Raw genomic sequence first — 144,179 nt, forward strand, 5'->3', positions numbered from 1 at the left:
TTAGCAAGGTCATCCTTGGTAGTCACAGCTCCGAGTGTTTTCCTTTTATTGATCCTCTGGTGAGTAGACAGTTACAAACTGTTCAAGTCAGAGCCTCTTTTTATTGGCCACGTCTGTTCACTCTGCTTTGTTTGGGGTGGGCATGGAGGAGAGTGGGGAGAGGAGGAGAGTGGGGAGAGGAGGAGAGTGGGGAGAGGAGGAGAGTGGGGAGAGGAGGAGAGTGGGGAGAGGAGGAGAGTGGGGAGAGGAGTGGGAAGAGTGTCTCCGTGTCCTTCTCGGGGCAGCAGAGTGACAGGTTGAGGGACGCAACAGATTCAGCAGCCATTGGTGGCTCAAACTTCGAGAGTCCGACTCTTAGTTGTTTATTTTAGTCCCATTTAAGCACAGCACAACCCTGCGAGAACTGTTCTTGTGATAATGAATTCCATCCCGCAGGGACAACAAAGCGTGCCTCCACCTCTCTGAAGACCAAATGAACTAAACACGTATCACACATGACAACCCCGCAACTCTTTGTAAAGTTCATAAAGAGAGATTCTGTAGATTCACGGAGAAAAAAAAACAAAAACATTTCAGGAATGGATCTGGAGGAGTGTTGGGTGCAGAAGCCTTCAGCCACACGGATGGCAGGAAGATCACAAGGCTGGAGAACAACTACCCCAGCCTTCAGGGAGGGAAACGGGTTTTGCCTCCCTTTCCTCGAAGGAACAATCCTTTGTGCTAACATTCCAGGTTCCCCCTAGGGCACGTTCGAGAGCACCAAGATCTCTGTGCTCCCTACAGCTTCACAAGACCTGTCACCTGGTTTATTGTTTTTCCTACCTGCTATGAAAGAACAGGCCATTTTCCTCTGACCCAGTTCACTGCAAAATAAGCATCTTCAATGGCCAAAGATGTGTTAAAGGAGGCATATAGAAGTTGAAATTTATTTAAGATTCTTCTGGTCACTGGCGGGGGCACTCACAGGCATTTGGCTGTTTTCTTCCCTTCCTCTAACTTTCAGAGCACAGTAATGGAAACCGTGTGTCGTCAACAATTCACTGAGCAGAACAACCAGAAAAGGGGGCTGAGAAGTAGAAGGGGAACTCTGGGGGCCACCAGCTCGCATCATTTTCTGAAGCTTTCCATTGACACATTTTAATTATTTCAATATCTAATCAAATCTTACCACACAGATGGGGATTTGGGGGGGGGGGTAAGACAGTGTCAGTTAATTAAAAATCTTAATCAAATTATAAGTAAGAGTGAGGAAGGAAGGAGAGGAAGAAAGAAATGCAGGAAGGAAACATATTTATATTCCTCAGATCTATCTAGAATTTTCGTCATTCATGTTAAATAAATAAACTTACTTAATCTAATTAAAGAAACTATTCTTGTGGCAATAACTCAGGTGTGAACTTTCATGATTATTTTATTTTATTTTTTTTTACCAAATCAACAGGTTTTAATTATACGCATGCGTTTGTGTGTTTGAAAGATGTCTATTAAAACACGGTTGAATGAGCGCTTGAATATTGTTAACCACTGTATCTTAAAAGTTTTTTTTTTCCTAAAACAATGATAACCTTTAGCCAGCCCGCCACAGCAGCGGCTCTGACGTCATCCCTTGATGTGCAAAAGTCCCAATTAGGGATTCTAAAATCGTCCTCTTGACAGTACCTGTGTTTCATTTCTTTTTCTTGCAGTCTGAATAGATTCATTATCTGATAAGGATATAATTTTTCAGCCAATTAGGAAAAATGTGAAATTAATGAGACAGCTTTCTTCTGGACATTTCCTAACCAATTAAAATGTGAAGCGGTTCCTGTGTCTGAGCTTGTACTTGCTGGCTGCTGGCAGTGTGGGGGAAGTTCAGGAACCGTTGAGACCATGGCTTGTCTTGCAGACAGGTGGGCCTCAAAGCTTCTACCCACTACTGTTTCTACCAGAGCGATTTCCTTCCCGATTTCCAAGGTGTGGACAAGCCACGCTGCAAGTCCCTTACACCATGGACAGAACAATCCCATGGCCATGTCATCTCTTCCGTGATGGACTCCATCATCTGATACTCTGGGCCAAGACACATCTCTCTTCTCTTACGCTGCTTTCGCCAAGTGTTTTGCCATCGCAATAAGAGGGTTTTTTTTTTTTTTTTTTTTTTTTTTTTTTTTTTTTTTTTTTTTTTTTTTATAACTGTCAAAATCTGTCTGAAATGTTGGAGGCCAGGACTTACCACGTCACAGTTTCTTTTGTGCTTGAGTTCCTCCCTTGCTGCTCCTCAGCCTTTGGTGCAGTATGATGACGTCATAGTAGCTCAGGGTCTGCTCTTAGAGGACATGTGTTTCTGTTTGACTGGGGAGTTATAGGTCCCCATGGGGGCACCAACCATTTGTAATGATCTGGCTTTCAGGTACAGGGGCATGGAATAAGCCATAACGGCATGAAACCAATGCCACCAAATTTAGATTTAGGTAAAGAAAGATTTCAATCAAGAGGAGTTTTTGCCATCCCGGGAAAAACAGAGCTGCACGAGGAAGCATGTTCTCACCAAGGCCTGCAGATCAGTTGGGAAAAGATGTCCTACAAAGGACCAAACATATTCGATATGGTGACAATTTTTATCTGCTTACCCCCCCCCCCCACACACACACATACACATACACACGATGAGTAAATCCGAGAGAAATGATTCGGTGGTAATTCATATCTGAGGGATGAACACGCTCACCAGTTTCTTTCTCCAGAAATGAGAAACGGACATTTCTGAAACTCTAGTAAATGATCCTGCGAGTGAAAAAAAAAAATTGCTCATTGAGTGAGAGATAAGACTGCAGAGAAAGCAGAAAAGAGGAGTGTGGTGTGAGACATCCCAGGGAGCGGGAGGCTTGCGGGGTGTGTGTGTGTGTGTGTGTGTGTGGCATGCTCCACAGGCAGCAGCAGCTCCGAGTTGAGCCTCTGACACCTCCGCATGCACGTGTGCAGCAGATGGGGGAGAGTCAACAGCAGCCCCACCCCTGCGCTGCCGGGAGTCAAGGTGCTGGGAAACAGGAAGTGGCAGTTCTTTGTGGGTGATGGGAAATAAGGAACCTGTAAGCGCCTTGGTGGCAATTAGTTTTCTGTTCCCCTTAACAAGGCTGGAAGGAAAGCAGAGGGAGGGATCGACTGTCACCCTAAGAGCCCTCCCTGAGATGAAAGAGTCTGAACATAGGGACACCAGGGGCTCAGCCATAGGTATTCATCTAGAGTCTGGAAATGTGGCTGAATTCATAATGGAGATGTTTTCTCAGTCCTTCCCAGACTCCCAAGTACGTTGAAGGGAGAATAAGAAGTTCTCACTCATCCAGTGGCATTACAACATCATGGGTTCTGAGGCACATTTCCACATCGTCTCAGACTTCTGCTCTCGGTCCTCTTGTCTTGTGGCATGTGAAGAATCACAAGGACTCAGCTCATTCCAGCCTAGGTAACTGGGTCGTGGTTTGTATAGAGAACATTTGTGCCAACATTTGTTGCGTGAGTCGGTGCTGCGGTGCTATGAGACTTAGCCGTTAGCAATGGTTCAAAGGAAGAAACCATCACTTCAAGCCTGAGGCTTCCAGAGTCTGTGACAGAGAGGCCTCTCACCTCACAGCAGCCAGAAGCCAGAAATGGACAAACCGAAAGGAATCAGGGCTAGGGAGATGGTTCAGAGGTCAAGAGCGCAAGCTGCTTCTTCCAGAGGACCCCAGTTCGATTCCCAGCACACACATGGCAGTTCACAACTGTCTATAACTCCAGTTCCAGAGGATCTGACACCGTCACACAGACATACATGCACGCAAAACACAAAAGCACATAAAATGAGAATAAGTAAATCATAAGTAAAAATAAGAAAGGGCCAAAGCAAGTTCTAACCTCTCAAAACATCTACAGCAGCTCACCTTTTCATCTTTTAGTACCGCTCAGAGTAGAATATCAGCTGAGGGCCAAGGGTGCAACACACCCACACGTGAAATTGATTCCTCCTCTCCCGGTGACAAACCTACCTGTGAAAGTGATCCTCCCTCCTCTCCCTGTGACATCTGCCATTCTCTCATGGATTCCCCAAACTTGGAAGAGTTGGGTTAGGCACATAGATTTCCTGAACCTTCAGAAAGCGACCATGGCATGGGCTGACAATGTCATATTTGTTTTTCTCTGCCTCCTTGCTGGACCACTGGGAAATGCCCAAAAAGGCCCACGCACCCAGGTTGCATACACAGAACACATCAAATTCCGACAGTGTCATAAGCTCCATTTTGATTTTATACGTTTTAAAGACATTTTTCTATCAATACTGTTTGCAATTTAATTACAATAATTAACATAGTTTTCCAATATTATTTTTTTGCATTTGATTACATGCCTAAAATGTTGCAGCTGTGTTTACCTATATGCCTTTTGTCTTGAGTTTCATTTAAAATGAGAAGTAAATATCATTTTTATATATAGCTTTCCACTTTGCTTTGTGAACTATTTTCATAATACCCCAATTTAGCACAAACATCCTCTGCTGTGCTCAGCTCCCTCCAATTAGGGTTAGAGTGGGACAGGAATCAGCGCACGGCATCAGTTCCCTGGCCCCCAGCAAGCGATGTTTCCAAGTACTAGGAAAATAAATATATTTTCCTTTATAAAAACAATGTAGATAATTTGTAGTCATATTTGGCTACCCAGAGCTCTGCAGGCAAAATGGAACAAAACAAAAATCCTTTTTGGCGACTCTACCTCAAGGGAGGGAGGAAGAAAACAAAGTTGCTGACCAGAAGCCAATTTCGTCTTGACTGTTCAAAAGAAAAGAAGGGGGGAAAAAGTCTTTTAAGGACCACATGGCACAATTAAATAGCAGGTCAGTGCATCTGAAGGGAGAGATAGGCTGGGCTGCGCTGTGGCTGGCTGTGGTTCCTGCTCACGCTGCAGGAAACATGGAAGGACCCTGAAATGATTGCAGGAACCTGGGTTCTGAATGTAGATGGCCAGGGGCCGGTTCGAGCACACGCAGAGACCAAGAGGTATTTTGATTGTTGACCAAGGTCAGACTCGAGACTTCCAGTGACATCCAAAGGGGTATTACAATATAAATGCGTAAGACAAATCTGAATAATGTATTTTCTGGGGCGTCTTGGGCATCAGTTATTTGAAGTATTCCCAGGACAAAATACCCCCAAAAGCAACTTCAGGATGAAGGGTTCCTGTTGACTCAGTTCAAGAGGATATAGAACTTTTGGTGGGGAGGATACGGAGGCAGGAGTTTGAGGAGGCTGATCACATCACATCTGTAGCCAGGAATCAGAGTTTCTACTCTAGAAACTTCCTCACAGATATGCCTAGAGGTTTACCTCCTGGATGAGCCTAGCTGCTGTTGGTGTGACTAGATTAACCATCACAGCCGGGCATGGAACATTTCTGTTCTTAATCTAGATGAGTAGTTTAAAGGCTTTGTGTGTCTACCATCGTGATGGGTCCATAGAAGGCTTTAGAGAAAACATTGCAGTAAAGGCAGAGCCTGTGAAGGGTGTGATGAGCAGTCTTTGGAGTGTGTGTGTCCAGCATGGAGGTGAAGAGGAGGAAGGGAGGGGTCTGGAAAAGAAGCCAAGGGTGAATGACAGCAGGATTCCCAGGGGGCTTTGCTACCTCTTGGCTTTTGGTGGAGACATGCAGCATGCACACGTACATGTACACACACAGGCAAACATACACACACACACCATACACAAACACACATGTACCATACACACACACCCTTCTTCTTACTAGTACTTTTAAGGGGGAAGCTGCTTTTAATTAGTGTTGTGCACACACACACCTTACCAACCAATGCCTTTTGGGCAGCAACGCTGTTTGCATGCACACGGGTTGGTGGTTACTTACTTGGGCCAGAATCATTTCCCAGGGGCTACACAACTGAGGAATATGACTTCCCCTCACCCCACCCAACAACCTCTCTCCTCAGGGATGGGTGGGCCTTGCAAGTCCCTCCCCCACCCGTGATTGACATGGAGAATCCCTGTCTTGGGTAGGTTTTGCGAAGGTAACCTTGGCTGCTATGAGCTCATGGATGCAGCAGCTGTGTCATATGCAGAAGCCAGTATTTCAGTAAGGTCTTTACTATGTGATGGGGATTATAGCGGGACTTAAAAGAGAATTGCTGCAGACGGTTTTATTGTGGTGTCTCATAGAAGTGATTTCTCTAATGGTCTAATTGTTCATCACACAATTGCATCTGACCCGAGGGAAGTCCTCTGTCAGGCAACTATATAAAACATTCCTTTTGGTCCACCTGGTTATGAACTTGTGTAAAGTAGCAGAAAACTTTTTGAAGATCATGTCAAGCCAGCACAAAGACTTAATTAATGATACTTCTGGACGTCAAACCATAAGTGTGAGCATCGTAGTGAATTTAGCTGTTTTCCATTCCATCCCGGCAGGAGAGTATCACAGAAATAAGCTGACACATTCAGAAGTGCTGACTGTGCACAGAACCTCAGATATCATCCGGAAGCAAAGGTGTATTGACTGAGCTGGGGCTCAGAGCTTAGAGCTGGACCATTAGCCTCAGAGCACACATGGCATCCTGGGTTCAAGGCCCAGCATGCAAAAGAAAGCTTATTGTAGGGCTGAATTCTTAGAGACAAGCAAGTGTTCTCCAGTTCTCCTCGGTGTCAGAGAGCGGAGTTCAAGTTTTCAAACCACACCTGAGTAATATAATGGACCAGAATTCCCAGGGCTAAAGGCAGGTCCTCGTATTGACATAAGCTACTCAGTATTAATAGCTAACCGCACACATGCTTTCTCCAACTTAAGAATGTCTCCCGACTTCTCACCAGAAAACTTACCTTCTAGCATTTGCTTTTTAGCTGTTTAGGATTATAGTCTTTGCATCATCTTGCATATTATTTACTTGCATGGCTTACAATACAATAACTCTTTGGCCTTAGCTTTTTGGGGTTTTTCATTCACTCCTGCACTGGTAATTTTAATTGCACAGATCAGTTTGAGAATCCAAGTTACGCTGTAGCCATACCAGCCTGAACATGTGCTCTTGGCTGGTCTCAGAAGTTAAGCTGGGGTAGACAGCATAGTGTTTAGGTGGGAAAATGAAAGCGCGCTAAGTGAAAGAAAATGCAATATGTCAATATATTATTGTGAACAAATATTTTAATATTGAGAAATAGTCATGATGAGTGTTTGGGAGGAATCAAAGGCAAGCCTACCAGCAAGGTGCTCAATGGAACACGTGGTAATTGCTTTTCCTTCAACTGGTATTTTAACAGAATCTCCTGTAATTAATTCCATGATAAATATTACATGGAATTTAAGTAGTATTTTTTAATGTCTGGAGATCATAAGTAGTAACATATAAAAGGCTGAGTTGGGGGCTGGGAAGATATCTCAGTGGATAAGTATTTGTTGTGCAAGTACAAGAATCAGAGTTCCAACGTCAGCCTCCACAGTAAAGTCAAGTGTGGTGGTGCGTGTCTGTAAACACAGTGCCAGGGAGGAAGAGACATCCGAATCCCTGTGGCTTGCTGGCCGGTAAGTCTAGCCAAATGGACCAGCTTCCAGTACAGCAAGAGCATGACTGAGGAAGACCCTGTGCGTTCATCTTGGCTCAGTGGTGTGTACCTATAATCCCAGTGCTGGGGATATAGGCAGAGTAAAATCTCAGGGGCTTCTCAGTGAGCGGCCCTTTTGAAAAATATGAGGTGACAAGAACACTCCTCCCATTAACCTCTGGCCTAAACAGGCACACTCTTGCCCATCTGCGCGCGCACACACACACACACACACGCACACACACATGCATGCACATACACACAAAGAACACAGAGATACTTTCCCACCCACTGGAGATTCCATACTTTTGTATCACTCCGCACTACATAGGCTGCATGACGGCGGTAGTGAGCTGAGATTCTCAGAGCTTACACACAGTGGTGTTTTTCTGCCCACCCTTACCAACAGCCTTTGCAAGCAGCTCAGACTCTGCTCTACCTGCTTGCCCGAGGAGCCTGGCAGCGTCCCATGGGTGGGTCTGAAGGACCGGAGAGTCCTCAGTGCTCACTGGGGCGTACGTGTTTCCATCCCTTGTGTTCACATTACATTGTCCAAGAATAGTTTGGAGGGTTTCCTGGTGTGGGGAGGCCTGGAAGGTTGAATGCAGAAGCTGTGGCGGGAGGCTGGGCAGTGAGGATGGAAGGCTGGAAGGTCGGAGGCCTAGCGAAACCACCTTCCCCAAACAGAGACATCTTGTTTCCTCTCTCTCACCCTGCAACTCCCCCTCTTTCCTTCCTTTCTTGCTGTACTGCTCCTCTCTCCCATTTCAATATAGTGCTGACTTAGTAGAAGCTGGGAGTCAGGCCTCCTTGGAATTGACCCTCCTAACCCCATTGCTTGTGCCACAGAATATTTGGCAGAATTGGAAAAAAATTTTTGCCATAAGTTTAAGGTCTCTTCAGGGACACAAGTATTATTATAGCCAGATTATTTGAGCCCCTAAAAATGGGGACTTCTACATAGTATAGGAGAGAACTGACTTCTCTGTGTTGTTTGTCGACCTGCAGACATGTACCGTGGCACACGTGTGTGCACACCAGTAAATTATAAACCAGAAAATTGATGCTGTAAAGTCCCTTATATGCTCAAGTTTTAAGGCAAGCTGTCAGTATTAGGATGTGAGGGCGTTACCCATGAGGCCCTCATTCAGTGGAATCAGTGAGTTTATCAAAGAGGCCAGAGACAGCTTGCTCATCTGTCACAGCACATAACCAACGTTGTGACAAGATCATCAATGAACCAGGAAGTCACCCCACCTTCTTTGTCCCAATCTTTCAGGTGTTGCTGGTTGGGGGGGTGAGCTTTCACGGAGTCCAGTGGGCTGGAAAGTGAGATACCGGCCTGAGGGGGCTTTGCAAAAAATGTCAGGGCAAAGGAGAACAGTAGGTGAGTCCCATTTGGTATTAGAATTAAAACCCTCAGAGATTCCTTAACATTTTTTGATAACTTCTGAAAATTAACCCTTTACCTATAAAATAAATCAGGCACTCTACCCGATGGAATTGGATGCTTCTAATTAGCTTTCTCAGGATAAAGGGTTGGGAAACGCTGATGTCCAAAGGAAATGTGCAAGAGGAGGCCAAAAGCTGGCTAAAACTGAATGTAAGTGCCCAGGGAAGAAACCCCTTGGCGCCAGTAGAGCATACGCACTGGTGACTTCTCCTTGAGCCAATTAGAATCCTGCTGCAGAGCCTGGAGACTGATGATGTCATGACATCAGGTGGCAGGGGCCAATGAAGGAGAGACAACACAGTGTTCCAGATGACACTGTCCCTGGGTCCTGGGAGGGGTATAAAGGTCTGCCTAACACCCTCAATAAACGAGTCTGCTCTGCCACATGCCTGACTCCTGGAGTCTGCCTGGCTGTCTCTGTGCCATCTTACCCTCACCCCCAGGGTGTGGTAGCGGGAGGCAAGTGACAGGAAGGAGCATGTGAGTTTTTCACCAACTGAGCAAGAGCTGGGGTAAGTGTACAAGAATGTGTTACAGTAGTGTTGCAGGGATATCCTGACTTATTGGGAAGCCAGGACATACTTAGGGCTACAAAAACACAGCTCTGGTTGGGGCCGGAGAGGGGGAGGGCATGTTGAGCTGTAATAGGACAGCTCTGGGGGAAGGATAGAGCCACAATAGGACAGCTCTGGGGGGAGGATAGAGCCACAATAGGACAGCTCTGGGGGGTAGAGCCGCAGTAGGACAGCTCTGGGCGGGGGTGGTAGAGCCGCAATAGGACAGCTCTAGAGCCCCAATAGATAGCTCTGGAGGCTGGAGCTGCAATGGGACAGCTCAGCCCTGGAGGAAAGGTGTTGTGACTATCGGGAAACCAGGCTTACATGACACTGGGGTACAGTGGGGGATGGTCTCCACACAGGATATAGGGATCCTGCTCTTCTCCTAGAGAGCCACTACAGCTGAGTTCTGCTCTGTTCCCTTATGGGAGTGCCCTAGCAGAGCTCTCTGCTTCCCAGGCCCAAGATGTATCTTCTACTAACACTTTGCTAAAGGGAAGGAAGCCGTCTGCAGAAATGTAGCAATCTCCTCCGACTCAGGGGAAAAGTTGTTACTCCCTGCCCTAGCTCAGCCACCCTTAAGGAGTGTCCTAGCAAAGTACTTCTGTTCTGCTCCACCTTGATAAGGCCCCCTACTGAGCGTCTCAGCTCAGTCCCCTAAGGGACCACCCAGCCAGGTTCTTCTGCTCTGCGCCTGGGAATGAAAGTCATCACCCAAGACTCTTTGAGAAAGAGATTTATTTGAGAAGGAGGAATCCAGGAGAGTAGCTGCCTAGGCCAGGAAGGGATTAATGGCAGCTCTTAACTGAAGGGGTGGAGAGACTTATATAGGGCTTCTTAGAGGCAGAGTTTTCCCAGGGAGAAGGGGGATTGGTTAGTTTTTCCCTGCTCGGGAGTTGGTCAGTTTAGTTGGTCATGGGACAAATTGTTTCTTTCACTGATCCTTTTTTAGCTTTTTGACTCGAATCTTAGGACCAGGGCACACTTCTTTCACTGGCTCTGATTCTAGGGACAAAGTGTGTTTCTTTGATACTAGCTTCAGAGCCAGGGTACACATCTTTAGTCCTGGGTTCAGGGATAAATATCTTTCTCTCCCTGGCCCATATCTCTTGACTCTGGGTTCAGGGTCAGGGTGCTCAGTGATTGGTTGGTTTCCTGCTCCAGTTGCCCCTTTTACCCTACAGTAAGGACTATGGTGTTCTAACTCAGTGTCGCTATCGCCCTACCCAGAGGTTGGCTCCTCAAGGCACAAGCCATTACATTCATGGTAGAGTTGATGCCCATGGAAGAGCAGACACATCCCGGCCTTGCCCCACATGTGACGCTCATGGACTTACCTGTTTCTCATAGAATCCTTGTTAGCAAGTGTTACGGTTATTTCCACTTAGCAAATGAGAAAGGCCAACAGCACAGGCTTACCCATGTTCAGTGGAGACAGGGACACAGGTAGTATGCTTCCAAAATCCACGTGTTCTTCTTGGTTGTTTTCTGTAGATTTCCAGAAATTCTGCTCTGTTTTCTCCCTACTCTAACTTAGCAACATATTGTACTTTTTTCTTAAATGTTTACCATACGGAAGTTCTTGGTACCATTGCCAATTTTGGCTTCAATCCCTTCTCCTGGCTTTAACGGGACAGCAGAATCATATTTACAAAACCGCACAGTGTGTAAAGGTGGGGCTACACCATTGCATGAGAATCCTTTTAGCTTCCTTTGCATAAAAAGGGCAATAGATTCTGTGTCTGGGTCTCTCAACGAGCAGGCCCTAAAGTGTGCAGAAGTGCGCATGGAGTCAGATTAAAGTCAACTGTAAATCACTTCTCTTGGCTTTTTTCTTCGGCCTAATTCTGACTATGATTTCATTAATACACCATTATCTCCTCAGGTGGATGTGCCTTGCTCGTAAGAACACATGTTAGATGGCTAGTGCTAATTATAATACGGTGCTAATGGCCTTCAAGGAGGCCAAAGTGACACAATGAAACTGCTTTAGGGTGACACGCTGGTCCAAGGGGGCTCTAAGGCCAGTCTAAACACTCAGCAGCCATCTGGCCAGGATGGTTATTTGCTCTTCCCTTCAGCTCTTCCGTTTCCCATTTAGAAATGAGCTTGGAGATTGCTTTTTAATATTGCCTGAAGGGCCATCCCGTGTGTAGTTTGAGGGGAATATAGAAGTTGACTATTTGTCTAGAGAATAGGAGTTGAGACAGCTAATCTCCAAACTGGAGGGCCTCGTGTCGTTCCTTAATGCCAGTAAGCTTAGTGTGACTCTTACAGCTTCAACATGCTGAACCCCTGAGTGTGTCCTTAAGAAAGTCTCTAGTGGGGTGTCTGTTGCTGAGTTACTGTCTGCTGAGGATGTAAACAGCTCAGGCACTGCGCGAGGCACCAGAGAAACAGCTCTAACAGTGGCGTGGCTTCCACGTCCCCACAGTGCACACGGGCCGGTTCCCAGAAACCACCCAGGCACAGGCAGGCATTTCATGATCCACCCACAGACACAAATCCCAGGTACATATTGTATGCCGGTAACACGTGGACCCTGAACGGAACGTGCTTAGGAGCTTGTGGGGTAAATGAGACGATAACAGCAAAGCTAAACTCAATAAGAGCTTGGCTGTATATGTGATGGAAGGCCAAATCTGGTGTGTCCCATTAGCAGGGCTGTGAGAGCGGTGGGGCAGGACATGGTGGTCCTATGCAAGTCCCTGCACGGAATTCGAGAGATTATGTCAGGGCCATGCCTTATAGAATAAGCTTTGCAATGAACGCCAAAGATCTTGTCACGGGGCTGAGGTGGAAGGTTGGGGGGAGCAAAAGCACACTGGTTTTATCTATGAAACTGAGGAAGGGTTCACTTCAGGCCCACCAGTGCCCAGAGGAATAGTCTCTGTGTTAGTTCCTTTGCCCTCACTGTATTAAGACTCACAGTTGAGAGGGACTTCTGCCGTCATGGCAGGGAAGGTTGGTAGGATTTATGGTAGTGGAGCTGTGTGTCTGAGACTGCAACTACAGCAAACCAGGGTAGTAGCTAGGACCGAGGTCAGGCTATAGTCTTCAGTGTTCTACCCCAAGTGATCTCCTTCTATCAGATAGCCCCACCTTCTAAGGGCAGCCTCACATCCCAAACAACTGGGAAATGAGTGTCCAAAACACAAGCTTGTGGGGGTACATTTCAAATTCAATCTATAGCACAGGCTACCCCAGCCTCCAAAGCTCATGACCATCACATAAACCTACATATGTAAAGTCTGACTTCCATAAGCTTTATGGTCTTAGGAGTGCCCAAAGTATTCAAGCAGGATCACGCCAAACTCTTACCCATGAGCTATGTAAGATTAAAAATGAAAGTTGCATACTTCCAAGGTACGATGATGGAGAGAGAGAGCAGACAGTCTATCCTCTTTCCAAATGGGAGGGGCATGGAGCTAGGAAGGAAATACCAAATAAGGACTCAAGCTCAGCCGGGCAAACCTTACATGCTGTAATTCCGTATCCTGCATTGCACAGCAATCACAGGGTGAGCTCTGATGGAACTCGGGCAGCCCCACTGTTCTGGTCCATCACTGTCAGCATGCATGACTTCTGTAGTGCTTTGACTGAGATGATGTCCTCCCTCAGACTCAGGCATTTTGAATCTTGGTCTCCAATTGGGGGCTGTTTGAGGAGGATTAGAAGATGTGGCTTTGGTGGAGAAAGTATGTCAATGAAAGTGGGCTTGAGGTTTCATAATCCTCCTGCCATCCCCAGTGGATACACACATACACATAGTCTCTCTGCTTCCTCTTTGTGGAAAAAGATGCGCACTCTCAGCTGTTGCTGCCACCAGGTCTCAATCCTGCCATTGTAAACTCTAACCGTCTTGAACTGTAAGCCCAGTTAAATGCTTTATTTCATTGCCTCAGCCATGGTGTCTTATGACAGCAATAGAAAAGTAAATAATACAGAAGCTGGCAACAGGAAGAGGGTTATTTTGTGCCCTGACCACATTAGTTTGGGGAGGAATGTGGAAGGGCTGTAGAACTTTGGGTTAGAAAGATATTTGAGCACTGTAAGCAGAGGTCAATAGGCCAGCCTAGTAGGAGCTTGGGAAGATAGTACTATTGAAAGCAATATAAACTATTAGCACCCAGCTCAAGAAATTTTGGAGGGCAACAACATAAACAACTATGCTAGAGATCATTCCTGTGGTATTTTGGCAAAGAATATGGCTGCTTTCTACCTGTGTCCTGAGAGTTTGTCTGAGGCTAAATTTAAAAGTAGCAGACTAATTTCATCCAGTGGATGTGATTTCAGGATAGTGCCATGTGACGCTATCACGTGGTTATTGGTAATCCCTATTATGTGGATCTACAATGAAAAAGAACAAGTGGGCAGGAAGAAATACAAAATGTACAATTTGAGGAGAAAAAGAGCATCAGGAAACTTGAAGCTGTATCCCAGGCTTGTGCTGAAGGAGACAGGGAGATTGAGAGGCAAATCTCTGTTAGACTAAAGGGGAGGGTGTGCTCAGAAACAGCAAATGAAAGCTGATGTAATTGATCCAAGAGGACCAGCCTTCATCCCAAGCAGACAGCCAAATTTGGCAGTGTTGTCCAAGTGACGCTGCCTTTAGATACACAAAGGATGCATGCAGGACGGGATTGCAGGATCTCCTGCTATGGTTAAGGAGAGTTGCTGAGTCCAGGTAATGAACGGCAGGGCAGACCTTGAATAAAGGCTCCAAGAGACCACTGTGTGAAGCTGTGGATTGTGTTGGAAAAGCCCAAGATGATGGACATGGTAGAGAGTTGCTGTATTTCCCAAGGAGACCTGCGAACAGGGGGTGGAAATAGCCTTTGAAAGAAGCATAGCATGTCGCAGGCGGCAAGGCTGAAGGAACAGAGCCAGCTGTGCCCTTTGCTATGGTCATGGTGTTTTATCACAGCAAACGGAAAAGTGATGAATACAGCTTCTTCACAATTCTAACATCTCGGATATTCAATTGCAAGCTGGGATTTTCATTACAGCTTCACACATAGGCCTCTCAGGACCACTTGTCAGGAATCTGACCCTAAAGAAAGCCTGAGTTCACAGGCTTTCTTTAAAAGTCTTTGTTCAAGAGTTCATGATCCCCAGAGCTAGAGGTCCCCTTGTTATTCTAATGGATGTATGAAACATCACCAGATGGACATCTTGAGAGAACCGCTCTGGTCATAGAGGAGAAAGCAGATGTGAGGGGGCAGAACTAGGTAGGAACTAGAGGGCAGCTGCAGAGATCCATGAAGCATTAGAAGTAGGCAAGTTCATGAAGATAAACAGTAGAAACACATGACTGTATTCATGCTTGACAGTAGTGCACTGTCATGGGAGAGGAGGAGACAGGCTTTGTCTTGAGCAAGTGAGCAGAGGATATCATTCATTGAACTAATCTTAATCTTGCAGAGGAGATCCCACGAGTGTGGTTTGATGCTCGTGAGTTTTAGGTGCTTTTTGTGACTTCCTAGCAAACCTAGACGCAGACTAGCTCTCTGAGTTGCTATTGGTGGGGGATGAAAGTTAAAAAGTCATGGGAATGTCTAGGAGATGGGAAGTCATGGGCACAGGTGAGAGACTTTATGAGGACAGCATGGAATAAAAAGGGGAGTCAGGAAGGACCTTGACAAACTCCAGCCTGTCAGCTGCACACAGGATACTGATCTCACAGAAGTACCATCTGTTGGTTGGGTGTGGGAGGGGACAGCAATATCTTGGGTTGGGAAGGGACTGCTTGTCTTGTACAGCTGGGCTTGCACAAACAGGCATCTTGGAGGGTTGTGTTGGTGAATCAGTTAAGCTGGACAGCTTCATGCACTGAGTCTTTGTGATGCCCCACATTCTTTTTCATGGCCGTTTTTCTACCCTTGTTACCATTTCCACATTAAGAGAGGAATGAAGCAAAGATGCTTCCATTATTCCTAACTTTTTCACTGTTCCCTCTTCCTGCTGGTGAGGCAAAAAAATTCTTCAAGAGCCATATACTTTGTTCTTTCCAAACAGACAATACTTTCATTAGCGAGCAAATGAAAGAAACAGCATCTGAACTTCCAAAATGGTAGCCAGCAAAGGAAGACCACCCTTCACTACGATCTCTGTTGGCATTAGTGAGGAAACAGCCTGGCTCTTACAGTAAGAGGCTCTGGTGAGCACCATGGCACCATCTCATTACAGAAGTAACACCGACAAATGACCCAAACTTCATAAATTAAAGGACTCCTCATTAAGTTGAAAACAACTGCACCATTTCTCAGGGTCAGTGCAAGACATGGGCAGCTTAAGCTGGAAGAAATACCCAGCAGAAATTTTGTCTTGCAGTAGGCACTTGAGGGCCTCTGCCTAGTCCTCCTTCTCTGTATGCTTCTCTTAGCCAAACCTGTTATAGCTCAGACAACTCTCTCTCTCTCCCTCCCTGCCCCTCTCTCTGTGTGGGTCTATCTCTGTCTGTCTGTCTTTGTAATTCTCTCTCGCTAGAAATTATCTGTTTTTCCCTCTAACAAAAGATTCCTCCCATCAAACGGTCCATTTGTATTGTAATTAACTTTGCTACCAGTTTCTGTTGACTATAGTAGGTGAGAAGGAACTATTCTGAGATTGAAAGAGACCTGAAACAGTATTGAGTGCTAACCCCATCATAGTAAGACATAAAAATTGGGGTGGGGGAGCGACAGGATATAGCAGCCAGAAATTCAAGCTTTGTGGCTGGAATCAGGGATTAATGTTCCTAAAACTCTTCTATCAATGTCAAAATTGTTTCAGAGCATTAAATAGTTCTTTTTCACAACACCCAAATAACCAGCCCGTCCAGGAAAGCTTGGGACTTTACTACACTATAGTGTAAGCCCCCTCCTCTCCCTCTCCCTCTCCTTCTCCCCTCTCTCTCTCTTTGTCACACACACACACACACACACACACACACACACACACCTCACCTCACAGAGCTTGGGGCATCTGGGGTTTAAGATTTTTTGGGGTGTCCAACTTCTATTTCCAAATTGTAAACTTCTGAAATCTGCGACTCAACTGTTCCCAACTATTTGGAATAATGGACACTCAGCCTCCACCATGCTTCAAGGAAGCTCATCATTGTGATGGCGGAAACATCCTGAAAAGGACTCTAGGTATTCATAGTGTGTCTCAAGAACTGGTCCTTACTGGCTCGTGGGGTGGCTGATACCAGATGTTTGTTTTCTCACAGTCTAAGAGTCCTCACCTTTGCAGAGAAAAACTGGTGTGTGCTTTGAACTCTGATATCCCCTCCAGACTCAGAAGCTAGGGATCTGGAGGCGCATGGTCTCGAACTCTTCACCCAGCCGTGTTTACCATTCACATCCTGGAAAGCATTGAGCTCTCACAGCACAGATTTCAGTGTTCTAGTTTTTCTCCATCTCGTTGTGCAGCAAAGCATGTCTCATTGGTTAATTAATACTGCCAGCACGGCATCCTGCTAAATCGTTGTTTAACCACGAGTGGGATAAAGCACTACGAGCACAGGCATCGTATCATTATGGAACAGAAAATTAAAAAATCTGATAATTTGATTGGGAGTCTCAGGTGAGGCTTTTGTATAAAAATGTTAACCTCGAGTAGCTATAAGCAGGTAAATGTTTTATTCATCCCACTGATACGAAATAAATGCTTATGATATAAATTATGTATAATTAATACTCCCGGGATAAAAAAATGTATGCTAATAGTTTGTCAGTTAATTAAGAAAGAAATATGAAGTAAACAAAGGTGATTATAGTTTATCTTGAGACCATAAACAGAGATCGCTCCTTAAACAATCTCTTTAAAAACTACACTATACAGCAAATTCTGCATTGTCACCCGGAGCAGGCACCAAATGGCATACAGTAACTGTTCAGAGGGCTGTTAAAAGGGGAAACGTTTGTAAGAATGATCAGGTTGGGAACCCACCAGCCACGGGGATTAGGCTGGGCTGGCCTTTTCCCAGCAACCCAGGTCTCTTCAGTAATAACTTACAAAATGTGGGCCTTTCCGAATTAGGGGATTCATTAAGAGTAGAGGAAGAACAAACAGTAAACTTCTCAGAGACTATGTATGTCTTAAGGGACGTTGTGACCCTTCCTGCCGCATAACCTGGACAAAGTCATGGTGATGGCCAGCATGGCCCTAGCAAAGATGTTATCCGGATTTTTCTGAGTCCGTTTTACGGCTTCAGTCATTGTTCCATCTATCCATTCAACCACCTGCTTGGTCCTTAATTCAACAAGCATTTGCCTTCTATTTCCTTTTATAAAATTTTACGTGCTTGAGCATTTAGCCAGCATGGATATCTGTACAGCACATGCCTGGAGCTCATAGAGGCCAGAAGACAGTGTCTGATCCCCTGGAACTTGAGACAGAGATGGTTGTGAACTGCCATGTGGGTGCTGGGAACTGAATCAGGGTCCTCTGCAAGAGTAGCCAGTGCTCTTAACTTTTAGTAGGTGTCATTGACAGCAAGAGCTACCTTTTCAGCTCCCTGGTAACAGTTTCTTGACCACTTGCTTCAGGCTCATCACAGAGGATACAAATGTCCCTGGATGTTGCTCTTTTCTCCTCTTAGATGTGGTGCCTGGATACTCACCTGAAAATACCCAGCAAAGAGCCAGGTATAGAATGCAACAGTCTTAGAGAAATAAATACAGATTTGGGTTATCTTAGTGTCATGGCTGAGGGGAGGTCTAAAAGGATTGTGAATATTCAGGCAAGTGAAGCAGCCAAGCTGTGCAGGGAGTGGAGCCCAGTCAGCAGGTCAGAGGAGAGCTTGGGCAGACACAGGACTCAGAAGTTTAAAGAAAGGGAGATGATGGAAACATGGAGTCATCTCCCAGGTCACTGTGGCAAAGAGAATTAACCAGTGAGGAAATAAAAGAGTCTTACATGGAAATAGTTAGGGAAAAGTGGAGAACACAAAGTTAATGCATTGCTGCCCTAAGGGGGACCAGGTCTAGTGAAGGTGTCCTGAACACCTGTGCTGGGGTCAGTGTGGGCGAGAAACTGGCAGGTATTGGCATGGATCTCCAGGAGGGACTCATTCAGAGACTATTGGAACTTCAAGACTGGTTCATGGCTGGGTGGTGGTGAGGCATGTCTTTATTCCCAGCACTTGGGAGACAGAAGCAGGCGGATCTCAGTGAGTTTGAAGCCGGCCTGTTCTACAGAGCGAGTGCCAGAACAAGCTCCAAAGATACACAGAGAAACCCTGTCTCAAACACACACACACACACACACACACACACACACACACACACACACAAAAAGCTAATGCTTGATGGGATGAATATGTGCCAGAACTGGAGACATGACTTCCTATAAACAACTGGAAAGATTCAGTAACAAGAATGGAGATGACTGGAGGCACAGAGAAAGTTTTTCTTACAAGGAGAGGGTCCTCTTGCACCTGCACAGCAGAAGGAGGAGGAGAGAAGTCTCTGTAGGAATGGAATGGGAGCAGGGGTAGGGTGTATCCATGGGCCTCACAGTCCTTGTCGTGGGAGCTAAGGCGGGGACAGTGGAGCTTGGTGAGGAGCTGAAGCAGGAAACAGGACGGAGGTGACTGCTCAGCTGCCACTGAGAGGATGGCAGAGCCACTCATCGGATTAAGACACAGCTCTCTGACTCCCTTACGGTCCAGCCAGACTCCTCATGCTGCCAGCCTCCCCTGTTGATGGTCAGAGGAGGCCCAGGCCAAGAAGAACTCACCTTCCTTGTCTTGAATCCCGTGTGCTACTTGGTGTTTAGAACTTGCATTCACCAAACTTTCCACAGCTCTTGCGAGGAGTAGGAACAGGAACTTTCGTTCTTATTGAGAGAACAGTGTTTCCTGTGGCTCCAGAAATCAACAGTTTTTGACTTAGGGCATTTGAATGGAAGATATCTCTGTATTCTTAAGAGATATAAGGTAGCAGCTGCCATCCCACAGGCTAGTCCGGATTCCATTTCCTCCACTCATGGTTGTAAGTTCTTAAGAAACAAGACTGGAGGATTTGGTTAAGCTATGAATATCTTGCTTCTCTTGGGCTCCTAAGGTGGAACTGTTGTAATAGCCACAGAAAAATGGCTGATGGGTCACCTGCACGGTAGACATTTTTGTAGATATTGATAGGTGTTGCTCTGGTGAAGACAGAGTTCTCAACGGGAGTCACAGTTACATTGAATGCAATGGTTGATGTTGTCAGGGCCGTGACGACTCAGCCTCTTTAAGCTTAGTGGGATTTATGGCAGATAAACTGGTTCTTTACGAAGCCAACTGTGACGTGGGAAGAAGCAGGGTCTCCAGGGTCCCACAGATTCTGCCAGTCACTTCGAATTCTGATGAGAACAGGTGGGTTGTTTTATACAGTCTGGTCATGTTCCGTTCTCTGCCTGGACACGGGTACTGTCATTGCCAACCACCAGGTCAGTGAGAGGTCATTCTCCTAATGAACAGGATACTGTTTCCTTCGTCCTTGTAAGGTCAAAAAAATCTTCCTTCGTGATTCTGGTCCTGAAGCTTACATTCCGTGGACTATTCTGCAGTCAGAAAAACTGGCTCCAAGCTAAGTCTGAATGGTTTTTGTAAGGTACACTTTGAATTAAAAAGTAAAGCACATTTGCTATTCTTCCAGAGGACCTGAGTTCCATTCCCAGCACCCACATGGTGCTCACAACTCTCTTAATGCCAACCCCAGAAGATCTGATGCCATCCTCGGGCCTCTACAAGCATCAGACATACATGTAGTGCACAGACACACGTGCAGGCAAAACAGTTGCACACATACCAAATAAAAATATAAAATTAATGTACATATATTTTTGTGAAATATGTATATACATATACAATATATGTAATATGTATATATAAACTATACAAGTATGTGGTGGTGAAATAACTAGGATATATGGTACATATGCTTAGTTTTAGCAGAATGTACCAATTTTATAATATTTCCCAACTAACCCTGAAGATGGTCTCTGTAATTTATTTTCTTAAAAGGGTATGAGTGTCAGATGCGTGCCAACCACAGGTCTTTGTTTTCTTTATCTTTTAAATTACATATTTTTTCTTACAACAGCTTGTAACCATATTTATCTGGTGGTCAATGAAATAGAGTGATTTTACCATGTTTTTGAGTACGTATTATTTTTTGTAATATCTACTCAAATCTTTTTTTTTATTTGGGAATGTCCGTCTTGATTTGTAGGCTTCAGTATCTGAACTTTTGATCACCAATGGGTGGCACTGTATGAGAAGGTCGCTGACTCTTTAGGAAGTTCAGCCATCCTGGCGGGGGGGGGGCAGGCTTTGAGGGTTTATATCTTCGTACCCTTCCAGTTTGCTCCTCTCTTTCTGTGTGCTTGGTAGAGATGTGACCTTTGACCTTCCTGCTCTTCCACCATGGCTCCCATGGCATCATTGGCTCTCGGCCACCAAAAGTCAAATGAGACCTTCCTTCTTTACATTGCCTTTAGTTGTGGTGTTTTTTCATAGCTACCAAAAGTAAATAATAACAATGTTATAAATGCTTACAGGATATTAATGTTAATCACCTTATTAGCCATTTTGTCTGTTAGGGTTAGCTACTTTTTATGTCTGTCTCTTTAAGGTATGCCTATCCCAATGTTGTTAAACACTTTTCATAACATTGTTCTTATCCATTTTTACTTTAAGCTTTTCACATCTAACTATATTTTTGATTTGATTCATATATATATTTATAGGTAGGGATCAAGATTCGCTCTCCGTTCCATGTACATCCAATGGACTTACCAGTATTTATTTTCAAAAATAACTCTTTTCTTATAGGAAGACTTTGATACAGGGAATTAAAACCTAACAAGTTAAAGCACTTGCCACATAAATATAGGACTGGAGTTCAGATCCCTAGGACTCACGTAGGACACCTAATGCTTATAATTCCTGTGTTCAAGAAAGCAAACGCATGAGATCCCTACAGCAAGCTGGCTACCTAAACTAGCCTATCAGTGAGCAACTGATTAAAATGAAAGAGCCTGCCTCAAATAATGAGCTCGAGAGTCATTGAGAAAGACCCTTAATATCAACCATGAAGCCTCAACACACAGATGCACACACCCCTGTGCACATACCTATGTGAACATGTATATATGCACATGCAATATCACACTCACAGATAATCAACTAAATGTTTTTTTTTTTTTTTTTTGGTTTTTCGAGACAGGGTTTCTCTGCAGCTTTTTTTTTTTTTTTGTTTTGAGCCTGTCCTGGAACTAGCTCTTGTAGACCAGGCTGGCCTCGAACTCACAGAGATCCGCCTGCCTCTGCCTCCCGAGTGCTGGGATTAAAGGTGTGCGCCACCACCGCCCGGCTCAACTAAATGTTTTTATTACAACATTATTTATTGAGCATGGAGGATGCATGTAACTACACGTGTGGAGATGCAACTTACAAGGACTCGATTCTCTATTTCCACGACATGGACTCCGGGGATCTAGCTCCCACCATTGGGCTTGGAGACAGGCACATCCACTGATTAAACCATGTCTCCAACCCCCTGAGAGCTAGAGAATCCAAGGCCAGTGAGCTGCTTTAGTTTCCTTTCCTGGTTGGGATAAAATACCATGAGATAAACTTCAGGGAGCAGGGGTTGGTTTGGAGTTCCAGACGGTAGTGGCTACCATGGTTGGGAATAAGGCAACAACAGTCAGGGAGACACTGCACCAGAAGCTGGAATGGCTGATACAATTGCACCCACACTCATTAGCCAGAGGGCAAGCAAGTGGGGTGGGCTTTCAAGGCTCGTAGCCCTTCCCCAGTGACATCCTTCCTAAACCAAGGCTCCACCTCCAATTGGTTCCCTAACCTCCTCAGACAGCGTCTCCAGCGTGGAAGTGTGGAAATACATGAGCCTGTGAGGATGGGTCTCATTCACACTCTAGCAGAGGCCATTGCCAAGGTCTCACTGTGTTGCCCCGAAGTGGGAGGTAGGTGTGAGCTTTATGGAAAGGGCTAAAGGTCCCCTCCCCCACTCCACTCACATTCTTTCCCCTGTGGATCCACCCACACCTGAGATTTGTGGTTTCAGTGGGCAGTGTTCCCCATAATCTTGTTCATTTGAACACTTGGCCCTCAGATGGCGCTGCTGTCTGGGACAGTTTAGGAGGTGTGGCTCTCCTCGGAGGCTGTGGCTGGAGGTGGACTTTGTCATCACCCGTTGTGATCTATGCTTAGGGCTTATGATATAAGATGTGAGCCCTCAGACTGTCATTCCAACCACCATGCCTTTCACCTCCTTCAATCCGTCCCCACCATCGTGGGCTCGAACCCTCTGGAACCGTGAACCAAATTAAACTCTTTTTCCGTAGATTGCCTTGATTGTGGTGCTTTGTCACAGCAACCAAAAAAAGTGCTAATACACTGTTGCCCTACAACATTAATCTGGGGTTCGAGTTTCTTAGCCCTAATGTGTGAACGCTATATAGGTGCTATAAAATAATCTCAGCAGATTTTTACCCATGCTCTCATCTTGGCACGGCTGTCAATCTAGAGCCTCATCAAGAAGCCTTGGTAGGGTGCGTGAGTGGCGGATGGCAGACGGAAGTGACTATGGTGTAAACTCACAAAGCACAGCATGTTCTAAGTCAAAGAGTAGCCTCGGAGACCCAAGGACATCTCTGAACAGGACCTGGGAGGATGTCGGCACTAGTCTCATGAGAACAGAGCAGGCGCCAGCCTGAGTTTTATTGTGTTGCTGCAGCAAACACCATAACCAAAAGCACCTCAAAGAAGAAAGGGTTTGTTTGGCTTACACTTTGAGATCGCAGTCCATCCCTAAGAAGAACTCCATCAGAAACTTGAAGCAAACATCATGGAGGAATGTAGGAATATGCCTGCTTGCTCACTGGCTCGTACGTAGCTCAGAACCAGTTGTCCAGGGATTGTGCCTCCCACAGTAGGCTGGGCCCTCCTACACTGAAGAACAGTAAAGACAGTGCCCCACAGACATGACCACGGCTCAGTCTGGTCTATGTTCTCTTCTCAGATGCCTCTAGGCGGTGGCAGTGAAAGCTACCTGGGACAGCATGGAAGCCCATGACGGAGCAGCAGGTGCTGGGGATGTCTGCGGTACCTGGAAACCGTAAATGCAAGCTTTGTTTCCTTCTAGCTTGAATTTCTTGAGGAAAACCACAGGTACCTTCAAGGAAACAGATGGAAGCTGTGATGTGTTTTGTGTAACCAAAGTAATAAGATAGGCAGTGTTTGTGTGGCTTCCTCTGAGCTCTGATCTTTCTCAGGTGCAGCTCCAGGCAAGTTACTTCCTCAGAGCTCTGATCTTTCTCAGGTGCGGCCCCAGAAAACAGTGTTTCCTTTCCTTGAACTTTCTAGGGTTTTCCAGATGGCTCTGCCTCTGAGGTAGACTGTCACGGCGTCTGGGTTGGTTTTCTTGTCTTTCTGACTCTCATTCCAGAGTCCTTGGATAATAGGGCGTGTGATGGCAGAGAGAAGAATGAACTCAGGGAGTGGGCTGGCCACTTTTAGCTTATTTCAAAGAGTTCACGTGGATAGTGAGTGTCGGATCATGAGGAGGCTGGCAAAAGGGCCCGCTCCTCATGACGTCTGGTTAATATTAGGAATTAGTGCCTCAAACACTGCAGGTGTGGATAGACCCCTTTCAGTCCCTGGAAGCGGGGCTGCAACTGCCTTTGACAGCCTCCAAGCTGCAGAGTGCTCATGCCCAGGGCAGACAATGATGCGGGGGAGTTGCTGGTTTTAGGGTAGAAAATTACAATGCATATATAGTAAACAGCACCTGGAAGTGTACTAATGATTTTTACAATTAACAGCAGCGGTCTGATTATTCATGCGTGCTTTCTATGAAAGAGAAGAAAGGAAGCAGATGTTGCAAACAGTCACGTGGCTTGGAGTTTACTGGGAGGGGGCCCCGTGGTGGTGAGAGAAGGATATATGGGCTGGAGCAGAAGGAAGTGTGGGTGAGGTGGAGCTAGCTTCCTGTGGTTTTCGTTTGGGCTGTCATATGCAAATCACCTCATCCAGACCTCACGTGAGACCTTCTGATACTCTTGACGTCTTCGTCACTCATTTCTGCACTCTGTGTATTTAAAGCCATATGTATTTTTTTTTTTTTGTAGTGGCAGAGCAATAGATGCATTAAGTCCTTGACAGAAACTTATGATTGGGCATTTTTGTTCCGTTTCATACAGAATGTTGTGTGGCTCTGGTGAACATACAGGATTCTGGCTCAGTGCCTGTAAAAGTCACCAGGTGGGCTTCTGGTTAATTCTGGAGACTCTTGCACATCCACCATGAAGCCATCTATATTATAGTTTGAAGCTTGTTGGTGAAAACCCTTCAAATCCCAGCCTTTCAAATCCCGTGCTCAGCTCCAAGTAAATTCTGTTATTGTCTACTAGTGAAAATATTTATTCATATACTGAAAGGATATGGCATTGTCAGACAGTACACACGTGAATCATAAATATATATATTTTCCTATTTTAACCAGCTCTTTGTCCATCTAAAAAGGTTTTTTTATGTGACAGAAGTTATAGGGAAAATGTTATTTCATAGTTTGCTATTGTTTTAAAATTTACAATTGTGGGGTTGCTATTTGATTCCCAGCACCTATATCAGGCAGCTTACACCCACCTGTAGTTGCAGCTCCAGGGAATCTGGCGCCCTCTTCTGGCTTCCTCAGCACCTGCACTCAACTGCACATTTCCACACCCAGATACACATGCATAATTTGTTTTATCATGTAAACTGTGATATTTTACATTTATAATAATTTCTGATAGGAAAGCTTTGTTCTATTTTAGGTAGCATTGGTAAGTGAATTCAAGTAGACTTTTGCCTGCAGTCAGTCCTATTTTCCTTTTTGTAAGATTTGAAATAATGGAAACCCCTGGTCACTGGATGATCCCCTGGAAGGCCTAATTTCTTGGCACTTTGTTGGACAGGACAGAGGCCTTGGGAACTGATACATGATCTTATTAATTTTGGTCTTGATGAGTTATAATGTATGGGTTTGTAGGGGAGGTTACAGATACGCAAAAGTACATGCATACATGCAAATTTACTTTGCACCACAAAACGGCTCGAAATATGCATTTCTATAATTATCCTCAATATTTTCCCCATTTTAAAGTGTACTGAGTGGTTGTACTGGCTGGCTTTGTGTGTCAACTTGACACAAGTTGGAATCATCAGAGGAAGGAACCTCATTTGAGGAAATGTGTCCACAAGATCCAGCTGTAAGGCATCTTCTCATTGGTCAATGGGGGAGGGCCCAACCCATGGTGGGTGGTGCCATCCCTGGGCTGCTGGTCCTGGGTTTTATAAGGTGAACTGAGCAAGCCATAGGAAGCAAGTCGGTAAGCAGCTCCCCTCCCTGGCTTTTGCATCAGCTCCTGCCTCCGGGTTCCTGCCCTGTTTGAGTTCCTGTCCTGACTTCTTTCCAGGATGGCCAGCAATATTGAAGTGTAAGACAAACAAACCATTTCCTCCCCAGCTTTCTTTATGTGTTTTGTCTCAGCAGTAGAAACCCTAACTAAGACAGACTGGTATCAGCATAGTGGAGCATTGCTGTAGCAGACCTGACCATGATTTCTGGAGGATTGTGGAAAGACTTTGTAACTTTGGGCTGGAAGATCCATTGAGTGTTGAGACCTCAGTGGGATGTTCTGTGGGAGCTTGGAAGACAAGAACACTGAGAGAAGTGCAGAGGATGGAGGCCTAGCTTGCGAAGTTTCAGACGGAAGTTTAAAGACTCTCTCAGGACCCTTTCTTGTTTTGCATTGTGATCCTGTGGTTCTGGTTAGCTGGGGCTGAGAAATCAATTGTGATTAACAAGATACCAGAACTTGAAAGCCACATTTTTGCTTTGTTAAGATACTCCATGATAGTCTGCTGGAGCTCAGAAATTAACAGCGATTAAGAAGAGACCAGCTTCCCTGGTGAAATCTTCTGGGAAGTATTTCCTGAGAGCACAGAGAAACTGTGTTCCAGAGGAGGTCATGGTGGTAACTTGTGCTGGCAGCCAGACGTGGCAATGGGTAAACATCACTCAGGTGGTACTGCTTTGGAATGAAGGTGTGATTAAGAACAGCTGAGCCTTGGCACTATGAGAGGCCAGGGAAGGATATTGGTGAAGGTGCAGCCTTAGTGGCAGTTGAAGGCCCAGGACTGATGGAGTCAGGCAAAGATGTTGCCGCTTGACTCCATGGAAGGGCCTATGAGAGGCTGCTGGTGAGAGCGCAGCCCAGTTGCAGAAGGAGGCCCCACACTTTGGAATTATCAGTACCATCGATAGCCACCAAGAACAGTAGTAGCAGTGAAGTGGAGCCAGCTGGAGCTCCAAAGACAGGCTGTGTGTGCTGCAGAGGGCAGAGCCAGAGAAGTGACCCAAGGCCTTTGGAGGGGAGCCCAGAAAATCGTGAGTAGATCCCAGATATTGGATTCACCCCGATTCTTCTCTCCAAGTATTTTCCTAGATCCCACAGTTGAGAGACTTGAATTTTAAAAGACTGGAATTTTAAAGAAGAGATTGGCTATTTTAAAAGAACTAAAATTTTAATGTGTTTGAATTTGTAAAGACTCTTAAGACTTTTCCATCATTTAAGATCTTGGGGATGAATGAGAAAGGAAGGGTTGTGGCTTCATAGTGATGTGTTTGTGTGTCAAGTTGGCAAAGGGTCAGGTGTACTGACTGGTTTTGTCTGCCAACTCGACACAAGTTAGTCATCAGAGAAAGGAGCCTCAGCTGAGGAAATGCCTCAGTGAGAGCCAGCTATAAGACATTTTCTCATTGGGTGATCAATGAGGGAGGGTCCAGCCCACTGTGGGTGGTGCTTATCCTGGGCTGGTTGTCCTGGGTTCTATAAGAAAGCAGGCTGAGCAAACCAGAAGGGGAAGCAGGCCAGTAAGCAGCACCCCCCCAAATAAACCCTTTCCTCCCCAACTTGCTTTTCGGTCATGGTGTTTCATTACAACAATAGAAATCCTAAGACAATGGTGAGCTATCTCTTTCTCATGATATGTATATATATGTGTATATACATATATACGTGTATATGTATGTCTATACATGTATATATATATATATATATATATATATATATATATGTACATATCAAGTGGCCCTTCACATTTCTCTGCTAAGCTGTGATTGGAGTGTCAACATTTCATTTAAAATTACATTACATAGTAAGAAATAGGGCCATTTATAGTCCAACTACTACAGAGAGTACCAGTATAAAGGGCAGGTAGCATGGGGATTGGTGGCTAGTACTGCATTTACTTTTAATCTCTTTAAAGTTGTGAGACTTGAGACCAATGTTGACTTAAATGATGGATTTTGATCCCCTCAGAAGAACAGTATGTTGGAGATTGTGTTGATAAAGAGATAAAACAATAGCCTTTGTAACTTTAGAAAAGTGTGTTTAACATATTTTGATATGTTGGCTCAGATAAACACGTTGTAGCTTCCATTCCTGACATGTAGAGGGTGGATGGAACTAAGTTCTTGAGAATTTCTCGCTATTACATTTTAGAATGTCTATTTTGGTCATGATGTTTTATCACAGCAATAGAAAGCAAAATAAGGCCTTGCCTTCCACCCAAGATTGTCTGTCCTCTGATGTCTACATACATTGCTTACAAGAACCTCTGGACACGCATGCACGCACACGCATACACACATGCACACACCCATGCACGCACGCGCGCGCGCACACACACACACACACACACACACACACACACACACACACACACTGGAGGGGATAAAATAGAAATGCAGATTTTTCATGTTTGCAGGACTCATTCTGTCCATGAGGACTAAGAGAGGAGACAAACACCGAGATAATCACGTGCATGAGTCAATTAGAAACCCCTTCAGCACATACATCAGCCATGTTCAAAAAAAGTAGCTAGACTCTGAACAATGATGACCGTATCTACCAGAGACCAACTGCTAATAAACAGTGGACTGGAAAAGTGGGCAATATGAAGATACCAGCACCTGGTAAAAATTATTCTCTGTCCCAGTCTGTGAATTTCTTTCTATTAGTGTGGCTTTCTGGAGGAAGACCAATGTGTGTGTGTGTGTGTGTGTGTGTGTGTGTATGTTCAGTACCAATTGAATACACACAATCACACACAAAAGGGGATAAAGGGTGGGGAGGGGCAGGGGGAGAAGCAATGGGGGATAGAGAAAGAAAGTGCTTGCATAAAAGTTCTCTGTGAGGATGAGTTACTTTTGAGCTCTTTGAGTTTACCTTCTGATCGCTAAGGGAAAATGAGCTATGAACCTAATTGAGAATCCTTGTATGGTCAGGTCATAAAGTTCATTTCAAAGAATGGATTATCAAGTCAAGGAGTATAGGAAGATAGATTATCAGGTCATGGGGTTCTGAAGGATGCATGATTGGGTCATGGGATTCTGAAGGACGCATCGTCGGATCATGTTGTTCTAGAGGATGCATGATTGGGTCATGGGGTTCTGAAGGATGCATGATTGGGTCATGGGGTTCTGAAGGATGCATCATCAGGTCATGTTGTTCTGAAGGATGCATGATTGGGTCATGGGGTTTTGAAGGATGCATCGTCGGGTCATGGGGTTCTGAAGGATGTATCATCGGGTCATGTTCTGAAGGATGCATGATTGGGTCATGTTGTTCTGAAGGATGCATGATTGGGTCATGTTGTTCTGAAGGATGCATGATTGGGTCATGGGGTTCTGAAGGATGCCTCGTTGGGTCATGTTCTGAAGGATGCATGTTCATGTCATGGAGTTCTAAAGAATGTGTATTAAGGTCATGGGGTTCTGAACAAACCCCCCAACCCTCTTTCTTTTTCTAATTTGGAGCTTACTTTTGCTGTGGTTATGAAATGGCATCCAAGGCTCTGCTTTGAGGAAAGAGGAAGGAAGGCCTGGTAGGATGCCAGAAGGCTGGCTCTTACTATGGAGAGTCTTCACACCTCTTGATTAAATGCTAGTTAGATTGCTTCTAAATTCTGGTTAACTATTACAGTTCTGAAAAGGCAGATGCTGATTTTTTTAAAGGAGGTATTTCATTTCCTTTTTGCAAAAAGGAATTTTCAAATGTCATAACTTTGTCATTTTCCATATTGGCAGTCCTGGGAGAAGTTAAAACTCACAACAAACTGGTTCTGTTCAAGCCCATCTATGAGTTCAACGTCATGAGAAATCAATTCTCAGTCATAGGTTTGGGAAATTGGGAAGTTGGTCCACAGCATCTCAGTACTAAACAAATTCTTGAGATAAAGCGTAGAGATGGTGGGATAGTGCCGTCGGCTAAGGCCAGTTTCTCCACAACTATAATGAAAACAGAATTTTAAGACAGTAGCTGATGAAGAGACCCAGGAACATCTCAGGAACATACAAAAGTTGTGCAGTCGGGGTGAAGCCTGAGTAAGAAGAAAGGGTTGGTGTGTAGTAACCAGCAGTCTTGTCGCTGGTGGATGGATACATTGGGCTGCCTTCTGTGATTCTGGGAGCATGATAATTCCTGCCATCGGCACAGCTATATCTGTGTTTATGGCTAAGGTATAGCTAGCAGAACTTAGTGATGTCTGTCATTCCCGAGACTTCACATCTTTCAGGCCCCCATCTCTCCCATCCTTGAGCACTTTTGTCTCAGGTTTTTAGATGCCATGGCTACAGGTGGAGATGAACCACACGACATAGGAACTGTCACATGAAGGTGAATAAAATGTTCTACCAGGAAGACCTGGTAGTGTGGTAGCCTCTAGCTGATGGTCATTGCCCCAATTCTTAAAGACGCACCAGAACAGTGGCTATGTTCAGGCAGTTGATATGAATAGGCAGTCTATTTGGAAAACAGCTGTTGGTCTATGTAGAAATATTAGGTCTGACAAAGATGGTGAACTTTTTTGTGGTCAGGAATTAAATACAGTTTGACAGCCCTCTTTTCTAATAGTATGATATTTCCTTAGACATAGTGATGATAGTAATCTAGTGGAACGGGTAGGTGGTGAGGAGAATCATGAACCTGACAGCCTCATCTCACATAACCTAGATTTTTTTTTTAAAGTTTCTGAATGAAAATGTGACTCAGCTTGTGGAGATGTTCAAAAATAAAAGGACTAAAAGTCCCATTTGTACAAACAAAGTACAATTTCTTTATTTTCTGATTTTTTTATTACCAGTGATAAAACAAACCAACCAACCTCTAGAATCAGAATCTATGTAGAGTTCTGAGCTCACATGGTCCTTCTGACCTGTGAGGGATGCTTGTGGCTTATGGATGTTCCAAGGTACTGTCATCACTAATAGCTCATCCTCCTACAGAATTAGAGAAAGCTGTGATGGTCTGCCCAGTGACGAGGCTGCCTTTGAGCTGGGTTAGCTTTGGTTCAATTTGTTGGCCTGTTTTGTATTTAATGATTTAATTAGTGTGGGGACTTAAGCCATCCATCTTCTTTCCTAAGCTAACTTTGCCTTTGTACATGTCTGTCTGTCTGTCTCTGATTTTGAACAACCATGCCCCTGAAGATGGGATGGCACACTGGGTCTAAACAGCCTCACGCAGGCAGGAACAATATGATGCTAGATGAAACTGGAGTGGCCCAATCTCTCCTCTTGGTGACCCAAGTTATTCAGAGGAAATAAAGAAAAGATTTTTAATTAACTAAATAGTTTGGAGAGCCGCATGTCTACTGCCTGCCAGGAGCTATCATAACTAAACTATTTTGGGGTTTCTTGCAAACAAACAGCACTGATTAAAAGTGACCAACACAGCATAACTGCCATTGTTTTGTTCACAACCAGGAATGTTTTCTCAGAGAAACCACAGAGGCTGTTCAACTCCACAGTTGCTAGCTGCCTCTCTCTAACCCCGAGGTCCTGTCTCAGGCTGCAGTTTGAGGCTGGGTAGCTCAGCCCCAGGTGCTTCTGTGAGACCTGTCAGTGGGCAAGCATCTCCTGAGCCTGGGAGAGGCTGAGCGAGGCTGAGCAAGGCTGAGCGAGGAATGGCAATAGGAACTGTTGTAAAAGGAGCAGCGGGTCCCTTCCAGCCACCCCGCTCCCGGCTGCCTGGCTAGCTTATTCCAGGGCTGGCAGGCTGCTTGTTGTCCCGGCCACCTGGCTAGCTTATGCCCGAAATAATCACATGGAGATCTGTATTAATTTAATTACTGCCTGGCCTATTATTTCTAGCCTCTTATTGGCTAACTCTCACATCTTGATTAATCCATTTCTAATAATCTGTATGTCACCACATGACTATGACTTACAGGGAGAGATTCAGCATGTCTGACCCGGCCGCTGGCTTCATGGTGGCTCTCCCTGACTCTGCTTTCTTCCTCCAAGAATTCTGTTCTGTCTACTCCACCCACATAATTTTCTGCCCTATCAAAAGGCCAAGGCAGTCTCTTTATTTAACCAGTGAAGTAACACATAGACAAAAGACCCTCCTACACCATTTCCCCTTTTTCTATTTAAACAAAAAAAAGAAAAGCTTTAACTTAGTAAAATTACATATAACAAAACAGTGTTGCTGGATAATTGTCTGTATTTTGTCAATCATATTTTAAATAAATGCTGATTGGCCAGGCAGGAAGTATAGGCCGGTCAACCAAACAGGAAGTAGAGGCGGGACCATGAGAACGGGAGAATTCTAGGAAGGAGGAAGCCCATTCCTCCGAGTCCTGCCCAGACCACGGAAGAAGCAAGATGTAATTAATCTACCTGGCTGAGAAAGGTACTGAGCCATGTGGCTAACATAGATAAGAATAATGGGTTAATATACGTTGCAAGAGCTAATAAGAAGCCTGAGCTAGCCGGGCAGTGGTGGCGCACGCCTTTAATCCCAGCACTCGGGAGGTAGAGGCAGACGGATCTCTGAGTTCGAAGCCAGCCTGGTCTACAAGAGCTAGTTCCAGGACAGGCTCTAGAAACTTCAGGGAAACCCTATCTCGAAAAACCAAAAAAAAAAAAAAAAGAAGCCTGAGCTAACAGGCCAATCAGTTTATAATCTTATGGAGATCTCTGTGTGATTTTCTTTGGGGCTTACCGGCTGTGGGAACTGGGCAGGGCAGAAACCCCAACGAGCAGGCCCAAATGTTACAAGGAACATTCTTCACCTGTATTATTTTTCAAATTATTTTATGTAAAAAAGTATTACATAAAAATATTTGTAAAAGGTAATAAAGATATTATTAAATTTATGTTAATAATTATATTGCATGTAGATATCCCTGGCCCTGCTCCTCCTACTCCTTTTCTATCCCTTCCCATCATTAGTCTCCTTTGTTCCCTTGGGTAATCTTATTTCTACTTTCATTTACTATATATTTATATGATTTTAAGTTACTATATAAAATCTGAAAGCTCAAAGGAGGGAAAATACATTTTTTTTTCTTAGACTAGAAATACAAAAAATTTACAATTCTCCATCAATGGCATAATTTTATTCTCCATTGTTGAAAAAAATTATATATAATATGTATGTGTGTGTTTGTATGTGAGTGTGTGTAGTTTTCCTTACCCATTGCTCTATCATTGGACACCCATGTTAGTTCTAAAACTTGGCTCTTGTGCTTAGAACTGCTATAGACATTGTGTGCAGGTGTTTTGTGGCATGTGGACTTCTGATAACAGTAGAAGGGTGGCCCCACACTGACTCTGTGAGGCTCTGTGCTGCTGTGAAGCATTTCCCCCTGGCACAGCTGTGAAAAGAACTTCAGAAATTTGGATATTGCTGGTGCCTTACTGTACAGAGAGACCTTTCTGTCTCTGCTCTGGAGCAAACCGAGCACTGTAGGCTCTTGTTGGTCTTGTTCTTTCTTCAGCCTTGGAGACCTGTCGCCAAGGAACTCGGTAATGGTGTAAGAATTTCAGGTCATCAAGTATCTTTGAAAGTCAGCTTCTCTTCTGCCCTGGTGCTCTGGGACAGATGGGGACCTCTTGCTGTTCTCCTTACTCTCTGAATCTACTTCTGAATCTACAGCCTGAAGACTGACTGTGCTGGTTTTGCTTATTCAAGAGACCGACAGAACTTATACAGCTTAGAGATTGTGGCTAACGGGGATGCTCAGGATGCCAGAAATAGCATTTCAGCCTCCCAGTTCTTCCCCCTGCTGAAAGGACCCTCCTACAGGCTTAGCTATAGATGATGTTCGTCTTTTGAAAATAATCAGTGGGCAGGAGAGGTGGCTCAATACTCTTCAGAGAACCCAAGTTTGGATCCCAGCACCTAGTTGAGTGACTCACAATTGCTTGTAACTCTAGTTCCATTGGATTGTATACCCTCTCTGGTTTCTGTAGATATCTGTGTACATGTGACAGAGAAATCACAGACAGACCCACAGACACACACACACACACACACACACACAGATAGGCAGACACACAGACAGATAGGCAGACACACAGACAGATAGGCAGACACACAGACACAGATAGGCAGACACACAGACACAGATAGGCAGGCACACACAGACAGACAGACAGGCAGGCACACACACACAGACAGACAGACAGGCAGGCAGGCACACACACACAGACAGACAGACAGGCAGGCACACACACACACAGACAGGCAGGCACACACACTCTTTCTAAAGGAAAACATAGACCTCACTTTTCCCTAGTCCTAACATGGTGGCAATGGCTAACACAATCCAGAGATGGAGGGAGCACAGAAATTGCTCATTCTGCCCTGGATACCTGTCTTGACTCCAGGCTATGTTCCTGGCTACACTTTCCCACTGACCAGCTGTGTCAGTGGCCACTTCCATTCAGTCTGTCCTTGCTGTTTTCTCCTTGTCAGCTCGCAGGGAAGGGAAAGGTCTGAGACCTCTGCGGGAACAGGGATTTGTGGCACCTCCTCTCGTGTTTACTCATAGTGCTATAAACATGCTCCCTGCCCTTCTGTTTGAAGTCGGGACTATTAGAGAGAGAATAATAAGCCACGATACATTTGTATTCTGTCTGGCTATGGTGTTTTCAAATTCTGCACTGGAGGAGGGCATTGTTGGATGATTTTCCTTCTCCTAGAAGTTTCATTGTATTACTAAAGTAATTACTCTGCCACATTAGGAAGACCAAACACTAGTCTTAAACAGAAGCCTAAAGTCTATTTCATTGACACTTGATACTATGGTCTTTGAAATCAATTTTGTTATGTTCTGACAGCCTGCATGACCCCCATGACTTTCCTGCACCTTCATTGTCACCATGGCTGTTCTTAAATATATAAACACAACCAAAGCCCTCTGACCCCCCTCTCTCTTTTTGTCTGTCTGTCTGTCTGTCTCTCTCTCTCTCTCTCTGTCTACACACACACATACACACACACACACACACACACACACACACACACACACACACACACAAGAAAAAAGACCTGTACCTCTACTCTCTTATCTCTGTCTCCTCTTTAGTGATTCACAGTTCTTAAATTTTATCATAGGCATAATATACTTGAAGTGGATTTGGGGTATGAGACTCCTAGGGACTGGTGTCCTCATAAACATGGTATGGCTCACGGACAAGTCCCAGGCTGACCCATGCTTCAGCTCAGCCTGGCCACAGTAGAGCGTCTGCAGATGTTCCTGCAGCGGGGTGCTGGCTCCTCCCATAAGCGATGCTGTGATTCTTGTCCAGGCTCTAGCTCTTCCATCAGGAAGCACCCCGTTCTCTGCCAGCTCTCTCTCCCCCGGCACTGCTTAGGCACTAAATGTCCTCCACTTCTTGCCCTGCTCCTGTTGCCCATCTTTACCTTGGCCTTCTACGCAGTCTTACACAAGCCAAGTTACTCTATAGGCCCACCAGCATTTACTGCGGGGCTTAGCCCAGCATTTGCCTGTGAGGAAATCTCAGGAAGAAGCCCATGCCTTCCAAGGCCTGGACTGGACCGTGTCATGTGCGTGACAGACCTGCCAACACTGTAGTCCTGCAACAGCCCTTGTTACTTAGCCCCCTTTAGAATTCCATTAGCTCACACTCTCAGGCCCTGTATATGGTCTACCTGCACCCTGTGCAACACGAAATGCAATGTTTGACATCAATAACATCAACAATGGAAATCAGTTAACCACTTCATATAGAAACCAACTAACTTCAAGATGTCATTTTGCAGGCAAATGAATGGAGCTAGAAAACATCATTTTGAGTAAGGTAACCTAGACCCAGAAAGACAATAATCACATGTACTCACTCATACGTGGTTTTTAAACATAAAGCAAAGAAAACCAACCTACAAACCACAATTCCAGAGAACCTAGACAACAATGAGGACCCTAAGAGAGACTTACATAGATCTAATCTACATGGGTAGTAGAAAAAGACAAAATCTCCTGAGTAAATTGGGAGCATAGGTACCTTGAGAGAGGGTTGAAGGGAAGGGGAGAGGCAGGGAGGGGAGCAGAAAAAAAGTAATAAATAATAATAAATCAATAAAAAATATGAGAGTAAAAAAAACCAACTAACCAACTTCTCATCATTGTGGCTTTTAAGAAACAGAGGAATGATTTCCAGTCCCACGGAGCTAAAACTGAAGATTGACCTCACTGACTCTCCTTCTTTGGGTATTTAGGTCTCCCTCAAAGACAGCAGTGAAATCAGTTTCTTGTCTGATCTGGAGGCAGCAAGTCCTGTGCTAGCCCCACATGGTATCTTCCATCTTCCAAGCCTTGAAGATATCTGCAAGGAGGCTGACTTGAGCATTAGTCACCTGGCCCGTGTCTGTTGTACAGTGGCTTTGGTTAAGCGCTCGCCTGTGCGGGAATGATCCAAAGATGAAAAGTCTGTCCTGTGATCTAGGAAAGGAAGAAAAACCTGGCTGTCAGACACTTCCTTCTGAAGGCATAGAAGCCAGAGAGTGAACTTAGGACTCACTCATTCACCTCTTCATTTCCTAATTTTTCAGAGAAGGTCTCTCAGTGAGCTTGGAACACACCAATTTGGCCAGTGAACCCTCACAATTCTTTCATTTCTACCTCCCCAGGGCTGGAATTACAGTGTCTGCCACCATGTGCAGCTATCATGCAGGTGTTGGGATTGAACCCTTTTTAAAAATATACTTATATTTATGCAGCATATGCCATACTGGCTGAGCCTTCCCCTTTCCTTCTTATAAGATGACCCTAGAGATTTGTTTACTATGCCAAACTGGCCAGACCAGCAGGCCTCTTCCTTTTACCACACTGTCAGCCACTCTCTCTCCAGGAAACTAGGAGATTAGGTGTCTCAGTCCGCCAGAGGGCTTTGGCCAGCACCCTGCCAGTCCACTAGGAGTCAAGCGATAAAGGTGAGGGTGCCTATGTAGAGTAGACAGGCAGGGGGCTGGAAAGGAGGTCAGTGACAGATCACCCTGTGCTCGGAGGACATAGGTCATAGGAGGGCATAGGTCATAGGAGGGCATAGGTCATAGGAGGGCATAGGTCATAGGAGGGCATAGGTATGTCTCAAGAAGAGTAGGGTCGCTGTCGCTCAGAGGCTGGCCATAAACGACAGAAAACATGGGTGGGTTTGCATTTTAGGAGGATGCCCAGGGGTTACATTTGAAGTTTGAAACTCTTAAGTCTGGAAGGGAGACCAACAGTTTACAGTTGACTAGAGGACCGAAGAGTTAAGGAGTGGCAGACACTCCAATCAATGAGGAGGACAGAATTATAGAACTGGGTAAACAGTGATGGCTTTCACATATGGGTTTCCTCTTCACTGTGAAGAGACAGACACCTGACAAGGAGCCACTGAGGCAGGGAGGGCTGATTTTTAGTTCATGGATTTAAGGAATAGAGCCCATCCTGGCCAGGAAGGTATGGTGTGTGTGTGTGTGTGTGTGTGTGTGTGTGTGTGTGTGTGTGTGTGTGTCCCCGTCCGTGTGTCCGTGTGAAGCTGACAGTCGGAATCAAACCTGATACACATTCAACAAAGATAGGACCCGATGCAGCTCCCCATGTGCCCTGCTGAAACACATGACAGATTCAGTCCCTGTTACAAGGAAATGTTTGTATAAAGGGGGCTCTATTTAACAATTCATGTTGGGGAGGAAAGCTATTGGAGGAGACAATGGGCACTCGCTGCACCAACTGCATTGTTCAAGATAACCAACTCACTAAACTAGAGTTGTTACTAATTAAGAACAGGCGAATATATTTGAATCTAAATGTGTTTGCAAAGTTCTGTGTTTATTATACCCTGGTCTCAGACTAATAGACAACTCAGCCCCATAGCAGGCCTGTTCTGGGGTGATCCGGAGAAGAAGGGAGCAACAGAGGATAGGGAGAGAAGATGTGCAATTAATTAAAAGGGCATTAGTTCTTGCTCTTAATTAAAATCAAGTAAAAATAGGAATTTGACAGGTGTTTGGCCAGAAAGAGCATATTCAACAATTTTCAATCCTCAGGGAAAAGAGTAGAGAAAGCTCAGAGAAGTAGTAGGAGGACATTTTTAACACTCTTCTGTAATGCAGTCCTTTCTGTATTGGTTAGCAGACCACCCTGTGTGGTGAGAACAGGTCCAGGGGACCACTGTGCACCTCTAAACAGCTAGAGCCAACCCCTGCCTATGTCATTGCAATGTATGCTAAGCAGACTGACTGCAGACCGTCCTGAGTCAGACAGGGTAAAGCATTTGAGCTGTCATTTCAATTATGGGTAAAAATCAAAGGTTGTTTAGTATCTGCCACAAGCATGGGGTGGGACGGTGGGTGGGGCAAAGTTTCTCTCCTCTATCCCTGGATGTATCTTCCATGCTTCACAGGGGGCTGAGATGTTTAGTTTCTCTTTAAAAAGGACTCAAGGGGTTGGAAGGCTGTGCCCTGCTCTGGCAGCCTGTTCTCTTTCAGGGAGGGAGAGGAAGCTTCCTTTAGACAAGTGTGGTAATATCTATTCGGATGAAGGTCGGTTTGTTTGTGGTGGAGAAGCGCCATAGCATGCAGGTAGAAGTCAGAGGGCAGCTTGTACGAGTCCGTTTTTTTTTTCTCCTTCCTTTGAGTACTGGGCCTTGAACTCAGCTCACGGGGCTTGCTTAAGCATCTTAACACACTGTGCCCACTCAAAGGCCTGGTAAATTCGTGGAAAGAAGGATGGCTTGCTCATCCTTGAAGGCCAGATGAGTTTAATCATGGAGAGATATAGAGGTATATATATATATATATATATATATATATATATATATATATACACCTCTCTCTCTTTCTCTCACATATATATATATATATATATATATATATATATATATATATATAGTCAGGCAAAAATAACATTGAGCTCCATGTGACTCCAGTGGGCTTACGGTTGTGGTACCTTTAGACTTCCTTTGACTTAAACACTTCAATTTGCCTCTCTGTGGGGCCTACCACAAATGCATCCACAGCAAGATTGTCCTGTTTCCATGGATGTGTTTCCGGGTCACACAGACCACTCGAGTTCATCGTGACTTTGTAGATAGGATCCGGTGTCTTACCCTTTATATCCCCCTCTGTCTCCCACCCGTGTGGAATTTCTCTGGCCTGTGACCAATGCTTGATCAAATTATAAGAGAAGCAGAATCACTGAGTTGTGTCAGAGGTCTTAAGAGGCTGGATTGTGGGTGATGTGGGAGAATAACTAGGAGTGTACATTTATTGCCCCAAGTGATCATGGGAGCTGCTATTCTCCTGAGCCTGGTGTTGGCCATTGTCACTTGAGGAGAGATGAAAGTGAACTAGGTTGTGGGTCCTGGAGAAGACCCACAAAAGACCACTATTCACGTATGCAATCTGCAAGAGTGTTTGGATTTCAGCATGCTGGGGCCTGATGTTTCACCCAAAGGCAAGATGGTGAAGACCCCAAAAAGGAACTCACAGACTCCTTTTAAGCCTGGCCAAGGAGAGGTCCTAGGGTTATTAGGTCATTTTGAATATGATTGGCTTAAGGAAGTGGCAATCATATTAGTGCATTCTAATTGGCCAGGGTTAGCAAGGGGGTGGTTTCAGTTTTCCTTTTTTTGGGCAAGCCTGGACAAGTCCTAGATCCCTGTCCTTGAAGGCTTGCTGGCCTAGTATGAGTGGACTCGACACCTCAGTGGCCCAGGTTTGGTGTGTCCTATCTCCCTTGTCCCTGTTGTCAAGGGCAGCAGGGATTAATAGCTCTTTGTTTGTGGCCCTTTCAAAACTGCTTCTTCAGTCTTGGGAAACTGAAACCGAGGCAGGCCTGATTTCTGAGAGAAGACCTAGCAGCCTGTTAGGGCGTCTGCTTGGTCCTCTCCCAAGTGAGAGACGGGAGAAATTGGACTCTTGAGAGCAAACAGAGATGGAAGAGGAAAAACCGGAACTGCCAGGGACAATCTTGGCCCTAAGTCTGTCTTCACTTTTTAATCTCAGTGACAAGTGTTCAGATCTGCTAGCACTCTTAGAGGTGGGGCTGCACCTGTGTTGGCTCAGGATACACAGGAGCCGAAAGGACAGCAGCTAGGGCACCTTGAGCACAGCTAGCCACAAGACCACACCCTCAGTATAAATCCCAAGATTGGCCCTTTCTGCTCTTCCCTTGAGTGCAAATACGGCTGTTAATTCCCGGCTCCTTCCCATGTAACAGCCTCTCATAGCCAAGTTCAGAGATCCAGAGGAGTCATCACAAGATAAATGTCTAATGGTAGTCAAGTTACGTCTAAATTATGGTGGGATCTCTCAAGGAATTGACTCCAGGAGGTGAAGACCGGATACGGACTTGAAAGTCACACCATCTGGACAAGTTAAGCGATAGACTGCTGATGTTCAGGAAGCTGCAACAGTTTGCATGAGCAAGTTGATGGTTGTCCAGTGGCTGCCATGGGCACTTCTCAGAACTGTCGTCTGTCTTAACTCTAAATTGCCCAGTTATCCTTGTTTGTCCAAATGAAAGATTTGCTATCTTAATCCTAAAACTTGTAGGTGTGTCAAAAGGGGGAAATAATTGACATTTTATTATTAAAAAAATCTTAAAGGGAAATCATAATATTTTAAATTTTTGAACTCAGTGACTTGCCATCTTGCTTAATATTAACATCATATCTCTATATTAATACACAATAATATGTATTAATAAGTATATGGTGCATTAATATATGAATTATGTATTAATATATTAGTATATATTAGTATGACATTAATGTATTTGAATATTTTTGTGGCAGGGGTTGCCTCGCATCCTTACAGCCACCTTCAGGCATTTTACAGATCTCGGTACCAATCACTCATCAGCGTTAGAGGAGACATGGAAACATGCTATGTGCTCATGCAAAGCGCAAGACCCTTAGCCAAGTTTCTGGGAGACAGTGAAGCAAGCGTGAAGAGCAGAGGTGGGTTGGGACCCACTGTGGGCAGAGGCACCCTGCAGGCTTTGTGATGCTTGCGGCAGGGCATGAAAGGTGTGGGTTCTCAGTAGGTTGCCCAGATGTGGGGTGAAACCATGAGAAGGGGAGGGCTTGGAAGCAGGGAGAGGTCCACACAAGCGAATTCCTTGTCTAGAACACGTGGTGGGAATTCTCGCAGAGTGAGTTCTGCAGTCACAGGGCAACACATGGTAATAGTGAGTTATCGCAAGGGCAGAATGCTTCCAGAAGGCAGACACTTACAACAGAATTTTTTTTTATTTTACTCCTGTGAAGATTAGAACCTGAAAAAGCAGAAAGAATACTTTGTGTGTGTGTGTGTGTGTGTGTGTGTGTGTGTGTGTGTGTGTGTGAAGGGGGAATGGGACAGGGGTGGAGTAGGAAAGAGATTGACTTTTTTTTTTAATGAGTCAAGGAAGCAATTTCTGATAACTTTTGTCCAGGTGCTTTATTTGTATGAATTCTGGAAGCTTTCATTGTTGACATTGTTTGTCACATTTTACAGATAAAAAACCTGCTAGTTTGAAGCATCATCCGAGATCCTTTAATTGAAGAAGTAATAGATTTCAGATCCAAACTCATTCTGAATTCATATGAGCATCTCCTGTTCGCACCCGTTGTTTCAAGTTTATCTTCTTGACTTGACTTTGATTTTATTTCCCTGAAACTCATTAACAGCTTGGGAAATTCCCTTCAGCTCCCTCCTGCTGTGGATCCAGTGGGAGGGGCATTTTGTTTCCCCACTTAACCACGAACTTGAAGTTATTCTGAAACACAAATCTTCTTAAAGCTCAATAAACAACTTTCAAATTTATTCCTCAAAACCACGTAACACAATTTTTCTCCTCTTTGGAAATTATCATAAAATGCTAATTTGATCAGTTTCTCACTGCGATTTCTTCTCAGCGCCATAGCTGGGAGATGTGTCGGCATTGCCTTGGATTGTACACTATCCCTTTCGGGACAACAGAGCTAGCACCGAGCCCTGGAGTGCTGGCTCGTTTCTCTTTGGATCATCTTTGCAGTTCTATTCCTCCCTCTATTTTTCTAGTCTCTGTCAGGAGAGATGAAGTGGACACCTTGAGAAGCATACTACATTACAGTTTAGAGATCCTTTGAGATTCTTTTTATCCCCTAAATTCTTCATTTGAAATTGTAGTTTGATAACTTGGCATTTTATAAGAAGCCATTCAGTTACTGGGACAAATTGTAACGCATTTGTTGAGAGTTAGAAAGTGTAATAGTATTTGTTCATGTATGCATCCATATGTGTATGTATACTTGTATCCACTCACAGATTAATCCAGCATTAATGCATGCATCCATATATGCAAGCATTCATCCATCTTCCATTTCTTCATGGAGTCATCTGTTCAGAGGGGCATGCAGACACACATGCACCCATGCATCTATGCATCGTCTGAGCAGCTGTATCCTTGAATTCTTGCACACATCCATCCAGGTGTCTGTGGATGCAGCCACACATTCGTGCACCCAATCCCTGACCTAAGACTGAGTAGCTTCTTAGCCTGCACATTCAATTTCTTCTGATTCCACCAATTTTGGCTTTGCTCCAGAACCCACACCTTTGTCTACTGTATCATCACTCCCTATTCTGTTGATGGTTCTCATCAGTGGACAGCAGTCACGAGGAAAAGAATTTCAACCCCACGTGTCTCTCTGAACACCACCTTATTTGCCATCTATCCCCGATGAACAGTTCTTGGAGAATTGTGTCCACTCTTGCTGCCCACCCCCTAGCCTTTTGTTTTCATCCTACTTGGCACCTCTGACTTGGTCTCGCCCCACTCTATGGCAAGTGTTCTTGTTGAGAAATCAGTTGCCAAGGCCTGTCTAATGGGCTGGGCAAAGGAGTTTACCTGTTTCTCCCTGCAGAGGCGTTGGACTGGAGCTGGAGTCGCAGTGTCTGTGTGGTGACAGCTATGAGTGCTGGAGGTGGAACTTGGCTCCTCTGGAAGAGCAGTGATGGAGGACTCTCACTGGTTAATAAACTGCCTTGGCTTTTTGATAGGGCAGGATGTAGATAGGTGGATTAGACAGAACAGGATGCTGGGAAGAAGGGAAGTTAGGAAGACGCCATGACTCTCCTCTCTGAGACAGACACCATGGAGCCAGCCACCAGGTCATACATGCTGAATCTTTCCCGGTAAGCCACCACCTTGTGGTGCTACACACATTACTAAATATGGGTTAAAGTAAGATGTGAGAATTACCTAACAAGAGGCTGAAACTAATGGGCCAGGCAGTGTTTAAATGAATACAGTTTGTGTGTTGTTATTTCCGGGGCTAAGCTAGCTATACGGGAGCCCGGCAGGATGAAAAGCAGGCCTGCCTGCAGCACCTTCTACAAAGTAGCTATGCACTCTTGGTTGCTGAGCTCTTTCCAACCCGGAACATCGCATGTTGGTGAGTTATGCGCTACTTCACAGTGTGATTCACTCTCTACCTCCTTCCCTGAATGTCAGCTTGCACAAAGCTCTGACCTCCTCTTACCCAGTGCTCCAAGATTGGCAAGTGCTTTGCAAATGTCTGGCGAACGAATGACAGAATACCTCTTGTATGGAAGATGTGCCATCCTGCGCCTGCTGGAACAGGCACACAGTGGGGATATATTTTCTCAGGGAATAAGAATCCTGGATATAAAAGTCCAACTTAGGACAGCTGTTCAAGCATCCCAGAGGCCTGGAGTCTAGCTGCAATGCACCACTGTCCTGAACTACATCTTTTGTGCTCAGCTTCATCGTGAGCCACATTTCTATCCACAGGGAGCCGCCATCCAGACTGAAGGGACAGACTCCCACGTGGAAGACTGTCTTTTCCTCTGATACAGGGCACTTCTGTCTCTGTTTCACTACTTGGGATTCTAGATAGGCGTATTCATAGCTGGAGCTCATTTCTGCTTTGACCAATCAGCTCTGTTCGGATGGGGTTAGGGGACAAGCCACCACTGAGCACTGAGACTTCAGCCTGAGTTTGGAGATGCAGTAGACATGGCTTCCCTCATGAGATAAGCACTGACGTCACCGTGTGGAAAACATCTTTCCTGGAGGGTCAGGGGTGTGTCTGACAACTTTGGGGGTTAGCTAGGAAGCAGCTTGCAATAGTGTGTCTCAAAAGAGGATCTCTAAGCACAGAAAGAATATCTGTTGATTCATTTGTTTGAATATTGAGATAAAGTCCAAATATGTGGATCCTGGCTGGCCTAGAACTCCCTGCGTAGAGCAGGCTGGCCCATACCTGGCTCAATTCTTCTGCCTCTGTCTCCACAAAGTACAGGGTTTGCAAGTGTTCTTCACATCTAAGTTTTTGTACAGAGACATAGCTGTGGATATCTGGGAAGCTTTTGATGAAAAACAGGAGTTGAGATGGTGGAGGCATGGAACTGGAGGGAGGGACTTGTGATAGTAGCGGAGTGACTGGCAAGGAGGCTGACAGACTCAGCACAGGTTTAAGAGCATCAACACATTGATTTCCGAAGGCTCAGTCACCTCTGCTGAGCGGCCTCAGAAGGAGAGCGATTCGGCACGGCAGCAGTCATTTGTAGAATCATTTGTAAAACCATTAAACCAATGGTTTTCTACACTCCTGCGAGAGGCTCCTGTGTTCAACCTAGGGGTGACCCCAGGAACGTCACAGTTTCAGATGGAGCCGACAGAGTGGCACCTGGTGTACATTGTCCAGAGAAAGTTGAGTTAAGAACAAAATATAAAATGCTTTCCCTGATGCCCAAAACGATATTTGGGGTTTTATCTCCAGTTAAGAGGAAATTGTCGCAGTACCAAGGGATGGGGGGAGAGGTGATTGGAGGACCATGGTTTCCACTAAAACCTGAGAGAAGTGATTTTATCTGTATGTGCAGGTACACTTGAGACGTGTGTGTGTGTGTGTGTGTGTGTGTGTGTGTGCGTGTGTGTGTGTGTAGTGGGGGTGCTCACGCTGAAGTCTGAGAGGTCATTAGGTGTCCCATCCCTTTATTCTCTTGGGACAAGGTATCTTTTGAACCTAGTGCTTGTGTTTTTCAAGTAGGCCAGTGGCAAGCAAATCCAAGAAACCCTCCTATATCCACCTTCCCCTCACAGTGCTGGGGTCACTGGTAGATGTGGCCATGTCTAGTATTGTACATAGTTCTTCATGTTCACAGAGCAACCTCTCCACCCCCGAGAAGTGATGTTCTACATCCATGTATAAACTGTCTTGATTGGTATTGAGTCCAGGTAACTGGAGAAAAATACTATTGGCTAGGAGACTTGTATGGCTGCCAAAACTTCTGCACTGATGATGGACTTTGGGTGTCATTATGGGGCCAGTCTCCCAAACAAGAAGGGGGCAGGACAAGGAAATTCAGTTTGGTTCATCACAACCCTGGTTTCAAAAACATGAGACCTCAGAAGAATACCCAACTGTTGAAGAATACACAAACTGTTGGCAATGTAGATTGAGCAAGATGTCTTTCTATGCAATATTTAATTTCCTTAATAGCTTCACTGGAGAGCCATAGGTGCACCCGGTTTCCAGATAGGAGAACTGAGACTTGGATCACTATGTAACCATAGCAGGCAGATGTGAGTTTTAGGTTTGAATCAGCTCTAAACCCAACCCGAGCATCAATGCGTTGATATTTTCTCTTTGGTCCAAACAAATAGAAGCAGTTTTCATGAAAATCCCTGTGGATGAGGCCTAAATATTCATGAACTCTGGGTACTTGCTCACACTCTGGTCGGGAAAAATTGAAGAGACACTTGGGTGTCCCAACCTATCAGACTGTCCAAACAATGGGTCCCAAAGAAATTGGGAATTTCGCTAGGAATCTCCTACTAGGAGAAGGAAAAAGTGCCAGCCACAGTGGAAACTTGTGTCCCTAAATAAGATGTCACACAGTCCTAATTTTCATTCCGTCCTTATCAGAGGAGACTGAGGACACACAGTGATGTGTCCCTGGTGGGCGGGGCCCCAGCTTGACAGGGACAGCTTGGATGTGCATTATCATTGGAGGTCTGTTTAAAAGTTTGACCTGAGTTCAAGGTCCCGAAGATAGGCCTGGAGGCTCCACTGGATCATCCCTCTTCTCCACGTAGCCACAAAGATTAAATCTTTCTCTGTTTTTCATTTTTAATTTGCTTCTTTTAATCATCTCACTTCCTGAGAGGGGGTGACCAGATCTGACTTGGAACACAAGAACTGATGACACTAACAACTCTGAGCTGGAGAAGAACACAGCTTGGTGCCCTTTGGAATAGACTGAGACACTTCGTGAGCCTCCTTCATTATGTGTTGGTGTCAATACCGAAGAGCAAGCCCAGCTTGGGTCAGGTACACTGTTCATGGAGAAACTGTACTGGCCAGGGGAGGTATTAGAGGAAGATAACCAATGACTGTCGTCTGACTGATGATTGACACATCTTCCCAAATCCAGACACTAGTGCTATCCAGCTGCCCTTTTCTCTTCTCCCAACAAGGTTCAATTCCTGTGTCCTCTCTAGCGTTTTCTATATTGTAGTTTAAATTCAGTCAGCATATGTCTATGGAGGGCATCATTAAATTAAGCATCCTGGATTTTCTTTTTTTTCTTTTTTTTTTTCTTTTTTTGGTTTTTCGAGACAGGGTTTCTCTGCAGCTTTTTTAGAGCCTGTCCTGGAGCTAGCTCTTGTAGACCAGGCTGGCCTCGAACTCACAGAGATCCGCCTGCCTCTGCCTCCCGAGAGCTGGGATTAAAGGCGTGCGCCACCACCGCCCGGCAGCATCCTGGATTTTAATCTTCATGTTATTTTGGATAGACTCTGGATGAGGGTGTACATTAGTTTTTAAGGATGAATACAATCTTAACACATTGTATATATGCATAAAAACAAAAGGAAGCAAAAGGTTCTCCCCAAATTAAATTGAAAAACATTTTATTTTCCTTCCTTCCTTCCTTCCTTCCTTCCTTCCTTCCTTCCTTCCTTCCTTCCTTCCTTCCTCTTCCTCTCTCTTCTGTTTTTCTTTATTTTTTTTTTTTTGAGATAGGACTTCATGTAGCCCAGGATATCCTCAAGCCCACACTAGCTGAAGATGACCTTAAACTTCTCTTTGAGGTCCCTTCCACCTCTGTGATCACAGACACGGGCCAGCATGCATCATGCCCTGCTTCTGTGATGCTAGGGATCAAACAGTCTTCATGCATATAGGCAGGCACCCCAGCAACTAAGCTGCACCTCAACCCCTGTTTCTCCCTTCAGCACCCATTCAAGGGAAAGGAGCCCTTCCATTTTCACCCAGAAGGGGCAGCTAGCCATGGACTGTCTTCTCCAGGGTGGGGGAGAAAAAAGAAATGATATAGTTTCAAAGCCTTTTCATTATTATTTCTGGGAAAACACAATAAAGCTACAGCTGGCAGGCACTTATTTTTTTCTTAGCATTTAATAATAGAATTAATTGCTAAGTGGAAAGCTCGCAGCCCCCTTCCTGTTGTGCCTTGCCCTCCGCTATCATTATGAATAGATGTAAAAATCAAAGCTAATTATCATTCGGCATGTTTGAAGAAATAGACTGAACCGCATGCACAGATCTCATTTTGTCTCCAACCCCGGCCCCAGGTTAACAAGGTCGAGACATGCGTACATACATACACATGCCCACCTAAACCTGCCAAGGGTAGGGACAGTTCCCTTGGGTGATGAACCATTTCTAGGCATTGGCTGCTTTGGCTGCAGACACTGGCTGTGGCTTGAAGTTTGTGTTGAGTTGCATCAAGGTCAGGTTAAATCGGGGACTCGTGCTGCTGTGAGAAACTCATTCTAGTGCCGTTTGTTTGCCTTGACTGCGTCTCGGTGTATTAAAAACCTCCTAACTACAGATTGTGTGAGCGGGAGGGAGCCAGAGGCCATTGTTGAATTGATGACTGACAACTCCATCAGAGTGGATGTGGAGCTTATTTGCCTGGAGTACAATGCAAGTGACCCTCTGGGGTACTGAAAAGTCACCCCGGAATGCGTGATTTTCAGCAAGCAATGAGATGTGAATGCCACCATTCAGTAGAAAGGCAGTCATTTGGGTGTCAACAGGGAAAGAGCCCCAGCAGGAGGCAGATCAGGTCCCCTGTTCATACACAGGATGGTTTGCAAGCATGCAGAGGAAACGAAGAGCTAACGAAATTTCCTCCCCTCCCTGTCCTGTACGTGGAAGGCCTCTAGGAACAGAGTTGGAGCCACGGAGGCTATTCCTTTCAGTACTGGAAGAATTACTTGTAAAGCATGAAGGTGGTGAGGGCAACTTCAACATTTTCTTTCGCCTGAACAGAAGAGGCTGATGAGCAATTTTCCAAATGTTAGCCATTATTTTCAAGTAAACATAGCATAAGTCTGGATCAGACATTCTCTTCAAACCAGTCTGTTAACTAATGGGTAAACCAACATGAAGCTAGTTTACTGGAAGGCAATCTGGAAGCTAAATATGGATGGAGAGATGCCATGGTGCAAAGGTAGCTCAGGTCCACAGAGCCACCAGCCTTCCGAGGTAGGTTAGATCTGGCCCACCAATTGCATGTCTAATGATCACTAATCAGGATGGAGACCGTTTTGCAAATGAGATTCTTTCTTCTTAGATGCTCTAGCTTGTAGTAGGTTGACAAAAACCAAACCAGAACAGAAAGTCCTGGGGAAAAGGTGAGAAATAGCCAGTAAAAACATCTTCTCCCATTTCCCTTTCTACCAGTGACCTTCCCAGTCGTCACACCACCTAGTCTCTCAAGAAAGCTAAGCCAGAAATCTTGGCTTCTTGCTGTAAATGACAGAGGCCACCCAGAACTAACTTGGGATCATGCTTGACCTTGAAGCCTGTGCTAAGACACTGGATGAGAAGCCTATATATAATGCAGCCAAGGCAAAAGTTCCGTCTTGGATGTAGGAGGAAGATCTCTCAGTACTCCCCTTGTAGCTCTCGGAGTCTAAACACAGGCGAGCCATGTGCATATCCCAGACCCCAAATTTGGTGGGAAGGCATATTTGGCAAAGGTAGAGGGTGGGGTCTAGCTGGCTGGTGAAAGCCATCTTTTCAGGATCTCACATAGACAGTCTAGAGTGGGGAAAACAGCTGGAGGAAGTGGGGCTTCCCCTGGAGACTAGAAGGGACAGGAAAAGGGGGTTCAGAGGATAGGAAAGCTGTGAACAGATAAAGTGCGTGCTTGTCTTTCGCCCTCAGTGGACACTTGTGCAGGACTGAGGAGAGCAGGTGGGACTCACTGTCCATCCCATTGTCCCCTGTACCATTCTCTATGTCACTGGCTCTTACTAATCATTCTCCATACATGATGGATAGAAGTCCTTTGATAGTTGTTTGTTGGTAGCAAATACCTTACCTGACTCTTGTGAGAGACTTTTTCATAAAGCTAAATTAATTTTGATGTATACCAACTTATCATCTCTCTCTTTCGAGTTGTAGCTTTTATTGCTGACAAAACATTGCTCTCCCTAGGACAGGAAGACATTTCCCTAGCCTATCCATCAGGGGACCATCTTCTTTTCCCATTGATTCTTCGTGTGTGTGTGTGTGTGTGATGGACTGAAATAGAATTATGCTCGGTTTGTTCTCAGATGTTGTCGCAGTACTACTGATGGGCAGGCTGCCTCTGTGCCCTGCTCGGTTGAGTCTACCTTGAATGTAAACAAGCGTGCATATTCAGCAGATCGGACCCGTATATAACCTGCATTTTGTCTGTCTACGTGTCTTTGCCTCCTTGTTAATGACTATAAATGCAGGGATCCTGACAGCAGGTGAGAGAAGCAGCCCACTTATCTCTTTCTGGCTGATGCTTCTGGGTTAACCGCACTGCCAGAGGTATTTTATTTTTATTGATATTTTAAGCTACCATAAAAAGATATGGGGCTCATTATGGTATTTTCATGCATATCTCTTTATGCTTTCTTCTTGCATGCCACTTCCTGAATGCTGCTGCTTGCAAATGTCACAATTTCATTTTTTCTTTGTGACTAAAAAATAAGCCATTGTGTATATGTGCATTTCCTTTCCTCATTTGTTTGTGGGTGGATCCTTAGGCTCACTTGTTGATCCTCTCTCTGTGTCTGTCTCTCTGTCTCTGTCTGTCTGTCTGTCTGTCTGTCTGTCTCTCTCTCTCTCTCTCTCTATATATATATATATATATATATATAATACAAACACACATTTTTTTACCTTTAAAAAAATTTTGTTTTTTTTAATCCATATGCATGATGTCTATCTTCATATGTTGTCTTGAAATTTTTACATTTTCTGTCTGTAGGGATAACATAATTTTACTTTTTCTTCCCAGGTGTTAATAGCTTCATAAACTGCAGCTCTTTCATACACAATTTCTTGTGTGTGTTTTAATGGCTGCTAATGCAGATAAAACTGATCTTGTCTCTTCTTCATATCCAATATTCTATCAAGCCTGTTTATTCATTGAAACACTTCATCTGTAGACTCTTGGAATTCTTAAATAAGTAATGATATTGCCTCTGAAGTGGTGTTTTGTTTCTAGATAATAGAGCAACATTTTTCTTTCCTTTTAATTTAAATGAGAAGTCACATTAAAAAGTTGATTAGAATTTCCCTCAGGTCAAACAACACCAATTACAGAGTAAGGACATCATTAATAGCTTACCCTTCCACTTCCTCTCTGATGTCACATTCTGTCATTTATCCTGTTTCTCAAGGGGATCCTTTTGCTTCTGGACTAGTTTATGACAAACCACTACTATGTATTTTCTGTATTAAAGCAACCTGGCATTTTGAGTAAAGAGGACTTGGCAGCATCACAGTATCAATTTTAAACATTACCTGACTCTTTAGGTGATTATTTAGTATTATCTCAAAAATATTAAGTAGCACACCAACCTATTATTTCCTCATTCTATCTTTGTTTTGCAAGTCAGGTTCTGGTGGCCTTACATAAAACAAACCGAAGTGGTCTCCCATTTTTGTTTCTTCCGATAATTTGTTCCTTTAATTATTTTGACATTTTTTATCAGTACAGGGAGGGTTATCTATGCAGTTCTAATCTCTGCGCCTCTTTGTGCTTTTCTGAAGCATTAACTTTCTATTCAGGATGGTTTTCTTTTGTGTAGAAAGCAATCTCAGTGTTTACATTGATCCACAGTTGCCATGATAAAGGTAGTTTCCCTAGCCATTTTATTCCCCTTAATTGTGGAAGAGTGGTTTTGCACAATAGAGAACTCCAGGTTGGGAGTCATTTATTTATTTATTTATTTATTTTTATTTTTCAGTATTTAAGGCTGTCAGCCCATTGCTTCTTGTTTCTCAAGTGTCTGTTTTCTCTCTCTCTCTTTTTTTTTTTTTTTGGTTTTTTCGAGACAGGGTTTCTCTGCAGCTTTTTTTTTTTTTTTTTTTTTTTTTTTTTTTTTTTTTTTTAGAGCCTGTCCTGGAACTAGCTCTTGTAGACCAGGCTGGCCTCGAACTCACAGAGATCCGCCTGCCTCTGCCTCCCGAGTGCTGGGATTAAAGGTGTGCGCCACCACCACCCGGCTCAAGTGTCTGTTTTCTAAGTTGTCTTTTTAGTTCTCATTGGAGAGTTTCCCTTTGTCTTTCCTCTCCATGGCTTTGCTGTAGGTTAGACCACCAGGGGACATCACCTTTATTCCATTTATATGCTCTGCTTGAGTTCTCAGGGATCCTTCAGTCTTCCCTAATGTCTTTTGTCAGGTTTTTAAAATGATCTTCAATTATGTTTCCAAATACTGATTTTGATAAATGCTCTCTTTTGTCTCTGGGGAATTCCTACATCCTGGACTCATCCAAATTTTATTTTGCTCAATTTGTTTCTTCTTTTCTATGTTGACTAATTCTCTCTTCTGTGTGACTAATCAACTGTTAATCATACTCATTGAGTTTGTAATTCTGGTAATAATATTTTTAATTTGAATATTTTCTATTTGTTTCTTTTATTAAAAATTGGCCATGTCACTTTCATGGTATTTTGGTTCCCTCCCAGCATCCGTAGTCTTTTTTTGGGTGTGTTTGTTTGCTTTAGCATTCTCCAACATGATGATTCTAATCATTTTGAAATATGTGTCTGATTGCTCTAATATCTGCATGCTTTGGCATTCTGTATTTGATCTGTCCTTTTCTGTTGATTTGGGATATTGTTTGTATGAATTATTTTAGACTGTGAGACTCTTCTTCTCCTACATAGAGAACATATGCATACTTCCTTACTTTTGGGACTGCTCATTACAGGTCAGCCAAATGAATGTCTTGTCCATATCTGCTCTTGAACTTCAGCCTGCTCCCACCACTCTTCTGAGCTGACAAGGGCACTGTCCCCTCTGCCACCCAATCTGATTCCACCATTCCTCAAAGACGGTCAGTGATTCAGTCCTACCTGTGACCCTTCTAGCAACTTTTGTCAGTTTTGACCAAACTTCCAAAGGGAAATGGCTCTCAACTTTGATCATAATACTTCTTGGCTTGAATGATGTAGGTGTGTCTTCTACCTATCTGATGATTTCATTGGTTAATTAATATAGAAACTGCTTGGCCTGATAGGTCAGAACATAGGTGGGTGGAGTAGACAGAACAGGATGCTGGGAGTGAGGCAGACGCCTTGGGCAGATGCCATGCCTCTCTCAGTGAGACAATCGCCATGAAGCCAACCACCAGGTCATACATGCTGAATCTTTCCCAGTAAGACACCTCCTCATGGTGCTACACACATTACTAAATATGGGCTAAAGCAAGATGTGAGAATCAGAAACAAGAGGCTGAAACTAATGGGCCAGGGAGTGTTTAAAAGAATACAGTTTCCATGTAATTATTTCATGTGTAAAGCTAGCCGTGTGGGATCCGGGCAGGATGGAAAGCAGGCTTGCCTGCAGCTCCTCACTACATTTTGTTATGAGTAATTAAATCTAAATGATTAAATAGGTTATTATTGGGAAGAAAAGTCAGAAGTTGTTTTTGAAATTTTGTGCCCAAGATGATGAAAATGTTTAAGATTTTCTACACACATTCCTGCTCTTCTCTAGGAACACCATTTCATGGCTAAGGCTTCATGGTTCTGGGCTTGACGACTAACAGTGGGCCCTCAGCATCAGTATAAAGGGCTTAGCCTCATGGAACCATTTGGATAGTCAGCTCATTTCTATGGTTACCACATCGCTTGTGCACCTATAAACCTAATGCAGGGCACCAGTGGAGCACAAACAGAACTAGAAGAGACCCCTCTGGGGCATGAGGACCTGGAGGTTGGCCCTGTTCTTCAACTCTGTTGTCTCTTTGTGTTTCATGCGGTTCTAGGACATGAACACAAGGTCTCTGTACACACATAGTAAATGACAACCCACTGGTGTGACCACTGTACCAAAGAGGACGTCATGTTCACACATGGCCAAATTGTAAAAGCTGTGAGCAGCATTGGAAGGGTCTTTGAGTAGATGTCAGTGGTCAGGTGAAATGAAGCCTGAAGCATTCTTCTCCCCCCCGCCCCCACCTGAGGAAGACGCAGCTTGCTGGTGATCAGGAAGGCTTTGAGAAAATGAAGAGGTCAGCCTAGGCTGGGAGAAGGTGACCTTTGATCTCTTAAACAGTGTTTAGGGAGATTACGAAATCTATACCTCTAGAAGGATCTATAGTGCACTTTGAAGCTCAGGTGAAAAGACAAATGATCTGTTGCGATAGAAATGGGGATAGTCAGTGAGTTCCTCAGCTGGAGTGTGCTTGGGTTTGTGAGTGGGATGCCATATCATTCCTGAGATTGGATTCCGTGTAGAGCAAAGGGGAGTAGATTTTGAAGAAATGGTTAAAGTTCTCAAATCAGTTGCATTTTTTAATTAATCAAAGGGGAGGTAAAAGGGATGGGGTATTCCTAGAGTTTGTCTGCTTCTGCTGTCACTATGGGTGACTTGTTCTTTTAACATCTAGTAAAGTTGGCAAGCACTGTGAACCTCAGACAGCACTTAGACCTAGGCTGTGACTTGTGGGATCAAGCAGTGGACTTGGATGTATGGTATCCCAGACCTCTGACATACTGTGAGTTGATTGACAGTTCTTGCTTTAAGTTGCTAAATCTCTGGTGATTTTGTGTGTACCCACAGAAAGCCAACACAGAAAAGTATAGATAGAATAGTAGATATCAAAAACATCCACATAGGAAGCTCTTAAAAATTATACTTGAAAATTAAAACAGCTAAGCAATAAATAGACAAGAATATTTCAGACATGAGTAAACTAAATTAGCAACAACAAAAGGGCAACACGATACTCATCATTAGAAATTGTAAAATATGGTAGTGGTCCTCATGGAGTTCCCAGATGAAAGAGAGGTTGAAGCATCTCTTATGGTGTAGAAACATTATAGGACATTATACAGGAACACTCTGAGAAGCATGCATCATTTACAAGCTCAAGTTATGAGCTTGCTTTATTATTAATACAAAACGATAACTAGCAAAACATTTAACTCCAATAATTAAGGAAACAATACCAAATTTATAAAGAAGAGGAAAAAGAGGCACTGAAGACAAAAGCACTATTAATAAACTAGAAAATGAAACATGAAATATATAGATATAAGGAGTTGTCTCAGCAAGACAATGATGTCTATAAAATGTGTAGTTCTAACTAACAACACAGAATAAATATGATGTCAGATAACACCAGGATGTGCCCACTAAGACACACAAGGAAATCTGAATGGAAATGTTCAATATTATGTGTGCTATATTCATATGTGTACAGGCACATGTGGGTGTGCAGACACGTGTGTATACAGATGTGCATGCATGTACAGACATTTGTCCATAAAGTCCAGAAGTCAACTGGGGATGTTATTCCTTATCTGCCATCCATTTTCTATATTTTTACAGTGTTCATCATTGGCTTGGAGGTAGACTAGCTGAACCATTATCCCAGCAATTCCCCCTGTCTCTGCCTCCACAGCACAGGGGTAAATACATGATACCAAACACAGCTTTTTGTTTTGCTTTAGGTTTTTATTTTGTTTTGTTTGGGAGTTTCTAAGGCAGGGTTTCTCTGTGTAGTCCTGGCTATCCTGGAATTCACTCTGTAGACCAGGCTGGCCTCGAACTCCAAGATCTACCTGCCTCTGCCTCCTGAGTGATGTGATTAAAGGCGTGTGCCACCACCTAACTAGTTTGCTTTGTTTTTCAAATGTGGTATTAAACTTGGGTCTTCATGGCCACAAGGCAAGCAGTTTACTGGCCAAACCATTCGCCCAGCCTGGAAAGAAGTCAAAATTTAAATTATTTGTGTATCTCTTTAATGACATTTTTTTAAAAAAATATTGCATCTCTTGATTAATCTCTTTGACTTGGTTTGAAAAACAGCAGCAAGACTCCCCGGTGCTTTTATGCTTTCTAGTTTTTTATGACAAAATTTTACTGTTGAATTTCAGAAGAAAATTGTGCCTGCCACTTTCTACTCACCTTCTCCATCTTTCTCTTTTGTCCCTCTCCCTGCCCCCACCTCTACCTACCTGTTCGATTTTTCTCCTTCATGTCCCTCCCCCACCCTACCTGCTTTGTCTTCACGCCCACCCCTGTGCTGGGTGTGAGGTTGGCCTCCTCCTGTATAAGCTGGGGAGTTTTATGGAGGGAAGTAATCACAAATATCCAAATTGCACAAGCCTTGGTCACCCAGGCCTCTATTGGTGTGGCTGGCATAACTAGAGCTCAGCTATCTGGGGAAGTGTCATTGGCTGTCGATGGAGCCTTTTGGTAGGTTAGGAGCAGAGCCAAAGCCTTGAGGGCACAGCCCTGCTGATGAAACTTTTCCAGAGTTGAGAAGAGGGAAGAAATATTTACAGTGGGCACCTGGGTGAGTAGCGTGGGACATGGAAACAAGATCACTAGGGACCAGGGAAGGGGAGGCTGTACAAACGAAGGGACCCCTTAGTGTAAGCCACTGGGCTCTTGGTAAAATGCCTTTTGCTCTTAAGATTTCCTGTCCCATCCTTGGCCTTTATTATACAATCTGCTGTTCCAGTCATATTAGGCTATTTGCAGATCCCCAATTATACCTTCTGAGTAATCTCAGGGTGCTTTTTCTTCCTGTAGTAGGGGGGTTCCTTGGCCCCATGCAGAGTGGCAAGAGAGAAAAGTGAGGCCGGGCGGTGGTGGCACACGCCTTTAATCCCAGCACTCGGGAGGCAGAGGCAGGTGATCTCTGAGTTCGAGGCCAGCCTGGTCTATAACAGCTAGTTCCAGGACAGACTCTAGACTCTAGAAACTACAGGGAAACCCTGTCTCAAAAAACCAAAGAGAGAGAGAGAGAGAGAGAGAGAGAGAGAGAGAGAGAGAGAGAGAGAGAGAGAGAGAGAGAGAGAGAGAGAGAGAGAGAGAGAAGTGAAAGCCAGGAGCTGAGGCAGGTCTGGGTGGCTTTTAGAAAGGAGTGTTCTGCTTCCTGTGTAGACCCTGCTACATTCAGCCAGCATCAGGATAATGAGAGCAGAGGAGTGTGTGAGATAAAGGGGAGCAGAGAAAGGAGGTTCCCCGACCCTCATTCCCTAGTTCCCAGATGTGGGAGACGCCATGCAGACAGTACTAGACTCTTAAAGTTGCTGCCCGAGACTCATAGACTGAGAAATCGTGTCTTAAAAGTCTATACTATATGCTGCTGGCCCGAGAAGGTGGGTCCTGTGGACAAAAGGATGGACTAGTCTCTGACCTTGAGTATCTCCAGCTAATGCTAAGGTTGCTAATGCTAAAGCAAAATACAGCGTGACTGGCGAGGTTGTAGTATTGGCGCTGGCTTATTAAAACTCGCTGCTGAGAAAGCTGGAGGAAACTGCAGTACCCTTGCCCTTGGCTTTGCTTTCTGCCCATGACTCGATGCTTGCGCTGCCCCCTTATACCCTGGCAGGATGTCAGGCTAGATCTTCTCTGTGAGGTGAGGCACAGATGCCTCTGAAGGAGGTGAGTTGGGGAAGGAGACGAACTGAGGGTCCTTGAGCACAGGGCGAGACAGAATGGTTTGCAGAAACGGAAGGAAAGGGCAGAGTTTTGGTTTCAAGGGGCTTGCTGTGGTGAGTGATTCTCAGACAGCATGGGTTTGCAGTACCCCGTGGAGAAGCACATGGCTATGAGTGTGTCATTAGGTACACTGTGCGCTCTGCAGCACAGGTTTCACGTTGTCTTTCATAACTGTTCTTTCATGTCCAGGTGCCCTCTGCAGTTCACACGTGTCGAGTCTGAACCATTGTGCAGACCTCTGTGTGTGAAGACACATGGCTCCTCCTTGTGTGAGCACAGGGAGAGGACCCTGGTCTTGACAGCCGTAGCACCTTTAAGAGAAGTATCTGGTTCACAGTGTAGCATAGGGACAGCGATGGAGAAGTCATCACTACCTAAGCATCAGGTCCAGGGAGGATTCAGAACCAGAAAACCAAGAGCCAGGAAAGAGGTGGCACCCTCCCCAGAGACTGTAACATGCAGGGCTCCATTCATAACTTGTTAAGGGGAGACTCGGGATTGCTTTCAGCAGCCAGGGACAGCTTATCTGTGGCAGGGATGAGACATTTCACTTCTAACAAAGCTCTGCCCAGAAAGGGCTCTTATCTCAGCGGCCAGAATGAGGATATTAGCAGCCGTGCCTGCCTCTCCACAAACTCTATTAGCCTCAGGTAATAGCTTTCCCCGTGGCTTGCAGTCGTCTCTCAGCCTGAGAGACCCACTCTAAAGAAAGTTTCTCTGGAACTGAGATGGATTTATGTTGAGAAACACGACCCAGTCAGGAGGTTGTTACTGAATCATGTTTTTCTCAATGGGTCCTTGGCTCGAGTTTCCTATTCTTGTTCACTTTTATTATAAAGTGAGAGATACACACACAGATATGTGTGTGTATGTGTGTGTGTGTGTGTGTAGAATAGCTATCTTTATGATTTTTACAGGGTTTTACTGTGATAACTATAGGAATTTATGAGTATTAGCTATGTTGCTCGCTGCTGTGACAAACAGACCTGACACGAGCCATGTAAGGAATGAAGGGTTGGTTTGGGCTCACGGTTTAAAGGTGCAGTCTATTGTGGTGGAGAACACATGGCATCAGGAGCATGAGGCAGCTGGTCACTATGTCAACACCCAGGAGCAGAGAGAGAACGCATACTGGGACTGTTTGTCGTCGTCTTTTTATTCAGTCTGGGATTTCAACCTGGGGAACGGTGCTGCTCACATTTAGGGTGGCTCTTCTTACTCCAGTTAACACATCTAGGAACTCCCTCGTAGACATGCCCAGAGTTGTTAGATACTGTCAAGGTGACAATATTGATCATCATACCTGAGCTGGCTTCTGAGACTCCCTGAGATTCACAAGTGTATGTAGAAGATGTCTAAGTATTTTCTTGAAGAAAGGGATCAGTTTTGTTTAATTTTAAAAAAATAGCCCTCCAGGACACTGGCTCCTCTGACATTTGAGAAGAACCTGGAAGAGGTGGGTAAGAACCATATTTGCCTTGGTATTGGAGCAAATAGAAAAAGGAGTCACGAGTGTTCTTCAAATATCCCAGAGGGTGGAGAAAGTAGCAAGGAGGAGGGTGTAGGCCTGCGGTGAAGGAGTACTCACCTGTGATGAGCAGGAGTCGACCTAAGATGCTGCCATTGTGTGGATCTATTTCTGTGTCTCAGAGCAATAGGAAGGCAAGAAGCTTTGGGGACAGAAGTGCCGTGAGTGGCTTTCCAGAAGGATTCCACTGACTGCCATGTGGAGGATGGTGTTGATGGAGGCGGGCAACAGACGCTCAGCAACTGAGCAGAAGGCAACCACAGCAACTGGAGAAACGGTGGGATTGAAGTCACAGTGGGGGCTGAGGAGATATACCGTGGCCACTTTCTGACTGTTACATAGAACCACTAGAGTCTCTAGTTGCTGGGTACTGAGTGTCATTTTTATCTATCCATCTATATCTGTCTACCTATCTATCATCCATCTGTCTGTCTGTCTATCTATCTATCTGTCTGTCTGTCTGTCTGTCTGTCTATCATCTATCAGCTATTTGGTGTTTGCTTTTGTCTTTTTAAATAGTGACCTCACACACTCAATCCACTCTTTACCTTGCTCATTTACCCGTTCATTATTCACTCGGTTGTTAATTGCTTCACTCATTCACCCACCCACCTACTCACTCACCAACTTGCACACTCACTCACTCAATCATGTACTCACCCACACACCCACTTCCGCCACCTCATCGTCCAGGTGGAGTCACTCCCAAGCAGACGGATGAAGGGACCAGGATCCTAGCTAAGAGCTTGTCCATGGGTCTGTCTTGATGACCTCTTCAGATCCGAAGCAAACTCTTTCCAAGAAGCTACCTCCTGTTCCCCTGGTTTATCCAATGCAGACCTAGAGTAATGCAGACAGATAGGAAATCACTGGTGCCCCAAACCAAAAACAGTGAGCAGAGCAGATGGCCGTGCTGGACACCTGGGCACTTTCTGTTTGTCTCCCTCCATCACTGTGCTGCCTGCGGATCCACTCACTGTACCCCAGGATCCTGACTCAGGGGGTTTTGTTTGTTTGTTTTGTTTTTGAACTTGAGTATTGAGAGGCACCAGTTTGATCCTGGGGAAAGAGAAGAGGGGTGGGGTCACTGCTTTATTTCCCTCCCCCCAGGTGTCTTTGCCAGGTCCAGGGACAAGTTGCATCCCTTGGCTCCCCGAAGCCCCAACCTCTGTCTGAAGGTGCCCTTGGGCTGCTGGCCTACAACATCGTACAGGCAGCAATAGCTGCGAATATCAATGGCTTCAGTGTTTTCCACCCTTGGAAACGGCTCACGCAGGCAGCTGCACCTTGCCTGCTTCTTCATCCACAAAGCTGATTAAAACGGATGAGAGCTGTCTGATTTGGCCATGCCCTCTGCTCCCAGCAGGAGCCTTGAGGGGAGCAGACATCGGCTTTTAGATCCTCAGAGAGTGTTAGGGACCAAGGATGAGGGGTTTTAAGTAGTGTCTAAGTAAAAGCATAATTGACATGCAATAAAATTAATTGATTTTTAAGTATATAATTTGTTTAGCGTTGCCACATGTAAATCAACATGCTAACAGCTGTGCAGTCAAGATGTAGAAAGGTTGCTTTAGGATGAGACTTACGGAAACTTCCCTAACTCTTCCCTGTGGTCCGTCCCCTCCCTCCACACTCCTGTCCCTGCTGCTGTGAGGTTATGTCAGCGTTCCCACTTCTGCCCTATGTCCCCTGGAGCACATCCCAGCTGGACAGAAGGGACTTGGCTTCAGGCCTTTTAAATAAGAAGACCTGGCATGCACCAGAAGAAATTGAGATTCTTTAGCTCATTCCAAAGTCAGGCTCCATGGATAATATGAATGTTCCCAGTAGCTGAGAAGCAGGCAAGGAGGCAGCATGAGGACAGAAAATTGGATTAGAACTGCCTGAAAGGCAGCTTTTAGCCAGAGATGGAGATTTGAGGTAGTTAATAGGAACACTGGTCCCTGATACACTCACACTGCATGTGGTTATTTGCTTGAAATCTATACAAGATCAAGACAGTCAACATTCTCTAATGGAGTGGAAGGGGTTCATGAGCCCCTACCCCTAAATGGGAGGACATGGACAGTTCATGGCTTCTGGGAGGAAGAGTCAGTTTTCTTGGTCGGTTGACCTTGCTCCGGGAGACTTTGTCTCACATGCAGGCATATAATGGCAGCACAAATTAGAGTCAAAAATTTTTTTAAGGTTACAAAGTTAAGTGTTAATGAATAGAAGTGGATCTGGAAGGAGTTAGATGAAATATAATGAAGATGCAGTCTATAAACTTCTCAAAGAAGTAATCAATTTGGTCCACAGAAATAAAAAAATTTAATAGTGGGCTCTTGTGTCTGACGGTCATGCATCTGTACAGTCTTCATATTTTTCCTCTGTGAAAGATGGTTGCTAGTGGGCCGTTGACGTGGATCTGAGTGGCGTGGATCTGAGATGCTGATCTGAATTCAGACTCGGGAACCAATATGGTGGAAGAAAAGAGCTGACTCTTACAAGTGGTCCTCTGACATTCACTCATGTACTGTGGCATGCACATGAGCACACACACACACACACAATTAAATACAGTATTTAAAAAACACCCACATGGCTGCTCATAATAGCTCATGTGTCATTATGAAATCTGAGATGAGTTACTATACATAGCAAACCTTGGCCAAGATGGAGCTGTATGTTTTTAGTCCACACAGCACATAAGGCACCCAGACCTACAGTAAAGTATTGTTCTTATTAATACTGTATGTGCTCTTAAAGCATCTTTTTCTTCTAGTCTTCTCCTGTCCAAAAGACTATTATGCCTCTTGCTTTTCCTCTTTTCAGAATATTGCTATTTTACTTGATCTTTGAAAAATATCGGAGTTCCATCATGGGAAATCCCAACAAAAGTGACAAAATTCTCATAAAAGTGGCTTCCAAATCAGTTGTTCCAACCTTTCATGAGACAAAGGGCCCCCAAAGCCTTTAGAGGGGTCCTGTGGTCAGGGTCAAGGCTAAATCTTCATGGAAGTGTTGGGTTCACAATTCCATGTCTTTTCCTGACTTACTGTTATTTGACAGCAATGTTCTTGAACCCGAAGGAGGAAAATCTGAAGAGCTAAGGGTGTATTTATGTTATCATAAATACACATTTTTATTGAATATGTAATGATTTTTTTATATTCTTAGTTCAATAGCATAATATTTAGCACACTATTTTTGAGGTGGAAAAGAAGAAAACAAGAACAACTATCGAAACATTCTAATCCTCTGCTTTGACAGCTTACAGAATCTTGCTTTGGATACTGAATTATGTTGTCAACCATGCTCAAGTTTAGTATGCCTCTACCTGGTCAGGCCTGTGACTCTTCTGCACGAAGACAGGAGCCTTCCTGTTGTGTTCAGAAGTATCTGAGGATTTACAGAGAGGACTGGACTCACTCAGACTATACAGATATAGAAGAGGCAAATAAATCATTCCTGATCAGAGGCACATGCGTTTCTAAAGGAGAGACCCGGGGAGTGGTGAACTGTCTTCCTTGTAGACATTGGCTTCAGGAGACTTGGCGTTTGTACCTGATCTGCAAAGAGCTATGTAAAGACTGATCCACAGAGGGCTATGTGGAGATGCCATAGAGCAGAAGAGATGTGGCTTTGGTGGCCTGGGCAGAGGCTGAAAAATGGAAAAGTATTGAATTTGAATCTTATACCTGTCACTCTTAGTTAAATGACTTGCGGGGGGTGGGGGTCCATAAAGCCTTTCTGGGGATTCTTGAAATGGGAATATTAATATCCACTGCATTGGCCAGGCTTCTCAAGAAAACCAGAGTCAATAGAAGACAGAGGGGGAGGTAGATAGGTAAGTAGATGGATGGATGGGCAGATGGATAGAGCCATCTATTATACAGATGGATACATGGATGGGCACACGTGCACACACACACACACACACACACACACACACACATGCGTGTGCTATAAGGAACTTGCTTGTGCCCTGGCAAGCTGGAGACCCAGGAGAGCTGACAGCTCAAAGGTGAGAGCAGCTTGAGATCTAAGGGGTGGGTTTTCAATTTAGTCCAAAGATAGTTTTAATGAGAATGGACCCCATAGACTCATATATTTTAGTCCTTGGTTCCCAGTGAGTGGAACTGTTTGTGAAGGATTAGAAAGATTAAGAGGTGTGGCCTTGTTGAAGTAGGTGTGGTATCGTTGGAGGAAGTGTGTCACTGGGAATAGGCTTTTAGGTTTCCAACCCTAAATAAAGTACATGATACATGCCATGCCTGGTTTCCCCCACTCACCCTTGTTCCCCACCATCCTGCCTACAGATCAAGATATAAAACTTTCAGCTACTGCCCAGTGCCGTGCCTGCCCACCTCCTGCCATGATGATCAGACCCACCCTCTAAAACTTTAAGCAAGTCCCCGATTAAATGCTCTCCTTTATAAGCGTTGTCTTGGTCATGATGTCTCTTCGTGGCAGAACAGTAACTATGACAGCATAGAAAAGCAGTTGTCTCAATGCAGATCTTAACATGGGACGAGTCCTCCTTACTCAGTTGTCCTGCTTTGAGTGGAGGATGCCAGCTGCTTTTTCCTTTCTATCAGCCCAAACCTTAATTTTCCCCAGAGGGATTCTCACAGTCACCTCCATAATGAAGCTTGTGTAAGTCTCTGGACATCTGGTCACCCGAGTCAGCCCAAACCATCAAATCAATATGCACACTCACCTGAGGACAGTTGTGGGGATTGTGGGAGGGATGGACATATATGGAGATAGTCACATAATGCCCTTGCTTCAGTTATATACGGGGAAAGGGACTGGATATCTTAGACCATGGATATGCCTGAAGCTTCAGTGCATGGTACAGAATCCTCATGAGGCTCGCTGGCCACATTACCGTTGCTTTTCTCTAAGCATGACCTCTGTGTATCCATCTCAGTAGGGGTGAGTGGGATCTTCACCAGCCTATTTTCTTCTTTTGGAGAAAAGGGGTTGGAACATGCAAGTTTGACCCTTACTTACACTTTTGTTCTAAAAACACATGATGATTGCTCATCAATTCCTATCATCTTGGTGTGACAAGCTCAGCCAGACTTGGACAGAATCTCATTGTTGGTGGCTGGAGAGTGGAAGCTGGATGCACAGAAGGCTCCTCACTCAGACAAGCTTGGGAAGTGTGAGTGCCTGTGCTCCAGGGTGACTCAAGGGGCGCTCCCGCAGGATCATCACACAGGAGCACCTGCGTTGCAGAGAGGACCACTGTGTGGCAGAGAGGACCACTGTGTTGCAGAGAGGACCACTGCGTTGCAGAGAGGACCACTGCGTTGCAGAGAGGACCACTGCGTTGCAGAGAGGACCACTGCGTTGCAGAGAGGACCACTGCGTTGCAGAGAGGACCACTGCGTTGCAGAGAGGACCACTGCGTTGCAGAGAGGACCACTGCGTTGCAGAGAGGACCACTGCGTTGCAGAGAGGACCACTGCGTGGCAGAGAGGACCACTGCGTGGCAGAGAGGACCACTGCGTGGCAGAGAGGACCACTGCGTGGCAGAGAGGACCACTGCGTGGCAGAGAGGACCACTGCGTGGCAGAGAGGACCACTGCGTGGCAGAGAGGACCACTGCGTGGCAGAGAGGACCACTGCGTGGCAGAGAGGACCACTGCGTGGCAGAGAGGACCACTGCGTGGCAGAGAGGACCACTGCGTGGCAGAGAGGACCACTGCGTGGCAGAGAGGACCACTGCGTGGCAGAGAGGACCACTGCGTGGCAGAGAGGACCACTGTGTTGCAGAGAGGACCACTGTGTTGCAGAGAGGACCACTGTGATTAAATAGCAAAATGGACTGAATGAATAATCAAGTCCAAAGCAGGATGCCACTCCTGTTCTGCCAGCACTCTTATCTGCCCTGTAGGCATAGTGACAACTAAGTAATGTACTTGATTCTAAAAAGTTTATTCTACGAGACCTGTATCGACTCAATGATGGCAGTGTCCCAAGGGCTCTCTGTTTAAAGAAACTCAGCCCTGGTATCAGGTTGAAGCCTCTCCCTGGGCCAAGCATTTGTTATTGGGGGCGGGGGGGTTGTCAGACTCTTTCCCCATGTCTCAACCCATCTGTATGCTCATGGGTAGGTCTGTGGGGGAAACTAAGTCAGAATGCCACAGACATCCTTGCCTAACCATTGACTCTACTGTCCGCACGAAACAAGAAAACAAAGAGGCTACAACATGCTGGAGACCTGAACGTACAGGGCTCTGCTCTGTTTTCCCAGATTGCAACTTCTGGTGGAATGAGGTGCAGACTGAAGCTCTTGAGTATCTTCTCACTCCCTGCTCTGTCCTTGCATGTGTAGCAGAGACCAGGTCTTTGAGAAATAAGAGCTTGTTGATATTGGTGCATGCCTTAGTGAAAGCGGTCAGCACTAAGTATTATTCTATTCACAAGACCCACTGTGAATCTAGCTGGATAGTTACTGTTATTTCCTGTAGCAATTTATTCTCAGCTACTGTCTTTCCATATTCCTAGATTGTGACATGCAAGGTATACCAGATTCAGGTGACCTTATTATTCAAAAGACTATGTCAACATAGACAACTGAAGCCACATTAGTGACATGACACCAAATCCTTCAAGAACTGGTTTCCAGCATTTCCCACGGGGCAACGGGATCCCATTGCCACAGAAACAGTAGAGCAAAGCGTTGCGCAGAAGTGCCCTGTCTCCTGCATGTCTTTCTGCCTAATCCCTATTGAAAAAAAATCTCTGAATGCATGGGTCAAGTCTGCTTTCATCATTGAAATGCCACTATGTGTCGCTGTCTACAGACATTGACATAAGACACAAGAATGGTCTATGAATTTTATGGAAGACAAGGGACCCTGAACTTAAGCACCACAGCCACATAGCCTGATGTCCTGGCTACTCTGTTATTAACAGGGCTGTATTATTTGCCTTTCTGAACAAACTTAATATTTCTATTCCAGGAAGCATTTGTTCAGGAAGATGAAGTTACACATTATTATAGGATTTGTATCAAGCAAGTCCTTAAAATTGATTTTTCTGGAGAGTAGAGCAGCCAGAAAATCTTCACTAACTTCTCCTTGATTAAGATTGCCTAGCTATATTATTAGGCTTAGTGAGGGTTACCCTTGCTGTGATGAAACGCCAGGGCAACTTGGAGAGATAAAGGGTTCGGCTTATGCTTCCACAACACAGTCCATCAATGAAGGAAGTCAGGACAGGGACTCAAGCAGGGCAGGGACCTGGAGGCAGAAGCTAATGCAGAAGCCATGGAGGGGTGCTACTTACTGGCTTGTTCCTTGTTTTTAGATTTCTTTTGTATAGAACCTGTGACCACTAGCCCAAGGATGACACCACCCACAATAGGCTGGTCCCTCCCACACCAATCATTAACTAGGAAAGTGCCCTACAGCTGGATCTCATGGATGCCTTTTCTCAATAGAGGTTCCTTCCTTTCAGATAATTCTCACTTGTGCCAAGTAGACATGAAACTATCCAGGAGGCCACAAAATTGGTCTTTTTTTTTTTTAACCCAAACAACCACCGACTCCTCAAGACTTCCTTCCCATTCTCCACTTGCTGGCTCCACCCACCCTAAACTGCCTTGGCTGATCTTTACCTCTTTCTTCCCACTGTACCTTTTTTAAAAAGATGACCTTAAAAAGAGTCATATACAGCCAGTCTCCTGGGGCTACACAGACCTGTCATAACGGTGGAAAAGTTTTCCCGCCCAAGTAGCAATCTGCTCAGTGATTGGGGTGGTCTTTAGAGAAGGGCAACAGTTAACAATTCTACCTTCAAGGTATAGAATTCATAAACAGAATCCACATCCATATGTCAATAGCAGTTTGCAATCTAAACACCAGTTTCTTGATGTGCTAATAGTTCTCAGTCATACGTAAAATTACCAAAGCTTAATATGTAAAATCAGCAGGGGAGTCTGGTTAGCAATGTAGACTCCTGGACCCACCTGGGTGGATTCTGCTTCCTTCTGTCTGGGAAGGGAGTCAAGAATTTCCCATTCCTGCTATGCAGGTAACTGCCACAGATGGTCCACAGATGATATTGGAGAAACAGTCACCTAGACCCACATGGCTGTTTGCAGCCACAGACCATAATAAAGATTTTAATATTATCTGTTGTCTTACCTGGGGGTTGCTATAACAAAGTACCAGAGACAGGATGGCTTATAAACACCAGAAGTTTCTTTCTTAGAATTCTGGAGCCAGGGAAGTCCAAATTCACAGTCTCTTCAGGTAAATGTTGGATTCAAGGTAAAAACCCTCTTTCGGGTTTGCAGATGGCTTATTCAGGACATCCTTGTTTGTCACTAACAGGACAGGGGAGGCAGTGGTCATTTGTAAAGTCATTGATCTCATTCGTGAGATATCTATCATGTGACCTGATTATTTCCCAATGGTCTGACATCCTAACACCACTCAATTGGAGGTAAAGATTTTAACAGGTGTCAGGAAGGGACACACCATGCTGGAGGAGCAGATAGGGATATACTATCTTATTTATCAAAATCCAATGCCGTTTGATTCATACGCAGAGTGGGACCGACAGATCTATACATTTCAACTCACCTGAGAGAAACAATCTCCCACTAAGTGGTTAACAGGAAATTTTAACTCTAGTGTTCCCGATGGGAGGTGGAATAAGAATGTAAGCTAGAAATCACATCCATAAAACAATCTCTGTGCTGAAGAGAGGACTGCCAAGCCTATTAGCCTAAAATATGCATTAGATGATGGTTACTGCCCAGCTTGATGGCCTGAGCTCAATCTGCAGGACCCAGATGATCAAAGGAGAGAACTGACTCTCACAAATGGTCTCCTGACTTCCACAGGCATTCTGTTCTGTGTGCACATGAACACACACACACACACACACACACACACACACACACACACACACACACCTACCTTCCTCTTTGAATTTTTCCCAGGCCTAGTAGGTACTTTGTTTTTCTTTGCACTATGACTTAAGAAAGGCTGTTGGTGTTCACACAGGCCCCCGCATCTCCCTGTTCAGCAATCTAATACCTCTACATTCTATTCAGTCCACTCACCAGGGTTGCATTCCTGATATCCACATACTGAACCAGCTTCAGTGTCCGGTACTCTGATGAAGCCATGATTATTGATCACAGCCTCTGAGTGCTGGAACTCACACAGCTGTGCCTCCGTGCCTTCCTGTCCCCACTTATTCTGTCAGGAATATCATTTCTGTCTGAGTGGCCACTTCCTTTTCAGAGAATGCCTTAACCTTAGATGTTGGGCATCTCTTGGCCTGACAAGGAACACTCTTCTGTCTTTCATATTGGTTATAGGTGTATAACCCACCTCAGTACCCCCATGCAATAGATCCTCTCCCCAGTCCTGCAGGTCTATGATGCATACATAGGTTGATCACTTAACACTGGGTTCTGAGATGAGTACCTTTGCTCTTCTAACTTCTCCTCCATCAGGAGAAGTATTGGGTAAAGGCTAGAGAGATAGCACAGCCAGTAAAGAATCTACCTTGCAAACACAGAGACCTGAGTTGAACTCATATTAAAAAAAAATGCTGGGCCTAGTGGCACGTGCTTGTAATCTCAACAATGGAGAAGCAGAGATGGGGAATCCTTGGTGACCCAGTGGTTAGACATCTTAGCATACTTGGTGAGTTCCATGCCAGCAAGAGACCCTGTCTTAAAAGAAAAACAAAAAGCATAGTAAAAGGGTAGCCCTTAAGGACCACAGATCCTTGGCCTCTCTCTCTCTCTCTCTCTCTCTCTCTCTCTCTCTCTCTCTCTCTCTCTCTCTCTCTCTCTCTCTCAATTTAATTAAGGCAAAGCTCACCACCCTGAGCATAGGATGTGTTAACACACTCCAGGGTATCAAACCCTTTCTTCTTCTGGATCCCATGTCAAGGGTTGTTGGGGATCCTTTAACAGTGTCTTCTACAGTCAGTTCCCTCTTTAACTCCTTCCCTTACTAATATCAGTGTAGACGTCACTCGTTTCTCTTTCAATTCTTCTCAAACCATGAAAAAATCTAACTGCGACTTTTGTTCACCTGGAGTGAACGAGACGCCCAATACAGGGCTGATGCTCTGTGTATAGAACTTCATCTCTGTGACATTGAGTATAGGATTTCTCTTCCATTAGTTTGAGCGCTCTGCATTTCCAATTTATCGTCAGAGGAGCAGGGACCTTTGAGTCCTATGTGGTAGGTCTCTGCCAAGCTGTCTGGTGAGTCCTTGGGGAATCCCTTTCTCACATCTGTAAATAGGTTGTTAGATTTGTTTGTTTGACATTCAAAAATTAGTTGATAAGACAGTTCATACTTCTGGGTCACTTCCTCTAAAGCTGACCCTGGCACGACTCAAATACTAACAATTTAACCGGCATTCTCTCCCCAGTGGGGTGTAGTTGGGAGTGAGGAAGGGTGGCTGCAATGGCAGGAACCTGGAACCCTAGCACGAAAACCATTTTAAAGATATTTTCATACTTAATGGGAAATATCAAATGTTGCAACTTATATTTTCCCAAGTATTTCCTTACTATTTTTGACTACATGCATCACATATTTGAAGTTTTCAAACTTGTTTAACAATGTTATGGTGTGTCTTAATTCCTCTTTTTGCCTGTGTTAGCATGACTGCACACCCGGTATGATTTTTGGTTGGTTTTAATAGCTCATACTGTGATACCCTGTCTATGTATTCTGGAATCCTGCCTGCATTTCTTCTGACCCCTGCCACGCCCAGTGACGTCACCCCACTTGCATTTTGTTTGCTTTGCTCAATGCTCTGTCTTTAGAATTGGAAGAGTAACTCTGTCCTTGGAATTTCTCTCCCAACATCCTCCCTAACAGTCAGGTAGGATAAAAACAAAACAAGAGGAAGCACAATTAAGCACAGAGAACTTTGAAGTGTCCCTTGGTGCCTTAAAACCATTGGAAGCAGCCTGCCGGGGAACTGCTTTCACCTTGAATGCATCCCTTTGTCCTGTGGCAGCTGCCTTTCTACCTTAAGCCCCTGGGTCCATGATTCGATAAATATGCTGGGTGTCTTTAAATGCCATGATGCCCTGCATCTCCCAGCACCTATTTCAGTAGGCAGATGCTTGTCACTTATGCATCTGTCCACTGACTGCTGTCTACTGATGGAGAACATCTCTGCCCAAGGCTGAAAGCAAGCCCACATATGTTCCTGCCAGAATTTCTAGACTAGGGTTTTGTTGTTTTGGGCAGGTTAGAAACATTAGTGATAGGAATGGGAGGGGGTGGTTCGGAGGCAAAATTGAAGAAACTTTGTTAAGTAAATGTGTGTAAGATGGAGGCAGAGGCAGAACGAGGCCTGAGGGTCTCTGAGTTGGAGATCATCTAGGGAGTGAGGACATTGCAAACACCAGGTTTGTGCAATGACAATGGGCATGACAATCTTGCTTCTGAAGTTGAATTTGTGATTCCTTTGGGACGTCCAAGTGAACCTACTGAACAGTCACCTAGGGGCAGCCTTTGCTCATTGGCTGTCAGTCTTCCTTAGAAAAAACCTTAAAGCTAAAATAGGGAAAAGGGTTGGGCAGCATCACCAGCCTGGTGAGCACGGACTTGACTTCTCTCCAATGGTCACTGCCTTGCTCAGCCCTTCCTGGTAAACCTCCCCTGGAGGGCTGCTTATCACAAACCAGCACACCCCTCTCTGCATGCGTGTTCTAGTTTGTGTGGCAGTGACATTAATGATGTTTATGTAACCTACTAATTATACCCAGTGGATGGGGTGAACGCCATGTTGAGTGGCTCGTGTGCTTTAATTCTAATTATTTTCTACTTTTTTTTTTCCCATACAGTAGTTAGTTTTCAGACTGATGGTGAGGATCTTGCTTAGGGCAGATGGGAAATGCTTATTATGCTAATCAAGTTCTGGGTTGTTAGTAGAAATTATTAAACGGAGACGTTGGCAGTGCCTCTGGTGGAATTAAGGAGGTGACAGGGTAAAAAGCAGAGATAAATGATACCGTGACTGTGGGCTGGGTTGGGCTAGATGCTCCATGTTCAAAAGGAGAAGATTCTAATTCGAGAGGTATCTGTTTCCTGCGGTGAAGTTTCCTAGAAGGAAGCGGAGGAGATGGGAGAAGAAAGTCATCCTCTGTTTGCTAATTCTGTATAAGGTGCTTACATTCAAACACGGCATTTTAACAAGAGACCATTAGAAATGCCAACAAAGATAAAAGCCAAAGAGTGAATCAAGGGACCTTTAGCCTGAGGTCTGCCTAACAAGGGAAGGACGGGGACGGGGTTCCTAAAGGTGGCAAACTGGAGAGAAATCGCTGTACCTCGAACGCTTCCCGAATGCCAGCAATTGACTCTGTTTCCAGGAAAATACAAACTACAAACAGACCCCACACTGAATGTGTTCTCACCACTTTCCATCACTGTGGCAAAAACAAAGCTCAGCTTATGTGAGGAAAGATTCATTTTGGCTCGAAGTTTCTGAGTTTTCTGTTTGTGCTCCCTTCTCCTTACTCAGGCATGGAAGGTTGGAGCTCTAAGGAGGAGGGAGGCTCACTTACCCCATGGAAGATGGGAAGCAGAAGGAAAAATGGAGCTAAGGACACAGTGCCTGTCAAAAGCACAGCCCAGTGATCCTCAAGCCAATTCAGGCTCCCAATAATCCATTCAACTACGACCTTATTAGTGGAGTAACCCTTTGATTAATTAGAGCCCTCTGGACCCACTCAACTCAATCTATACCATCAGCAGGCAGCTAAGCGTGAGGCTTTGTGGCCATATCCCATCGAAACAGGAAACAATCCAAGTGTCCTAATTAACAAGAAAGGGTTAAAACAATAAGAATTAGCTTTAAAACAAGATAGTCTAAAAATCATGGTTTCTGGAACAAGAGAAACAGAATTCAGCTGACTGGCATCTGAATCTGGACTTGACAGAACATCTTTTAATTTATTTGGTCATGTATTGGTTGGGTTAATTGTTCTTTTGGTGTTTAAACTTTTGAATTCTTTATATACCATGAGTATTAATCCCGTGTGAAATGAATAGCAAAAGTTTCCTCCCATTTGCTATACTGTCTCTCTACTCTGAGAGCTGTGTCCTTGGCCATCTAAGTCTCCTAAATCTATTTGGTATTTGTTCTCATTTTTTCTCATTTCTTGAGCTTTTGCTGCCCTTAAGAAGCTCTTCTGTCAACATCCTGTGTGTTTCTCCAGTAGTTGCAAAGACTCGGGTCTTAAATGAAGACCTTTGACCCATTTTCAGTTGACTTTTGCGTCCAATGAGATCTAGTTTCACTCTCCCACATGTGGTTATCCAGGTTTCCCCCCCCCCCCAAAAAAAAAAAAAAACAATTTGTTAAAGAACTTTTCCTTCTTTTAAAAAAATTCCATATATATGCTTAGTCAGGAGTCGAGACTGTGTTGAAACTGTGTCTCACGCCCGTTAGTGTAGCTCTCACCAGCGGTATAGACAACAAGGAGTGTGGAGAGGATGCAGAGAAGAGGGAACTTGCCCACGACTCCAGTGGTGACATAAACTGGTGTACCCCCTTTGGAAAACAGCGTGGAGGCGCTTCAAAAACTAAAAATAGAGCCGGGCGGGGGTGGCGCACGCCTTTAATCCCAGCACTCGGGAGGCAGAGGCAGGCGGATCTCTGTGAGTTCGAGACCAGCCTGGTCTACAAGAGCTAGTTCCAGGACAGGCTCAAAAGCTACAGAGAAACCCTGTCTCGAAAAACCAAAAAAAAAAAAAAACTAAAAATAGGATGATATGTGACCATGCTGTACCACTCTCGGTCACCCAGTGAAAAGAATCAAAGTCAGCATGTTCTGGAAAGGCGTGTACATCCGTGCTTACAGTAGCCCTGTTCACAGCAGCCAAGACAGAGCATCCTCCACGGCGTCTGTCGACAGAAGGAATGATGTAGTGAGTTTTCACAGCAGAGTTTAAGACACGAAGGCCCGTGGACTCAAGTCTTGCAGGAAAATGGATGGACTTGGAAATTACCATCTTAAGTAAAGTCTCAATCAGGAAGAGACTTGTACATTTTTTAGCATACATTTAATCTAGAACTCTTTCTCCTAGTATCATGAAATTAAATGGTGGGACCATGAGAGAAGAGGGAAGGGATCATGGGGAAGAGAGAGTAGGACAATTAGGATAACAGCGCAGCAGAGATGATCCAATTATATTCTATATACGCATGGAAAGTTCGCAATGTGACCCATTATTCTGCATAATTAATATGCAGTAATAACATGTTTAGCAGGTGTGGTGGTGCACACCTTAAATCCCAGTACTCGGGAGACAAAGGCAGGGGATCTTTGAGTTCAAGGACAATCTGGTCTATGCAGTGAGAGCCTGTCTCAAACAAACAAGTACGCCTTTTCTCTTAAACCTCTGGTTCATGGTTAATTTTTACATCGGTTTCAGGAGACAGCCCATATACATGGATATATACATTTATTTTCTTATTTGTTTTTACTAGTTTATGTGCCTGGGTCTTTTTGCCTGTGCACCACTTGTATGTATAGGACCCGTGGTGGCTGAGAGAGGTCTTCAAGTCACCTGGAACTGGTGTTACAGACAGTTGTGAGCCACATGTGAGTGCTGAGTCCTCTGGAAAGATAATGCACTGTTCTTAGCCATATCTGCAGTCCTAGAATGTGCCATTTATTGTGATTAAAGCAGCTGCCTGTCAAGATCGGACATGCTAAGTGCTCTCGAATTGCCGCATGCCAAGCTGGACCCAGAATGGAGGCTGGAGTCCAGGTCTCCCCCATCACTGAGATGTTCAATACCAGATGACACTCCTCTATTTCTGCATCTCTGGGATGTGCTGAGAAATGCCATTTCGAGTTCACGACAGTGAGACATCATATATAAAAAAGATGCCCATGGAATCTGGGAGTGAGCTAGCACACAGTTCCTTGGAGCCTTTCATAGAGGCAGACACTTCCACAGATGTGGTACCTGAGGCCATGCTGCCTGCATCTGGCTGTAGCTCGTGTCATTATGCAGCTCAGTAAGAGCAGTACAGAAGTACACGTAAAACTAACTACATGACAGAGAGGCTTAACCACAGGTTTTTAAAACTCTTACATTGATCTTAGCCTATGAGGTGCCAAGAAGCAATCATTTTTTTCTTTATATTATCCCAAAAGAAATAATGTCAGAGAGTAAAGTTAAGTCACAAAGTATTTAGATCACAGGGGGGAAATCTTAAGAAACTTCTGCATTGGACGTTGGTGGAAATGTACTTTTCCAAAAGACTATCTCTGAAGAACCAAGAGCAATCAGCAAAGGGACAGGTGCACACAGGGTATCCTTTGGCTGTGCTCCGCGTATGATTTGGTGTCCTAGATCAGGAGTATGTACATCCATGGGTTACTTTCCTTAGTGTCTTGTCTTTGTTGTCGGACAGTCAAGAGTTGGGACCTGTGTGCTCTACGTTGATGACAGTCAGGGCCTTGGGCATCTAGGTGTGTCTAGGGAAGTGGAAGGGAGGGCTCTACCGTGTAGGAACAAGTCACCACCTTAGAAGTGAGATAGAAAGTTACGTAGCGTTCTCTCAGCGAAGAGCTAACATGGGTGTGGAATAAACATCACACCTATGTGTGGGCATCTTGGGCTCGGGCTTATTTGTGTTTCCCTTGATACCAGCTTGAGATCAGAAACAGGGTACCACTGCAGAATATCTGAGACCAGGTAATTTTTTTTTGTTTTTTTTTTCGAGACAGGGTTTCTCTGCAGCTTTAGAGCCTGTCCTGGAGCTAGCTCTTGTAGACCAGGCTGGTCTCGAACTCACAGAGATCCTCCTGCCTCTGCCTCCCGAGTGCTGGGATTAAAGGCATGCGCTACCACCGCCCAGCGAGACCAGGTAATTTTTAAAAGAAGGAATGTATTGTGTTGCAATGGTGGAGGGTTGATAAGGGCAAGATCTGGGTGCTGTCAGATACAGTTGTCAGTGATGGATGCTCTCTGCTTTCATGGTGGAGCCGCGTTGTTTTTGGGTTTTGGGGGGGTGAGTTGAGAGAGGGTTTCTCTGTAGCTTTGGAGCCTGTCCTGGAACTAGCTCGTGTAGACCAGGCTGGCCTCGAACTCAGAGATTTGCCTGCCTCTGCCTCCTGAATGCTGGGATTAAAGGCGTGTGCCACTACCGCCCGGCTGGAGCCTCATTGTTCCACCCTCCCAAGGAACAGGCACTGTGTGCCTGCAAAGATGAGCGGGGCTAAAGTTGCACAAATCAGCTTTATCGAGAGTCTTCATCCCATTCTTCTAGGAGGACCGTCCTAACTGAATCCCCTCTCCTCCCAATACCGTCACAGTAGTGGTTGATCTTCAGTATCTGCATTTTGGAGAGATGTGTCCACCCACAGCAGAGCTGGACTTAGCTCTCCCACCCAACAGTAAAATGCTGCTGCTTCTCCTAGTCAGTATCAGCTGTCAATGTGATAGAGTGTAGCGCTCGCTAACTGAGAGTCTGCACTGAGAGACTGCCTCAGTTGGATTGACCACGTCTGTGGGACATTTGTTTTTGCTTGGTAACCAGTGTAGGATAGCATCGCCCACTGTGGGTTGTGCTACTGTAGGTAGAGGGTCCTGGACTGTATAAGAAACCACCTGGCTTGCAGGACCCTGGATCAAGCCAGTGAACAGTAGCACTGTACCCTTTATGGTCTCCACTTCGGTCCCCGCTTCCAGGTTCCTGCCCTAGCTTCCGTCCGTGATGGAGTGTGACATGGGTATATGAAAAGAAATCAATGCCTTCTTCCCCCAAGTTGCTTTTGGTCTTAGTGGTTATCACTGCAACAGAAAGCAGACTAGTTCAAATGCTCCATGGTCTCCACCTCCGTGAGAGGTAAGAGCCTTTGAATAGGGGTGAGTGGTGGAGGAAAAGTTGTCCAGTAGATCCCAGAGCAGAAGGAACCCCCATTGAACTCAGCTGGCACTTCCTCACTGAGGCAAATCTACGCAGTCACAGTGTGACTGACAGCTCTCCTACATGTCAACGGGTGCTTTGGTGTTGCTCTGCTGGGTCCCAGAGTCATGCTGAGAGAAATTAGACAAGTTAGCTCGATGGAGGTTTCCTCTTCTCACAGAAATGCGTAGGCATTCCAGGTTGCTTTTAGTATTTGGCTTGATGATGACGAGTCATCCAGGAGGCAGGAGAATCACAGAAACCACTCCCATCATGCCTTGGTGTTGGTATGTCACCTCTCAGTGTGACCACACTGCTGTCTGTGCTGCCTGATCCCGGGAAGGGACACCCTCTAGACCTTGTGTCTGAGAGTAGCCTAGGCTGGGGCGTCAATTCATTTGGATGCTTCCCATGAGCCCACACTAGCCGGGGATAAGGTGCTAGGTTTTACTATCTTTGTGCTGTCAGGACACAGATGGATGAGCTGGCTTTTGGCATTCTTCTGCAAAGCTAGAGGCTCGAGCTCCTGGTAACCAAGGTGTTCTCCTCTCCTCCCTGGTTACCATGGCAGTGCTGCTTCATATAGCATCCACTCGGGAGAACTAACACAAGGACGCCAGGCTGCCGCGTGTTACATTCCACAGAGCCCTTATCCTGTGACAATCTCTGTGTGCTTCTTGCTGTACGTGAGACTCATGGGAGTCTAGAGCAACTCAAGAACTCAATTGAAGATGCTGCCAAAAATAATACCCCATTCAAAATGTATTACATTCCAAAACGGGAACACAATAATGTTCTATTCAAAACTGGACATGTAGATGAAATAGTCATTTATTGTAAGACTTTAGCATATTCTATCATTTAAAATATCAGTTTTGTCATGTGTATTGTAGTACGGTGTATTCATGAGTTGTTTCCATGTACATGAGTGTGTGTGAAAGCAGTTAACGTCAAGTGTTCACTTCTATTGCTCTCTCCTTTAGTACTTGAGACAGGCTCTCTCTCAATAACTGGAGAACTCCCTGTTTCGAGCCGTTGACCCTGGGATCTACCTGTCTCTGTCTCCCAGCTCTGGGTTACAGATGAGCACCATCTCACCTGCTTATCGAGGAGGTCTGTGGTCCTAACTCAGGTCCTCAGGCTTTCATAGAAAACACATTACTCACTGAGCCACCTGCATTCGTTCAAAGGTTTTGTGTGTGTGTGTGTGTGTGTGTGTGTGTGTATGTGTGTATGTATGTGTGTAGCAGCTTGTCTATTGAGGTCTTTCAGAAAGGAAGGGCGATGGTGAAGGCTTCGTGGGGTAGGGAGTGCTCTAAGGGGGATATCAGGTGTCTATAGTGAGCTCAGGGAGGAGAGGTATCCGTATGACCTGAACTGATCACAGTAACTGGGTGCTGGGATGCTCTCTGGCATAGTTTTCCAATGTCATTACATTCCACAGGTTTTACCTTTAGTGCTAAGGATTAACCCTAAGGTCTTGCCTAAGCTAGACAAGTGCTCTTACATGGAGTGGAACTCCCAGCTCCTAAGTCAACACGGTTAAGAAATAGACAGTAACATTCCTTTGTTACAGATGGTACCACTCTGACAGAAAGAATTTAATCTTCTAAAATTCACCTATTACCTGACTTTTAAGCCCAGAGTGGTAACACCAGAATATATCCATCTTTCTAAGCCACCTGAGACCCTTTGGTCTCCTTATTCCTCCACCCCTTGGTTGTTCCTACTTGTGACAGATTAACTGTATCTTTGAAAAATCCCAAGTCATATGTGCACTGAGTCAGAGTAGTTAATGCTTAGGTCTTTGGTTTTTTTTCCCCACTGTTGAAGCCCACTTACCCCATATACAAACAATGATAATATATATATATATGTTCCCTCACCCCAACAACACCCAAACACACGATGAGGAGGAAGGACACCTTTACAAACTTAGACAACCACTCATGCCAGAAACCAGCCTTGATGTAATAATTACCTTGGACTTGTAGGATGCAAACTTTGTTGTGTAGGTCATATCAGTGGGATTTCAGCACAGTGGTCTTGCTGACAATACTTCGGCACCCACTTTAAACACCACAAGAAGCATATGACATCAGTGTATACGTGTACGGTATTTCCTGATGTGCAACATGTCTACTTTATAGTTGTTGAAAACACTTAAGTTCATAGATACCGTGCTGACATAAATAACAAAGGCTGAGAAGCTTCGCGTGCTTTATTCAAGCAAGAGGGTAACCTCGATTCCATGATTTGAATCCCGGCATTTAAAAGAATGGACACCAGAGAGAGGATGTACCTGGCATGTCTTTGGTCAGCATGAGGACAGATTGTAACTGTTCTTCCTGTATTTTCACCCTTTTTAAAATCACCATCTTTACAAGTAGTCCCAGCTGGGACAATCCAGTGCTTTGTGTCTGCCTCAGGGAAGCCTGGATGTACACACTCTCAGCTCCTCACAGACCGAACTTGACACTGCAGGAGCACCTGTGAACTGCTGGCTCCATGCGCTTCTTGCTCTGCCTGTTCAGCGTGAAAGGACCGTGATGGTGCCAGGACTGTCCTCCTGTGCCTTGACATGTCCTGTCTCTGGCACTAAAGCCTTCCATTTATCCATGTCTCCTAGAGGCCCTGTCAGTTCAGACCTCCAGGTACCATGTTGATCCTTTCTCTAGAAGTTGTTGCAAACGTGCTTAGGTGCATTTCCGGAAGTGTTCCTATGCAGCTCCCCCAAACAACTGCTGCTTGTGATTTGTGATTTTTTTTCACATTATCTCAGAACTCCATTGCATACACATAACCCAAACCACACAGACCCAGAAAGGAAGAGGCAGCTGTTTTCTGTGTAGAGGGAGAGGGACAGGGTAAAGCTTCCCCACCTATGGCATAGTGGCAGCAATACCCTGCTATATTTGGAGAAAATCTACATTCAAGCCCATGGCACTAGCTGGTTCACAGCCAGTAAAAATAGAATACAAATATGTGTATACATATGGACATGTGTATAAAGCTCATATGTGTATATATGTGGTTCGGGGGCATGTATATGTACAAGTGTGTATAAGTGTATGCTTACATGTATATGTATGTGTATGCATGTGGGCATATTTGTACACTAGTCTGCGTGTGTGTGTATGTGTATGTGTGTGTTTGTATGTGTGTTCCTGTATTCCTCCAGTTGTTTACTTGCTCACTGGCTGCTGCATGTTTTCTACTAAAACATACTAGAACATACAAAGGATTTCACTGTGGCTTTCTCTGTTTAGTCACAACATCTGTTTATGTGTTTATGGCCCTGGACCTGGAATAGCTCAGTATGAGTGACTTCTGTTTACTCTTTAGCAGAGAGTCTGATGAAATCAAGAATGTTTACTATCATAATATGTATTGATATATCAATATCTATATAAAATTCAAAGTGTCATTTAAAGAGAGAGAGAGAATTGAATGAGGTGGTCTTCAGTAATCAACCCACAACCATGGAGCAGGTAACAAAAGCATTTTCACTTTCATGGGAGGATGGGGATAATTTGAGCAACAGATGTCTGTGTCTTCCCACCCTGTTCCGGTAGGATGCAGGATCTTAAGCTCAAGCTTGGAGTTGGCTTTAGCTGTCATGCATGAGACATCACTAAATATATGCTAAATTCCATTTACAAATCTTCCCTAGGAGCCACCCTGGTGTTTCCTTAGTGCTGCTATGGCCCCGGGACTGGGCAGCTGGGGGTTGGGCACTGACCGGTTTGTAGATCCTAGACTTTCACCTTCTTCAGCACCGAGAGATAGAAATCAGTCTCCTCAGAGCTGTGAGACCCTGGTTGGTATACTAGAGATGCCAAATTGAGATGCTGGGCCCTTGGTGGCCTTTCTCAGTTCCAAAGCAGATGGAGGTGGGAGGAGTGTGGGCTACATGGGTCTGGGTCAAGTCTGGAAGAAAAAACAAATCTGCCAAAGTCAGGTCTTCTCTGCTCCCTCTTGATGAGTGCAGAGCCCTCTAGGGTGCCCCATGATAAAGGGAGACGACTCAGAGACAGAATTAGAAAACGCCAACAGAGACTTTCTCCCAAGGCAAGCGTCTGCCAGTGGTTAGGTGTGAACGGGTTAGGTGAGAACTGGTTAGGTGTGAACCGGTTAGGTGTGAACTGTGTCCCCGTTGGACAGGCCCAGAACTGGCATTTGTTTCCTCTACTGAGGCTCTCTCCTCATGAGGTCCCCAGTTTTGGGGATCAGAGTACCATTTAAAAAGTGCATGTTTGTGCACACTCTCGCTTTCCTCTTGTGGAAAGAGCCTCTGCTTTGATCAACCTGAGCCCAAGTGCATGCAAAATGAAGGGCAATGGGTCTCTCTGACTGTCAGCTCTGGATTAGCTGCTTTGCTCATTGCTGTGATTCAATTGCTCAGACTCAATTGCTGACAGGAAGTAACTTAAAGGGGCTCATAGTTGAAGGTGATACAATCCATCATGGTGGGAGGGCCTGGTGATGGGAGGGTAAGGTCCTATTGTGTCTGTAGCTGGGAAGGAGAGAGAGTGGGGGGGCAGGAATGCTAGTGCCAAGAGAGCTGCCGCCTCTGATCCATTTTTACTGAGTCTGGTACACTAGGCCATGGGATGCTGCTGCCCGTGTTTAGAATAGACTTTTTTTCCTGAGTTAAATATCTCTGGAAACAATGCCGAAGACCCACCCAGAGCTGTGGCTCCTACGTGGTTTCTAATTCAGTTAACTTGGCAATGGAGATTAAACCATCACAGCTTGTAGTTTTGCAAAATGTAGAGGTTATAGCCATGGAGAAGAAGGGAAGGGTAAACATCTTGGGGAAAAAAAATCCAGAAAAATCAAGTTAACTGAACTAGGAGAAAAGCATGTGTGGGAAGCTATCAGCGAGAAGAAATTAGGAGAGAGTAGATGAAAAGAGGAGAGAAGTTCAAGTTACCTGGGAATGGATAGACCTCCTGGACTGAGCAGTTAAGGGCCCAGTGGAGAGTGTGACATATTGGGGTACAGGGAGATGGTTCACATGTGAGAGGTGCTTAACACCAAGCCTAAAGACTCAAGTTCAGTACCCAGGACACGTGACAGTTGCAGAGAAATAACACATTTAAGTTGTACTCTGATCTCCACAGTGTACCATGGTATTCACACACACACACACACACACACACACACACACAACTTGTTTTTAAATATTAATTTTTTTAAAAGTTTGATGCATGGTGAAAATATCAGAAATAGGGGCTGGTGAAATGGCCCAGCAGTTAGCAAGCACCTTCTCTCATAGTGGAGAGATGGCTAGCAATCACTGCACCTGCAGCTATGCAGCTATGTCGAACTCTCTGCAGACATCTGAGTTCACATGCAGTTCACATACAGTTCACATCCACACACACATGCACACACACATGTACAATTTTTTAAAAAGTAATTTAAAAAAATTACTGGCGTCTAAAATCGATTCTCAGAAATGGCCTGCATTCCCATATAAATTCTGGAAACAACAGCGGATTCACTTAAACTGAAGGCACCAGGAAGAAAAGCGAGCTATCACCCTGGCCCCTAAGCAAGCACAGGAAGGGCATGCCTTTCTGCAGTCTGCAGCTTACAGGATCGCCTCGAATGCTCACCTTCTTGTGTCCTGGGACAGATCTCTTTTAAATGCCTGTGCCCCACACAAGGATTTTACAATAATCAGTTGAGTCATTTTCCTCACTTCTTCAACAAAATATGGATCGCATGCAGACGATGTGTAACTAGTCTTGGATCCTGTCTCCTGGAATGTAATACTGAAATTGCATTTTAGAAGGAAGGGCAAGCTCATTTACAAATGAATGGTGAGTGGGTGAATGGATTCCACGTGGAGTTTTGGACTATGGTCATTAAACTGTTGTTCCCTGTCTTCAGTACTGTCCCTTGCTACTGCTGAGTCCCGGGCAGAAGGCTGGTGACCAGCAACTCTGCATTGAACATCTCCCTTGAAGGCAACGCTGCCTTAGTTTAAGGCTTAGCTAAGGTCACATCTGTGAACGAAGTGAGCCGGTTCATGAACTGCATCCGGATGTCCTCTCTCTCAGCGACATCTGGGCATTGCTGCTGAAGCCAGTGGTGATTGCAGAGACTAAAGGAAAACACAACCTGGGTCGAGCCTTTATTCTCCAGCTCCTCCGTCTGTGGGGCCTTTTCAATCTTCGCTTTATTGTTCTCGGTTACAATCTCTTCTTTTCAGCCCCTCAGCTCAGTTTGCAGATGTGGTTCAATTTGCTGCCTTGGACTGTTCTTGGTGATGGACAAGGACACCAGCTAGAAGTTTTCAAGGTTGTATGTGGCGGGGGGGCTGGGAATGGGCATTAGTCTCTGACAAGGAAAAGATGGGGACCATGCATGATGCAACTGACATAAATAAATAAATAAATAAATAAATAAATAAATAAATAAATAAATAAAGCGGATTAGAAAACAGGTCAGATAGACTGAGAAGGAATATGTCTAAATGAGAGCTTTCCAAAGAGGAGGTCACAGATCCTAGTAGGCCCTGAGATGAAATTAATGGACTAAATAGGCTCTACAAAGATAAGTGGAATGGGACAGAAACAGAGTATGTGTGCATTTGTCCACCGCTGTTCAGGCAGAGAATCATGGTATTGTTTCTAGCTTACTGTAGTTGCCCTCCTGACCTTGTATATGAATGGCTCCCTGGGTATGCCCTATTTATGAGAAATGATCAAAACATCTCCAAACCACTCTCCAGGCAAGGAGAGTTCAGATTTAAACATTGGTGGAACTCTATAATAGATGTCACGAATGAAGAACCTTACGTGCATTGTAATGTCCTTAAGATGCTTCCCAGGTGAGTCCCAAAGGTAAGCCAGCACTCAGACTTCTTCTGGGACTCTACCAAAGCAGTGGGGAGGCATGGGAGCTGTGGTCTCCACACACTTCAGAGATCTCTGAAGATATGCCTGAATCCCTGAATGGAGCAGGAATTTCATTGTGGGGAAGGAAATGGGAACAAGGCTGGGGAAGGGAGAAGGTCAGGAGGTGTCTTGAGGACAGACCAGCAAAGTGTGCTCTCTGAAGGTGGCGAATCCTCCTCAGGAGAAAAATCTGCAGCCACACCTGTTGCAGTAATGGGTATGAAAACTAGGGAGAGTAGGGATGGGGTCAGAACCACTTGAAGCACCAGCAAAGGATTATCCCTGAGGAGGAACTGCCAGGGGCTGCCTGGAAGGACACAGTGGCATCCGCTATGGAGATTTTTCAGCTTGAGTTTGATTTAAGACCCTCACACAAGAGTTTCTTTCCCACTTCTGGAAAATTCTATAAGCAAGAAGAAAGGTAAGTCAACTAGCTCAATGCTGAACCATCAGAAAGGAGACACAGTGTAATGGGATACTTGAGGATGACATGGGAGTCTGCGAAGGTTTCAGAACGTAAGAAATGCAAAGTGGGTGCTAGAGAGAAGGCTCAGGGCTGGGTTTGTACGCTGCTCTGCTGAGGCCCCAAGGTCTATTCCCGGCTCCTGCATCAGGCAGCTCACCACCATGATGACTCCCATCTAGGGGATCTAACACCCTCTTGCGGAGTACAAAAGTACCTGTGCGTGCGAGAGAAAGAGAGAGAGAGAGAGAGGGAGAGAGGAAGAGAGAGAAGAGAGAGAGAGAGAGAGAGAGAGAGAGAGAGAGACTGTGCACATATACATATAAATAAAAGTGATTTTTGAAGAAAGCAAAGTGGTCTTCCTGGCCATCATGAAATGACAGTCCAAGGAGGGAAAGTAAGTCTGAGGTTGGCCTCCTTTGAAGTAAAGCTTTTGGGTTAGCCCCTTAGCAACAGCTAATTATCAAAACATATGAATTAGAAATGAAATTACAAAAACAAGTGATAAAATCACAAGTGTGCATATTAGCACAGAGTCAGCCTTGACCAAGGCTAGAGTGGGGGCCTAGAGCAGTGTACAGTAACTAGGGACAGAAGACACATCTCATGCTTCACATTGTCCATGGTCATGAACTACATGTTCACACTGTCTCAAGAAGTAGCCTTCTGTGTTAGTGTAAGGTCTAACACTGAAGGGAAACATCTGAGAAAAGCTTCCCACTAAAACAGAACAAAAATGAAAATCATGGGCTAAGGCATAATTAATAAAAGCTCAGGGTCAGAAATTGGGATTCAACCTGAAGATCCAAAAAGCAAAGCAGCCATCCACTGGCTCTTACCTCGACCTCAGTCTTAAAAGGTGACCCTGCCTCCAGGAATCTGAGAATGAGACTGGGCATCTGAGAGCTGTCTCTCCCCATCTTATATTCCTCTCTGGGGCTGGGATTAAAGGCGTGTACCACTGGGATTAAAGGTGTGTGTTATTGTGGCTACTTGGATTAAAGGTGTGTGTTACCATAACCTGGTCTATAAGGCAGACCAGTGGGACATTTTACTCTCAGATCTTCAGGCAATCTTTATTTATTGAAATAGAATTGAAATGCCACTACAGTGGGGTGGGTGCAATGGTGCACACCTATAATCGCAGCACTGCAGAGGCTGTAGCAGGAAGACGTGAGTTGGAGACCACCGTGGACTATATAGTGAGTTCGAAGTCAGGCAAGGCCACAGAGTGAGACCCATCACATAAAACAAGGGTAGAGATACACCTCAGTTGATAGAGGGCTTGTCTAGCACACAGAGCTCTGGGCTCATCGCTGATACTATATGGCGGTGCATGCTTATGGAGGCAGGAGGGAGGGTCAAATCTCCATGACACAGCAAGTTCGAGGCCAGCCTACAATATATGATACTTGGTGACAAACAAATCCTTAGGCGATCAGACAGGATGTTTCAAATAGTGAACAGAAAGGAGTACGTGGAGACAGAGGTCTGGTTTTATGTGTCTCTGTAAGATGGGGTGTAATATTACTCATCTGGATATTGTGGCAAGGTGTGTGAGATGAGACTGAGGCCCCTACCCCCATTAACACTAGTTAAGGGGTTGGTACTCAGTGGTAGTGTAGGCCTGTCCTCATCAATCAACAGGCTCCATGCAATAGAGTTAAGCCACACCCCCATTTCTGAAGCATTTCCCACCATGGACAGCAGCTTCCCTTAGGCCTTTAGGGAGGCATTCATGCAGAGTTTTTACCCTGAGAGCCAGGCTACACATTTGTACCTGCTGACTCCTTGCAACAGATATTTTCATAACAAATATTACTAGTGTGTATCTGCTACCAGTCTTGTTTCTCTGCTTGAATCCTGACTGATACAGGGTCCAAGTTCAGGCAAATCCACTTTATCAATTAATGCTAATAACTTTATCTTAATTATTATAAGAGAATATTTACAGAAAGGGCCACAAAAGCAAGTAACAGGTCCAACTGCATGTTGAATTACAAAGACGTTTGAAACAGCATTAAAGGGAGTTTATTAGCTACTAATTAAATGAATGGGCATCAGAGAATGGCAAATTCAAGAATTGTATACTCATCAGTAATGCTATAAATATCAAAACAGAATGGAATTCACTTTATAAACTGCAAAAAGCTGAAGGAGATCACTTTTCTGCTGTTAAAATCATTAATTCCATGCTGAAGCAATGTTTGCCTCTGAGTACCCAGAGGTTTTAATGACTTCAGTTAACTGTTTTATCTGAAGACCTACACTAACTCCTGACAGCGTAATCGCATGGGAAACGACTTGTCAAAACACAGGAGCAGTTCTGAAAATCTGTCTACGAAACACAACAAACCCAACATTTATGAAGTAGATGGCACAAGAGAAGAGGAAGGAAAAGCATGTTCTCTCCCACTTCTGTCTCACCGTAGCCAGTTTCAAGTAGAGTTTGAAAGGACGCGTGAGACTCCAGCCTGCTGGCGCTCTAGAGGGGTGAGGGTTTGCTAGCACGGGCGTGAGCCCGAGGAGGATGGGGAAGAAGGCAGAATGATGGCGCTGCTCTGAAACTGACTACAAGAGCACAGTCATTCAGGTCGGAGAAATACAAATCCATACCTTCTGAGAGGAGAGAAAGACAGGCCATTCATTCATGTGCTGGTCAAATCAGATTCCACCCATAGGAGCTCTGGGAACTCATCCTTCTGGATTTTCATTACCCAGGAGGTTGAGGGCTCCCAAAAGGCAGGTCTCATGCACCCCCACATGGCAACCAGAGTAGGGGTTTCCAGCTGGTAACTGCAGCCTTTTGTCCACAGCAGATGCTGGTGACCCACTCTTCTGAGTCCCCCACCCCCCCGTAGACACAACCCTGCTGAGCTCCTTCACCCTCCTGCATGTTTTCACCACGTTGGTGAGGACCACCAGGGTTCTGAAGGTCTATGACTTCATTGTTTCCATCCCATAGAAAGAAACAGCCAGAGACCTCTGGGTCTCTGAGACTAGCAACTACTTGGCCATCAATTGAGGGGAATGGACCAGAAGATGGGGGCCCTGCTTTAATTTCATTCTCTTCTACCTGGTTGCTGCCATTAATTTCTCACTCTGAGTTTGTTGACTGCAGTGTTCCTCCCTCTGGGCAAAGTTATCAAAATGTGGAATGTGTCTCTGATCTACTGATGTCTACAATAACAAACTCTATGGAACTGTGTACTACAGTCCCTACCCCCGAGCAACTCCACATGGTCAAGAAGCAAACCCTGGAGAGAAGCTGAGCCAGTGGAGAACAAGGGTGTACATGTATGTGTCTGTATATGCACCTGTGTGTGTGCATGTGTGTTTTCGGGATCGCCATTCTGTAGAGATGAACCACATGGATTTTTCAGGCACAGGCACAAAGATGTCATTTCCTACAATGCTTCACTGCAAGCACTGGCTGCCAAGCATCTCCTAGAACAACAGGTAGACCTCATCCATCTTTCTTGACCATTCAGCTGCACCCCAGATCCAGAGGCCCTTCAACTCTCTGTCAGGACAACTCATCCCCTAGCCCTGGAACCCAACCTCATGCCCACAGGATGGAGGCACAGGGCAGGACCAGTCTTTATTTCTCCAGAATGGTTTGAGGGTGTTTGAGACAAAGGGGCTGAGTTCAGTGATGCTTTTAGAAGCCCCTTCTGGCACTGATCTCACAGTTCCAAGATTCCATAGCACTCTGAAGCCCATGCTACAGTTGACTTAGGGGTAACTTGTGGTCGAGGCTTAATTCAGACCATGTTTCATTGAATTCACATTTCATGAGTCTGGCATCTCACATCTCTGTAACGCTTCAGAAATGATGGAAACTCACCCGGCAAAGCTCAGAATGTTCGATGAAGAAAATGAGAGATAATATTGATATCTTCAGGACATGTTTTCTTAGAAGAAAACAGAGAAGTAATGAGAGGGAAATTGAAGTGGGAAGAATCAATTTTTCTCTGGGCCACACTGGAAGCCCATTGGTCAGGACCTTTCGTGAGTAAATTAGTTTAGTGTGTGTAAAGGAATCACTCCCTGGCTTGAGGTTTCTTTATGTACAATTATAATAATTCCATAGGTTCAAATTCCCTATTTTGCAAGTAAAACAATAAAATGGAACACATGTAACCTTTTAGAGAGGAATTTCTCAGAAAAAAAGCAAGCCACCGAGTCAGTTCTGTGCTTTTTTTTGTATGTGTATGTGCATGTTTTGGACTGTAAAACAAGACTATCTTCCAAACTCCCATCAGCCGGAGCCTGCGGTGGTTGAGGAGAGGAGGCCAGGAGACATGGCCCGGGGGAGGTTATGTTCCTGGCTGTTGGATGATCCCCCAGCTCATCTGACTAGTGTTCTGTCTTCTAGCCCACTGGGAGGTCTCAGCGTAGTCATATTCTGTGGTGCCCGAAGGTCAGGAACAAACCCAAAGACTTGAGGTTATAGCAGGAGTGATCCCGACAATACTGCATGAGACAGTGGACTGCTGATTCACTTATTTCTTCCTCATGACCACGCTCACCCTGTAACAAAACTTAAGATGGCTAAAGGAGAAGAGAACATTACTGCTCACAGTTCTAGAAGCTGCGATTTTTTTTTTTTTTTTTTGACAGCAGAGCACTGACTGGTAACGTGCCTGGTCATAGATTACCAAAGGAAGTTTGCCCTGTGAGGTTTCTTTCAAAAAAGGCACAAATTCTGATGGTGAGAACCCCCACCCTTACAACCCATCCTACCTCACAGTCCCCACCTCCTCAAACCATCACACTGTATTGAGTTTTCGATGTATTTTAGCTAGACCCAAATAGCACTTTCCTACAATGCCTTGAGGTGACCTGCAATTACTCTGAGATAAAACTGTATTGAAGCTCATGGTGAATAATAGGTGGGGGGCAGGGGAAGGAAACCAAAGGTAAGGTGGGATTTTTGAGGGTCAAGGAGCCAGGGGGAAAGTAAGCATTGGAATCCAGGAACTGGGCTGTTGGTCTGGCAAGCCTGGTCTCTATAAGGATCCGCTTATTGTTGCAGGTTATACTCAAAGAAGAAAGAATGTAATCCAGATGGGACAAGATGTTCCATTCTCCATGGCAAGGGCTTGCCAACTCTAACAGGTGGCTAATACCAGCGGTGCCATCCCTTCCCCTGTGTTTTCCTCTAGGCATCAGCCTAGCCATTGGGGTCATGTCCCTGGGAACATCTTTATTTATGAGATCCTTTGTGAATTTCCCTGTGTAGACAGCTTCAGACATGACCATGTAGGCTCCATCAAACCACTCCTGGAGCAGGCCCAAGAGTCAGCTAACACTACTGACCTACTAACGCGTGTGGCCCTTCCGCTCCCTCCTAGGCACTGACACAGATCCTGATGACACAGCCTAGGAGTGCAGTGCACCTGGCATGTTCGAAAGAGCCACTTGTTTCCTTTGGTCTGACTATCGGACCATCGACACAACAGACCTCAAAAAAATGGGAAGGAAAAGGTACCAGCCATAGGGGGATCTTGTCTCCCAAAGATTTCAGACTGTTCCACTTGTCACCTTATAAGATGACACTGGAGCCCCTATAACAATGGGTGGAGGGTAGGCAGGATCACACCTTAAACAGGAGTGCTTGGCTGTGCACGTCATTGGCTCTCTATTGAAAGCATGGAGAAGACAGACTTAGGGGGGCTGCTAGAATTCTTTGTCTCCTCAGTGTGCCCATGTCAAATACTCTTCTTACGTTCTACTTTTTATTTTGCTCTTTTAATTAGATTATTTAGGATATGTGGCTAGAACTGACTTGGAGCACAGGTTGTGCCCCCCACATTTCATAACAGGAACAGACCCCTGCTGCACAGGAAGTATTTGAACAAGTGAGAGATCCCTCAGTGCTGAAGATTGACATGCAGAGCAAGGGGGAGATGGGATTGTGTGCTGGGGTGGGGGTGTCGTAGGACACATATTTTCTTTGCTTTTATTGTATTTGAGAAGAACCTCCCAGGAAGTAGGAAACCCTTAAAGACAAATGCAGAGAGGAATTCTAGGCAGAGTAAAATCAAAGGCTCCTAACTCGGTGCCTCTGGGCAGGTTGAAGATCTCAAGAAGCCCCAAATGGCCAGAGCACTGATCAGGGCATCATACTGGGCAATGACTCTTGATGAAAAACCAGCTTATAGATGGCAATGTGTACAAAAAAAACTGTCATTGGAGAGGATGTATGAATGATTCGTCATCATGCCAGTAAGATGTATGGAGCTGGTGACATAGTGCCCATCTAACACACAAAGCTCTGAGTTCAAAGTCCAGAACCACACACACTTTTTTCATGCTAAATTGAGTGTGAAATCATAGATGGCAAATTTTTGGAGATCACACAAAATCATTTCCAAGTCATCATGGAATTATTTGAAGAAAAGAATGGAGGCGAGATAGAATGGTACTTCCAGGGTCGATACCCAGCAGGAACCCTCACCAGGGCTGTGGCAGTTATGGGCTTGCTTCCTCTGGGAGTCAGATCCATCTCTGACCTGATGGAGGAGGCAGAATTCCACAGGGCTGCTTTTAAAGAGAAGGCAGTGAGAGCTTTCTCCATAAAGGGTTTGTGCAGGGCCCAGGGGCTTGATACAGTCACCCAGAGTCTGAACCTACCTTGGATCATGGCATCAAGAAACCAAAGGAAGAAGGCCCCACCAGACTCTAGCCTTAGATGTGTTCACTCTACACCTTCCCAGCCCTAGAAACACTGGCCTCTGATGGCCTTGGCATGGAGGCTAGAGACCACAGGCATTATAGGCATCCTGCCTGGAGCTGCCAGGACAGCTACAGCCCTTCTGTGCCAACTACTTGCTATCTAGAGAGTCACGCATATCAATGATCTCATTAGTTCCCAGTTCCCTCCCCTCTTCCTGTATGGGTTTCTAGTTCTGAACCCTTATGCCATGATCTAGCAGTGTGCCCTGCTGCTGGGTCACCTATCCTCCTCTGCACTGGGATTTAGACTCCAGCTTGCTACTGACCACCCAGTTCCAAGCCACACTGAACCTTCCCTTCTGATGTCTGATGCCTTTCCAAATCTTCCTTTTTCTGTAGAATTCTCTTTCCGTTCTAGGAGACTGAAGTTCTATTGTTTATTACTTTTTAACTGTGGTTAATAATTCTTTATTAAACTTCCCTGTGTATGTTTTGTTCAGTGACCAGACCACTGCCAAGATCAGTCCAGGTTTTGAGAATGCCTTAACTCACCATCTCTTTCTATTGTTTTACTTTGTTAATGACGCTGGCCTAAAAACGTAAAAGATAATGAACACAAAGTGACCGACAAGCAGAATACTCTTGTGAATGTTGATGCCGAGACATGAAAGGACAAGAGGATTCATATTTGTACTTTAGGAAGTGCTGTGGTCAGTGCCATGTGCCAGCTGGTCCAGGCTGCAGGTCATGATACAAATACTCACATAGGTGTGCACTCATTTATAGTATGGCTAACTTCTGCTCACTGCTCAGCCTTGGACCACGCTAGTGGACCTAGGCTGTAAGAGCATCCTTCACGACAGCCACAAATGGCTCTCCTTTCCTTCTGTGATAAACGGGCTTCCCAGGGAAATGGTCCATGTCTTTCTAAGGTTTCCCTGGGTTTATGGATTCTTCTATTTGCACTGCCTGTTTGTGCCCTCCCTGGCTGAGACAGTGAGAACTGACACTCACCCACCTTTCTCTGGCAAGGTCCTTAAGGAATTCTAGTCCCTTTCCCGTGCATCTCTACAACTCAGGGTGGAAGGTGACATCATGGCTTTTGGGGAAGTTCTATAATCCTTGGGCCATAGGTAAATAGCAAAGTGGGTGCCACTGACTATGAAAGAGAAATTATCTTGTAAGCTGGAAAACTCGAGTGTGCTGGCCTGCTGGGCATAGTGACCTGGGAATAGCAGAATGGAGTAGCTATGATCAACCAGGGTCCTTACGACCAGACCGTCATAAAAAAAGTCTGCCGTCTTACCTAGGGACCAGGATAAACATTCGTTTAGGTAATTGGTAAAAACAAATAAACAGGAAGGATTCTGTCCATCAAACAATCCCGCTGACTATATCACAAGGACCACAGGTGTGGCATGACACAGCTCCCAGCAAGACGAAAATGACTCGGACACCTCACGGAGCTCACAAGGGGAAACAGCACTGTGATTAGGATGGGTTTTGCGATCCTTAGGAATGCTTAACTCGGTTTCAAAGAACCATTTGTGGTGAAAGAGAAGGCAGCCCGCCAAGGAAGAAGAGATCCGTCTTCTTAAACAAAAGGGTTTCACAGAGAGACCTGAAAAGAGGCCAGCAACACAGGACCCAGGAAGCTGAAAAGTCGGCTGCCCCGTGAACAAGGGACTCTGGGATAGCACCACAGGATCTGGAGGTCCAGGTCCTTCAGGAGTGCAGCCATCAGCCGGGGAGGGGGGACTTTGAACAACTTAGGCCAGTGTCTCTTAAGTCTCCTCCTCTTGTGGTTTTCATTTGTGAAATCAGAGATGGAAATGAAATCACTAAGCTGCCATGGGCCCTAGGAAAATCCAGGACGTTCTATAGAAATACTGACTCTCATCTGTCTTCTTTGAAACTCTGATTCTCCGTCCGAGTAGAAGGGTTCTGTAGCAATGTGACTTATGAAGAAGTGAAACCAGACTCTTGGTAAGCCACCCTGGGATGGCTGACTCCTGGGTTGGCAGGTGGAAGCCTTGGGTTTAGAATCTGGAATATTCCTTCCAACATGCTAACTCTACATAGGGCCTCCACCTGGCCTCATACACTAGGCATAGCCAACCTCCACCTCCGTTAATCTAGCTTGTATTTATTCCTTCTCTGTCAGTCTGTGTGAAACCACTGAACCACACGTGTTTGGTATTTTGCTTTCTTCATCCATGGGGTTAGCCGTCATGTTTACAAAACTGACTTGTGCTGACAGCCTCTGGTCCTAGCCCTCTGGGAGACACCTACCCTGAGCTTCCTTCACTGGCATGGTTCACAATTTCCAGCAGCTTCCTCCTTTGTAAGGCACACAAAGTCCTCTTGACGAGGGACTTGGGATGGAGCCAAAAGGTGCCTGAGAATGGCTGGGTCCTGTGCACCTGTGTTCAAACAACTTCCAAAAGCTTACTTTCTCTTAAGTCAGTGAGCAACGTGAGGTCTCCATTTCAACTCTAAAACTTGATATTTTCCATTAATTCTTCTTTTTTTTTTGCCCTTGCTGATTTAAGAAAGTGAATGATTCGGGGTCAAGTTTGGGATTCCAAGGGGTGAGAAGCAGCCTAGAAGATGGCCTGCCATTGTTCTTTAGCAGCTTGAAGCAATTTGACAATTGCCTAATTTTAAAGTGGGATTAGCTCGTGTTCCTTTGAACAGATTGTCATGCATTTTGGTAAGTAAGTAGAGGTTAGAGACACACGTGATCACGTGGAATGAGGGAAGAAGCATGTGTAGAAGGAGGTTTAAACACCAGACGCGCACCGCTTCTGCTGCACCTGGGGAGAGCCTTGGAACACCGAGCAATGCCTCCTTCATTTGCAACAGCCTGTCTCTGCTTCCTCTCTCTCCGGCTTCCTCTCCCACTCCCTTCTCTCTCTCTCTCTCATAAGTGGTTACCTTAAGACTATAAGCTATCTAGTTGAGTCAACCTGATTTTAATAGCAAGCTGGTTCCATAAATTATTCCAAGATGGCTGTCCGAATGTATTCTTAAGAGGCCTCTTTTAAGGTTGTTTGATATTTTAAGTAGTCCAAACCCAGCAGCCTTCAGCATGTCCTCCTGTGGTTCCCCTCCTGTGGTTCTCCTTTTCCTTGGATGATGATTCAACTCTGATGTGTCACAAACACCAGAAAGAGCACGGAGGCCCCCAAGGGCAAAGCCTGCTCTTCTGTTTAGCTTGGTCACCTATAATCGCAGCACCCACCAGCGAGGCAGCAGGAACAGACCCTAGACTTTCATACTCCACTCTCTACAGTGACCTGACTTAGGTCTGGAGGGCAGAAAGGATAGGTTTGTTGTACTTGGCCCCTCCCAGGCCATGGAAACATGGGTCTGTAGACATTAGGCAATTGCACGATCTAAAATGCTCTACTCTGTACAGTTATTTTTAGCATTCTTTATTTCCATTATTTAGTTGAGGTTCTCCCCCCCCCCACCCCCTGCAACATAAGTGAGTCCTGAAGATTGTACGGGTAGCAGATCTATTTTCTTGCCAGAAACAAAACAAGGAAGCAGTTCCAGGGTGGGGGAGTGGAGCAGCTCAGAAACACTGTCCTGCTATAACAGTGGTAACACATAGGACATACAGTCAGACAGACAGACAGACCATGGGACGTTCAAACTTCTGCTCACCACACAACAGGCTTCTTCTGATTCCTCAGACACGGTTCTCTCAAGCTATCGCAAAAACAAAGTGTGCTACTAGAATGACTTCAGACGGTATGTGCCACATGCCAACATGTCATGCCTACTCAGTAAGTGTTGGGTTTCTTTCTGTTTCAAAGTCAAGAGCAGATGTCTCCACTGTGGTGTTCATGTTAGTCTCTGAGACCAGGCCTGAGAACTGGATAAAAAGAACACAGGAGGTCTCCTGCCTAGAACAACCAGTGGGGTTCCGCTCCAGTCATCCATCCCCATGAGCTGAAATGTGAGCTTCCTCGGCTTCAGCTTACCCAGGTGTAAAACGGGAACATAACCTACTTTCTCTGCTAGCGCTGTTTGTTAGGCATATGAAAATGTCTCTATCCCAGAGTGGCATACCATTGGTCCCTGGCAAATGATCTCCTATCCGGTCGTTTCTGTTGCTACCCTTGCAGGCGTCTGTGTGGCCACATATTTTGGCTGGAAAGCATGCTGTGCTTTTGGGGACTTCAGTATAGATTCTCTCATTTGTGACACACCAGAGTAGAGCCATTATCCAAGGCAATGCTGAGCTGAAAGCCACGCAATGTTCTATTTTAAATATTTTAATTAAATGGTCCCCATTAACTGAATTTTTGTGCCATTTCTCTGGGGATAGAAAGGCATCTGGATCATGGAGCCATCATGGAGCCCACCATAAAATTCCATCAAGACTACGGCTTTGCTCACCTCTGAAGATAGGCAGGGCAACATGTCAGGACTACTGACTGATCACTGGAGACAAAGGGTAACTGTGTCACACATGTTCTATTTAGTGTAGACATGCACATGTAATACATAACACATTCAAATCGAAAGCACTCCAAGAGACAACCTGTCTACGCCTTCATTTTCTAACCACCGAGTGAGAAACAATGTTTCACCTAAAAATGACAATCTCAGGACTCCTCAAAACCCACCTGTACTGCTCTTCCCAGGGCGCAGTAGGCGGCATCCCAGTAAATGCAAAGACCTTAAATGGAGATTCAGAAGGCTGGGGACAAATCTGGGTGACACTGATGGATGGTCTCCAGGTCGCTGAAGCCTTAGGAAGCCCACCCTCTTTATCAAATGAATATAGGTATTAACTTCTTGCCTGTAGCATTGCTGTGGGGATTAGCAAGGCACTGTGTGTGAAAGCACCTGGCTCCAGGCAGGTGCTTCCTGAACGTTCGTTTCTTTTCCCCCCATCGCAATAGAACTTACATATTTATTGATGCTTGGAGGCAGGAGAGAGACCGGAATGAACAAAGACTTCTGAGGGTACAGCTGGCCCAGCGCCGGCACTAGGAGGTGTACACAGGTGAGTGCCTTTAGGCGTCGACCTGGACCAGATACTGAGCGCCAGAGCAAGAGAGCAATGGGAGCTTTCTTTTCTGGGAACACAAATTAAAGTGGCCAGGATGCTGTGGGCAAGAGAAAGGAGGTTGTGAAACCCACAGGTGGGCCCGGAGCATGGCAGTGACCAGAGTCAGTGTCAAGGCTGTTTTTCTCTGGGCTATACTCACTGTCAGGCTGGCAGGGACCACAGCCAAGTCAAACAGGGTTGCACACACGCAGCTCTGCACTTGCTCCAGGCTCTCCCAGGGATGGCTTCGCCAGGCTCTGTGGGTCAAATGTTCACCTCACGTCACCAGGAGGCAGTACACCTGTACGGCCATTATATGCCTGCTGAGAAAGCAGCCTCTCTCTGTACCCCCCCCCCCCCCCCCCCAAAAAAAACCCTCCTGGGTTTGCTTTTCTTTAAAGCACAGAACTCTCACTGACTGGGACTTGTCAAGCTCTCCGCCAAGCCTAAACATTTGCTTTGGCACGGGGCCATCGGAACACAAGGAGTCGGTGCCGTCCCAGGCTGACGTGTCTTAAAAAGAGCTTCACAAGAGGCAGTGCAGTGAGCTCATTGCTGTACCACGTAGACAGCTGACTCGGAAGATTCAAAGGAGAGGGCGACTTGTTGGAACCAAGGAGAAGTCAAGGAAAAGGCCAACTCATCACACTGCGCCCTAGAGCTTCCTTAGTGTTTCCAGCACGGCAGCCCTTTACTCTGTACCGGCTACATGCCGGGGCTCCCACACATGACGGCCAAACCCCGCACACAAGGGTCTGCTATTTTGTCTATTCTGTAGGGGCATAGACAGAAGCTCACTGCTAATATGTGACTTGCCATGGGCTCACGGGGTGAATTTGTGATGGGGTCAGAACTTAAATCAAAGCAGGTTTCATTGGTTAGAAAGAGATCAAGTGGCTCCAACTCTACCATACTAGGGACTAAAGCAGGGAGAAAAGAAAAGTCTCACAAGATAAGAGGCTTAATACACACACACACACACACACACACACACGGCTATGCACGTTGGTAGCCTGCAGGCAAGCAGCGGTCTTGGGAAGGCAGAAGGACCACAGGCATTTATGGGCAGGTCACCTTCTCTGTAAGGGTCCCCAAGGTGAAGTGCTTCCATTCGCTTCTCTTTACTCTCCTGCTTCTTCTGAAGTGGATGTTGTTTGGAACATACCCCCCCACACTCTCTCTCTTTCTGTGTGTGTGTGTGTGTGTGTGTGCGCGCGCGCGCGCGCGCGCGCATTCATGCCAAGACTAGTGCTAGGTAGAGAACTTTTTTGCTCCTTAGGTACCATCCACCTTGTTTTATTGATGATTTTTTTTGACACATTCTCACTTACCTGTACTCTCCAAGTATCCTAAACTGTGTAGCCTCTCAGTGACCCCCAGAGATCTGCCTGTCTTCAGCTCCTCACAGTGGGATTTAGCACGAACCAAACCAGTTATGTTCTGTTTTAACATGGCTTCTGGGAAACAAACTCAGGGCCTCACGCATGCTTGTGAGGTTGACGCTTTACCGACTTTACTAATAACCTCAGCTTTCACTATTTCTTAAAATATTGACCATTGTTAGTTCTCATGCTTTTCAGAAGGACTTCTGACCCTCCCAAGTCATGTAAAGTGCTGAACATTCGTTTGTATTGGTACAGCTTACAAGGCAGGTGTCTGAGTCTGGTCTCTAAAGATTTGCCTCTCTAGGTCTGGAAGCATCATTTTTAGTAATGTTTAGAATCCTGGGGCAGAAGATGCCTGGACCATGCCTTGGGGATACAGGCACAAAGTTGCAGATTCTCTGCCTTAGCAGCTTGAGCGTTCTGTTCTTCTCATCCTTATTTATATGTGTGTTTTCATCAACTTAGGCTCCAGACAACATCTGGTCCTCGCTTGGCTAGGTGTGTGTTCTTCTGTGTTTTCTCTTTAGACGTCCCTTCCTTTGATGAATGTAGGCACTGTCTATGCTCATGAGACAACAGATGCATACATTGTGTGAAGTTTCCTTAGACATTTACCGCTTTTGTGTTCAAAGCGCTCAAAATCCTTTTGGTATACACATTCAAAATTGTTATCTAGGGTCACCTCACTATGTACCACATGCCACTGTGTACCACATGCCACTGTGTGCCACGTGCCACTGTATGCCATGTTCCACCATGTGCCATGTGCTTCCGTGTGCCACATGCCATGGTATGCCACATGCCAGAGCTCCTTGTCAAGCTCCTAGCTGAGTCTTAACTATTTGTTGAGCTCAATATGTTGCTGTGCTTTAAATTCAATAGACAAACATTTGGGGGGGGAGTTATTTTTAGGCCGTTCCCCTCCAGATCAAACAAGGGCGGGGAAGGATATGAGTGAAGTCAGTGGCAGAGTGGCAGGATGGAGCTGAGAGATCTGAGATTGTCCCACAATATTATACTTACCCATTGGCAGTGGGATAAGGTGACTGTGGCGCCTGTGGAATGTTCTAGAAGGAATCGGGCATCTCTTCAGGGGAGGGATGGGCCCTTCTTTGAAGCACACCTGGTAGTTCACAAGTCAGTCGATGTGGGGTTAGAGATGCGGTTGCCTGAACCCTGAGTCTCAGTGGCCTGACTCAGCTGCCCTTTGAGAGAGAACCTGTTAGGTTATACATCCTTAATTTGAGAAATAATGATCCAGAAAAGCCTTCAGATAAAACAATCATGTTTTGTTCTCCAGCTCTAAGCTTCTGAAAATCCGTCCCTATTTAAATTTACTAGCTTTCACATTGATAGGGTATTCTACGGAATCAAGACTTAGTAGATAGGATAAGATATTGCATGACTTAGAATCCAGTATCTCACAACTGGTGTTTAAGGTAGCCCGAACCACTCATCCAGCCCACTCTTACCATCACACACCTTTAGACTATGACGCTTGGTACTCTGCTCACACCGTACAGGACTAGAATTGTTAAACCCTCCCTGGAGACAGAATAATTTCCTCCGTCTATTGACACAGTGGCTTAGTTTCCCTTCTTCCCATTTTCTCCTCTCTTCATTCTAAAATGACATGTGAGAAGCAGATTTGAATCCTTTTATATGCCATATAATCATCCATACAGAGGTTTGTGGGAGACAATTGCTAAGAACTCATCTCTATTTATGGACTCAAGGCATGTATGTCCTCTGTGGGTAGGCCATGTGTGTACCATGTTTAACCCCATGCCATAAAATACCACACAATCCACAACTCAATCATTTAATAAAAGGACCATTTTTACCGAGCAACTCTTCCTAACTGGACACCAGCTATGCACAGAAGAGATGAGAACATTGTCTTTGACACTTAGACCCTTATAGCCCTCCATAGTTATCCTTAGATTTATCCAGATAGTCACAGTTATGCCACAACCAAACAAATCTTCAACCTTCTGCTCATTGGTCTGAAATGGATAAAACTCAGGACTCATTATCCTCTAGTTCCCATAAAGGTTTGGGAAAATATGACTTTTGCCCCGTAAGACCTCCTATCTTCTCCCTAGGAAAAGGACAAAATGAAAGTGGGCAGTGTTGATAGATCCAGCCATTGCTACCCAGGGGGAGCAAACTGCCCCAGCTATTTAAGGCATAGACACTGAGCATGGACTCCGTGAATGGTCTTCCCTTGATCAGAACCTCTTTCCTCATCAGGGAACAGAGGTGAGCCTCAGCAGATACCAGCTGGGGCTGGATGAGGATCCCATGAACTGAGATCGGCGGCTGGATGCTTAAGTGAAGCCACGGCGCACTTGAATTCACTTTGTCACCGCGCAGCCAGGCTAGCTTCCACCACACCTGTCAACGGCATCGCACACGGCTGACACCGTACTTCACACCAGCAGCTCCTCAGTCTTGGCACGAAATGAGTATGAACAGCTCCGCCGAGCAAATATGCAGATGATCGGCACTAGGAGAATTTCCCCCTTCTTACAGTTTGACATGTATTAATTCATCACTAATGTAATAAGCACCAATATTTATTACATGTGCAGCATTATGCAGAGTGTCAAGGCAATGAAGATTATGAGGAGCAAGGGGATGCTGGAGATGCAGCGAGAGAACTTGGTGAGTTCAGAGTTCAGTTTCCAATACCTCCCTGGTGGCTTAATACCATCTGCAACTCTACTTCTGGGGGATATGGCATCCTCTTCTGGCCTCTCTGGGCATCAGACGCACATGGGGTACACATACATCCATGCAGGCAAAACATTCATGCACATAACATACAAATAAGTCTATAAAAAAGATCGAGGAAGGGGGGAGGCAGTGAGATGTCTAGGTGGGAAATGTTTCCACCCAACCCTGATTATCTGTTTGATCCCCATAAACTACATGGTAGAAGGAGAAAACCATGTGCTACAAGTTATCCTCTGACATGCCAAGGTGTGAGCACATGTAGATTACACACACACACATACACACACAAAAAGAGGATAAACAGTCACCAAACACAGGCAATTCTCACATCATGAGGAGTTACCACAAAAACACACATCAAATCCAGCCCGAGAGATTAGTAATTACAAAATTCACAATAGCAAGTGTTGCTGGCAGTCCTAAGAAACTACACCTCTTGGCCATTGCCAGCGGGGGTGTGCAAAGGATCAGCCCCTTTGGATGACAGTTTAACCATTCCTCAAACCCTCATTGTGAAGTTAGCGTGCGTACAGTAACCAGCTTCTGGGTACACAGCTACCTGAAATGACAACAGGTGCCCCTTCAAAATCTTGAAATGGGTGAATCCTATGGCTTGTGAAATATATCTCTATAACATTGTGCAGGTCAGTTTTCTTGCCAATAGGACGCAACCCAGAGTCACCTGGGAAGTAACTGAATACTTGCCTCCATCAGACCTGTGGCTGTGTCTGTGAGAGGCTGTCTTGACTGATGGGGTTGCACGATGCCATCCCTCTGTGGGTGTGCTTTGGCTCTATAAGGAAGAGAGCTAAAGGTGGGGAACAAGCCAGTGAGCAGCATTTCTCCATAATTTCTGCTTCACATTCCTGCCTTGAATTCTGCCTTAGCCGCCTTCAGTGATGGACTATAAACTTTAAGACAAAGTGAACCCTTTCCTCCTCTGAGTTACTTTTGGTCATGTTACCTACCTCAGCAGCAGGCACCAAACTAGAGCAAGCGGCATATAAAACATGACAAACAGGGCAAATTTGTGGTTCGTTTGTATGTTGAAAATGAAATAGGAATGAGAATGAGCAAGCTCATACATGAAACATGAAATGTCTTACAGAAGTAGTGGTGAATTAAGCCAAGAGAACACAAAGAGAACACACTGTACCATTGCATGGGCATGGACACATGAATCCTCAAGCTGGAAGTGGGGTGAGTACATGGGGAGGAGGTGTGTGGGCTCCAGGCCAGGGCTAGCCTCCTCTCCTGCTGGAACGACTCTGGTTCATGGTCTGAGTACCAGGTACTTACATGGGCTCGGCTTGTGAAATGACCTGAGCTGAGCCCTGCTGACTCTGTACATTTTTCTCAATGTACGTTGTAATTCTAGGAAAGTTAAAAACTCTCTATAAGCCTACCACTTTATTGTATCCCCTTGTTCTGAGCTATGGTGGAGAAGCAGCCAGATGCACAAGCTTTTAAGTTTGGCGACACATTCTTTGTTGATTCAGCATAATATTTAAGAACTGCATGCAGAAGCCTCTGAAATGCGCCCAGATTTCTGGATGGAGAAAGTGGACTGAACATTGTAACTGCTTCTCATTCCGCAAGTACCCATTGACTTGGCAGAGAACACATAACTGTGCTTAAACATAAGGACGGGAGCCAGCAAGGAGCCAGATATTTTGAGATATCCTGGGAGACAGAATGCATATTGGATTGGATCAGATGGATGGGGGGGGGGAAGAATGAGAGACCACATCCTACCATTGGTGGTAAGTGCATCCCTGTCCAAGGAATCCCAGAGAACCCCAGGACTCTGGTTACAGAACCCACAGAATGCAGAGATCTATGGTGCTAGTAGGATGTATGAAAATCATTTTTATATGGCAGGGCTAGGCCGGCTTGCTCCTGTCTTCCCGTTCTATCCTAACTCAGTGGTGGTCATAGCCAACATCCTGTTCTAATTTGCATTCAAGTTTCTCCGTTAGCAAAGGTGGCTGTGTGTCCTCTATCAGATGCCTTCCAACCTTAACATGCTATGTTTTAGAATCATCTAGATGACTCACCTGCGATGGAATTGGCAGGTCACAGTCACCTGGCCCAGGTGGCCTTGCCCTTTCACTCCTGGTGTTTCCTTTATGAGCAACAACCTCATAGCTCTTCTGGACACGGAAGAGACGCCAGGATCCTGAAAAGTCCCCTAGAACATGGGCATGCAAGGTGGAGCTGCCTGAAGGTCCCTGGCTGCCCCTCTGATGTCAGACTTCACTCACTGGGGTGGTGTCTTCCCCATATTCCATGGCTCAGTGGGCTCGTATGTCTGTTTCCTCATTGCTTTTGCAAAGGCTCCCATAGTGTCCCGCACCTGTTCATCCACCGACAGGGTTTCTGACTCAGCAGGAACCTTGTAGTTCTAAGCAAATCCCAGGCAATGTTGGCAAAGTTGGTTGGGACATTCGGGGAGACTTTGTGGTCTTGAAACCCCGAGTGAGAAGTACCCAGTGATTGTAGACCAGGGTCACAGGTCCTGAGCTGAAAGAGTCACAGGTGTAGGTGCTGGAGGGTAACAAGTGAGGTCGTGCCAAGTCAAACCTCAAGGCCGGTCTCACCTCTGCCAAAACCTTGAGCTCAGTCAGTACTCAGATGCCCCGTGGGAAAGCAGGTTTTCATTAGTCATTGGAACCAGAACTTTCCCAATTGTGGGAACCTCCATTAAGGCTCAGCAAAAGCGCTTCGCATATCTGGGAAGCTCACAGGTAGGAGTTCCATCCCTGAGGAAAGCTAACTATTTGTAGGTAACCATCGTCAGATGGTAGATGAATAAGCTACTTGAAAGCTAGCTCTGCACTCACAGGCAAGCCCTCTGCCAGGGTATTCATGGAGTAGTTTCCCATTAGTTCCAGAATGCAGTCCCCCAAGTGAAACAAAGGGCCACCTTCAGCAGACAAGCTGGGCCTACTGCAAGAGCCAATCACAAGCAAACTTGGTGATGGTTGCCACTTCCTCATCGAAGGAGGGATAGGGAGGCTCGTGGGACCCTCACCTGAGGTTCCAGTCAGCACTCTCTCTCCATTCATTTGTATGTAATTCTGCCTTGATGGCTCCAACTATGTGGATCTGGGTAAGCCATTATCATTCTGGATACACCATCAGTGACCCCCCACCCCAGTTCTCTTGCCTGACTTCTCAGTGAGTACTTTGTAAGTAAGCCTAATAATCTAATTGGTTACTCAGAGTGAAACTGGCCTCTGGTTTGTTGTTGTAACCTTATGAGGAAGTGATAGACACAGTTTGTGCCTCCTTGGGATTCCCATGTTTTCAGTATAGCGTGGGCTGGGGGCGGGTGAAAGTTCACAGGATAGGGATCACCGTTTTCCATGGACTTTTCGGTTGCTCATTGCAGTTTTCTTTGTATTTTTTATTTAGAATTTTTCTTTAAAACTCCACTGTCATCATTGCATTTTACCTAGTGAGATAAATGTAAATGCACCATAAATGTTAGATGTTTCTGCTCAGTCCTGTTGACTATGGGCTGTGGAGTCGCTGATGGTTAGGAGAAATTGCTACAGAGTCTGGGGTTCTCGCTATTCTCATGTAGTTGATTATCTCCACTGCAGCCTCACCATGGGTCTCTGGTTTGTTTCTCCGTCTTGGAGCCAACAAAAAGAGGGGCAGATGCGAAACTAAACCTTTCCAGTTACCCCCAAGCCAGCTCTTTAGCAAGACCATAAAACATCTCAGGTTTGGCTTCCAGTGTTGGCCTCCCACACTGCTGGGGAAATTGACAGTAACTAGAGAGCTTGATGTCACATGATATGCACACACACACACACACACACACACACACACACACACACACATACACACACACTTATACACACAGTCACTCACACACATACACACACATAGTCACTCCCATAAATATACACATTCCCACACACTCACTTCCACGCTCCCACAAACACCCCCCCACATGCCCCAGTGTTGCATGGGCAATATAAACAGAGACTATAGTAACAGACCAAGGCTCCATCTCCCTTAGTTACCTTCTCCCACCTGAGCTTTCAGTTAGTGTTGTTGTTTCTCTTATCCAATCTTCCTGTCAAGCAAATGCCTGAAAGTATTGCAGCCACTAAGGATGATCAATCCACTATCTGTCTCACCTTCCGGTTAGGCTTCGAGAAACTACCCGAGAAAGACCAAGTGAACCATGGCTAGCTGAGGACAGGCATGGTAGCAGAATGTGTCTGCTGACCTAAAAGTTGGAGGTTCCCTCTGAGGAAGCCGCTGGGAGGGTAGCCCCGCATCTGTGACTGGAGGTCTTTGAGGAAGCATCCGTGGGACTTGGCTGCAGGCCTGTGAACTTCCAAGTGACCTGCATCTGTGTCCCAGACCCCTTTTGACAGTGCGGTGACCCCCTCTGGGGCTTTCCCAGGCTGGGCCTGCGTTTTCTCAGGTAAACACTCCCCGTAGACAGAAGGCCAGCTGGCTACTGATGGTTGCCAGGCCGGCTTGACACCGCCGGGACTAATTTGGTCATGGGAGTGATGCAGGGCAATGATTAGTAGACCTGGAGCCAGCTCACAGAGACACAGGCGGGCAGGAGGAAGCTGGTATGGTGCCAAGAGCCTGTAAGGGTGGGGAGCAGTACCCCAGAGAAAGCCGAGGTCCTCAGCCTCCAGCCCCTCTGTTCTTGCCCCACTTGCTCTGGGCAGCACGCCTTTCCCTGTAGTCAAGTTGCAGAAGAAGTCCCCGGAAAAAGCAAATGGGAACACAGGGAAAATTCAGAATCCTTTGTAAGGAAAAATAAAAAATAAAAAATGGTGATGTGCCACCTTTGGTTAGACCAGAAGGTACCAGAGAACTGCGCTAGATAAGCACCATGTCCCATCCCTGTGACCAGTTATTTAGCTAGATCTTCATTTCCTACAATTCCCTTTGTAAGATTTAGGGTAGCAGACAGCAGCTAGGGTTCGTGAGTGATGCACACATGCAGGATCTATGCAATCCTTCATCTCCGCCATGGGCACGGGCAACCATGGAGAACACACAGACCCATGTCACCACCCATGCTCCTCGGAGGCTTAGTTTACACAAACAGACTTCTGTTTGGACTCTACTCTGCTGGGTGCCCATTAGTCAGTGAATGCTTGCTCACACGGTCCAGTCCCTGCAGATAAAGGGATGGCCTTGAAGGCAGACTTAGGATTATGCACAGACATGTAACGTTTCGAAAAAGAAAGTGGACCAAACTCGGCGATATGCTAAGTGTCCCATACAGACAAGCAGGAAAGTAGGGTGGTTGTGCTGACCCTCCTTGGTCACCATAAGCTCTAACCTTGGCTTTAACTCCAGGAGGAACAGGAGCGAGGACTCTAGTTTGTTTTGGTTGTCAGCAGCTACGTGGTTTTTGAAATCCTGGATAATGCAATTGGATAAGAGAAAAAAAAAAGCCATTATGATGTCAAAAGAAGCAATAGTAGTGGGTACTTGTGGCTCTAGCGGCATGTTTTTATATGAAATATTACAAGCAGGAAAATAAGTTATTAATTGGAATCTGTAAAATATGGAAACCTATAGCTTCTACATATAAAAAGATAAGCAAGGAAATGAACAAAAAGTATTAACAGAACAAGACGAAAACTAAGGGCTAATCAAATATATGCATACATAGATAATCTCAAATGTCAAAATATTTCTAAGATGCAGAAATTTCTGAAGTACAAATTATATTGTGTGTAGAGGAGAGAGAGAGAGAGAGAGAGAGAGAGAGAGAGAGAGAGAGAGAGAGGGAGAGGGTGTATGTGTTTATGAACACATTTGTGGATGTCAGATGTCAACCTCAGGTGTCTGTTCTCAGGTGCCTACCTTGTTTTTTGAGGCAGGGTCTCTCACTGAACCGAGGGCTCACCAAACAGGCTGGATCAGCGAGCCCCGGATCTGCTGGCCGCAGTCGCTAGCACATGATTCTGAGCACGTGTTGGGCCATCATGGCATCATGTCTGCCATTGGGCACTGGGAATGGAAACTCTGGTCCCATGCCAGGCGCTTGACTGTTTCTCCACACCCCCGCATTTTACATTTTAGTAAGCAGGTTTATTACAAGACTTATAATTATATATTTGAGCAAACGTTCTCCCTCATGGGCAGAGTTGATACAGTGGCACATGCATACGTGTGAACATGTGTACATGTGAGTACAGGATAACATGCAGAAAAGAGCGGATGAAGTCAGGATAAGGAAAGAATGAATGCAAGTGATGGATGCAAGGCTGTCAAAGAGGATATAAATCCATTTGATTTCATAATTTTTAATTCTGCCATGGGTCCTTTTTTTTTTTGCTTTGTTTTGATGGTGGATAAGTGTATAAAAATCTATTCAATAATGAAAGTGTAAACTCCACTGAGACGTTCCATGCTTCAAATTGGTATTCAAGTGATAGAGCGTCATTGAGATGTATAGAGTGAGTCTCGTTAATTTCGGTGTGTGCTTTTTTTCTTTCTAATTTGCAAGGTTTTTTTTTTTTTTTAAAAAAAATGATAAAGTTTAGAAAACTAAAAATATAGGCTATAAGTTAAAAAAAAAAGTTCCCAAGAGTAGATAGCTGTCTGTCACCGTGACAAAATACTGGAGATGAATAACTTATCTGCAATGAAAGGTTAAGGTTATTCAGTTCAGAGTGAATGGCCATGGCGAGTTGACTCAGGCGCTGGTGAGCCTATGAGGAGGCAGAAAGTGATGTGGGCGGTCATAGTGGGTGAAGCCACTGACCCGAGGGAGTCTGGGAAGCAAACAGAGAGAGAAAGGAGCCGAAGGCCCGATATCCCTTCAAGATCCAACTTCCTTCCAAGCTCACTCTTAAGGTTCAGCCACTTGCTGGCACGTAGTCCTTCAGACAACATTTAAGATATAACCCACAACACCAAGTATAAACAGCTGTTACGCAATCTCATACTTTTATTTGAAAAGAGATGACTCCAGTTTGAAGAGCTTCCTTCCCTGGAGGCCACATCATGAGCTGGTGACACGAAGGACTGGGCCCTTTTAGCGCCGTGCTTTTCTTCTTTTCTCTTAGTCACTATTTTCTTCTTTAATTCAGACCCTGCTTTCATACAATACTTAATTTGACAAGCAATGTCGCTGGAGGGAGAAATCTTGGCGATACCCGTGATTAGGTTAGTCTTGAAAAATTGTTTCGCTTTGAAAGAAAGTTAAGTGAATTTCATCGATGAAAAATAGTGTAGAAATCCTAACTGTGACTTCCATTTGGCTGTACCTAAAAATGATCCAATTGGGTGTGTCTAAGTGAGGCATTCATGGCTCAATACCAAACTTTTCTCTGTTGGGAACTGGCGTGTTAATGATTTAAAGAAGATACTTGCTGTAGCAGGTGCAGAGAAGATTTCAAACTCTTCTGAGTATTCTTGACTTAAATGTTGCGAAGAAGCTGGGAGCAGAGTATGAATTCTTTACCAGAAAATCCATTGAAAAATCTATACCTGTATTTTGTGATAAATTATGGGGTCAGGTCCATCAACTCTAAGAAAAATAAAACTTTTCATTATCACCAGTCTATATTCATATTTTTCCTTTGGGTACCATAAATCCATTATAATAAAGACAAAAGAAAATAATAAGAGTCAACAAAGTCATAACAGACATCGGCAAATAAAAATGTTGGCTCCATACAAAATTCAAAACAACCTAGAAACATACTATATAAAATTAATAGTTAATCAAGGCTGCTGGGTGCATGAGTTTCCTTAAAAGTATGTTTTCATGATGGTTAAAACAGCCAATAATGTGCAATAGTCAATGATATAATTATAAAATATGAAGGAATAAATCTAATGAGAGGAGGACTTCATGATAATAATTTTTACATACAACTTATTAGAGATCCAGGTCTACAGATGGCAGGTGAGGTATTTCAAGCAAACCTTCTTAGAGGACAATAGCTAAAACATTGGGTTAAATAAGAGAAAACTCAAGAACTAGTGGCTGTAACATGGCCCTCGGGTTGCCCAGGATAAGATGTCTTGAGAGGTAGGTAGGTCATGATCAGATACTTTTAATAAATAAAGAGCAGCAAGGTAGAATGAGTCATAAAAACCTTTTTGTCACAGCCCGCCTTAGCCTCAGCCTCACCTACTCTTCTGGCTGGTCTCCAAAATGACTGCACAGAGCTTGAACATGAACCCGAGGCTGACTAGTCCCCCTGTGGATTTTGAGCTTCACTTAACATCTGACCTACTGTGTAAAAAACCTCAGGACTAGACTGAGAAGTTCTAGAGTATATTCCCTAAACTCAGAGAAAATAAAAGATCTTTTAAGAAGTAGACACTCAAACTAAATGCACAGTGTTACTCCTAAAAGTAAATACTTTTAAATAATATAGTCATCACTGCAATATAATCAGCAAGATGATGAAGCAAGAAAGAAAAGGAACCTATACAGTGGTGTTTCATTTGTATTTTAATAAATAAATCTTGCCTGAGGATCTGAGAAGTATAAATACCCACACTGGCCTGCCTTAAAGACCAGGCAGCAATGACACACACCTTTGATGCCAGTAGCCACGCTAGTTTGCCGTAGAAACCAGGCGATCACGGTGCACGCCTTTAATTCCAGGATTAGAGAGGAATATAAGATGGCAGAGACAGCTCTCAGTCTCAGCCTCATTCCGAGATTCCTGGAGGCAGGATCACCATTTACAGACTGAGGTTGAGGTAAGAGCTAGGGGTTGGCTGCTTTGCTTTTCTGGTCTTCAGGTTGAACCCTAGTATCCGTCTCTGAGTTTTTATTAATCATGCTTCAAACCTGTATAGAGATTGGATGTGTCTTAGATCTTAAAACACAAATATATTTCAGATCTAAAATGAAACACATGGAATCACAAATTTTCTGGGTCATCAGCTAGGATGATAATAGTTTAAAAAATTTAAATGGGAACTGGATTTATCTCCAGAAACTAAGAATTTAGTTTTAAATTTCAGGTTAAAAATTAGAAAGTATCTTGAAATAAATAATAAATACAACTGTGGAATAACTCGTACAACCCAGTGGAGGAACGTTGAGGGGAAATCTTTATCCTTAAAATGGTAGAAAAGAATAAAGGCCGAAGGCAATTCATCACACACCAAATGAAAGAACTAGAAACGAATGATCGTATCAAGAAAGCAAAATTCTCCTGCATCTTGTATTTCACAGCAGAGAAGTGACCGTCCCTGACCATTAGTAACCACGTGATTGATGTCTTCAGCAAAAGGTTGTAATTATAAAATACTGAGCTTTCTCTTTGAGATTCTGAATAAACATGACCCACCACTCACTTATATTGAGTGCACTTGGAGATAGCACCTCCATTAGTTACTCTCCTGGCCACGGTGAGAAAGTCCCCCAGGTCCCAGATTGTCTCAAGTCGGTCGTGACTGAGTGAAACCATTTCATCATCAGCAACTCACTTGTTCCAGGGTGTCGTGCAAGCTTTTTCGTCATATTCTGTGACTAGGTCAGCTGTGAAAAGCTGTGAGAGGAGCTGGTCACATCCCTGTCCAGTCACCCTCTATATGAACGTATAGAGCAAGATAGGGTGAAGCCCAGAATCTCAGGTTGGCGTCAATGGAGGTGGTGTGGTAGAATCAGTTCACATGAGCAACTCTATTTAGGACTGCAGACTTAGGAAGATTGAGGACTGTTGTTATAAATTATTTCTCACTAATGGTCGTGCCCTTCTCTGTTGTCGTGTCTGTCTCCTTAAATCCTATATCCAGGAGAACAGAGAGAGTCTTGTGGGAATGGTAGGTGGCCAAAGACACTGGTCAGCCATGTGAGTCAACAAGCCCGTGATCTGCAAACACCTGAGAAGCTGGCTGACATGGGTGGGAAGCAGGGAGGCGGCCATCCCGAGAGGAGGCCGCAGAAGCTGGTGCACGCATCGACAGGTGCAGGGGCAACGAACCAGAGCGCTCTGATTTACTCCGCAGCAGCTGTTCTTTCTGTTCTCTGACCTCTGTCCTGGGGACAGCAATTTAGAAAATGAAGGGGTGGCAGCCCAGGATGCTGCCACATACACTTATTTAATTGAAATGATCTCATTTGATGATGGGGATGGCAAAGCAGGAGGGAGAGCTGAGTGGCAGCTGCCGTGTCTGGTAGGCTCTTCACCTGGACTCTGGGTACCATGCGTCCATTCACCTCCATTATTTCCTACTCATCCAACATAAAGCATTCTCTTTGATCAGCTGATCCAGAAAAATAGAACTGGCTAGCTTCTGTAGTAACCATGAGGTTCAATCACCAGCCTAGTTGTTTGGACAGTAAAGTTTCCCTTGGATTTATGAAGAGACATTCAGCTTTATTGCCTTTGGTGCTAAGAAATTCTAAACTCTGTAACAGAAGTAAAAATGGCTATTCCTCTCTTTCCTACCCAAAAGAGGTGACGACCTCCAACCTTCTAGTTGATTTTTCTCAATGTCATTACCCACACACTTGTGTAAACAATCCTTACCCTATCTCTTCCTTGATATTTTTATATAAGCAATATCAATAATTCTAAGGTGTAAGACATAGTTAGGATTCCTCAGTGGCCACCCCGTTTGCAGACATTCATTCGTTGTAGAAAGGCATACACACACACACACACACACACACACACACACTACATATACACACACTGTGAACACATGCACATACAGTCTATACACATGCACTCTATACTCACACATACACACACTCTACACACTCATACTACACACACACTATATAGACATTACACTACATACACATGCACAAACACTTTACACTCACACATACAGGCTACACACACACACACACATGCACACACACACACACACACACACACACACACACACACACACACAAGTGAATTTCTCCTTTGTTCCAAAGCAGTTATTCCCATGATGTGTGATTCTTGTGTCTTTTGTAGAAATCATTCCCCTGGAAGTGACATAATTTCTTTGTATTCATTTAGGCTTCTAAGAACTCTTAATTGATGCATGCTTTCCCTCCCCAACAGAAGGTTAATCTCCTCTGAACATATTGAAATATTATTTTCCTGCAGACACCCATTAGGAGTCTTCTGTCTTTCTCGTCTAATGAGCTAGGCCTGTGAACTGCTGTTCTCATGGGGTTTGCTTCAGAGCCATCCTGGGGATTTGCTTTTTCACATGGCTTCCCTTCTGGGTTACATACTTCTTTCCTGGAATCCCTGCCTTCCTCTTTCTCAGATGAATTCCTCGTTTACTGGAGGGCATCTTCTCGCAGAAACTTCATGGGGAGCAAATTTTTCAAACCCTGTCTATATAAAGACATTATCCTGCTCTTCTGCATGATGAAGGATTTGCATACACATGGGATTACAGGTGAAACATGCCTTTTGTATCCTAAATTGGGAAGAGATCACTTACCTCTGCCAGCTTTTTCCATTGCTGCTTTAAAGCATTTCAATTACCTGTTGAAGATCAGATCTCGGCTTCACTTAGCACCCCTAATAGGGTGGGGTGTTTGGCAGTGACCTTTCTGGGTTCATAGAAGACACTACACATGCGGGTGCCCAGTTGGAACAGAGCCAGGGAGCAGGGAGCATTCAGCAATGACACCTTGAGGTGGCTGGACCCTTTTCTCCTGAAGGGTTTCAGTTACAACGAGACTCACCTGGACCAGGTTTCCACACATAGGCACCAGAATTCCAGAAGGCAAGATGCAAATACAGAGACAATATAAGAGCTTTTTTCCCCCCTGCCATCATAATTACTGATTTGTATTGCTCAGAAGCAGGCCTGTGAAAAAGGCCAGTTAGATGACTGTCTGGGACAGAGGTACAGGGAGGTGTGATCCACCTGGTGGCTTTACTGTAACATGGCCACTGTGGTATCTAGCTCTCTACATGTAAAACACACTTGTGTTCTAACAAGACCTCTGAGATCTCAACAGTGGGCAACACTGAACCTGAAAGTTCCTGTTCTTACAATCTACCTATTTTTATCTACAATTAGGCTGTGGATGCTTCTGGCCTCGACTCAGAAGTGTGAACACTAAAACAAACAACTAAACAAAACATCATCTCTGTATCTCGGTAGTTTCTTGTGTCTTAGCAGAGGAAATGTGTCTTGATTTGTCCCAGTTCTGTCCCTGAGAAAACACAGCCCCTCTTACTCAAGGAGTTCCATGTTTCTTTGATCCACCCACCCTGTGATTTTTTTCCTTCGGAGGCATCTTTTCTTTCTCATAAGAAGTAGGTCATGTTTTCTTCTTAGCCTCTCCGTAAGCCTCTTGCCTTTGTGCAGAAAGCAGCAAGCCCTCCAGGCACTGTTCCCCTGTCAACAGTTTCTGCTCGCTCCGGCTCCAACTTGGGCAACTCCTTCACAAACCTTGGGTGTGTTCTACTGTCTGAGTCCCTCTGTGTCCCCACAGTTGCTATCCTGAATATTCTTGAGAGAACTGTGGGCCACATGAACAGCCCTGGTGAGTTTAGAGGTGGTTCTTCAAACCAAGAATTTTCTCTGAGCAGGGGTCCTCCTGGGTCTTCCAAAAGACCATGTGACCCCATTCTTGTCTTACTTGGCACCACAAGGCCTTCTTTGGCTTGAGAGTCTTTCACCTGCTGGAGGATCTAAACGTATCCCAGCTCTGCTTCCCAGCTGGATAAGTCAGGATCAGAACCTGGGCTTGCAGAGTGGAGAGTTCTTTCTTTAGCCTGTCTTTACCTTCCCGTGTGGTACCATGTGGCATTAATCAAAGCCAATCTGCACTTTCAACATTCTGCCAGAAACCTCATGTGTATTTGTAGGTCAACCTGGTAGAGCTCCTGACTATCATTTAGTAGTTTGGCTGTATGATTCCTTATGGTACAGCAGGAGCCACTATCACTTAACCCCAGTGCGGTTATCACAGCACTCAATCACCCATTAGCAAGCTCCTCACCATGCTGCTAGCCCCCACTGCGGTACCTGCCCAGTGCCGAGGGCCCACGGTTTAGGGCTCTGTGACAGCAATGTCCTATTTCCAGACCACTTTCTCTTTCACTCATCTATTGCTGGAACAAAGCACCCTTGAGTGGGATAATTCGTCTCACTCTGTAAAAGCACAATTGAGAAATCATATTGCCATTATTAGTTCAGAGGGTATTGAATCTGAAGTTGTCATAGGCTCTGTTTCATGTGAATGGCGGGTAGGAATGAGCACCAATCTATGAACATCATTTACTAAATTTTGGAAATTGGACACTTGAGAGTTCAGTCCATTTTCCAGTGTCTTCTCTCTCAAGTGTGAGGCCTACTGCCACAGCCTAGAGAACGCTGTGCTCTTGGAAGTAGTGTTTCTAGTTAGAGAGCTGATGGAGGATGCATGTACCTGAATCTTGGCAAACATGGTTGCCTGGTCTCTGCTCCTATAGATGGACCTCCATAATAAATAAGAAACAGAAGTTCTAGTTCCAGTTGCCGTTTCTGACACCAGTAAGGTGACCTTTGGCAGAAGCCTACTGCAATGTGGTAAAATGATATTATTCCTTTTTACCCTCTCTCCCAATCTTACCAGTCAACCCTGACCAACAATAAGACATCCACTTTTATGTGGCAGGATTATCTGAGTCTTTCACAGTTCATTTGGCATTGGGTTTGCGCTTGAGAGACGATGCAATGTTAGGGGAGCAACCTGCACAAAAATAACTGGACTCACTTTCAGGTACCTCTTCTTAACCAATGCCTCTGCGTCACTGAGATCATTCATTTGATTCGAAGGCAAACCAGTAGGACTAAATGACTTCCCTGAAATTCAGCAGTCACTCATCATGGATTAAAGTGGTTTTATTAGTCACTTAAAAGTGAATGTCTTATTGTTGGTCAGGGTTGAAGAAAATGGTCATCTGATAAGCACGGATACAGTTTACACAGGGCAAGTCAAGTGCCAGTCAGTATCTTTACCTTCTTAACTTCATTTTCAACAAGAGCTTGTGTGCATACCAACTAGAAATCTTTCAGAATACACCTACCAGTAACTGAAAATCTCTCCAAAGACCTGAGAATAGAAAACATCTTTCCACTATGTGGTGGTTTGAATGGAAATGGCCTCCATAGGTTTATCTTGCTAAGAGCTTAGTCACCGGTTAGTGAAACTGTTTGGGGATTAGGAGTTGTGGCTTTGTTGGGGGAGAAAAAAAAACCTCACACAGGTTACAAAAAAGCCCCCACCAGGCCCAGTCTCCCTTCTCCTTCTCTTCCTCCTCCTCCTCCTCCTCCTCTCCCCCCACCGACTCTCTCTCAGAATCATGATCCTCTCAGCTACTGTTCCAGGGCCATGCCTGTCGGCTTCCTGCCATAAAGTAAGCAAGTTCCCAATTAAATGCTTAAAAAAAATCAGAGTTGCCCTGGTCACTGTGTCTCTTTACAGCAATAGAACAGCAGCTGAGCCATGTTACCAGATGGGCCCAGCTCTTCAAAGGGCATCTCTGTTCTGAGATCATGTGATCGAGGACAGTAGCTTATCAGACATGGCCCTCAGAGAACTTCTGAGGTTCTTCTAAAACCAGCATCATGGCACAACAAGCAACTGCTGAGTTCCTTTTAAGGTGCCTGTTGAAAATGATAATCTTGGTTAAGTAACTTAAGTGCTCTTAGTTTTATCTCTGAGACTACTAAAGGATGAGAAATAGTGGGTGGGAAGAAACTTTGCTGTCTGCAGGCTTTGATGAAAGTTTATAAGATTGCATTTGTTTTTGTTTTGCAAGACAAGGTTCTCTGTGTAGCTTTGGAGCCTGTCCTGGAACTAGCTCTGTAGACGAGGCTAGCCTCGAACTCACAGAGATCTGCCTGCCTCTGCCTCCCGAGTGCTTTAATCCTGAGGGATTAAAAGCGTGCACCACCACCACCTGGCAAGAATGCATTCTTAATTCCTGGCTAAATTTCTCTTTATGGATAGCCCCTAAAAAGACAACTAGGTCCAATGTTACACTAGTTTTTTTATTCCGGGTATTTTTCTTATTTGGAAATGTTGGTAGACTCTAAAATTAGTAGTTTATATTTAATAGTTTATACATGGCATATTATATTAGTAAGCTATATTAACAAAGTATGTTCATTAACATACAATACATAACATCATCAATAACTAATGTAGTTATTTCTAAATGAGCACATAACATAATCACACATGATGATTTATTATACTGACATTTGTGAAACAGTATATTCAATATTATATGCACATTACATTTTACATATAATAAATGTCATACGGTATGGCATATTAAATAGATAACATACCTTATATTGATAACTGAGACTTTTCCAAATTATGATATCTTGAAAATGTTTTGCAGTTTAATGATTAATTTTTCTAATGTATGTGCTTTATTTTTTTTTTTATTTATTTTTTCTTTTTTCTTTTTTTTCAAGGCAGAGTTTCCCTGTAGTTTCTAGAGCCTGTCCTGGAACTAGCTCTTGTAGACCAGGCTGGCCTCGAACTCAGAGATCCGCCTGCCTCTGCCTCCCGAGTGCTGGGATTAAAGGCGTGCGCCACCACCGCCCAGCTAAGATTAATGTATGTACTTTAAATGTATGTAAAAGAGTTAATCTTTGACAAGTACCCATATTCTTACATTTTATTCATTTTCTTAGCAATTTTTTTCCTAGATGTCTCTTTGAGTGTAGTTAAATTATAAATCAGAATCAGACTTAGATATTTCTTTCCCCAGCAGAATCTCTAACAGGGGCAGAAGAAAATATTTCCAAAGATATTTTAAATTCATAATACAAATATAGTCCTACATTCCTTCAGTCTACACGGATATCATTAAAAAGTTACTATCGAAAGGAGGCTGCTGCTTCCACACTCCATAAATTTAAATGAACTAAAATCAAATAGAATAAGAAGTTCAGTCTGCCTGCTTCACTAGGCAAGTATCCAGTGCTCAGGAACCATGGAGCGGCATGGCCTTGGGCAACACAGGGCAGGGAGTTACCATGGCTACAAAACTGGGATGCTGTGGTATCCAAACATCACTGCTTTGGACTGGCTAGCTGGTTATGACCAGTCTCTTGCGGGTACCAAGACAGATGCAAAACTACAGCTAGATAATTCCTTATCTCATTGATGAGCAATCAGTGTGGCTGGTAGTGCCTGCTTTAACACATAACTTCAGTGATCAGCCCTTCTCTATTCACTCTGTCTACTGATGTAGAACCCTCAGTTACCTCTCCAGAACCATGTCTGCCCGTGTGTTGACGTGTTGTCATAATGACAATGAACTAAACTTCTGAAACTGTAAACCAACGCCAGTTAAATGCTTTCCTTTATAAGAGCTGCCGTGGCCATGGTGCCACGTCACACCGATAAGAACAGTGGTGAAGGTACCACATCTTCTCTGCTCAAACAGAGGGGCTGAGCCACTAGGGGACACATGCAGTTATGGAGATCCCTGTGTAGGACTGTCCATCTGAGGGCTGCCCAAGAACATCTGGGCTGGGTCCCCTATGTCCCCCCCCACATTCATACTCTTCATATAGAAGAACTCAGCCTCAGAGAATATTGTTCCTGACCGAGTGCCTGCACAGTGACTACTTGCCAGGCCTGCTCTAGACCTCAGTGAATTTCAGGCCCTCCCAGGCTATAGGCTTACCTTCTGGACTTAGGTCACGTAACACGTGACTTCATGTTCACCTTGCACTTTTTATAAACTAAAACGTGAACTTGAGATGGTGCATGGTTTGTTCTAGAGTCAAGTCAGAATTAGGATCGGTAGACGAACCCCAAAAATGAGACCTTACTGGAGTGTTGGGTTGGAGGGGAACTTTTGAAGACCCAAAACTAGTATAAAATGTTTAGCTTTATAACATTTTTTAACTTCTTGGGTTATTATTTTTATGGGTAACCTTGCCACTGTACTCCTCTTGGGTACTTCTAACCTGCGCCAGCTTCTTGGGTACATGGAATTCTAAATTCAGGTCATGGTACATGGCGCTTCCTTAATGCATGTCAGGTTAAAGACATTCTGAGTTCCGTTTTGTATCTTCCAATGGGCTAACATCTTTGATTATTGTGAAGAGGCAGGGCAATGTGTAGACTTATCTAGGCCTAATGTTACTGTCTAGTCCACACAATAAGCCATAGACTCTGCCCTATGAGCTGCACTCACTGCTTGGGTTCTTGAATATCAATACTGCAAGATATCAGCATCAAGGGTCATCATCCATAGTCATTGATCAGGGCCCATTGCCTGTTTTTTTTTCTAGCCATCTTCAAGCTGGAGTCTGTGAGTGAGAAGGCTCCACCAGCAGATTGTGTTACTCAATAACCCGGAAGACTTCAATTTGGTATGGAGGGTCATTTTCTTCCCAAAGTTCAGGGCAAGAGCATCTGAGTGGCTGCAGGCAACTCACAGAGGTACTGGCGATTTTGTCTTATTTGTTCTTGTTTACTTCATCTCCTTTGCTTAGTGTATTGTCTTGGCTCATTTTGTAGTCAGCACAAGTCTGCAATCCCTCTGAAAATTCAAGAGTTTCCTGGCATTTTTGGAGCCATCTTATTTATTTTGACATGTGGGAGAGAAAGTGAGATATTTAGTCCAAAAACACACTTCTTAGTACCTACACACAACACAATTTATATTTGGGAGCAATATCACCCTTTACTGAGTCTCTTGTTTTATGTTTGTCTTTAATATACTCTGTTGAGCAATTATACTTTAATATGTATTTATGGTAACTTTAATGAGAAGTGACCTTCTGTAGTAAATAGAAGTCTTTAGTTTGTTGAGTAACATGAAAAATTGGTAGGACCTTTATTGATTTGTACCTTTCATTTTCTTGGGGAAATTTGCTTCGGTTTTGCAGATATCCTGTAAAACCAAAACATGAGAGCAAGAAGAAAAAAAAATAGAAAATTAAGTAACTGTCATTTTTGTTGTACCTAAAATTGGTATATTTCAAAGCCTGAGATCTGCAGTATCGATTTAATTTGATTGACACAGATGGTGAGACTGGAGCAACCTTGGCCTTGGGCTCTGCTCCAAGATGTCATTTGCTCAACAAATATTTATTGTGTGCCAGACTGTGTAGTCATGATTAGGATAAATGGTGAGAAGGGGCTCATCATTTGGAGAATATACCTTAGTGAGAGGAAAGACCAGACCAAATATAATATAGCCATACCAATTGATTAAAAAAACAAAAAGCAAGTTGCATTAGATGGAATAAATAGTTTGGGTTTTTTGTTTGTTTGTTTTTAAATTAAGAATGGGGCTGGAGAGATGATTTGTTCAGTGGTTTAGAGTGCCTGTCGTTCTTCTAGAAAACTGGCCTTCAGTTCCCAGAATCCACGCTGGGCAGCTTACAGCCACTTATGACTCTAGTTCCAGGGCATTTGACTACCTCTTCTGATCTTCTCAAGTACTCATATGCATCCCCCTACCCCTAAAAAAAACCCACTAAAATAAACCTTTAAAAGATGCATGAAAAAGCATTCTAACGTGGAACGTTTAAGGAATATTTCAGTTGAGAGTCTGGACATCAAAATATAAATAGTTACTTGACAGGTAGATAAGACCCATATTGGTGGTTTTCATATCTGGGCTCATACAAATCAAGAGGAAGGGAAAGAAAACTGAGTGTGTTTGAGGGTCAGAAAGTACGTTAACTCTGGGGGTGTTGTCACCCAATAAGAATGTGTCAAACATGCCCTCAGAAGGTTCCACAGATCAGAAAATGCCTGGTGCTCTGGTCATGGCCTGAGAAGAACAAAAGGATGGTGTGGAATTGATGGCGGTCAAAAGAGCAGTGGAGAATATAGACAGGGCAGCGGCAGGAAGTGCATGGCTGAGAAGGGTAAACAAGTAATGTGTGGTTAAACGATGCACTAACACGATCCTACTTGTGAAGATGAATTCCAAAGAAAGGCGTTCTGGAGACTGATACAGTGTAAACAAAGGAATTGAAGACTAATCTCTGGATTATGATTGTAGAAACTGAAAAGACAGAGAACAGAGAATAAATTCAGATTATATTTTGAAGACACCATGGGTCAACTTGCATTTAGCTCAATTTTAAAAGAAAATGTAAGACTTGGCATAATCATAAAGGGTCCCCAAAGATCTAAAGAAAGAAGAGAGATGGTCTGAGATCTGGGACACTCCTTGCTCCAGAGCTGTAGCAGAAGGAAAGTACCTGGTACAGGAGATTCTGGGGAAATGACCAGACAGGAAGTTCACTGAAATAGCATAATATTGAAAGGAGACAGTAGTCCCCAGTCTTGGATTATTGATCTGAGTAGAGAAAATGAAGAATGTGCCTGAGAATTCCTCTCAGGACCCATGGAAGAGAGGACAAGAAATGGCATGTGAACCCAGAAGAACTGTCTGTTAAAGGTGGAAGAGTCTAAGGCAATATTAGAAGCTGCTCAGAATGGCCCGCCTGGTCGATAATGCTATCCGAGATTGAAGGAAACCATTAAGTGGGTGACACGCGTGGGAAGGAGAGCAATGATGAGCAGTAAGTCCCTGAGCCAATCTCTATTTACTGACGGCCAGGAGAAAGTTTCGGTATCTGCACAGGGATTAGTAGCAGGGAGGTAAAGGACTTTCTCTCAATCCTTCCTCTGTCTGGGCATATTGAGGCACACATGGGGTGATGGTGTGTGCTTTATAATAGGAGCAGGTAGGAAGTTGGTCCTGAAAAAGCACATTACTCATGGCCCCTTACATCTGTTTAGGTATGATGTCATGAACTATGTAAATCTATTCATGGTGCCTGAATCCTATTGGTATAAACTGAGACCCATCTCAGAGTAGTACTATCAGGACAGCCAGCATGACCAGGAATGATTCTTCAACTATGTCGGCAGAAAGGCCAGCTCTCTGGACACCCCACAAAGGAACACCTGCCTGAGCTCTGTCTTTGTTGATGTTGCTTTCATGCCCCAGTACAACTAGGCTTGGCCCTTGGGTATGCTTTTCCTGAACTTTAGACCTCATCATCAATATCTGTGGTACTATTTCTCTAAGAACCTCCTCATCCACCCCCAGATCCAGATCATCCCTCCTCCCTGGAACTACCGCTTGTTCTATTGGCACACCTGTGGGACTCTGCCACAAGTCTCTACATCACCCTAGGCCACAGGGACTTTCTCTTCAGGATTAGGTCATGTGGTTTCCTATCTAAAGTATGCACCACATGATGCTGATTCCTTTATTCAAGGTATTTTTTTTTTACTTTTATTGTGGTTAAATATCACACCAATCAAACATCTTCCTTAATGCTTGCTTCATACTAATTTTTGTTTATGCTCAGAAACATACCTTGAAGCCTCTCCATTTCTCACCCATTGGTATCTCAGGGCCTAGTCTTGTGACCCGCCTTTACAATGGAATGTGTGTAGCAGAGACTTTTTGTCACATACGCTTTTCATCTCAAGATCTTAGATGTATGTGTCAAAGGTGGGCTCACAGTCTAGTGTAGACCCCTGCCGCTCTGCGACAACAAGACACCATAGCTTATCAATAAAAAAACATACAGTGTGTTCAAGAAACCTTTAAAAATGGTTTTTGCTGTTTGAATGTGTGGGTTGCTCAATCCCATGGTTTGGTTCATCTTAGTTGATAGAAAATGGTGCCAAAGATGGGAGTTTCCCAAACAGTTACTTTTAAGTATGTAGCTTTGACTTTAGAGATGAGCATGAAACATGAAAAGCATCCATGAACAGAGGGTTTTTGCAAGCACGTGGCTCTCTGTGAGTGTGTAGTGAAGCAAATTAAACGGCCCTCCGTGGTAATCCTGAAGACAAACACCATGGCTTTGGATAAATGATGGGAATGGAGACTTCGGTGGCATCAGCTGGTTGCTAGTGGTTACGGCTGATGAAAGTCTATGAGAAAAGATGAGTTCAGAAGGGAGTTGTTCAATTTGAAATCAAGGAAGATGATGACAGGTCCATAACGCACTGACTTGCTGGGGGTGAGAAAATGTAACTGATTCCAAAAGTCCAACCTGTTAGACACAGGTTGATTAAAATTCAGTCCTGTGACAAGGACCCAATCAAGGGGGTCACTGCACTCTTTGTTAAGCTTCTACAGTCCCCCTGAATCACATTCATTGGGAACAATGATTCAGGTAAAAAGAGGTAAAAAGAGACTGGGCTGCTCCATGAAATCTACGAAGCTCAAAGTACCAGTAATTAAGTCTAGTAAAATCGAAATCTGTGCCTAAAAAAATTTTTTTTTGATATGGCTGTTGAAATCAAGTGAATTTGAGAGCTGTTTTTTCAAAGATCCAACAGTCTGGACTCAAACTGGGGCTCGGAGCCTCCATTTTTACAGAGCACATACTGAGAACTAGGCTAGCCCTAAAGACGGATATCCTCTGCCATCCTCTTGACAGGTGGCTAAGAAGCATACGCTGAAGGAAGGTAGAGCCTCCAAAGGAATAGTTTGATTTCTGGGTAAAGAAGAAAAACAGGGTTTGGGAACAATAGCACTTGCCAGTGGATCCAGGCTATTTAGTGAAATAATAGAGCTCATCTTCACTATTGTTCCTAAAGATGGAAGTGGTTGTCTGATTTGCTTATACATTTTATTTATTTATTTGTTTGTTTGTTTGTTTGTTTTTTAGTTTATGTTTTGGTCAGGTAGTGGTCCCAAGAGCGACATCGTCCACAAGCCAGGCATGAGGGTCAGCTTTAAGAGTTTAGACTCTCAGCCTGGCACCATACCTTCACTCTGGCCTTGTTTCCCCTGTGGAAAGAGCAGCACATTTGGGAGTAAAAAGATAGCATGGATTCCATATGTGTGATGGTTAATCTCCATTCGCAGCTGGGTTTGGAGACACAGCTCTGTCTCTGTCCATTAGGGCATTTCCAGGGAGGTTAATGGAAACAGAAAGATCAACTCTGCATATGGATGGCGCTGTCCCTGGGGCCGGTTTCCCCAACTAAATCAATAGGAGAAAGTGTGAGCTGAGCACCAGCATTCATCAATGGGATCGGTTACCATAGCTACAGCCACTCACGGCCCCCATACCACCCCCATTAAGGTGGACCATATCCTTAAGCCATGGGCTCAAATAAACCTTTACTTTTCATGTTTGTCGGTCAACTCTTTTGCCACAGCAATGACAAATAACTGATACAACACGTGACCAGAAAGCCAGACTGTGGACACCCGGGCCATAGTTTGCAGCTATCTGCTATGGAATTTCAGTGAAGAACGCGTCTGTCCTCATTGCAACGAACAAACAAAATGGCTGTGAAAGTGAGGGTTGCTGGGGTTCCTGAAGACGGAGTAGGAACGACAAGGGTGGACCTTAGCCCTTCCTCAGGCCTAGGCTTAGCAAACCCTCTCCCTTACGGTGGCGCTGCCCTCCCTTTGAATGGTTCCCTTTGCGGCGCCCTAGCTTCTCTGTCTGCTGCTGTCCTCTTGTCTGGTTTCGCTTTTGGTGCCCGCGTTTCTGGTGCCGCAGTCAGACACTCATTGCCAAACTGTTTTCGTGTCGCTCTCTCCCTGTGTTTCCTCCGCAGAGATTTGCCGCTTTAGTTCTTCAGTTCGTCCTGAAGGCATGTTGAGTGTATTTTTGTGTTTAGTATAAGACATAGGTCCAATTTCATTCTGTTGCATATGAATATCCAGGTTTTGCGACGTCTTTCTTGAAGAGGCTGTCTTTTGCTGATTGTGTATTCTTGGCACTTGGGGCAACATCTACCATACATAATAAAAAAAAATCCTGACAACTCTATGGAAAATAAAATCCCTCCGAATATGGGACAAGGAGAGTGAGTAGGCATGGACATATCTCTATAACAGACAGACAGATGGGCAGGTATCAGGTCAGTCAGGGTTTCTAGGGGCCCCAATACGATAAGAGATATTTAGATAGATGCAGGTGCTGATGTAGTCATATGAGAAGATTTACTAGGAATTTAAGAATTAGCTTGTGGGTTCTTGAAGGAGAAGCAGCCCAACTGTAGGCTGAAGGATGAGCAAAGCTGGCAGTGTGGCTCGGTCTTGGACCAGGAAGGAGGCTCTTAATATGGAAAGTCTGGGCCTAGAGAGATGACTTGTTGGTTGAGAGAAGCTGCGCACTCATAGAAACTGAAGTTCATATCTCAGTATCCACATGAGAAGTTGCGCCTCCAGCGCATTCCCTATTACCCCAGCTCCGAGGAGGGGAGAGGCAGGGTAGCCCAACATAGCCAAGCAGACATGCGCTCCAGGTTCAGAGAGAAAGGGAGAGAGAGAGAGAGAGAGAGAGAGAGAGAGAGAGAGAGAGAGAGAGAGAGAGAGAGAGAGAGAGACCCTATGTCAAAGGGATCAGGGATCAGCAAAGGGTTGTAGAGGATAAGACCCAACACTCGTTCTGGCGTTTCTATACTTGCAGACATGCGCATGCAAGCCCATACACATGCATGGGTACACACACAGACCGAAAGTCTGAGACTCTGGGAAATTTCTGAGTCAGTTCCTAGCATCCAAAGTTCAGACAGCTCAGAAGCCTGGGTCCTGAAGAAGACATCTCTGCTCCAGAGGAGAGAACAAATTCACTTGGCCTCTGCCTGCTGTTTCTCTAGGGGCTCTTGTCTGACCCACAATGGTGAAGGTGGATTTTCTTCACTCTGTCTACTGATTCAAATGCTGATTCTGTTGCTGGCTGTGACCTGGGAGCCAAATCAAAATTAAGATGTCACGAACCAGGTTGGAGGACATATCTTAGAGAACCAAGGGAGTCTCGGCCCTTGGCAGGAAAGAGGCCACAGACACTGCTGCTACCTGGGCACCTGGGCTGGGGGTTGTAAGTGAGGGGCTCTCAGGAAGGACCACCACAGCCCGTGAAATTGGAGATGAAGATATGGGATATTCAAAGTTAATGGGAAACCAACCTTGGTCCCTTTTTGGATCCCTTGATTTAGAAAGTATACTTCTTGAGCCCTGTGCTCCATTTTGGAGATAATGGTGTGGCAAGAAGGGCTCAAAGGAAACAAAACTAAACGAAAACAATGAACTTGAACTTCAGGATACAGGCTTGTGTTTGCTTGCTGAAATATTAGCTCCCCATGTTTTGTGGGGTCTGGGTCCAGAGTCTGCAGAGATCCAACACATTTGTCTAAAACGACATGGTATTTGTTGCACAAGCCCTTTAATTGCCATGCTTAATTACTTACAAAGTCCAATAGAGTGCAGGGGCCGTGGAAAGGGTTGAGATGCCATATTGTTTAGAGAGCAAAGATGGAGGGTGACCAAGATGACAAAGACGGAGGAGACATTCTTTGTAAAACATACTTTTCAGTTTATGGTTGAATCTTCAGGTAAGGAAGCTGTACGCTGTAGGTCAGCTGAGTTTGCTTGTCTTTGGGTTCTTTTTGTCTTATTAAGATTTATTTTTCAAGTGTATCTGTATGAATGTATGCATGTGTGTATGTATGCACATGTGCATTGTAGGTGCTTTCAGAGGCAAGAAGATGATAGCAGATCCCCCCGGGAGCTAGAGCAACAGGTGATTGTGAGCTCTCAGATACGGGTACTGGGAACCAAACTCTGGTCCTCCCAAAGAACGGCAAGCACTCTTAACCACTAAGCGATCTCTCCAACCTCTGTATTTCCTTTTGCATAATTTATAACCTGTCCATCATCCTGACCCCGCTGAAGCTAGCGACAAATTCTCTGTTCCCCATTAAGGTAGCATCAACCTCATTTTAACATTCAAGCTCTTCCTCGGTCTGGCATCTGCCTCTACCCTCACCTTTTGCTTCATCTCTCGTCATCTATAATCTTGTCTCATGACTGCACGCTGTGGGAGCAGTCTGATTTCCTCCACATCCACATGCTGTCCTTTACGAAGAGGCAAATCCCTGCTTATTGTTAACACTTCACTGAGGGTTTTCCTTCTCTCGGTGTGAGTCCTGATCCTATACTTGTAGACCGCAATTTTCCCTCAGCCCTGCCCCATGACTGTCCCTTTCTACTGCATCACAGTTTATACACATGCTTCCTTTGTTGCCTGTCCTTTCTTTGAAGAGGGGACCAGTGCATCTAAGATGAACTTCCATGACTGGTGTGAATGTAGCACCTTTAGAAGTCTGTGGGTGTAATGATGTTCAATCATTAACAAAGTTGGTGCACCAGACAAAACAATAATGGGGGAATAAACAGCAAAGGGATCAAGAAACAGGTATCCAAGGTTGACGTATCCTGATTATCTTCAGCTTCTCTATCGAGGCTACCAAACACTTGAATGTATTGTAAAGGAGAATAATTTCAAGAGGCATTGTTCGTTTTCTCCCTACATCCAAAGCAGAGACAAAAGCTAGTTAGAAGAGCCGAGTCAAGGGAGACCATGAGACAGGCATGACCTTGGGTAAGCCAGCAGCTAGGCCTAGTGAGAGTCGAACAACTGGCAGAGGTACAGCTCTAGACCTTAGAGACTCTGGGTCCGAAGCACATGGAGAGTGATAAGTTTGGGGGGTGCATTGCTAGTCAGGGTGGCCATTTTGGATGCCAGTGACATTAGTAGTCAAGTGAAACAGTATACCCTTCTATGGCTCTCCCAGTTCATTCCTAAGTGAAATCCACACCACTACCCTTTTCTCCTTTGAGAATGGTTTATTTGACAACACAGAAGTAATTTTTCTCAATGACCCCACTAACTCTTACCTGCCCTATATTGTCACCAGTGAATCCTCTGCCTTGGTTCTAACCCATCAGAGTTTGGCCAAAAGGAGGCTTTCTACAGACACACTTGGAGAATCCATGGCTGTTCACTCCTGACTCAGTCTTGGTAGAGTTGCCTTCAAACTGCTCAGATACCGACTGTACACCCACCCTAAGACATGCATGCATCCTCTTCTTTAATCCTTAAACATGGAACACAGGGAATTCATTCGGAGTACAGAGCAGCAATCCTCCCGGGCATGTAACTCTTTCAATATTATGCATTGCTTTTCTTTCATTGTGGGAGCAATGCTGACATGACCTAGCTTTCTAAGTTTCAATCCCAAGGCAAGAGTAGATTATGCTCATCTATACAGATTCTCAGATGGAGCTGGAAGGCTCTCCCAGCCTGCACTGCTCTCCCAGAGGAACTGAGTTTGATTCCCCATATCACCTTCAAATGACTCACAGCCCGGTAACTCCAGTTCCAAGGGGATCTGATGCCTCTGATCTCTTAGGGCACATGCACTCTTGTGCACATAACCATATATACTTAATTAAAAATAAAATTAAAACAAAACAAAAATCTTTTTGTTAATGCATAGTGTCAAACCTAGTCAAATGCCACTTTCAGAAGGAAGTACCAATTGACAAAGCTCATTGACCTCTCTCTCTCTCTCTCTCTCTCTCTCTCTCTCTCTTCTATCCCTATCATTATCTCTCTCAAGTGCAATGAACTTTATTGATGACATTCAAGAAAGCAGGGGTTCCTAAACCTCTGCTGCTCTTTTGAGCCCCAGGGATGGAAACCGTGAGAGGAGATGCTCAGTGTTGGGGCTGAGCTGGGAGAGAGACTCCTCAGCTACTGAAAGCCTCTGTCTTGCTCCCATGTTCTTGCTGGGGTGGTTGGTCTGGAGCATCTTACTCCTTGGAGGCCATGTAGGTCACGAGGTTCACCACCCACCCTGTTGCTGTAGCTGTATTCACTGTCACACCAGGAAATGAGAGCAATGCCAGCCCCAGAATCACTGTTAGAGTTGCAGGAGAAAACCTACTCCTCAGTGCAGCCCAGAATGCCCTTTAGTGGGCCCTCTGATGCCTACTTCACAGCCTTCTTGATGTCATTGTACTTGGCAGCTTTCTCCAGGCAGCATGTCAGATCCACAGCAGATACACTGAGGGCAGAAACACAGAGTTCTGTGCCAGTGAGCATCCCATTCAGCTCCGGGATGACCTTGCCTACAGCCTTGGCATTGCCAGTGAATACAGGGATGATGTTCTGGGAAGCCCCATAGCCATCATTCCAGAGCTTCCCAGAAGTGTCATCTACAGTCTTCTGTGTGGCAATGATGGCATGGACTGTGATGATGAGTCATCTTACAAAGCCAAGGTTGTCATGGATGAGTTGGGATGGGAGGAGGGTGAGCAGTTGGTACTTCAGTATATATTGCTGACAATCTTGAACGAGTTGTCATACTCCTCATGGTCCATGCCCATCACAGACAAGGGGACATCAGCAGAAGGTGCAGAGATGATGCCCCTTGTCGATCCACCCTTTAAGTAGACCCTGTTCTTCTCCATAGTTGTGAGAACATCAGTAGACTCAACAACATACTTGGCACTAACATCACCCCCATTTAATATTGGTGGGATCTTTCTCCTGGATGATGGTGATGGTTTTCCAGTATTTCAATTTAGGCAACAAAATTTCAGTGATCAGCAATTCATGTCTTATGTAATGGTGTTTGCTCCCAACATTAGATTTCCGAATGAAGCTATTTTGTTTAGATGAGCACTTTCCCATGAAATGCTTTAGATTATACTTAGGAGAAATGAGTAAGATGGGATGTTGTTTCTATAGGAACTATTGTTCTTTCTTCTTTAGCAAGCACTCTAGACCTTCCTCCTGAGGTCCCTTAGGTCATGATGAAGAGGTCACATCTGGTCCTAACGGTGAGGAGAAATCCTTCTGCAAGTTGTAATAGGTGAATGATCTAGCCAGGCTTCATTTTCAAAAGATCTGCTAGTTAGAAAGACAGAGAAGGTATTTGAACAAAACAAGTCTAGGGGAATTTTCCCTTTAAGAGTACTATATGGTTTTTAGGAAGACTTTTCAATCTAGTGAAGAGACTTTAACCAATGTCTGGCATCTGTCTGCAGCTCCTGGCAAGTCATTTCTTAACCTGGGGTTTAATTTATGATAAAATAATTTTCGTTTGTTTGGGGCTTTGGGTCATGCACACAGAACCTAATAGTGTGGTTTGGGATGGGGTTTCTGCTTCTGCAGTATCAATTGGAACCTCTGGAGGGAATAGAAACTGAGGTTAGAGGTTAGGTTCTTTACTCGGTAAGTAGGATGATGCTGTTGAGCTTCAAACACTCTCAGAACACTAAAGGCTGGTGCACATTTGTTGCCGGTACTTCTTGGTGAATAGCAACCCACACCTTGGTCCATAACCCTTCCAGAGAGGAGATCAGGCAGTTCCCATGTTTGGAACTCTGATCTCTCCCCTTGGGTGGCCGTACTGTGTGTCCTTTATCTGTTAATACAGCCTCCAGCAATATGTCCCCTGAGTTCCTTTTGTGAGCTATTAAAAAAAAAAAAAAACCCAATGGGACATGGAAACTTGGAGCAGGTAAATTGTGTTAGAGGATAAGGTCATCTTAGGCACCAGCTCCTGAATTTGGTACCAGGAAGAAGGCCAAACTTCTTTGGGATTTCACAGGGGTCCCCGACAAGGAATGGAAGTGGGAATGAGTGAGCATGGACATGTTGCTGAGACTTTTATCCAGAGCTATAGTACGGCTTGTGGACAGGCCGGACAGGTTGGGTGGGTGGAGGAGGGTGTTGAACACAATGGCCAGGTCACAGCCAGGCAGAATTGTTAAGTAGTTTTGTTTTCTAGATTTCTTACCCATAGTGCTCAGAACAATCTGGGACATTTTAGATACATAACAAATGGTAGATGAAGGGTAGTGTGAGACCAAGGGGAAATGCATACAAGATGACCAGGCTGGGAAATGAGAGTAGAATAGAGCAGTGGTTAGCAGTTTAAATGCCTTTGGATTTTAAATTCATCCAGGAAGCCATTTTTGTTTTAAACAGAATGCATGTTTAGAATCCACGAATGGCTTGTCCCAGTTGGTTTGTCGCATGCTTACAAAGGTGACTGACGTGGTTTCTTGGCAAAGAGGTTAAAGCCTTTGATCATCAGGGGTCGAGGAGCATCAAGCTGATCTGGGAGCTCTTGATCCTTTTCAAAGTTGCATCGTGTCCACCTGTGGGATAGACTCCAGCTCTTGGCTCTCTAGCATCTGGGACCCCCACAGACACCCTGAGCAAAACCCCCTGCCAATGCCAGCTCCTTGCGTTGTGGCCTGCTTAGACCACTGGACTTGGTGACCGCTGGAGTAATGGAGCCCCGCCCATCAGGCCGTTTTGGTGGGCTGTATCACAACACTGGTCAGGACTCCCTTGCCTACTGATAGTTGTCTCGTTTTCATTCTCTTTACTCTGGAAAGTTGGAACTATACAGACGTCTCCTTGACTCGGCTTCTGTGGTCGCCACTGTCTCTCCGGGACTGCACGCCGCGCTCAGTCATTAAACCGACAGCAATAGGCAGGGGTAAAGTTTGCCTCCACCTGTTACCTGAGAGGGTCTTAAAGCTGCAGTCTAGTTAGAACAACAATAGTGCTGTACACGTTTAATGACTGCTTCTGAAGGAGGGCAAGTATAGTGCCCCGTGACACGACGGGAGGCATGGGGTGAAGTCTCTGTAACTGTCGGCTACGTTCATGTCCATTAGATGCAGTCTTGGTCACTACAATAAAAATATACTGTTGTTAGTCTGTTGAAATCCAATTTCAGAAGCTTTCCACTTTAAAAAAAATTAACCCTGCTGCCTTAATTCTATGTACACATAACAAAAATCTCCTGAAATAGAGATTGCCACAAATTCTGTGAGGATAAAGTGGCCAACAGAGAAATCACATACTTTACACAGGGTGGATACAGCTACAGCCGACAGAGAAAGAATGGAAGGAACTTATTAAAACGGAATTCCCGTTCATCGCAGGGCTGTGCCATGCGTGGTTCCATGAAAAGCCTCCTTCAGCAAGGCCACCATGAAGTCAGAGGTTGGCCCAGCAGCCCTTCCCATGGTTTGCTGCGTACATTATTTTAATGGGACTCTTTCTGTTTGCCTGGGCTTCGGGTCGCATCTAGAGAACCAAATGGCAGGATGTGGGATGTGGACTTCAGTGTCTGCAGAGCTGTGGAGGGGCTGAGACTGAGATCAAGTTCCTTGTAAACTAATCAGATCATTGTCCTTGCAACCGATTAAGATTCTGGATATCGGAACAAAGAGGGAAAGAAAGCCAGTGAGCGGGGCTTTTAAAGCCAACTGCCCTGGGTTGGAGTGTTTAATCTAACACACGCTCTCCTTCCCCAAACTTCCGTCATTTCATCCACACGCTAGGACAACAGCGGCCACACCGCATCCCCCTAGGTGCTTCAGAGGTGGTGACTGCAGCAGCCCATCAGGTTCTCTTCCTGGGAGGCCGACTGCTGGAGAGCAGCCTGGGAAAAGCGGCTCCTGTGAGTTTCTTCTAGGTAATCCTCCTGCTTGGTTAGCACTTCACACAAGGACGATTCAGTGTAAAAACCTATTCTTTCTGTCATCAGGGACAGATGTTCCTAAGGGTCAGGTGGAGCTGAAAAAGGAGACTCAGAAGCAGGGCTGAGCGCTGGCATCTGAGCAAGGAACAGCACAGCCGTTTCTGGATTTTGGCTTTCTTCAATGCTCCCAGAGGCCGAGGACATTGTTCCATCCAATTCAGATGCTGAAGCATCATTGAGCAAATAGCAAAACCCATCTTGAGTGGGTTCATTAGTGTTACGTCAGTTCCATTTAGTTAATGCTGCATTTTCTAAAATCGTATTTTCCATAGAGCGATTATGAGTCAAAGACAAAAGGAAGAGAAAGTAAACTAATCAGTGCCCACATAGTAAATGGCGTACCTAAACAAAGGCTTATGGGCTCGGCGATGGCCAAGGCAGCAAGCTTTCCAAGCACGGGTTCTGAGTGAGCATTACTCACACTGACAGCTCTTTGCTGGGTTCTCTAGTCCTTGGGTGGAGCTAAAGAAGTTAGCTGACTGCATCTGGACATGGAGGTCTGCGTTTCACATAGTTTCATGTTTCCGTTTTCTGGACAGCAGCGTGGTCTGCCTCTGGGTCTTCACCAGGGCCTCAGCTGCAAGGGCTCGGCAATCTGGCCAGCTCATGTTCCTTCATACCCCTGGAGGATCATGGGACACACTCACAGATGAGCCGTGGCAGTTAACTTTAATGGGAGCTGCGAGAGCTTTTGTGGTGATTTAGTTCCACATTAAAGACCCTGACAGTTCTGCTCTGACTTCTGAATTAGCCATTTCTTGAATTTAGGCCATCGGGGCTTCAGTTGTTTCTCAGAGTCATACACCAACTCAGGCTAATCTACTTGGCTGAGTGGATTACTTTCATGATGTCTCCCTTAATCCAAAAGGAAGGTGCAATGGCTACCTTTGCATAGGCACTTCCACGCACCAGGCATCTGAAGGCTGGTTTCCCCATAGATTGTCTCCTGTACCTCTCGGGGAAGAAACTGCCATTACTATCGAGAGCAACTTTACCTGTCATGGAGATAAAGAAGTGAGCCCCAGATGGAGTCTTGGAAACAAATTTCTCTGCATTCATTTCTTCTGTGCACATGGCATTCACTTCTGTGCACAATGCATTCATTTCTTCTGTGCACACCACATTCATTCATTTCTTCTGTGCACACCACATTTATTCATTTCTTCTGTGCACACCACATTCATTCATTTCTTCTGTGCACACCGCACTCATTCAATTCTATGCACACCACATTCATTTCTTATGTGCACATGACATTTATTTTTTTTTTCTGTGCACATGGCATTAATTTCTTCTGTGCACACCTTTGGGAGCACCAGCCATTTTCAGAGCTTTTGTCATTTCATCTGTAAGATCTGTCTACTTACTAGATGGCTCTCAGGATCGTCACCCATAACAGATGGTCTGGCTCCTTCCAACAGTTCAGTCCATACCGCTATTGTCCGTCTCCCAATTCGACTGAGTCCAGGGAGGTGACAAGCACTGAGTGATGTTCCTTTCCATGTACTCCGGGTCTCTTCTAAACAATCATAGTATTGTGTATGAGTTCGGCCTTTGGAGTAGACCTTGTTAGGCATACCTTTCTGGTGACCACTCTCAGAGTTTCTGTAATCTGTCTTCACAGTGAACTTGGGGTGTTTTCTATCTGGGAAGATTCACTGATAGTCTGAAATTAACCTTAGTCTGGTATACGATCATGTAGCCAGAGAGAGAGACCAGCCAGAAGCAAGTATTAAAGGTCCTGAAGACACTGGACAGGATACCCTGATCCACTAGTCATCCAGATAGTCTGAAAGACACACGAGGACCCCAGAGGTAAAGTCAGCTAGGTGTGAAAAATGCACCACACACAAAAACCTAATGAAAATAGGTATGATTCTGTACTCCTCCATGGGACTGCCATCATACAGGATGACCTCAGGATCCTCCCAGCATCCTGGTATGCTGTGATTTCTGCATGTGAAATATTGCTACCTGTTCCTCATGTCTTGCCTGCAAGCATGTTATTCTTGTCCTATGGAAATGTTGCCTACACGTCTATGTAATGAATTATATACTACCTTCATGCTGTGTCCCCAAGTTGCCTCTCATCCCATTCAGGCGTCCCTCTCCTTGGCAGAGTATTTTCCATATCTCTGCATATCAAGGCCATATCAAGGCAGGTTCCATGAGATGCCTGCAGGGTTTCAAGAAGGCCATCTATTATTACAGATGACATCAGGATGACATTCATGAGAAAAAGAGTAGAAAACAGGAGGGCCAGAGGGAGAGTTCAGCTTCAGGAAGCTCAGGGCATCCTTGCTTATTATATTGACTGCTTAGCAAGCTCAACTATCCCTTCAGAGGATGATCCAAGGTGGTGTGAGAGGGCCAGACTTGCATTAATTCCCATCTTTAAGCCTCAACATGGAATAATCATGAGTGTACATCTTTCCAGAAAAGACATGAACTTGAGCCAACTCGATATATAGCAGGCTAGCCCTAAAGATTCTGTCCACCAGCGCCTCAAGCCCCAAGGAGCTAGGTAGCCTGACAATGAAGGTCACCTAGAGTGGTACCAAGTCTTTGAAATCTATTACATGTGTTAAGGTGATTCATGTAGGGCAGGAGGTGTAGCTCAAAGAGTACGTGCCTAGCATACAGTCCATGTTCTGGATTAGGTCCCCAGCACTGCAAAAACTGGGCGTAGTGATGTTAGCTTATAATCCTAGCATGTGCGCTGTGGAGGCAGGAGGGTAAGAGGTTCAAGGTCATCCTTGCCTTGGCTGTCAATCTGGGTTTCGTGAGCTCCTGTCTCAGGAAAAGACGAAAGGGAGGAAGGAAACGACAACTCAACTACATTCCTGTCTGACGTCACAAGGAAAGCCACCCCAGGAAACACACAAAGGCATTTGGTCTTTGGGGTTGTGGAGTTGGTTGGGGGCAGGATAGAAGGAAGTAGATAAAGGAGGAAGGAGTGGATTGCTTATTTCAGGGCAGAAGGGAAAAGTAAGAGAACAAGAATAAAACTAGGTATTGAGGTGAACTTGATATCACCTTGAGTCCTTCATGCCTCTGGTGTCTCAGAACTTCACCAGCCTGTTTAGGAAGCATGATGTGGCCAGTTACCCTTAGCAGATGATGAGTCGGGGGCCAAGTTAGGCAGTAGGTGTACTAAATGCATGTCCTTCAGTCTTTTAATTTAGCGTGCACTCGCTGCAGCCCAACTGAAAACACAGAAACTATCAACCCGTGGAGGCCCCTCCCTTGAGCTTCACCAGGTTCCCTGCACCCTCCCACTCTCTACTTAAGGACTTTTAAAGCCCAATGAGCCAGGCAGGCATCCCAACTTTGCTGCCTGTTCCTCATGCATGTACGCATACCCGAAAGCATGTTATCCGGCCCTATGGAAATTTTGCCTGCACACCTTTGTACTGAATCTTGCTGAAAGCCCAGATTCACAGCTGTACAGTAACCACTTAGAATAGGGTCTTCTGTAACACTGTTCACACTCACCTCTACTAGGCATCCCATGGTATAACAGTGCCAGAAAATGCCCCCTTGTGGGGTGGTGGAGGCCAGTCCAAAGGGCTTGGTAGTTGCAAACAGTGTGTATTTGTCTTAGAATGCTTTACACATACATGATTTCCTCTCTCTCTCTCTCTCTCTCTCTCTCTCTCTCTCTCTCTCTCTCTGTGTGTGTGTGTGTATGTGTGTGTGTGTGTGTGTGTGTGTGTGTGTGAGAGAGAGAGAGAGAGAGAGAGAGAGAGAGAGAGAGAGAGAGAGACAGTCACATGTACACAGTGGTAGCTACCGTTCCATCCCATTATCCCTGTAAGACACAAATTGCCCCTTTCTGTTTCAGAGACACAAAGAGGTGATGAAATGTGCCAAGTGGCAAAGCCAGGTTTCACATGCCACCCCTAGCACTTTTATGCAGAATCTTCCTCTGATGCCCTGGCCAGCCTGGAACTACTTGCCATGTAAACCAGACTGGCCTTGGATTTGCAAAAATAAAATCCTCCTGCCTCAACCTTTTGAGTGCTGGGTTCACAAGTGTGCATCATTGAACTCGACTCTCTCACCTCTGATTATTTTAGACTCTTGACCTTTGAGTTTAACTGTGCCAAACCAAACTACATGAATGTACACCTAAACACACCCAAACACACACACATGTACACACACATGCACACACACACACACAAACCACACAGACACACACACACACGCGTCCCATTCTGCATCCTAAGACTGTCTTATGTGAAGAAAATTATGTGGTGGGGGACGGCTATTCCATTTTATTCTCTTTTCTATATCAAATAAGAAAAGGCATTGAAATCATCTTGTAAACCATAAAATATTGTATATCAAGTGTGGGTATAAATGCACACATCTTTATAGACATGAATAAGAGCTCAGCCCCCAGAAATCCTACCTTCATGTGCCTCCTATTAAATACTTGGCATTTCCTGAGTTTCCTAGTGTCCTGGATGGTGGAACCACATATATGTATTTATGAGTCGTTAGTATATTCTGTTAATATTCTGTTAATGTTTCATAGAAATGAACAGGTCAGTCACACACGTACACACACACACACACACACACACACACACATGCACAAAGGCTACTGTACCCTTTTGGGGGGTGTTTGCTCAAGAGTCTGAGCTTGGCTGAGCCCCTGCTGTATCTTGGGTCAGCCTTGCACAGGTGTGAGCGTGGGCAGGAACCAATTTTTTAACGAATGGAGAAAATGATAAAACAAACAGAAAGAAAAAGAAACCACAAAAGCAACATTATTTGATCTTGGTTCCAAAATAATAGCTTGATCAGAAGAGGGTGAAAGCGAGGTGCTTGGGTGGTTCAAGGAATGCTGGGAGAGGAGAAAGGGGTCAAGACAATCTAAAATAGAGCAAGGGCTCTGCACCACCCACTTCTCAACACAACAGGCTGTGCTTGTCTCACAGCTAGCCCCCTAACAGTGCATATCAGCAGGGGTGAGGGGCAGAGCTGCTTTGAGAGGTGTTAGGGACCTGCTCCTGCAGAAGATGCAGCCTAAGCACTTTGCCCAAAGCAGACCCGCAGGCCTCTGCTGCAGTTTGTTTACTTCACCTCTGTTCTCCTCTAAACTGTAAGAACTGGAGCCCAGAGACTGCTTTTTCCACATTGGTGGCTCAGTTTCTGTGAGCTGCGTGCCTAGAATCCACTCCGTTTTGCTTGTCAAACCACAATCAGCTTCTATGCTGGGCTGATGGGAGAGACAGAAGAGGAATGAGATGGGCTGGATTACCGAGAAAAGGAAGAGAAACAGGACAAGAACCTTCCCAGGGCAGGAGCACGAGAATACAGCCAAGGGTTTTGGGTGACCTCTGAAGGTCTCTCCTGCCTGCAATCTCTAATCAATTAGCTAACTAGCTCCCCCTCTTGACATTTTCTTACAGATAGAAAGTGCACAGCACTGTGTGAAACAGCAGAGGTACAGAGCCAGAGTCTCTGCTCATTGTTAGGAATGTTTTCTTAGAAAATAAAACTAAAAATCAACAACAAAATTAAAAACAGAATGATACATTAAAACCCATCTAAATGCAAAGTGTGTAGAAGTCATTGTGTTAATGATACATGGTGCTTTGGAGCCATCTTTTTCCTTGAAAGAGCCTACAAAGAAAAGATAACAGTTATCCATAGAACTAATTAAAAGACACTTCTGACCTAAAGAATTAAGGACAGCAGTCAGGTGGTGGTGGCACATGCCTTTAATCCCAGAACTCTGGAAGCAGAGGCGGGCGGATCTCTGTTAGTTAGTTAGAAGCCAGCCTGGTCTACACAGCGAGTGCCAGGACAGGTACCAAAGCTACACAGAGAAACCCTGTCTCAAGTCAAAAAAAAAAAAAAAAGCATTAAAGACAGCAAGAAAAAAAGCATTAAAAACAGCAAGAACGTCAGTCACAGAATAAGACCCCCCACCCACTTGAGTCATTTATTTTGCGACCCGCTGAAGTCCTTACATTATTTATTCTGGCTACTGAGTTTAATTTTTTGTTTAATCTACTTGTATTGCATTTCTCTTTAACCAGAAGCAAAGAACAAAGCCAGAACAACGTCAAGGAATTTTTGCCTTCACAAGCAGTCGTGATTTTGTGTGGTTTATTAGGCTAAGTACAGAGCAAGCCACTGTGTGGTGCTCCCATTTCCCAGGACCAAAGGACAGATGAAGTGTCCCATGCTGTGATGAAGCCTCACCTTGCTGTAAATTGGCTCTTGGTTGCGTGTTTGAATCACGAAGAGCATTTTTATAAATCTTAGGGTTTTGGCCTTAATCTTTGAGGCTTTGCTATCTGAGGTCTAGCCTCATGTCAAGGTCCCACAGCTGATACAAACGCACAGGTACCACTGGGGAGCCAGGAGCCAGCTCACTACGCATGCCTGCCCCTGCACTCAGGGCATCTTCTGGCTCCCTTCGTCTTCTCTGATGCAGGTTTTACCCGACTGGATCATCCTTGGCCTCCATGGTCTCATATACACATGTAGCTAGCACTGTGTTTGCTGAGCTTAGCAAGCCAGGGCCGGCATGTGATGGTGTCAGCGCCTTGGTCCTTTGCAGGCAATGAATTATAGCTTCAGTTCTGTTAGCAGGACGACAACTTGGGGCAGAAACAACAAACATTGATTTTTCTCATAGTTCTAGAAGCTGGAAGTCAAAGATCCAGTGTGGGCAGGGCTGCTTCTGGAGCCAACCTCCTTGGCTTCTAACAGCTGCCCCAGCCCCCGTGTCTTCACATGGGCTTCACTCTGGGAGTCTACATCCTGGTCTCTTCTGAGAGCATTTGCAGGCACCGCGAGTTCAGATATACCCTACAGGAATTGTTTTACTTTACACCTATGTCTCCTTCTCTGTCTTTCTGTCTCTGTCTCTGTCTTTCTGTCTCTCTCTCTCTGTGCATGCCTGTGTGCATGCAGGTGCACATGTGTATGTAGAGACCAGAAGACAACCTTAGATGTTGTCTCTTGAGTGTCATCCACCTTGTGTCTTTGACGCAGGGTCTCTTACTGCCCTGATGCTGGACTGACTGGCCATGGAGACCCCATGCATCCTCTTGTTTCCTGACTACAGGGATTATATTCGTGTGCCACCATACCAGTGTTTTTATTTAACTTGGCACTGAGGGTTAAATGTGGATCTTTGTGCTTACAAAGGATGCTCTTTCTCCATAGAATCATTCCCTACTCCTTAACCACCTCATTAAAGACCCCTGTCTTCAGGGGCACTCACATCCTCAGGCACTGGGGGTTTGAGCCTGACCTTGTCAACTCTGGGAGTACAGTCAGCCAGATAGAGGGGTGTCTGCATTGGAAGCGTGAGTTGGTGTCCATGGCAACTCTCTTAGACCTATGACTGGACAAATGTATTAGAGAAATTGTCTTGCCCAAATCACAGTGAACCATCTTCCTGGGCTCGCTTAGTCAAATAATCAAAATGGATTCTGATTCCTAGCTTGCCCCTCCTCTATAGCTAAACCCTTGGGGATCACTAGCCTGAAGGGTGTTCCCAAAAGCTTGCTTTTCATGCAGATGTCCCCAGCATCACCCTGCTTTGATCCAGGGCCTTGGGAAGGGGGAAGCCCTCCCCCATACTTCTGGCAGGTTGAGTGAGGGCGTCTGCTTCTTCTCTAACTGTTTTCAGGTAACTCGTTATACTTGTCTTCAGGTCCCCAGACCACATGGGACTGCTAGATGACACACGACGATCTTCTTGTCACTGGGAAAATAGGTTTTTTTTTTTTTCTCTTTGTCTCATTTGCTGCATCTTTTGATTTTCCATTTTTTTTTTCTCCTTCTCCAAGTTTGACTCAAAAAGCTCCCTGGTGTTTTTGCTTTGGAATTCTCTGTTCCCTACATGGTTGCCTTGGATGCATTCCCAGTCTTATTCCTATAGGAAATGTCCTGGAAGATTCAATCTCTCAATTTCCAAAGCTTCCCAGGCTTTTCCCACACTCCATATTTCAGGTGCCACCCTTGCCTAGCTAGCCAGGTTAGGTTTGGGACTTAGATTATGTTTGGCTTTCCTCTGCTTTCTAGAAATTTTAATATAGGCTGATTGAATCTGCCAATTAACTAGTACTTTAGAAAACAGATTTGAAGCTATCTTCTGTACTTTATTCTTCTAGAAATCTAAGCTTGGCATCAAGACTAAGACTACCACATCAACAGCAGCAGTAACAAAGCTTCATTCTGAGCTCTCTGGGGACAAGGGCCATATGTCAGTTTCTGACATTTGGTAGCGACACATTCAAAGTCCCATGAATGGCACTGAAGGGCCGCAATTGCTGTTACACTTTCCTGTCATTGTTGGAAGGGACCTGAGACCGTTTCTAGTTAGAGGTGACTCAAACGCAGAGGTCCGAAATGAATAGGCAGAGATGACGTGTACTTGGGCACAGCCAGGGTTAGCATCGATACCTGTGTGCTTTCGTTGGGCTGCACATGCAGCCCGTATCTCGTTCTCTTCCGTTTCGGTTATCTGGTCATAGCATACATTTTAAAAATGAGCAGTAGTCTGGCTGTTAGGGTTTTTAAGCACCGTTGCTTTCAAAACACAGTCCTCAGATGAGAACATGTAGTCTGCAGGCAATAGGGAGAAAGTCACTCATATAAAAGAGCTGGATTGAGTTTCCTGATGGCTGGCCCCTCTCGACTCCTAGCAACCATCTGGACGTCTGCATGGAGGCCAGATTGCCTGTTATGTCCACCAAGTGAGTTGCCGTGCCCTGGAACAGCAAAATAGAAAACAGCAACCCGAGAAGCCTGTCACCTCCCTGTCATCCCCGTGGCAATCAGCGTTCTTCCAACTTTCAGACATCCAGTTTGTCTCTGTGAATTTAGAGAGTGACAGCTGTGGGGAGCATGGGGGCACACGGAGGCGCAGGGAGAGGGTCAGGCAGGCAGATGCACTTGGACAAGATTCAGATGAGGTAGTGATGGGGCAGGGTTCCAGCTGAGGAAGCCACAAGGCGCTATCTCCGGGGTTCTCTGTACACTCACTTAAGAAAACAATACCTGCTTATTGGTTGAATAATAGTTTTCTTTTCCCACTATACTATTTATTGAATAGAAAGTGGGAGTTTGGGGCCTTTGTCTGCTGTTCCAAACTCCGCAACTCCTTCTCTTTTGTTTCTGAGAATAAGCAGGTCATGGAAAGTCTGCAAGGATCTTCCTTTAAGAAGAGAGAGGATGCTGGCGTGATTTGGCATTTAATTGGGGCTTGTCTGTTCTGGATTAGCGGGCCCTCTCTTTCTTGGAGTGGGGGTGTTGTGGCTTTCAAGTTTCTTCCCAAGTTGTGATCATTTGCTGTGGGTTGCTCTGAGGCACCAGCCCCTCTAGAACAGAAAGCTCGGCTACCAGCTACGGCACAACAGCACCAATATTTCCCCACATAAAATGGCAGCTGGAGTAATTGTGTATCACAGGCCTGAGTTTTATGTCTGTTCATAACCCACCCTTCTCAAAAACACACGGTGGAATAAGTTTTATACACCGCTACACAGGGGAAACATTGAGTGGATCATTTCATTTGCCTGAAAACTTATTCTTTAATTTGCCATTGGGATGACATGTTACCGTGAGTCACCGCAGAATGGGGATGGTGCAGACTTAGATCATTCAACAGTCCTAAAGATCCCTAATCGCGTTCAGGACTTAGCTTGCAATATACTTTTTAGTCTGAGTAGAATGTGTGTGTGTGTGGGGGGGGGAGACCTTTTGCTGACATAGGAAGACTTTATGGGTTTCTCAGATAAAATTCTCATGGGGTAGGTAGGATTGCTCCTCCTCACGGCTGTGGCAATGTTTCCTGACAGGAGCAATATGGGGAGGGAGCGTCACTTTGGATAACCATTTGGTCAAGAAAGGTGCAGAGGCAGAAGCATGAGGTTGCTGTTAGCAGTGGATCTGTGGTCGGGGAGCAGAGGCTGTGGGGATGCTGGCGGTTCTTCTGGCTTTCTTCTCGTTGAATTCAGAATCCCACCCAGGGAAAGATGCTGCCTGAACTTAGGGCACATCTTTACTCTTCAGCTGTCTTATTCAAAAAGCTCTCTCATAGATCCATGCAGAAGTTGGTTTCTGAATCCCACAAGGTTGACAAGTTTAACCCCATAGATGGAATCTAGCTTACTTATAGGATGGACACCTACTATCCTGTAAGAGAATGCCTGCGATCAGGGTCGTGAGGACAGTGAGTGAGAGGTGGGGGTTATCATGGAAAGAGAAAGCTGGGTGGATACAAGCAGGGGATTGGCAACCAAAGGCACATTAAAAATTAAAAAGCTGAGGTTTCTGTTTGGATGGGAGAAGACTTAGTGCGAGATGAGGGTTGAGAAGCTCCTAGGGGGAAATGGGAGATGCACTTAAGCACGAAGATGAAGGGAAATGTTCTCGAGCACGGTCCTGAGTATTGTTGTTGGATGCAGTGCAGAGGGTTACTAAAGTAAATTCTGAAGCTTCAGTGAGAGCGAATTTAAGCTCATTTACTAGTTATGTGAACCAGGGACCAGGTCCGGCCGTCACTTTCACTTTCCTTGTCTTGAAAAGGAATCCAAATGACTGCCTCCCCCAAGGGCTGTAATATGCAAAACTATGCAAAACATTGGGAATGATGCCTGGGATCTGAGAATGTACTGTGAGAATTTGCCCATCATTGCCTCGTCCTTACTGCCAAGTTCTTCAGTTCTTAAGATGCAGGTTTGGGGCGGGGGTGGGGACTGGGGGATGACACTGTGCATTTTCCAATATTTCCACCAAGTATTAATTGTACCAACTCCTCTGGCCATGAAGAACACACTTAGAAAAAAAATAAGGCAGTGGCAAAAGCTCCCTTATTTCATTGTTTCTTGCTGAAGCATGTTATGTGAAACCCCAGAGCTGGAATACTTACCTTGCTATTATAATTATTTATAATTATGCACACAATATATATATATATATACATATATTTATAATTAAGTTGACACTAGGAATCATTTGAATTATTAATGTAAAATGTAATAGGTTAATTGGGAGTGAACATTACTAATGTGATACTAGAGTGGATTAATTATTAAAGACTGCCTTTACTATATAATTAAAATGCAAAATAAATTGTTTGGTTCATAGAAAAACAAATAATAATGTTCACTACATTTTTGACCGATATAAAACACTAACATATATACTTACCACCCAGCTAAAACACAAATCATAAACTATGACCATAGATAGTTAAAGGTGTGTGGTCACTTTCTCTGCTGCTACTGTCTTGCTCAGGCAAGGGATAACCAGGTCGTTGTGATAATCCAGTACTGCTCAGGGACAGCCTGTAGCTTCGTTTTTATAAGCAGGGCTTGGATGTTTGAAATAATGTCCTAAATCTTCCGTGATGAATTCTCAGGCATTCAGAACAGTTTTCCTTGTATTTAAAATGTCATAGTACAGCAGATTTGCCTAAATAGTTAGGTTGATAAAAGGAGTTAAATTTTGAAAGAAGTTTTACAAAATCTTTTCTATTCTGTCTTAATATTGAGAAAGTCTTCAAAGCAGCCTTTTTTTCCTAAGACAATTAATCCATGAAGCTACATTTTCTTTTAAATATTAGTTAAAGTGCATTGACGTGTACTTAAATACCATTGGAAAGGCAGGATAATGTAGGAGGACATTTATAAGGAGAGGAAAAAACACCATCCCACTATTGAACAAAATTCTGATCATTTTGGCATGTTTTCTCCAGTGGGTTTTTTTTTTAAATGAAGAACCTGTTTTAGGTTTTAGTATTTATAGCATGAATAGCGTTTCTTTGGTTTTTATGTTGAAATAATTGTGACATAATTTTAAAGAATTGGCAATACTTATGCCGACAGTAGGAAGATCTTTGTCTTCTCTCAGCTGCCCCCTTAGAGAGGTGTCTCAGGTCCTGACGAGCAGAGATGCACAGTGACCTCCAGGCCATCTGGAAACCCTCATTCTAAATAATAAAACAGCAGACGCTTGCAGGTGTATATGTATCTCACACTGCATCCGCTTTCAGTGTGGCGGGTCCTGTCCCCTTCAGGCTTGTGTGTGTGAATGCTTGGTTCACAGATGGTGGCGCTATGTGGGAAGCTTGTGGAACCTCCAGGAGGAGAAGCCTTGCAGGAGGAAGTAGGGTCTTGGAGGCGGGCTTTCCGGCTTTATATCTTGGTATCGTTCCTCGTTCCTCGTTTACTCTCTGCTTCCCATCTGCTGATGCAAAGTGACCAGAGGCCTTAGGACAGGACACTCCCCACAAAAGGTACTCACATTTGAAAAAAGCAAGCAAGACCCAGCACAGAGCCAATAGCTCGGTGTTGGTTGTAAGGGCTGATGAGTAGTGAACCTTGTGTCTAGCCACATGCCCTGGCCGTCTGTGATGTCCTCTGGCTTTGCCACACACCTTCTTTCTCGCCTCTCTCTGGCACTGCCTGTCTTCCTGCTTTCACCCGGTCCCTATACTTGCTTCTGATCCAGGTGGAAGCAATGTTTGGCCCTTGTGCGACCTCTGAGACTAAGGAAAGCAAAAATCCTGCAGAGGTGCCGAGTGGAGATCAGGTACCAGGGGAAAGCTTACGCATTCATTCCTAAGCTTGACTTGGTTCTGGGAGACTTTGAGGAGACAGAATATCAAGGGGAATAAAGATTCATTACTGAAAACCATGTTATGATGAAGGCTATGTGTCTATGATAGACCCACAGTGAATATATGAGTTAAAAGAATTTAAGTTTTAGAAAAGGCAGATTTGTCCTTGACTGGACATTTCAACCATAAGAGTCAGGAAGGAATAATTATCCTTTTAGCTATGAACATAAATCCCTAAATTAAGAAATGAAAAACAGTTTGCTTTTAGGGAGTTTTTAAATATGTTTCCCCAGGTAGCAAGTAACTTGTTTTATTAGCTACTGCCTTGATTTCAGTGTGCCCTGTCTTGTTCTGAGTTCGACTCACCGACGTCAGGGATGATCAGCAGGAGGAACCACGATCACAGCCAAGGTGGAAAGGGTAGATAAATGACCAGTCTGTGCTCAGCTACTGCCTTAGGATTTCTATTGCTGGGATAAAATCCCACGGATGAAAACAAGTTAGGAAGGAAAGGGTTTGTTGGGTTTATACTCCCACATCACTGCCTGTCACTGAAGGAAATCAGGACAGGAACTCAAACATGGTAGGAACCTGGAGGCAGGAGTCTGGAGTCTAAGCTGACACGTTACAGCTAGGTATAAATTCGGTTCTTATTAACGACAAGAGCTCCCAGTCAGAGAGGCATTGGCAAGCCCCGCCTTCAGTCTGTCCAGCCGCCCAGGGTAGTAGGCTTTACCGTGCCCTTCATCTGCGGCTCTACCTGTCCAGCACACTCTGTATCTGATCCCATGCTGGGTGCTCAGAGCTACAGATTAGAACCAAACCCACCATTCCTTTCTCGACTGACTTAGACTAGACACCTGTGATTCTACTAGGAATCTCATTTGACCATCCCTCTTGCCACTCAGCTTCTTAGAACGCCCTGGAGATTTCATTTCCCTTACAGTGTTCTAAGTTCACCATTCTGAACTCAGAAACCCAGTGGGATTCTGAAAACACTTATGGCTTAAAATAGCCTAAGATCCTTAGGGTCCCAGCTAAGAATAGGAATGGCTTTCTGCTGGGCAGTGATAGCATACACCTTTAATCCCAGCACTTGGGAGGCAGAGGCAGGCAGATCTCTGTGAGTTCGAGGCCAGCCTGGTCTACAACAGCTAGTTCTAGGACAGGCTCCAAAACTACAGAGAAACCCTATCTCAAAACAAACAAATAAACAAATAAATAAATAAAAATTTAAAAAAGCTAGGCCATACACACCCCCAAAACAGAAAAACAACACACACACACACACAACACATACACACCCCCAAAACAGAAAAACAACACACACACACGAAACAGAAAAACGAACAACAAAAGCTGCTTAGCAGTGTCTGCCTATAGTCCCAGTGCTGGGAGGCAGAGATGTCCTGATCTCTGGTGCACATTGGCCAGCCAGCTAACTTGACTTGCTGAGATGTAGGGCAATGAGAGACCGTAGCTTAAAGTAAAAAAAAAAAAAAAAAAAAAAAAAAAGATGAATGGCTTCCAAGAGAGAGCACATTACCTTACGCTGTCTGCTGGCCTCTGCATAAATATATGAACACACATGTGTATATGTGCTCATATACACGTGTGCCTCTCAGACACAATCACACACAAGTGCCTCTCCCTGCTCCCACAGCAATGTCTTTCCGCTTTAAGGTTCTGTTCATGTTTACATCTTTCCGAATATTTCACAGATATCCTTTATTTTTTGTTGGTGGATAAATACCTGCAGGTTTTCACACCTGTTTTCCTTTCAGGAGAACGTGCATGTAAAAAAAAAAAAGAAAATCAGGCTCTTTACTGACAGGTGGATGTTTAGCAAAGCTTTATGGTAATTAAAACCATATTCTAAATATTTAAGTAAGCAACATAAAATATGAAGGTAAGTTTATATTCAATAATTTGCTGCACATTATTCAAATACATCAAATGTTTCTTCTAAGCCTTTTGTTTTGTGAGGAAGTTTGTCAGACTTCAGAGAACTGACTTAGAATGTAAGACTTTATAAGGTATTGGTTTTTCTATTAAAACTACAGAAATATCATACCTTAAAAATGCAACTAGCATAATATCAGCCACTGGAGACTGTCATCTTTGAAATTTATACAAGTCTAACAGTTCAGTATTTCTGACTTTGTCAAACAGATAGTTCCCATGAGTCCATAGCAAACAGAAGAATCTATGGAGGATTATAGAGCTAGAATAAAATGATGGCTTGTTCAGGAGCAAGGGTCTGCAGACGGGACTTCTTAACAGGCTGTCTGTTTCACATGTGAACCGTAGTGTTTGGTGCCTAAGTTCTGAGGGGAGACACAGCCCTCTTAGGAAAGAGGAACACAGGCTTTAACTGTGTGTCTTTTCTCTTCTTCCCATTTCTCTCTGGACATCTTGAATATTTATCCATCGATCTCTGAGATATAGAAGGCATGGAGATTAGATGCCCTTCCCCTTAACTACCCAGAACAATAATGCCCCATTTCAATTGTCCAGAGCCCTTAGCCGTGTGTGCCATGTGCAAGGCAACCCTGACTTATAAAATAAGATAAAATAAAACCCTCCTCTCCCTCTGGTCTCTTAGTAAGCAGAGTTTTATCCTAACTGATCCTAACAATTACTGCCACTCATATATGATATGGAACTGAGCAATG

The 144,179-nt window shown here is 44.8% G+C and overlaps 1 long non-coding RNA gene and 1 pseudogene across 1 annotated transcript; one reads left to right on the forward strand and one right to left on the reverse strand.

Annotated features, from left to right (window-relative positions):
• Positions 1-9,382: 9,382 nt before the first annotated feature.
• On the forward strand, positions 9,383-98,493 carry LOC119807624. The gene is made up of 3 exons (XR_005284321.1): positions 9,383-9,518; positions 23,588-23,736; positions 98,099-98,493. It is a non-coding gene; the product is annotated as an uncharacterized LOC119807624 (long non-coding RNA).
• A 26,652-nt stretch (positions 98,494-125,145) lies between these two features.
• Positions 125,146-142,294, reverse strand: LOC121677088 (annotated as a pseudogene).
• Between the last annotated feature and the right edge of the window lie 1,885 nt (positions 142,295-144,179).

The sequence above is a fragment of the Arvicola amphibius genome, chromosome 2, assembly GCF_903992535.2.
Source record: "Arvicola amphibius chromosome 2, mArvAmp1.2, whole genome shotgun sequence".
In the NCBI taxonomy this organism is placed as follows: domain Eukaryota; kingdom Metazoa; phylum Chordata; class Mammalia; order Rodentia; family Cricetidae; genus Arvicola; species Arvicola amphibius.